This window comes from Eretmochelys imbricata, chromosome 8 (assembly GCF_965152235.1).
Source record: "Eretmochelys imbricata isolate rEreImb1 chromosome 8, rEreImb1.hap1, whole genome shotgun sequence".
Classification (NCBI taxonomy): Eukaryota; Metazoa; Chordata; order Testudines; family Cheloniidae; genus Eretmochelys; species Eretmochelys imbricata.
The window spans coordinates 88,636,818-88,768,713 of record NC_135579.1 but is presented as its reverse complement, the minus strand read 5'-3'; the positions used below and the strand labels follow the sequence as shown (position 1 = coordinate 88,768,713).

Here is a 131,896-nt window from a genome sequence, read left to right as displayed (position 1 = left end):
CTGGAGAGGGCTGATTGGGGAAGCAGCCGCAGCTGGGCCACAACGCAATCAGGCTCCAGCTGGCCGCTGTGAGCCAGAGGCCCAAGGAGTCTCTCTCCAGGCTGGAAGAGAGCAGGGCCTGGCTGACGGGGTACTGAGGGTGGTGCCGCACTGGGGAAGGAGAAGGCTGAGTGGGGGTGCTCCAGGCTGGCAACTCCCCAGGCTGTAGGGCCTGGTCCAAGGGGAAGGCAGCAGGTCCGAACCCCCTTGCCTATGATGAATGGCCTTTATGCTGCAGTCTGCCCCAGGGAGTGGGGGCTTGGTGATGACTGGCTGTAGCCCAGACTGAGGCCAGGTGGGGATAGTGGGTTGGGGGTTCCCCAGGAAGGAGAGACCCAGAAGCAGAGTGTGGGGGTACGGCCAGGGAGCAGAACCCCAGAGAAAGGGGCACTGGGGTCTGTGAGGGACACGGGGACCAGAGCTGGGTGGATCACTGGCCTGCAGAGGGCGCTCCAGGCTGGAAAAGAGCTAATTCCCAATGACCAGCAGGAGGCACCGCAGGGGTGAGTCCGCTCCTTTACAGCATCAGATTCAGTAGATAAGTTGCCATTGGTGGAGAACTCAGATGAAATGCCAATATTTTGTGCTACTAATTTGGACTCATCCCATTGTTCACGTATCTGTTGAATGTCATTGATAAGACTTTCAATGTTATCCCTCTCAACATCAAGCGTAGCATTGCGTGCTTCAATTGCCAGATCAGTTTGGTGGATCATTGTAAGTAGCTTCATCCACAAAGATGACATCAGAATGTACAAATCTGGACATGTGCTTCTGAATAGACTGAAGTTCAGTTTGAGCCTGTGCAGTGAGATTGAGAGATTCATGCTCATTTAAAGCCTCTCACTAAATTCAAATATTGCACAACTGGTTGAACACTGTCAATCCATGCAGACCACCTAGTTTTGGACATCCCATGCAGTGAAACAGGAAGATATTGCTTCCGAATTTCCCACCTTTGTGGACTGCTACTGAAGAGATTGTACATTTGCTGATCGGTTCCAAAGTAAGTAATTGCCTCCTTGCATGATTCAGCACAGTCAACACCTACAAGGTTTAGGGTGTGGTTTCCACAGCTGGAGAAAATGCAGTTTGAATTATGCTCAAGCAGAACTGCTTATACACCTTTGTACTTCCCAGCCATATTAGATCCGTTGTCATAGGCTTGACCAGTGCAGACTTGAAAATCTAACTTAAAACCTTCTAGAATTGCTAGTACTCGAGCAGCAATTTCTTTTCCAGTTTTACTCATGAAATCAAACAAAATAAACCTTTCTTCAATTGAAAATTTTGAGCTGTCTACAATCTTAACATATCAAATAACCATAGTAGTCTTCCTTGTGAGAACAATGATTGAAAAATACTTGGCATTTCGAATCTCATCAAGAATTGTTTATACGAATGACCCACATAGCTCAAACACATTTTGTATGCATGTGGAGAGATAATAGACTTGCATGCGCTTCTGATTCTCTTGCAATTCTTTAACATGCTCTGATAAAATTGGGCCATATTTGCTGAGGAGCTCAACTAAGCCTGGAAAGTTTCCATTTGCACGATCACCAATACGTTGTCTGGAACCAAAGAAAGCCAATCCCTGCTCAGAAAGAAAAAGGATGACATTCAGGATGCGCTCAAGAAGTTTTTTCCAGTTATTATTTTCTGTAGAGAGTTCAGTCAAGAGTAAATTCTCAACTGAACTTTCAGCTGATGCTGCCCTACTGGCTGATTTCCATGCAACATAGCTTTATTTGTGCTACGTTGAACTCATATATGATGGTATTCGGTCTTTCAACTTCCTCCAACCTCTGTTGATACTCCATCCTGATTGATCAGAGAACTGATGCATTTGCAGCACTTTTGTTCAAAATGAAGCAGGGTGCACAGTACAGAGATTGTTTTTACATACTCCAGCATAAGCAGGTCTCACCATCTGGAAGAGTTTTTGTCAGCGGGCAAGTAGGGAAAGCATGATTATCAGCATCTCATGGAATGTTACTTGGAATTTCAAAACAACTAATTTGAAGAAATGATTGCATTTGGGCAGCATTGCTCTGGTCAATAATTCCAGTGTCAGTCATGGTCAAACCTGTAGTACTCATGAATTGCTCTTGCTATGCAAGATCTACATCTTCCGGTTGCTGCTGAGTTTCTTGATCATACACAGGATCTTCTGCTGCATCTGTTACTGTTGGGACATCTCCTTCTTGACTACTGTCCTCATGTTCAGGTATTGGCGTCGAAATATCACCTGTTGTAATTGCGGAGTTTTCATTATCTGTAGCATGGTTTGTTGGGTATTTTCCAGTGGTTTGAGGAATGAAGTTATTGGCTTTGAGCTCTTAGCTGCTGCTTCACTCAGTTGTTTTCGCTGTCTCTTGCTTGCACCACTTTCAAATCTCCTCTTCACAGTGATCTATCTGGTCAATATGTAGCCTATCCACACTTGAAATCTTCTACTGTAAACATGTACATGTAAACATGTAAAAATGCTGAATGGTACACAAATGCTGAAAAGACTTAAAACAAAGGAATACTAATTAAGAACACAAAATGAAACAGTCAGACAGGTTATTATCCTTATCACTGAATCAAAACTCAAGCACGCAAGGTATAATATAACAGGCTGAGCTGAAGACAAAGGGATGACACATATATATAGTAAAAATACGGATACAGACAGAGGGATAATGTCCAAAAATTTCAAACATGTGTCCTCACAAAACTCACTGTACAAATTTTCACCTTGAATCTGGGCCTATAGACTATGAAACCCTATGATGATGACCAAGCTACCAGGCTAGAGCTCGACCAACCAACCAGTCACCTCTTTTAGCTACCATATGAAGATAATAAGGAGGAATTCTCACACATAAATAATTCCTTAGTCAACTAGACGTAAAACTATAAGGCACTAAAATGTAACCATTCTCTACTTTTCAACACGCACTAGATCCAGCACCAGCCACTAGTAGTGGTTTGTTTATATAATCAGCTGATCTGAGAGGACACGTTCATCACGGTCTAATCTTGTGCCATCAGAACCAATTTTTATTAATATTTATGAACATTTTTAACTCTTTAATATGACAAAAATCTATATCAGTTTCCAAAAAAATTACATCTTTTACCAAATCACGTCTCTTATTTGCTTAAATTTGCATCTCTAAGCTGAGAGTGTGTGTCACATTTTGGCCAGACAGGGATGCGCATAAAAACAAGCTGCGAAACTTATCAAACGCCAAAAAATTAACAAGTGCCTAAATCTGAAGCCCCCTTTGAGCTTGAGGCCCAGGCCAAATGGCCCTTCTCTCTCCCTTCCCCCCAACCCCACCCCCACCCCCAATTGGCCCTGGGCACCTCGGGCCACAGCTCCACATTGAACTTTTCTAATAGCCTTTTTGTTTGACTTGTCAAACTCAGCAGACAGCCACCCCCCCACTACCTGGCACCAACTTTTCCTCCTTGACCTCACAGATTACACAGGACACAACAGGCAGCTATAACCACTGGGATATTTTTCTCATGAGAACCAATCCGGAAGTACATTCAACAGTCATTTTGCACCTGCTGAGCATGTAATTGAATCTTTTCTTGGTGCTGTTGAGGTGGCCGATGTACAGCTTCATGTGCCAAGGAAGCAATGGGTCGGTTGGGTCTCCCAGGATCAGTATTGGCATTTCAACATCACTAATGGTAATCAGCCAGTCAGTAAAGAATGTCCCTGGTTACAGCTTTCTGAACAGTCCTGTGTTCTTAAAGGTGCAAAAATCATGTACCTTTCCAGACCAGTGCACACGTGCTCTGCCAAGGCTTACATAACCATAGACCAATAGCCTGGCCTGCTGATGTACTCTGTTGCAAGGCTGGCTGGTGCCAAACTAGGGATGTGCCTCCCATCTGTCACCTCACAGCAGTTTGGGAACCCCATTGTTGCAAATCCATCCACTGTAATGTGCACGTTGCCAAGAGCCCTGGTTCTGCGCAGAAGGACACAATTAATGACCCAGGAAACAGGACAACGGCCCTCACCGTGGATTTTTCAAATCCGGAATGATTTCATACTGACCAATAGCAATCCAGTGTTGCAAGCTTCCAGTGTGTGATCACCACTTGCATCTCAACTGTCAACACAACTATCATTCTGGTGTCCATGCTCTCTCTGGAGGAATGGCCAGTGCACACAGATCCAGGAATATGGCTTTGTGTATCTGAAAATTCTGCAGCTACTGCTAGTCATGATGCAATCCCACCAGTCAGTGCTTGTTTCTCGGCCCAGAAGCAGCGATCCACTGTCTGAAGCTTTTCTGTGAATGACACCAACACCCTTGAATTATTTTTTGCTATGTAGCTCAGAAATCTGTCCTTGAAGAAATCGTCATGTCCCCTGTTATTTTGTTTCTTCCTGCAGCTCTGATAACACTGGAGAATCGTATGTCCTGTATTTGCTGCAGTCATGAGACTAGTACAGAGCTGTGTGGGCTCCATGCTTCTGTCAGAGATGGCTGACACTGAATAATGCCACATGGGTTTGTGGGATATTAAAAAAATGGCATAAAAATTATGGGATATGGATGCTAGTGTGGGTTGGCAAAAGTTGCACGCTGAGAACTTGACCTCTAGCTCCCAGTCACCATTGAGCTACTTGTTTCCTCTCTAATATGCATTGCCCGAATTTCCCAAAAGACAGTGCACAGGACAATGGTGACATGCACAATGAGACATCTCTCCATGCATCTCACTGTGAATTGACACAGGGACACCTGATGAGTACATGCTGTGCTGATGCAAGGACCTAAATATGCACATGCATGAGCAATATACTAACTGTGTCTGCTTTATGCCAACATAATCTGTGACAGCCTACTTTTGTAGTGAAGACATGGCCTGAGTTTAAGTTTTTTCCTCAAGACCCAGATTCTGCTAGCCTCACTTGGGTTGAATAGTACCTTACCCCAGGAGTAGTCAGATTGTCTTCAAATGTGCAATTCATCTTGAGTAATAGTATCAGAATCACTTGGGTTCAGATTCTATGTAAACACAAATTTTGCATGTCTTTTCTGGTACAATTACTGCAGTTGCTCTATAATTTTTACCATAAAGCAATGAAACTAAAAGACGTACTGAGCTGGATTCTTCTCTTGTTTACACCAGTGCAACCTCAGTGGGGTTAATCCCAATTTACCCCAGTGGAAATGAAAACAGAATTAAGCCTAGTGGAGAAATCAGTGGAGTTATAAAGTGAGTGTGATGAGAATCAGGCCCATTGCCTTCAGTGCAAGCTTTACAATTAAGGTCTGAATAAGGGCTGTAGGCTTTGGCTTGCTGCCGTTACACAATCTGGGAGGGGACGGGGGAGATCTTTAGGTTCTCTCAAATTCTAAGATATTTTCAGTTCTGATGATATTTTAGTACCTAGTTTACACTGTATGCAAATACATGCTCAATCCTGCTCCATTTGGAGAGCATGGCAAGACACCCGTTGACTTCAATGGAGCAGACTTGGGTTCTGAGGTACTGCGATTACTTCCATGTGATGCCCAAAAAGACACCAAGAGTCACAGTAGTAGCTTGGCAGGAGCCCAGGGCCCAATCTTATTTGCATATGGACTTTTTTATTTTTATTAAAAATAAATGTTCAGAGCCAAAATCTTTGGTTGTACACCAGTTTTTAGGAGTACATTCATACAATTTGTTGGTTGCCTTAGTTGACTCAAAATAAAATTCTGCAGAAGACCAAGCATTGTCCTCAGCCTGCATAAGAGGGAGAAGGTGGGGTCACCGTAAGATGCATTTGTTCCTGTTGGTTGTATTTTGGGCACGCTTATTTTATTCATAGGAAGTACAAGCCTGTTAGGCATATTCTTCTTACAATGTGACAAAGAAGCTTATACAAGTGTCTCGGACGTGCTTGTATGCCAACATAATCTGGCATATATATAATAATATATTGCTCATGCATGTGCATATTTAGGTCCTTGCATCAGCACAGCATGTACTCATCAGGTGTCCCTGTATCAATTCACAGTGAGATGCATGGAGAGATGTCTCATTGTGCACGTCACCATTGTCCTGTGCACTGTCTTTTGGGAAATTCGGGCAATGCATATTAGAGTGGAAACAAGTAGCTCAATGGATCCTCATAGAGGATACTGTATATACATGACTTAATTGGATACACAAATTGTAGGGCTATCCCTCTCTCGCTGTGTAATGATGAAGCTAATAATAATTATATTAAAAGGAAGTGTTACCTTTGAATGCCTGCTACCAAGCTGAAATGTAAAATATTAAAAGGAAACAAATATTGATTTTGTACGAGTGTACTAATAGTCTTAAAGCTCAGAAATTATAAAATCCATACTAAGCTATCTAGGAACATGGCACTTTAATATTAATTACTACTACTATTTATTTTTTTTATTGTGGTAGCACCTAAGAGCCCCAGTCATGGACAACGAACCCAATTGTGCTAGCACTCTGCAGGCTTTTCTCAAATTGTGCTAGGCTCTGTAAGCTCTTCTCAAATAACGGATGACCGAATGACTGATCTTTCTAATTGCTTGTCCTTGGCTTTTGAGCGGAGATAGTTGTGGACTATTTGTGGCTGCTTCCTAGTAATGTGCAGTGTGCTATTCAGATCCATGAAATCTTTCACCTTTCTACTTAATTTACAGAGTACTCTATTACCAGGTAAGTTTTTTAAGCCGGTAGTTGTGGTGGTATTTTAGAAACTGCAAACTGTCTCCAAGCATCATTGTTTTTCTAGCGTGCAAGTTGGTCTAAAAGTAGTGATCGTTACTTGTGCAGGAAGGAAATTGTAAGAGAGCAGCCACACCACCCAAAATGTGAGATGTGGAAGTTAATAAACCCTTTTCTTGTCCACATCCTGACATTTCAGTTCAAGACACTACTTGAGCAAGAAATGCACAGGAGTCTTCACAACCTGGAAATGTTTCATTGTTCTCTTTGACAAACCAGAAGGGTCTGATCCTGCATTCCTTTTGTCATCCAAATACCTGGGATGAAATCTTGACCCCACTGAAGTCAATGACAAAACTCCCATTGACTTCAGTGGGTTCAGGATTTCCCTCCCAATCATGCAGAACAGGGCCCCTATACTTGAGCCCAGATCATCTTTCCTCATAGTTGAATGAGTGCAACTCAAATATGGTGTTGGTCAAACAGTCCTGCATTTGACTCTAGGAAATTGATCCAACTCCAGGGCTGGAATGGATGGTCTGTGTTTTGACAGGTATATGAAGAAAACAAATATTTCAAATACAACATGTCACAAACATCATTCATTCACATTGCAAATCCCCAGCAACAGGATATCTTAAGCACAATTCCATACAACTTTGTCGTATGTAGAAAGATGGACGGGGTAATATCTTTATTGGAGCAACTTCTATTGGTGAAAGACAAACTTTCCAGCTTACACAGAGTTCTTATTCAAATCTGGGAAATATATTCCATATGCATGTCTTTCCCCTTATCTCTCTGTTTGCCCTTTCTGAGCTCTTTGGCGCAGGGATGGTGCCTTACTTTGATTATGCACAGCACCTAGCCATCTAATCCAGTATGCTAACTGACAGTAACTATACCAGATGCCTCAGGGCAGTAGTGTGGTCTAGGTTAAACATATGTAAACTGAGTTTACCCACTTCTCATTTGGGGAATATGGAGTTTTGGTTATGTTAGCATATCCACTTCCATATCACTACTTCAGACAATTATGGAATATGTGAGAAGTCTCAATGGCCTGATCCAATGTGGAATAACAATCTTATGCTGAAGTTTCTTTTTAACCCCCACAGTTAGTGGATGGCTCATGCCCTGAAGGATGAGAGTTTATATCCCTTCTAAAAATATTTTATGCTATCTAGTGTGACTATGGATGTTCTCATTTCCCATCTATCTGTCTAATCCTTTCGGAATTCTGCTATGCTCTGATATCTTGTGGTAATGGATTCCACGTTACTTATGAATGTGGCAATGTGTTCTACAGATTATTATGAATGGTCTAAAACTATTTCCATATAACAGTTTTAAACTCAATTTCATTGTTTCTTTATTCTTCTTATTGTGAGAAAGGATAAATAGGAAGGCTTGATTCATCTTCTGTATATCATTCATTATTTTACATTCCTCTGTCATGTCCCCTTGCACTAATCTTCTCTCTAAATTAAACCATCTAAATCTTTTCAGCCTTTCCTCATGTGAAAGTCTTTCCATGCCTATTCTTTTCATCCTGTCTCAGTCCTTTAAAGTTCTGCTGGATCTTTTTGTGATGTATGATCCGAATTACATTTCGAATGCGCATTATATTTTAGGTATTAGAGGACCCTGAAAACCAGCTTGGATTCTGAGTTGGAGAAATGTCTAATTCTTTTAAATTATATTTAAGCCATTTGTCTCAAATTTATCTTGCAGCAGGCTGTTCCATGGGTTACTTACAACTTGGATGTTGGAGAATTTCCTTTTATTTTTTCTAAGTGCATTGCCTTTCAGTTTCACCATGTCCTCTACTCATTCTTGTATCATAGTACAGGGCAAAATTAATTGTTTTCTATTCCTTCCATGTATTCATAGGATGTTGCAGGGCTAGATATTGTGTTAGAATGGCAGTAACTATATATACACAGGTGTATTGTTAGAATGAGACCAAATATGCCACCGTGTGTGTTAAGTCTGAGTGTTCCCAATGTGACAGAGCTATTTCCATCAACTTGTGCACACTTTGATTGAACTGAAAACTCATGTAGTTATAATTGAAGTGTCCTGGCAAACCTGATTCCTTACTAAATAGTACAGATAATGACTTCCTTAACAGAAACTACAACAAACCCCAAAGCACAGAAGTTAGTGATTTTGTAGATAATTTTTAAATGATCAAACGGTTTAAATCTTGAATATATTACTCATTTGAGATCCCAGATAAACAACCCAGGGGATTGAAGTTCTAGATTTAGTCAAAAAAACAGGTAAAAAACATGGCCATTGTTATTGTCTAATTCCCCAGCAATGAATCTCAACTCTGACATAGATGAAGTGACCTCTAAGGGCAAGTGGATAGTTCAGTGTCCATGCTCCTCCAGTCTGGACTTCCCTGCTGAGACTCTCATTAAGTCTTCCGATCATTGCCCATTGTGAGGGTGATTTTAATGTATGAACATTTGTTAATGGATGGAGAACATTTGCTAATTTCATGCAGGCCCCCACATTGCTGGTAGTTGAAAGTCATTACAATCTATAACCAACATTTGTTAGAATTCAATCTGTGACTTTACAGGGAAGGGTTCCTTCACCTAAACCCTGCAGTATCATTGCTCTTCAGAAATACTTTTATAGCTATAGAGCCATTTAGTGCATAAAGGAAAAAATGATGACTTAATACACCAAGTGTTAAGGAGCTATATGCCACTACTTGCTCCATAGAATCTGTCTTTGGTTTGCTACTAGTACTTCCTGGATAAATTTACAAACTTGAGGGCTGCTGCTTTTTTTTTTTTTTTTTTCGTTACTTCGGTCTTTCACCACCTTTCCTCCCACCAGTCCAGGGACAGTGGAAAATATGTACTGGCTGCTCTAGAATGCATGACTGAGCTCTGGCACATCAGTAGGATTTAGCTGATCTTGCATCACAGTGCAGAGTTCAAACATAGGTGTAGAAATTAGGGCTGTCAAGCCATTAAAAAAAATTAATCGCACAATTAATCACACGATTAATTGCACTGTTAAACAATAATAGAATACCATTTATTTAAATATATTGATTTCAATTACAACACAGAATACAAAGTATATTGTGCTCACTTTGCAAATATTTGTAATCAAAAATAAATATACTGTAAAAAAGAAATAGTATATTTCAGTTCACCTAATACAAGTACTGTAGTGCAATCTCTTTATCATGAACGTTAATTCTACATTTGTAAGTTCATGTACAAAAAATAACTTATTTTTGAATGCAATGTAAAACTGTAGAGCCTACTAGTCCACTCAATCCTATTTCAGCCAATCGCTCAGACAAACAAGTTTGGTTACAATTTGCAGGAGATAATGCTGCCTGCTTCTTGTTTACAATGTCACCTGAAAGTGAGAACAGGCATTCGCAAGGCACTGGTGTAGCCGCCAGTACAAGATATTTATGTGCCACATGCACTAAAGATTCATATGTCCCTTCATGCTTCAACCACCATTCCAGAGGACATGTGTCCATGCTGATGATGGGTTCTGCTTGATAATGATCCAAAACAGTGTGGACAGACGCATGTTCATTTTCATCATCTGAGTCAGATGCCACCAGCAGAAGGTTCATTTTCTTTTTTGGTGATTTGGGTTTTGTACTTTCCGCCTCTGAGTGTTGCTCTTTAAAGACTTCTGAAAGCATGCTCCACACCTCGTCCCTCTCAGATTTTGGACGGCACTTCAGATTCTTAAACCTTGGGTCGAGTGCTGTAGCTATTTTTAGAAATCTCACATTGGTACCTTCTTTGCATTTTGTCAAATTTGCTGTGAAAGTGTTCTTAAAAAGAACATGTGTTGGATCATCAAATGAGACTGCTGGAACATGAAATATACGACAGAATGTGGGTAAAACAGAACAGAAGACATATAGTTCTCCCCCAAGGAGTTCAGTCACAAATTTAATTAACACACATCGTCAGCATGGAAGCATGTCCTCTGGAATGGTAGCTGAAGCATGAAGGGGTATACGTATGTTTAGTATATCTGGCACAAATACCTTGTAACACCAGCTACAAAAGTGCCAAGCAAACGACTGTTCTCACTTTCAGGTGACACTGTAAATAAGAAGCAGGCAGCAGTCTCTCCTGTAAATGTAAACAAACTTGTTTGTCTTAGCGATTGGCTAAACAAGAAGAAGGACTGAGTGGACTTGTAGGCTCTGAAGTTTTACATTGTTTGTTACATAACTGCATTCAGAAACAAAACAAACAAACAATCTACATTTGTAAGTTACACTTTCAGATAAAGAGATTGCACTACAGTACTTGTATAGGTGAATTGAATACTATTTCTTTTGTTTATCATTTCTACAGTACAAATATTTGTAATAAAAAAATAATATAAAGTGAGCACTGTGCACTTTGTATTTTGTGTTGTAATAGAAATCAATATATTTGAAAATGTAGAAAAACATCCAAAAATATATAATAAATGTCAATTGGTATTCTATTGTTTAACAGTGCAGTTAATCACAATTAATGTTTTTAATGACAGTTTTTTTAGTTAATCGCGTGAGTTAACTGCAATTAATCAACAGCCCTAGTAGAAATGTCTGTGTGTTGCTGCATGCATCCTACCACTGAGCAAAATCTTTACCTGCTATCTCATGACAGCCAGGCATACTCTTTCTGTACATAGTGCAGAGGAACTGGCTGGTGTCAGAATATGGTGTGGGAGAGCTTCTCACGCTGATGTTGCCTTTTATGATGCACAAAAGCTGTGGTCCCACATCCTCTGCTGTAGGAGTCAGTGCAGATGCAAGCGAGGTAACAGGCCCACTCACAATTCATACGTATCACCCTGTGGAGGAACTCCTGAATAACAGGCCTACTGGTGCATGCATATATCATGCCAGTATATGACATTATTAGGACCTTCAATCTACATATAGTATGTCTTAATTTAGCATCATACTCTACACAATAAAGAGCTAAGCTAGTCCCATTATTATTGTTTCTCACAGCTCTAATGCAATCTCAATGGGAGGGACCTATCAGTGGATAAAGAAAGGAAAAATTTAAAAAAATACAAAAAACTGTACAGTAATCCATTAAGAGCCTGGCTTTTGGATTTTACCCACAAGAACAAAAACATTCAAGCTCAAGGCTTTGATATCATCCTTAACTCAGCCCTGTCATACCCTTAGAAGATGGCATATCAGGAATTCTCCTGAGACAAATACAAACTTTAGGCTCAGTGGGATGAGTTATAGATAGAACAGTAATGATTATGGAGTCTGTTATTTTGCTTCAGTTGTTGTGTTGGTCTCTTAAGTGCATTTCAAAATTAAATATTATTCCATTAAACATGCATTGTTATTGCAGAATGATCTACACTTCTGAAGGTCTAACATAGATACTCAGCTATTACAGTGTGGATGCTATGTAGAGGAGGAGGTAAAAGTGTGAACTAGTGTATAGGGCACTAGACCAGTGTCGGGAGATTTAGGTTCTGTTCCCAGATCTGCAACTAACCTGCTGTGTGGCCTTCAGCCAATCACTGTGCCTCAGTTTCACGTCTATAAAATTAGGATAATGATAATTACCTTCCTTTGTAAAACTTTTTAGGCTCTACAGATGACAGGTGCTATGTAGGAACCAAGTAGTGTGTTAAAACACTAAACAGAATAGAATAACTCTTCTAATAATCTGGTAATGCTTAGTTTTACCGTACATCACCATAAAAAGGTGTCTAAATATTCTCTGTGACCAGTGAGTTACAGAATAAAGCTTTTGGCAGGTAAGTATGTTGAAGCGACTACAAATTGGATTAAAAGACTAAACTAAAGTTTTACAGTGTTAAGTAGCGATGCTGAAGCACTAACCCATAGCATTTTTGGCTTTCTGAGTGCAAGGATAAAAGGTTAAAGTTCAGGCAGACACACACAAGCAAAGCAGTAAATAAACTGCAGTTGGTACATCAAAAATCACCCGGACAACAAAGCAACGGAAAACGTCAGATTTCAAGTGGTCACACAAGCAGAGCATGAATGTTTATTAGAATGATATGATTCAGTATGGTCTCTAGTATTTTTTGTTAGCACTATTGAGGATTAAGTACATACATGGCCAGGAGGACTGACTGCAACAGCAGAGAATGAAACTAAATATGTAGTTTCTAGAAGAGGATGTGAGAAGTCATGGCTGTGGTTTTATACATTTACCTGCTTCATTGAATGTTAGCTTTACAACATCACTTGTAATGTCTAGTAAATAAAGGAACAAATATTAGGAGAAAATAACCAAACACTAAACATAAGGGATTAAGAGAATCATAAGAACCATGAACAATTAGCATCATCTATCGTGGGGGGTTTCTGGACTGCTCCCTCCCCAATATAATCTACATACCTAAGAAGTAATAAAGAATCAATCTTACCACAAGGGGTGGGGGTAGGGGCAGGAGATTCAACAACTGTTAGCTATTTAGATTTTAGTAGATTATTGGTACGTCTCACAAAATCATACTCTCAAAGTTAAATCAACTTGGCTTCAGTACTGAGGTGGATGGGAGAGCAGTTGAGGGGAAACTATATTTGATACAGATATATAACTTTTTTTATACTGCTGGATAACTAACTTGCACTGAACAAAATTGTTGAGATAAACAATACACATACGCGCAGAGAGCCAGAGTAGAGTTCATTTGCATGGCATTGTGAAGCAAACCAAGTGAGCAATATAGTAGCCCCAGATCATTCAACTCAGAGTTAAATAGAATGGTTGCAAAGAAGGGAGATGAAGTGAGGAGCTGTAGCTTGAGTCTTGGAAGCTGGTTGTGTGTGTGTGGGAAGCAGTAGGAAGAAAGATTAACCACCTCAAAACTGGCCTACTAAGGGCCTCGACAACTGAATCACCAGCATGGGGCTCTGGAGGACTGTCTCCACGGATACCATGGTTAGTCAGGATGCTAGGGAAAAAAAAGGGGGGGGGGAGTGAAAATAGAAGCATGAGGGCTGGCCGCTGAATGATACTAGCTCATATGGTCAAATGGGGACATGGATGGCTTGAGGATTCAAGATTCTTTGATTTCCACTTCATTTAAGCTGTAACATAAAGAGCCTTTCCAGCTACTCCATGAGGCCTCTGATAACTCTCTACAGCAATATGGAGGGGAGCAATTTATTTGTCTTTATTCTATATTTTCAACATTAAATAAACTTTGTATTATGTAAGCTACTCAGTGTTACTGCTGCAAGCTATTTTAATGATCATCACTCACCTTGTGTTCTTGATCAAAGACATCAACCAACAGTCTTGGCCTTAAGGAGTTATTGGTATTCTGGCTGCCATCTGACCAAAGCATGGGAAAGGCCTACAGAGTAAGAACTGGAGCAGAATTTGGAGGGACAAGAAGAATAACAACACATGGAGGAAAACTGACTGAATTAGTGCATGCAGAGGGTAATGGTAAATGGGAATGCATTGAACTGGGGAATGGGTGTCTATGGGGGTAGCACAGGAATCACTGTTAGTTCATGAGCATGTTAAATAAGGCCAGAGCTATCTGAAAGAGGAAGAGAGCAGTAGCATGTTAGTGAAACTTGCATAGCTTCTAAATTGTAAGGGGTTGCAAACATCAGACAGAACAGAAAAATAAAACAAAAGGGGCAAGAGAAGTTAAAGGTATGGGCAAAGATAGCAAAATGAAAGCTTGGGGGAAAATGGTATGCTGATCTGTTAACTTGCAGAGATTCATTCTATCTGAAGAAAAATAATCTAAACTACATATCCAATGGGAGGGAGAATACTGGAAAGTAGTGATGACAAGAGTATCCTTGGCATAATAGTGAACGTGAGATTAAACATGAATTTGTAATGCAACATGACGGCACTTGGCAATATGGTCAACATATTTTTGGGTTGCTTGAGTGGAGACACTACGTAATTGTGACAAAGTCAGGCTAGAGAGCTGTAAGAGGGTGGTCGACTCAATATACAGAATTGCTTGAAACCTTCACAAAAACATACATGTTCCACAATGAAACACAGTCAGTCCTGTTATACATTTCATAAAATGAACTTCAGGTTCCAACAATCCATGGGAAGATCAAGGTCAGACACTCTACTTTGTTGTCAGCCCAAGTCTATAATTCTACAGGAGCCTTGATCTTTCACTTCCTTACTGTTTTATGTTCCACTTCTCGTTAGATAATAGACTCCTGTATTTTTGACAGGATACTTCTGATCTCTGCTTGGCATTGGAAGACAGGTATATTAACCCTAGAATGATAAAGACGCTTTTCCCTATAAACTGAAAAGGGATTACTTTAGGGATCCCTATGTCCATTTAAAGGCTGCCTGAAACCTTTAAAAACTCCTCCTCCAGTGAGAGAGGGGAGGAGAGACAAGCTGCTGCAGGGCTAGTGGCAGCAGGAAGAAAGGGTGCCCCCCGGGTGGATGGCTGCTCTCCTCTCTACAGAGGAAGCTACATAACAGATTGCCTGTTTAGTTTAGAGGAAGGAGGGGCACCCCCAAGGCCAATAACAAGGCCACCCACCCTCAGAGCGAGGGTAGGGAAAGCTATTCCCGTCTGTTTTGTGTTGAAATTGGTTTATTTTTGTTTTCGTTTGGTGGAGGGGCACTCTTTGGGCTTGCCCTGAGGCCTGCCTAGAAAATATTGGGAAATAAACCCCCAAGTGGGAGAGTAAACACTGTCCAGAATGGAGCTGGTTTACTCCAGGCCCCCACCGCCAGAGGGGGAAGTGCTAACCCTGCGGAGGTGGAGGAAGTGCGTTGCCACAGTAGTGCAATAGTGAAGTCTGTCTCTATATGGTCCAGGGTATGATCACTCCTAGAATAGAACATTCAGTTCTGGTACCTCATTACCAGAACCATATTGACTAACGGGGATATTCAGAGAAGAAAAATGATTGGAAGGAGTGACTTCAAAGAGAAGTATTAATAGCTTAGGTAAGTGATGACAATACGGTAACAGTCTAGAAATATTTGCATGTTTCATGGACGGAGAGGAATTATTTATGGTGATACAAGGAAATATAGCTAGGGACAGTGTGGCAATATTAAACAAAATTAAAAAGAAAATGTAGGTTGACTGAGGTCTTGCAAGCAGAGTGTGGGATTGTTTACAAGGAGTGGAGATGGAAGCGTGGTGACTTGGGACTTTTCTAAATTGGATTGGACAATGTGGTAATACAAAGAACAATGGTTTGCATGGCAGGGGAACAGAGTAGATGATGTATTTGTCTTTTCTCAGATTTATGGGACACATAGCAAGAAATGCTCTTTCTTTCAAGGTTCAATTCTGAAAGGTGCAGAACACGCTGGCCTCAGTCTAGAAAAACATTTAAGAATGTGCTTAATTTTGAACACAAGTAATCACAGATGCTTAAATGATTAGCTGGATTGGGGGCCAGAATACTCATCATATTGCAGGATTGAGCCCTTAACCACATTGAAAAGAGTGACTATTCAAGTTGTTCGCCAGCTTTTAGCTGCCCTGTGAATAGTATCTCCCAGTTCTGCACCAGACTGTTTTAAATTGCTAAATGATGTACTGATCTTCGTAAAACTGGCCTGCATAATCCTTTGTAGAGAAACAAAATGATGCGCAGAGACCGCGGTGATGAACACAGTAGAAATGCTTATAAACAAACAAACAACTATTTACTGATTTAATACACTGTGAAGAGTTTTGCTTTAATCTTTCGTGACTGTCTAGTGCCTCCACTTTTTGACAAGCTCAGTATATTGTCAGTAAAGCATTTGCATATAGGATATAATAAAAATAATTTCAAATATGATAAAGCCTTGAAAAGGGCAATGGGGTTTGTATGGTGACCACCACAATGGGGTCCTAGTCCACAGCACTACCACAATACACAAATAAAAATAAAAGATCTAATTACTTGAGCAAGTGTTATTCTTTTAAAAGGCTTAAAGAGATTGCATCTGAATTTCTAGTTTGACTTTTTGTTTTGTTTCCTTTCTTGTCAGACTCCATAACACTAAGCTGGATTCTGATACCCTCGCTCACTGTGAGGTGCTGTATGGCAATGGCAATGTATAGTAATGTGCTATGCATTCGCTTAAGTGATTATTCTGAGAAGTGAGCGATCTTCTGATTTGGAAGCATTTTGCACCCACTTTCCACTGATACAAAGGACTACACACAGTGCCCTATTGATGAACTGAGCCCCAGCATGAGCAAGGGAGTCAGAATCTAATCCTTTATGAATAATAGGAATCTTTGTTTTACAAATGGTAGAAAGACTATGCTGGAACCAACTGTAATGCAAAGAACTCTGAAAATAAAAGAGAAAAATTAAGCGTTCAGTATACGAACATGTAGAAGTGGGGGGGAAAAATTCACACCTAAACTGAAACTGGGGAAATTTGTGTTTTCATAATGTATGTGGTCCAAAACTGCACCGTTCACACAAGCCAGTGCTGTGAACTGTCAGCAGTTTTTTTTTTTTTTACTAAAACTACTTTGGGTTTTGGTAAATGGAGGTGCTGAGGAAGCTGAAGTTCACAGATTAATCCTTTGGACCCTGCAGACTTTATATGCATCTTTGGGCATTCATTTGGTTGGCCGTCCAGAGAATACCTGTCTTCTGAAATTCAAGCTAGTCAAGGGGATGTCATTATTATCTGTGCCCTCTTGTTGTCAGATCCTGAAAAGAGAAGCAGCAAGGACAAATATACAAATACATTTTTTTAAAAAGCTAAATTTAGGTAGAAATTGACTATATTTTTCCTTAAAGTTTTGTAGTCTGTCCTATCAGATAATACTGAGCATGTGATTACAGAAAATTAACTTTGAAAAGCTCTTTGGAACACGTAGTTTGAAACAAGAGAAACTATAAGGCAAAGGATTTCCAGCACATGGAAAGAAAAAGTCACATGGGATTAAGCACAGAACAAAAACTACTCTCCAAGTTTTCCTATAACAGGAAAATACAATGACAATAGCTTTGTCTTTGTGTCACTGCTCAGAGAAAGGAAAAAATTAGGTGGGAGGGAATGTTTGAGCAAAATCCTTTCAGCAATTCCTTTTCTTTCTCTCCAAATTTCTAGAATGTTACAATAGGCACGCATCCTATACTCTGGTCACCTAGCCCATATTTTAAAAAAATAAAAATAAAAATGCAGAGGACTGCCCCTCCTCAGCCCACCATCTCCTTGAGAGCTATTTTTGTTTGTGTTTTTTTAAACAGAATTTTAAAAGTAATTAACATTTGAAGAGTGGGCATACACAGCAGATTGTGTGTTGGGTTAGACATTGCCCACTTAAACAGCTGTAATGTAGGTCAGGGTCAGCTTGAAGTTGGGGAATACACTGTTTTCAAAAGTTGGTTAAGCAGCAGAAAAGGTTGGACTTTCCCTAATTGTTGTTTCTTAACCTGTCCTTTTCCATCTTGCTGTCAATGCTCCAGCCTCCTTGCTGTCTCCAGAAGCGTTTTGGGATTTTTTGGAATATTTGTGAAGATTAAAAATAGAATGTATCCTTCAAGTGATTTAAGCAACTTCAGCAGATTTCAAGCTTTTAGACTGTAAGCTCTTTAGGGCAGGGACTGTCTGTATTTGTACAGCACCTACCACAAGAGGGTCCCTGTCAGTGGCTGGGGCTCCAAGGCACTACAAATCATATAATCATTACGAGGGGCGTGATCCAACACCCACCTAAGTCAAGAGCAAGTCTCTCATTGGAGCAGAACCTGTAGATTTGATGATGCTACTGCAGAGATTTTAAACAACAACCCACCCCCATCCCCAACCATGGAGGGGACGGAAGGTGTGAGCCAAAGGGCTGGCAGGATACTCCCCAGCCATACAGCTGGCCCTGCATGAGTAGACTGCGAGTAAGGGTGGTATTAATAAATACAAGCACCCAAGGGTGCTGGAACAATTTGTATAGTGTGTGTGTGTGTGTGGAGGGGGGAGGGGTGCTGAGAGCCACTGAACCAAACCCTGAACCATGAATATGAGGCAAATCGCTTCAAACCAGGGGGTGCCGCCGCACCCCTAGTTCCAGCACCTGCACCCCTGAGCTCTGCCCAGTGGCTCCTTTAGTTGACGCGGGGCGGGGGCGGGGGGGCTCATGATGGTACCCAGCGCCTCTCACCAGCTTCCACCGCTCTGAGTATGCTCAACGCTATCCCCGCCCCCGCCAAACCTGGCTCTCTCCCCCGCCTCCCGCCTCCCGCCTCCCGCCCTGCGGCCAGCCCTGCCCGGGGCCGGGGCGCCGGCGCCTACAGGGGCAGAGAGGCGCGGCGGGGGGTTCCGCAGCAGCGAGCTCCCCCGGTGCCCCCGCGGCGCGGTTTGCCCACGACCCGGGCAGGCCGCCGGAGGAGCCCGGCTCACGCGGAGGGCTGAGCCCTGCCCCAGCCCGGCACTTCCCCCAGCGCTCGAGGGCTGCGCGCCCGCGGAGAGCCGCCGCCAGCAGCGCCGCTCGGCCCCGGGGCCAGGCCGCGAGCCGCAAAGGCCGGCGGGGCGGGGCGGGGCGGGGCGGGCGCCGGGGGAGGGCAAGGAGCGCTGTCCTCGCCCGGCTGGTGCTGCGCGGCGCACGCGTGTGCGCGGCTCCGCGGGGCGGCGAAAGCGCAGAGCCCGGCTGGCGCTGCTGGGGGGTGAGTGGCCCCCGGGCTGTGAGGGGAGAGGCGGGGTGGGGGGCAGCGCGGCCCGCCAAGAACGGGGTGGGGGGAGTTTCCAGCCTCTTCCCTGGACAAGGGTCCCCTCCTGGAGGGAGCGGTCCTGTCCCCCTCACCTCAACTCAGCTCACTGCAACCAGGGCACAGGGGGCTCCTTTTGGGGCTTGGGGGTGAGGGGAGCAGCTCAGCGCCGGGCCCCACAGGCTGGGCTTTGAGGGAGTCTCATGCAGGGTCAGACTTTGCCCCCCGCCCTTGCCAAATTCCCTCTGAACAGGAAAGCTGCGCCCCCTGAAGCCCGCTGTGGAGACACGCTGGAAGGGACGTGTCATGGTGGGTCAGTGGTGGAGATGGAGCCGGCCTTTCTTGGGTACCTCAGGAGCTCTTCCCTGGTGACTGGAGCCACATCAGTGAAACCAGGCAAGTCTATTCTGTGATCAGAATAAAAGTTCAGAGAGAGGAGTATCTTGCCCACAAAAGTTAGAGATGGAAAAGGCCCTGCTGGATCAGCATCCTGTTTTCAAGTTAGTTGAGACAAGCTTTTGGGAAGGAGGAAAGACTATCCTGAACGATAAACTGCAGGCCATGCGTTCAAATATATTTATCCCTGAGAAAGTGCTCACAAACGTTTTTGAGACTCTTACTCCAGGCTGAGAATGTCTGATGGCATTACGCCTTTTAGGAGACAATGTTAGGAATATTAATAAGTACTGACACTACGCCCTGGCTAAACGCTATTATTAGCGATTCAATACTTACTTCTGTTATTAAGGCAGGACATCCTGCCTTTTTATGTTACAATTACATTTATTGTTATATCAATGCATATTGGATACTTCCACAATTCAAATATGCATTTTTAAAATACATTTTGCAAGCCATTTATGCATAGGAATGGAAATTAAGATATTTCTATTATCTAATGGGTCCAGTCCAGCTCCCATTGAAGCCAACAGGAGCTGTGCCGTTGATTTCAATAGGAGGATGAAGCCCAAAGTAACCATATTAATGGTTAAATATTTTATACATTTATTATTTGTATTACCATTGCACCTACGAACTGTAGGCACGGACCAAGACCCCAGTGTGCTAGATACTGTACAAAACAGAGAACAAAGAGACCATCCCCACCCTAAAGAGCTTTTGCATAACTATCGCTAAATATAAAAATCCATATTACCATGGAATGGTTTCTTATTATTGGATTCACACTATACCCTGTAATGGGTTCCATTGTCAATAATCCAAATGAAAACTATAAAAATGTAATATTTTGAATAAAAGCCCCACCTTCAAAAAAAAAATTGGAGGGTCCCCCCCCCAAGACCATATGATTGTGTTAAGTAAGTTACAGGTATTTTGTTGGTGGTGTAATGGTGCATAAAAACAGATATTAGATTTATTAGTATAGTATTCATGATCCCTAAATAGTATGTGATCTGTCATACTGCATATGCTGTAATGCATGTAAGGTAATGCACTGTCAGAAATCATGCTATCATTAGAAAGACATCTCAAATGTTCCTATCAATGGCAGTATATCCTGCTTAGAATGAAGTTTCTGCCTGAACTCTGAATTTCTTCGCTCTTGGAATGAGAACCATGAGACTTAAAGGTGAACTGCAAAGCCTTTGTGAAGGATATACTTCACAAACTATTTAAGAAGTAAAAATTAGTAGATCAGTTACTTTAACACAATTGTAATACTTTCATAGACACAGAATTCACAGTCATCAGCACTTCTGCATATCATGTAGACTTCATAGTTGTAAGCATGCATAAGCATGGGGTACCTTTTACTTTTTCTTATAGGTCCGCTACCTCACAAGCTTAAAGAGAACCTCAGTTATCTTTTGTTCAGTCTGTGTACAGGTGGCAAAATTTCCCCTTCCTGATGTAGAATCTTAAAGGTTATTGTTTTTTTAAAAAAGAAAGTTTGAAGTTTACCTCTGATCTCCTTTGATATTTGCTCTTACATTTTATGCTGTATGAATTTTGCGTATGTGACTTGGGCAGTTCATTTTATAGTGGTTTCATTGTCTAGAACTTATGCAATAAGCAACTCTCCAAAGAAGGATATGAATAGATGCGTTGTTGGCATGTTGACTCAGTACTATGGCTATGGTTTTGCTGTCATAAAGCAAGCTGTCTGAAGGATGTTTACAGTTACTGGGCAATTTCAGTTTATTGGAAAACACTCCATTTACTTGAATCACATTAGTGCTCTGATTGCTCATCAGTATGGTAGCTGATGATTTCAGTGACTGCTGTAAGTAAAGTTTGGCAGAGGCTGAGGAATTTTACGTGAGACTTAAGATTTCAGTTTGAAGGACTTATAATTACAGGTTTAAAAAGATAGTCTTTGTAATTTTTGAAAATCTTACATATTTCATAAACCACCACATATCAACTCCCCTCTGTCTTTCATCCTCAGATAACTCTCAAAAAAGGAAATAGTTCACATTTCTTTGCCTAAACCTGCTCTCCTCCCCCCAAAAGCCTGGAAAATAAACTTCATATTAATGTAAAAATAGATTAGCAAAGACTGGATTTTCCAGAACAATGTCTCAGGCTTGTCCCCCAAAATGTCATGAAAAGGGGTCAGGATTTTCAGAGCTTTAACAGCACAAATACTTTAAAGTAAAGAATTAAATCATGAAAATGTTTCAATAGAAGTATTTTCATTACAAAATGTCAAACAATAAGAGTCATAATAGATTCACTCTGCTGCAACATGCCTGATATACCTTCACTCCTCCAATATATAAAGTTCAAACACTTCAACATCATCTATGTTTTAAAGTTGTTTGTTGTGACCAGAACTAGTATAGGTTTGCAGTTGGAGTCAGATATTATTTAGAATAAAATAAATAAATAAATAAATCCTTTGAAAGCTTGAAGCTTAAATCTCTTTTAGTTTTAAAAAGAGTACTTGTGGCACCTTAGAGACTAACCAATTTATTTGAGCATGAGCTTTTGTGAGCTACAGCCTAAGGTGCCACAAGTACTCCTTTTCTTTTTGCAAAGACAGACTAACACGGCTGTTACTCTGAAATCTGTCTTTAAAAAGAGTGTTTGCCTCCACTACATCTGCCTGGGCATTTGTTTATTGTATGGTAGACTTTAACTAACGGTTTAAAAGTCAGCAGTGTTTTTATCGTGAGTGCTGCCTTTCATTTTGTGGAAGTGGATGGATCAAAGAATTGTGGTATTGCCAACTTCCACAATTTTATTACAAGTCTTGCATTGTTTGGTGTTTCTTGTAAAGTTCTAGATCCTTGAATCACATGATTGTGAGAATCTCAGGTTTCATTAAAAAAAATTGTGTATGGCCCTCATGTAGGGTTGCCAACCATCCAGCATTGGCCTGTTATCTCCAGGAATTAAAGATTAATCTTTAATTAAAGATTATGACATGTGATGAAATCTCCAGGAATACATCAACCAAAATTGGCAACCCCAAAGGCTCAAAAGCCAGAAGGCAAATAAGAACCACCCCACTTCTATGTTTAAAAAATTCATGATTGTGTAGGGCCTGATCCATGATTTTCTTGGAGTCAGCAAGACTGATTCCTAGGAGAACATAGAGCCTTTGACGTATAACCTATCTTTTGAATGTGGCAAGGTTGAACTAATTTCCTCATGCTGGAATAACACTTCCCATAGTGGCTTTCTCAGTAGTGAGGCTGGACTATGCCCTAATCCCTGGAGGAGTTTGGAGTTCATTAACCCGGAAGCTTTCACTGCCTCTCCTACCTGTTCTGTGTATAGAAGACAGCATTCTGGTCCTTTCCACAAGCACTCACTCACTTCAGGGCAATATCTTGGGTCAACCAAGAAAAGTCAGAACACAGACTTTGAAGAGTGGCGGCAAACACTGTGCCCTTCCCAGTCTTCCCTCCCGTGGCTTTCTAGCCAGTGGATCATCCAGTTCGCAAAACCACTTACTGTTCTCTTCTCACCATTTGCTTGTCCTGTCCCCTAACTCCTTCTCCCCTGGGCTCCTACAGAGCAAAATTGCAGAGTTTAACTCTGTAGCACACAAGGGTTGCAGAGTGTCCCTACCTGGCAGGACTTCTTCCTTGTAGCTATGCAAGGACTAAAATATGGCGGAACTCCAGGGAGCTGGGGAATGTCACCCTTAAGAAGTTCTGGATGACTAATCCTGCTCAGATATACAAAGAAGTGGAAAAAAGGGGAGGAGAGCAAGATGTGAACAGGGACCCTTACACCTGCTTTGCACAGGGGCTAGTCACAGTCTGCCTTTGTGGTTCCTAACCATAAAACACTACAATGGCTAGCACTTGCAGTGGTGCTAACCTCCACATAGCCTTTTTAGACTGGTGGGCTGATAAAGATGGGCTATTGGGGTGGGGTGGGAAAAGCATATGCTATATCCTTTTAAAGTGCTGTGGAAGGAGGCACACTTCGTCCATATGTTCCCATGGATAGAGTGTCTGCCGGAAGCAGTCAATAAGCTCTCTAGTCAATGCCCCCAGTAAGCCACAATTTATCTGAATGTGAAAGGATTATTTTTGTGTTAAATATTGCAACAAGCATCTTTGGATGCTCTAAGTTGCAGATGTTGTAACAAAAGGAGTATTTTAAAATGTTTTTTATTTTTTAAAACAGGGAAAAGGAATTTATTTCACTTTAGAGAGCAAAATGTTCTCCACATGGCTTGTGCATTTGGCAATTTGGTGTTTGGTACAAGCAGTAACAGGTAAGTGTTTGATTTCTAAACAGAAACTTCGCTTAGAAAATCTTGAACAGTTTAATTTGTTTCTCCTTCAGTCTTTGAGTGCTTTGTTGGAAAATACCTTCCTTATATCTTAGTTCCAGAGGGTCACACTACTGTAACTTCGATGCCTGGCTGGGTTGTTTTCTTGTAAAAAAAATTCATTTTCAGGTAATTGGATAACGCTATTAAGAGTAGTGGATGTGATTCTCTGTTGCCTTCCGCCTTGTCACTTACACCTGGTCATAGAGGATGTATGACACTACTGTTCTGATTTGGCAGCATTTTACACCCACGGTGCACAACTATAAGCAACCCTACAAAGTGCAAGGCATTGGAGGATCAGGCCTGGTGTTTATTGAATGTACTTTTCAGAACCAAATGGTGCACAAGATAAGAACCAATACATGCAACCATTGGCGACTCACTTTCATTTGTTTATACTGCATATAATCAAAGTTTCACTTCTGTTTGATGTGTGAATTCAAGGCTACTACAGGAAATAACTGCTTGTAAATTATTTATTTATTTAAAGATAGAGGTTTGCTGTTGGTTACCTGAGAGGCACATCTTTCATACAATCCATTTCCAAATAGGCCAAGCTGACTACGTTAACAAATAAATAGCAATTCTGCTCCATCATTTTCCACTGCCCATATCAGTTTTTTATAAAATGTTTAGTTTCCTTTTTCTTTTAGATTTGTATTGATCCAAAGGGTAGCCTGAAGGGCCACTGAGCAACATCAAATGTATATGCACATCTGTTTGAATTGGGTGTTACACCTTCCTATCCTTACATCTACACAGGAACTATGAAAAGGAAAATAAGGGATATCTTCCATGGAATTCAGAGGGAAGTTTACCATTCACCTCAATAGGGGCATGATTGCTGCTATTTCACCAATATGCATAGTGTTTTTTGTTAAAAGAGAAGATAAATAAAGTTCAGCTATCAGGTGGCTCCTTGGATTGTACTTTTTTCAGTAAGAAAGTAGGTTGGCTTTCATTCATGATGTCCCTTAAATCAATGAAAATTTAGTGCCATGCACAAATCATAAACTGGATTATGGTGGAGGATTCTCCTTCGCTTTGTAAAATACCCTATACTTAAGGCCCTTCTTTTTCAGTTTATAACTGATTTTTTTCCAAAAATTCTGAAGTTTTAGAAAAGCTATTACTTGGGTTGGTTTGTTTGTTTTGAAAATCAACAACTTTTACACAAATTTTAGACCACTTTACATGAAAATACTGATTATGGTAAAAAAAATCCAATACCTTACATTAGATAGATGTGTAAATTATAAATGTATAAATTAGTCTAAGTATAAATGTGATGCTGTCTGTTAAAATAAAGCAATGTAGTGAAGGATGCACGTGCATACAAATGCATCCCAAGTCCTCAAAAAACAGAATTCCCTGGACCCAGCTCCCCACTGTGGAAAGAGAGACGGCAGCTCAGTAATCTGTTGCTATTTTTCCCCCTGTCCTCCTGTCCCCCAGTATTAACCCTGATATTTATCCAAAAACTGAAGTTAATTTTTTGCACTGATTTTCACCCCTTTTATAAATTTTTGCAATAAATACTGATACATTTCTAGGAAATTTCAAACAAAAGGCTTTGCACACTCTTAAGAAGGGATCATGTGAGTATTTATACTGTTTGTTTTTCCCATTGTATTGTAGAAAATTGCAAAAGAGGAGACATGATTGCTAGCACAGATTCTGTAGTCCTTCCTGGATCAAACATTACCCTCTCATGCCAGCTAAAACAGGGTGAACAATGCAAGGAGCTAATTTTCAATAAGTCTGAAATAGTCCTTGCATATGGAAGACATACATTTAGTTGCAAATGTAAATCGAATGGAAAAATCATCTGTGGAATTGACATCTATGTTGGAAGTAAGGAGAAGCCATTTCCTATTTCTTATTCTAACACTTCTTAGGATATCAGCTGTGATGTACCTCTGAGAAGCACATCAAAGTGGTAGTGGGATAACTACTTTAGTGAGTCCATTGGGTGATGGATAGGTTATTATAGTCAGAGTTAGTTAATTATTTAATCTGGGCCAGATTGTGCCTCGGGGTCCTCCATACACTGATCTCCCCCTATGCATATGTGGGCATTCACCATTGTAGTATAATATGCTTTACTTTGGGAAGGGGTTGGACATATGTATCACCAGCCCACTGTATACACATTGACCCTTCCCCCTTTGTAAAATACTACATGAGGCTTTATTAATGTTTGTGCCTCTCCCACCCTCCTCAGTGGAATGCCCCTTTTAGTGTGATGGGGACAAAAGATTCCAAGGCAGTGGTAGATGGAAAAATCCCCAACAGATTCCTCCATTGGAGGGTGCAGGGTTCCCCAAAATGCAGACATAGGGTCTCGGCATTGATCAATCCAGTGGATCCCCAAGATTTGTGATTCAGGGCACAAACTCCCAGTAGTTCCCTTATGAATCCTATTGTGAATAAGAAACTGTGAAATGGGAATCCCACAGAGTTTCTAGTAGCCTATGGGAGCTAATACTCCTGAAGTGGGTTTGGGTTGCATCTCTTTTGTCTCATGGGGAAAGAAAGCTTTTGAAGAGCAGTTGTCAGTTGCTGTAGGCAGGCTTTTGGGCCCCAATCCTATCCAGGCTGTGCAAATTGAGGCCCCTGCATCTATGTGGAATCCCATTGTCTTCACTGGGGCTCCGCACAGTGGTCAGCCCATGCAAAACAGCTTGTAGAAATCAAGGCTTTAATTTGTTCTTCTAAGTAAGTAAAAAGCCAGTCTCCCATAAAAGAGCTAGGTAAAAAGACAGCCTGAACCCCAAATTCTTTGTTTTTAAAAACAAAGGCAACAAAACAAAACTCAAGACTGTGTCAAAGAGGGTTTCTTATTACCTCTGTTACCAGTGTTTACCTCAAATATTGACAAGAGTGTCTGTTCAGATCCTCCAGACCAGCCAGGAAATGTATCCTGTATTCTGTATGGAAGAGATGGGAACCTTACTTGCACTTGGGATAAAGGAAGACTTACTCACATAGAAACTACCTATGTGGTACAGTAAGTAACTGATGGACAAGGTTCTTTTAAACCTACAGTTGAATAATAGCTTGAAAACTTACTATTTCTGGCAGGCCTATTTCTTTTTATTAAGGCCCCAAAAAAGTCAGTTGTCTTATGTTTAAACCATTTGGGGAGAAGCACAATGGAGACAGTATATGACTCAAGTTCATGAAAGTGAGTCTAGTTGCATAAGGAGCCTATTCAGCTCACATTTTCCCTGCAGATGCAGCACCACATTACCTCAGCACCTTCTGGGCTGGGCAGGTGCAGGGACTATACCCCATTTCTAGACATGCTTCCCCCTTGAAACTGGATGTTTAATACCGGAACTGGTATTAAAACAGCTGCTTAAGCTTGCCCCTTCCTAGGGAATGTTCTCAAACTATCCAGTGTCCTAATATATGTCCAGGGGAGTTTCTTTTCTTGCCAGTTATGGCATGAGCTGAAATTACTTTTACTAAGAGACCTATAGCTTGTATCTCTGCCATGTAACTCTGCTAGGGAAATGGAAAGTGGCCATTGCTCTGAAATATATTCCCCAAACTTGCTGCTCAAACACAGGGACCGGAGGGAACTTTCTTCTCTGATCCTATTGAGGACCCATGACTGACTCCAAGGGAGGGATATAGGTTTCCCTATATCCTGCTGTGGAGACCTAGGGAGCTTGTTCTCAGCCCACACAGGCTACCTTGGTATGTGAAAGGAAGAGAACTAGATCATTTAGGGAGTCAAAATGCACGGGAGGTGGGAAACTCCTTAACAGAAACTCTCCTCCCACCCAAGTGGCTGTACCAAATCTGCCATGGAGTTGGGGTGTATTCGTATCATCCTTTACATCCCAGCGGGACAGGCTCAGCTGCTGCCCAACCAGGCTTTGGACACCAACAAGGCATTTTGTCCTCCTAGAGCACCTATCATGCTGTGCTCTTTGCCATAATAGCAATGGTGCTTGTATAAATAATGGAAACCTGCTTTCAAGTCTCTAATCTGATAAGAGGGTATACAAGTAGATTATAGACTAGGAGGAAAGCGTGTATCTCACTGTTGTAAAGAAATACGAGGTAGGTTGCTATCCCCATCGTTACAAGAGTAACCTATCCTGGATTCCTTCTAAGCTGCAAGAAATGTATAGTTTTTGAAATAATTTTGTTTTAAAAGTACACCATGGGCCCTGTGCTATCATCTTGGTATAATTTTGTTTACTTTAAAACCTTCCATTGCTTTGATGATATTTTAGGCATTTTAGAAGCTACAGATAAATGCTGCGTCATGTACAGACCGTGCCATCTGTTTTCAGGCAGAACTGCCCAGCAATTGAACAGTACAACCCCATATTAATAATATTTTGTTGTTCAAAGAAGAACTTTAGGGCCAGATTCTCAGCTGACATAATCCAGTATGACTCAGTTGAAACTACAATATACATCATCTGAGGATTTGGCCCACAGAGTGTGTGTTGAAGATTTTAATCACAGGTTTATCTTTTGTTCTAGGCTAACAAATGAGACAAAATGCTTAAGTTTTGCAGAAGAAAGTATGAATCCTAAATACGGCTCACTGAATCTGACCAAGTTGAATTTTGAATCCAATTATACAGCTGTGGTTGCTGCCTCAAATAGACTAGGAAATGCTTCTTCCCTACCCTTTACATTTATGTTGATAGACATAGGTAAGTGTTACTTGTCTCTTAAATGAGCAGATCTAGGGAGCTGGTAAGAAGAGGTTGAATATACCAATATATGCCTTAGTGAATCAATTTCAAAAGGTTGCCAAAGGCACCCAGAGCTTTGGATGGGGGCTCTTATTGTAAAGTAACAGCAATCTAAATAAATGAATAAACAAGCAAGCGACCCAGTGTAAATTTACTGGAAATTTATATTCCATCATATCTTACACAACTATTTCTAATCACATTGCATATCTAACTGGCTTTTTTTTTTTGGGTCTTTGCTTTAGTGAAACCTCATTCTCCAACAGATATTTTAGTGAAATTTGACAACGTTTCTGAAACAAATTGCACTGTCTTGTGGCAGGATCAACAACAGACACAAAGCTTTCGACTAAGATATCGATCGGTTAACAGTCACTCCTGGAATATGGTAATAATTCTTTCAAGAAAGAAAAAAAAAAGCTGGTCATTGATGTTTGGTTTTGTTTAATTATTTTTACCAGGTTTTATTTCTTCAAATTTGCATCTCTTCTTGTTGGCACCATATTTAGGATAATGCAATAATCCATATCAGAAATTATTAACTTTAAATTAAACATCCATCATAAACACCATCTTTGGTCTGAAGTTTTCTGCATGTGAGGCCCTAATCCTGCAAGAGCGTATTCATGTACTTAATTTTATGCATATGAATAACCCCAGTGAAGTCAAATATTTATTTGTATCTTTTCAGGATCAGGGCCCTCATGTCTGACATAGCCCTGTGTTCAGACATATATTAAGTAACTTGCTACACCTCAGCAAAAGTCAGAAATTTTTTAATTATGCTTTCAGAGTTACAAGATATAAACTACAACCCTTGTTAAGCTGAAGAAGGGCTTCATCCAACTCCTATTGAAGTCAATAGAAGTTTTTCCTTTTACTTTAACAGGATCCAAGTTGGACCTCAAATAAACATTAGGGTTTTTTAAAAAAGTACAAATCATATAAAGTATTGAGAACAGAATTTGTGAACAATGGAAGAGTTTGTTATCTTCAGGTTATTAACTATAGAATTTTGTAGGAAAACTGTAAGCCAAAATATTCATTACACTTTTCTTTTTGAAAAGGTTATTCAGGGTTGCACTGAATTAGTTTGCCATTGGTTTTAAGCATTGTATTTTATTTTTTTTTTTTGCTACGTGAGGATAGTTGTAACTCCCAAATTCATATTTCAGTAAGTAACCCCAGAACTTGACAGTACTACAGTAATGAGCAGTTTGCTAAAACTAGAAAATTAGTGAGCCATCAGGAGTTACTATGGTGACACACTAGGAGTCACTATGAGTTATGTGCTTTATTTAAGTTAGCTATAAAATGTTAGACAAAATAATACGCCTTGGAGCAGTTCAAGGAAACTTGTCTTCAGGCAAGGAGCTGACACCTAAACTCCCAATCAGACGGAAGAAGGGCTCCCGGAAGCCTGACTGGTGATCATCTCAGACTTTGGGTAACTGGGCTTGGGGTACTCGGAACAGTATATATTAAGACATAATTAAAAAAAAAAGGTAGTTTTAGGTAAAAGCACTCTTGTTTGTACCAATTACTTATCAAACGGAGGAGCTATCCCCATTGATTTATTCCTGACACCACCGAAAAAAGACCATTAAGTTACCACTGCTTTGGGTTCTGAAAACCCTGGGTAAAAGTACAGGCTTCAAGCAGAATAGAAATTATCCATAATTCATAGCATTACTTCATTCAACCTTTATTTCCTCTTAAGTTTTAACATTACATATGCTTTACATTTAATGCAATTAAAGGTTGAAACTTTAAATTCTACAAGATACAATCTACATGATCTGAAGCCACATACAGAGTATGAATTTCAGGTTTGCTGCAAATTTCACCCTAACAGAGGAATATGGAGTGACTGGAGCACATTTCGAATACAGACTCCAGAAGCAGGTAATAAAATATGCAGTTTGCCACATTAATCCATTGTTTAACATGTATTTAGAAATTGTTTGAGAACAGTTTAATATTAACAAATGCAAAGTGTGGGGCAGATTCTATCATCAGTTACGGCCATGTAAATTCAAAAGTAGAGCTAGTCGGAAACTGGAATTCGTGTTCATTGGGAAATTCCAAAATGTCAGAAAAAATAATTCATTTGGAAATGGAACAAAAATTAAATTTCTGAAGTTTCCTGCAAAACAGGAATTCCAAAAACGTTGTTTATTATCAAGATGAAATAAAACTTCAGCTTTTCTTTTTGAAATGTTTCCAAGGCTCTTGAAGCCCAGGAGCCCACAGGCAGGGAGCCCAGGAGCCAGGACTCCTAAGAATGCTGAGGAGCTGAGAACCTGGAAGCCCTGGTTCTGGGGCTGTCTGCCTGACATACTGCCCTGGAGCTGGGGACCCTTGGAGCCCAGACTGCCAATGAGCCACAAGCCTGAGAGCAGAGGTTGCCAAGGAGCTGCACCCCTGAAAGCCAGGACTTTCAAGCTCTCAGCTACCGATCAGCCTACCAGGTGGTCTCCAAGAGGCCAAGAATGGTGGCAGGAAATCCAGGCAGGCTTCCATTAGAAACCTGCCTGGTTTCTGTTGTCAGTTTCAACTAACTTGACATATTTCTGTGGAACATTTTGACTGAACCAAATTGGCATTTTCTGTTGGAAAATTTCTCAATAGCTCTATCCAGAAGTCAATGGAGTCACTTCAGACTTACACTATTGTAACAGAGCATAATCTGGCCATGTGTTCTGACAGTCAAACAAACACACAGTAAAGTATGAGGTGAACAGGAGATGTTGCCACTATTCCATATTGTAGGAATAGGTGACAGTTTCCAGGAACACATAGTAAGACCATAAAGACAATTAGTATTAATCAGTTTGTGCCAGCTTTAATATAAGATGTGTGATGCTCACTATCAGGTCATGTGTTTGCTTGCTTGACTTCAAATTACCCCCTATGAAATTCACATAGTACAGGATTTTCAGTTCTTCTTAAAGAAGAAAACTTCTCAGAAGTTTGTCTCCCAAAGTTGTGTTAATTTGGCACCAACTCCTTTGATCTTACACATACCTTTGATATATTTGTAAGTTACTATAAAACCTACTGGATCTGACTGTGACTCATGCAATTTACCACCATTGACAGCATCAGTTTCTGTATGAAGCATTGACTGATGCAAGAGAGAAGTGTGAACTTTTCTCCCCACTAACAATTTCCTTCTTGTAACCCTTTGTACGCACATTGGGTTGCTATAGTATTTCAGTTAAATGTTAGGATTTCAGTTAGGGCGGGGAGAAGCATTGTGTCTTTTTCCCAGCTAAATGTGAAATAAGAATCTCAAACTAATCAACAAGTATGCTCTAGCCTCATTACAACTGATCTCAATGGGAGTAGTGAATGAGAAGTCATAGGTACAAAATGGCTACATTACTACCTAAAGTAACTAATGTACAGAATTCAAAGCTCTGCTTTTAATATAATAATGCATTTTTTAAAAAGCTACTTATTTTCAGGTCTCTACAGGTCTGGTCCTGCCATGGGACATGTTATATTTAAGCACCATTCTGAAATTTCTGTTCATTCAAGCACCTTGTATAGGATGTATGTGAAAATAGCCTTGAAGGAGGAATATTTGAGTTTGATAAATTCATTTTTGATTCTTTGAAGAAAGAAAAACAACCCCTCTCACTGTGTAATAATGCTTAGAATTGGGAGAACTAAATCCTACTTTTTTCCCTCCTTTAGCTAAGATTAATAAGGTTGTGGGAGATTTACAGGTGATCACGGGCAACAGTTCTTAGCATTGCTTATATTGAGAATTTATCTCCTCCTTGCATGCAGTCCCAATCACATTCCAGTCAGATTTGTCCAAGAGCTCCTTGCTTTTGTTTTAGGGTTATTAGTAACAATTTGTTCTTATTTGAGTTTGGTGTTTTTCTTTAAGCATACATTAGTGAAATCAGTTTTGAAGAACCAATCTGTAGTATCTTTTGTTTTACTAGTTTTCTTCTTATCTTGCTACTTTTCTGATTTTGAACTACCTGAGCACATAGACCAAAAGTTGGTGGACATTCTCCACACTCAATTTTCTTGATTTTTGCTACTGTGGGTTTGTTAAAAACTTTAGCCAAAGCTTATCAGATATCTTATTTCTGCTAAATCTTAAAAGGTCTTTCATGAACATTTTTCTTCTTTGAGCTAACTGCAAGTTTTGACACCACTAATTATTATGAACATTTATTATTTTCAGTAACAGTATATTCCCATTAAGCTTAGAACAAGTGTTCTTTCTGCCAAGAAAGTAAGTCACAAATAGATATAAATTGTACAAGAAAAACCCTACCAGAATGTTATCTATGGAGCTGTTGATCTGTCTTGAGTGGTCACAGAAAAGTTTGCAGATGTTGCGCCAGTAAGAATAAAAAAACCATCCAGTGCTTGAGTGCTGTGGCATAACCACAAGTTTAATTGGTTTAGTGCTGAAACGGTATACTCTCTCCAAGTGTTATGCAACTATTAGCAGCTGATCTTGTTAGCACTTTATTATAGATCAAGTGATGGCAGGATGTAGTCTTAAGAATGTATCTGAGTTTTATGGTTTGGGTGGATGCCCTAGAATCTTGGGTTTTTTGTACTTAATCACACCACTAACATAACCTACCTGTCGTAGTACTTATATTGCCATTCATCTAGAAACATTTCTAAATTGCCTCTCACCCTAGACTCTAAGTACCATACATAGATGAAAAATTCAAAAGGAATTCCAGGCTGCATGGTTTTGTGCAATTTAAAAAACATTTCTGTTTCAGTTTAATTTTGTTTTCCCTCATACCTTTCAACATTTTGCAGATTTGTATCAAAGTGCAGTCATAAACTCTACACATTTTTTCTCCCCCAACCAGTGCCAAGTGGGTTGTTAGATGTCTGGTACATAAGGCAGGATATGGACTCCCAAACACAGAAGATCATGCTCTTTTGGAAGGTAAGATTTTACTAATCTAAGTGAATTTAAAGGCATATAGTTAAGTTTGAAGCAGGGACTGTGTCTTACCATGTGTTTGAAGAGAAAGGTCTCAGAGCAAGGAAAAACACAGCTGCTCTTCCCCTGCTAAGAGCAGAGAGAGAGCGCTACCTCCTTGCCTCTCTTAAGGGAACTGACCAAGAAGGAGAGGAAATCCAGCTACCTGTGAGTTTTCTTCTCCTCTTTGATCAGTTCAGCAAAAGACTCACCAGGCAGGGGAATGTGAAGAGGGAGGAGGAAGAGGAGCCAGTTCCTGGCTGAAGAGTTTTTGGGGTTCCAACATTTCCTGCCAGTGGATGGAGTACGAGTAGCACTACCTGATCAGGGGAGTAAAAGTGTCCCAGCTAGGGTTTCCCACCCCTTTCCTTTAAAAGGAATGCTCTTCATCACTACTTCCCTCTTCCTTCCACAGAGATAGGAGAGACAATACCCATGTTCTCATCCTCCTCCCCAACATTTCAACTCTCATCCCTGCTGTGGGGAGACATACTTTGAAATATCTTTTGTGGTGTTATTTATATCATCTTAGTCTGAGGATCTTCTAAAATGCAGAAAGTTTCATGGGGCATTTCAAAATTTAAGAACATCAGAATGTCCACACTGGGTCAGACCAGTGGTCCATCTAGCCCAGTATGCAGTCTTCTGACAGTGGCCAATGCCAGGTGCTTCAGAGGGAATGAACAGAACAGACAATCATCAAATGTTCCATTCCATCATCCACTCCCAGCTTCTGGCAATCAGAGGCTAGGACACTCAGAGCGTGGGGTTGCAGCCCTGACTGTTAGCCAAGATGGACCTGTCCTCCATGAGTTTATCTAGTTCTTTTTTTAATCCTGTTATAGTTTTGGCCTTCACAACTTACGCTAGCAACAAGTTCCACAGGTTGAGTGTGCGCTGTGTGAAGACATACTTCCTTCTGTTTGTTTTTAACCTGCTGCCTATTAATTTCATTGGGTGACTCCCAGGTCCTTGTGTTATATGAAGTAGTAACACTTCCTTTGTATTTGGTAAGTTATTGACACAGTAGCTGCTACTTCTAGTCACAACAAATATGCTTCTGCTAATTAAAAGCAATATATTCAGGCCTTCTCCAACATGAAGTGCCACCGCTGACCAGCTACTTTCTGATAATGAGTTAAGTTAACCAGTCTCAATAAGCTTTCAAATAATGCTTAGGGTGTTCCTGTACTTCCTTCCTACCTCTATTCCAGAAACTGGAGGAAGTGAAAATTTGTTATTAAAGGACAGTTGTTGATACGAGTGTCATTTTCTAGCAAAGAGGACTATTACTATAAATAGATGTCTGAATCAGAAAAACGTTACCTCACCTTGAAATGGGTATTGGAAGGAACAGTGGCTGAGTTACTTAAAATAGGCAGCTTGAGCTTCTGAAGCAAGATGTGGAAGATGTGAAAAGCACTGAACAAACAGATAGTTTGTCATTCAGATTAGTGACAGACCACAGTAGTGACGATTGGTAGGCACAGCAGCTGTTCTTGAAGTCATTCCGATTTCCTGAGTTTGTTTTCCAATTCTTTATTCTCATAAGGAATACACGCACATCAGACTGTACCCCTTCCTGGAAAGGAGGAAAGATGTGCTGGTATATTTTTTCAGGCAATGACAGCTCTCCCAGCTGCCATCAGAGGAGATGCTGAATTAGGGCCTGATTCAAAGCTTGTATGGAAAGACTACATGGAGGACAGTGGGCTTGAAATCGAGCCTTTAATGGACAAGCGAAAGCCCACACGTAGTATGTTCATATTATAAAAACTTACAACAGGGAGATTGTATATGAGGAGGCACAAGAATCCATTTTCTTTCATTAGGCAGACAGACAGATCTAGGAATTACTATTTCTATTGTTCTAATCAGTGTTTCCAGAACTGTCACAGATCCCAAGATGGTGTTCATTAGTAATTTTCCACAGCAGGGGGAGCACAGGTAGAATATCTTTTTGCAGGTATTACATGAGCAGCGATTTTTCTTCTTTATATTTCTCAGTGACAGGACTTCCACCTCCCTCTCTCCTTGTCCCTGGATAGCAGCATCTAATTAATAGTTTTCTCAAAAAAAAAAAAAAAAAAAAAGAGATCCTTTCAGCACTGAAGTGAAGCTAAGGTAGCAGCTAATGGCACAACTTTGCAATGGGGATTCTCAAAGGAGGAGGAGTTAGGTGACCAATTCCCGGTGAACTGATCTGATTGAATGGGATTTAGGTGCCTAACTACCTTAAACTCCTTTGAAAATACTAGCCATAAGCGTTACTTTAATTATGTGTAGCTACCTGGTAGAAGATGCATTTGAGCAGAAGCAGAAACACAGTGGGTTATTTTAGATGCACACAAAGCTATCTAGCAAATAATTGCATTGTTTTTCTGGGTTTTTGAATGGAGTCAGCTAACATTGCTGATCTCAGGTTTGTTAGCTTACGGACACAGCTCTGGGAAACAAAATGCGTTAGCCTCCATGGAACCACCACCCAGGACATAAGCCATTGTTTTACCACAGGTCCCACAAATACCAGCTTTCCATTCTTCTCCTCTACAGAGAGGGAAAGCTGGATTAAAGTTTTATATATTTGTTTCCCTTAAGGAAAAGTAATTTAACAGAATGATGACCTTTCTGTATAATTTGAAACCAACCTATAAAATCCTGTAGCAGGGATAAGACCTATAGTGGTTTGTACAGCCTTACTGAGTTGCCTAGGATGTTTCCTTAAAGGTATAATTGCACCTCAAATAGTTCATTTAAGAGCTAAAAGTTTTGCAAAGCTGTAGAAATCATAGACAGGTAGAGAGATTGCTCTGTGATTACTATATAATTAAGGTTCTCTGCCATAGAATTAGTATTTATCTTGGCAAAGATTTTAAGGCTAGAAGAAACCATTAGATGATCATTTAGCCTGACCTCCTGTAGAACACAGGCCATAGAACTTCAGCCCACATCTCTTTGCTGTATATTTTGTTGTATAAATTGCAACAGGCTTATGAACAATAATAAAAATGAGGTAACTAGAGAATGTTGTCAGATTGTAATTTGGTATCTAAGCTACAGAGTAGTGTCCCTTTGATCGCTCTAGTGTCTGCATATAAATAAATTAAAAAAAAAAACCCAAGATATGCCTATGCCATCTAAATGGATTCTTTAAAAAACTGAAGATAGCAGGTTCATAACAAAAGTACATAACAAAAGTTGAAGTCCCAGTTTTTGATGCAAAGGCAAAAATATAAAAACAAAAATTGTAAGCCTGATGCTACTTTGGGAGGATTCTGTGTCAGTGTAATTGCAGCACTCTCCATCAGTAGATGGGGCTTTCACCAGCACACTTCCCTTCAACAGTAGGGGTTTTCATAGATATTAAGGTCAGAAGGGACCATTATGATCATCTAGTCTGACCTCCTGCACAATGCAGGCCACAGAATCTCACCCACCTACTCCTGCAATAAACCTCTCACCTATGTCTGAGCTATTGAAGTCCTCAGATCATGATTTAAAGACTTCAAGGAGCAGAGAATCCTCCAGCAAGTGACCCGTGCCCCATGCTACAGAGGAAGGCGAAAAACCTCCAGGGCCTCTTCCAATCTGCCCTGGAGGAAAATTCCTTCCCGACCCCAAATATGGCTATCAGCTGAACCCTGAGCATGTGGGCAAGATTTACCAGCCAGATACCCAGGAAAGAATTCTCTTTAGTAACTTAGATCCCACCTCATCTAACGTCCCATCGGGCCTACTTACCATGAATATTCAAAGATCAATTAATTGCCAAAGTCATATTATCCCATCATACCATCTCCTCCATAAACTTACCAAGTTTAATCTTAAAGCCAGATAGGTCTTTTCCCCCCTGCTTCCCTTGGAAGGCTGTTCCAAAACTTCATTCCTCTGATGGTTAGAAACCTTCGTCTAATTTCAAGTCTAAAACTTCCTGATGACCAGTTTATATCCATTTGTTCTTGTGTCCACATTGGTACCGAACTTAAATAATTCCTCTCCCTCCCCGGTATTTATCCCTCTGATATATTTATAGAGAGCAATCATATCTCCCCTCAACCTTCTTTTGGTTAGGCTAAACAAGCCAAGCTCCTTGAGTCTTTCATAAGACAGGTTTTCCATTCCTTGGATCATCCTAGTAGCCCTTCTCTGTACCTGTTCCAGTTTGAATTCATCCTTCTTAAACGTGGGAGACCAGAACTGCACACAGTATTCCAGGTGTGGTCTCACCAGTTCCTTGTATAACTAAAACCTCCTTATCTCTACTGGAAGTACCTCGCGTAATGCATCCCAAGATCTCATTAGCTTTTTTCACGGCCATATCACATTGGTGGCTCATAGTCATCCTGTGATCAACCAATACTCCGAGGTTCTTCTCCTCCTCTGTTACTTCTAATTGATGCATCCCCAGCTTGTAACTAAAATTCTTGTTATTAATCCCTAAATGCATGACCTTACACTTCTCACTATTAAATTTCATCCTGTTACTATTAGTCCAGTTTACAAGGTCATCCAGGGTTGTTGTATCTCATTCTGTTTGTATCTGCTGGAAGAGTTCATTGCTGTTTTTGATAGAGTGAAAATGGCAGGATCCTCGTAAACTTTCTCCAGTCTTCATAATATCTTTTCTAACATCCAATGCTGATTCTTTAATAGCTGCTGCATTTGTTTCATAATTACAGAATTCTCAGAAACAGAATGTTACTGTGTAGAAGGCTCTGGTAATCTTGAATATGAAAAGCCTTTATGTATATAAAAACAAAAACACCCCAATTATATTCCAAATATTTGATCTGAATTCATATATTTTTCTAGACACGATTCCTCATCAGTTATTACAGCCTCTTCTGCTGGCATGTTTGTTTATGCTAATTTTTTTAGGCATTGTACCTTTTACTGTTGAGTTAATTATTACTATATTGACCTCTATACTGTACTTGCATTATGCACAGGCTATTGTAAAGGCACCAGACGCTCCTGTGAACTGCTAGCCATAGCTTTTGGTAAGATGTGTAGTTCTCAGACAGCTAACAACATCTTTATCCAAGAACAGATGTGAAAACTTTCCAAAGTCTCTTGAAGCACTTCAGTTAACTAATTTCAGTTGAACAGTGCTAGCGCAAGGTGCTCTTAACAGTTTTGACAAATTCCTGTTTTTGAATATTTGTGATCTTGCCAGGAAAATAATGGGGAAAAGTAATACAGTATATTTCTTCGTAGGTTATGAGCAAGTCAGAAGCAAGAGGAAAGATCCTGCATTACATACTGGACTTTCAAGCACTAAACCAGACGAGTCCTAGAACAACAAACGTGACCATTACCACACAAACCCACTACACAAGAGTCCTCCCCAAGGTGGATTATAACATAATGGTCTATGCTCATAATTCAAAAGGAAACTCACCTCCAACATTGATCATTACTGATCTGAGTATTTTAGGTAACACCTTTACTGCTTGAGTTACGAGAAATATTGGCTCTTGCTTTTGAACAGAGCAGAACTCTGCGTTCTGAAGTATTCAGCTTTTGTGCTACAGCAGCCTAAACTAGAAGGTCATTCAAAGCCCTGTTACCTCTTTATACAGTTAAGATTAGTGCTTATGAAGCTTGCTGTCTATGCTATAATTTGTCAGAGCTTGTAATTAATGAGCAATATGATTGGCTCTAAGCACATTGTGTCCACGTATCATGGTTAATATTCAGCAGCTGGACTCAGCTAGCCAGGTTTCATCCTTCTCTGAAGCCTAGGCTGGCACATAGTTGCCTTCTTGTAGCCCAGGAGTAATGCTTATTTTTAAACTATTGATAGGATCCCCTACTGGGCCCTGTCCTAACTTTGCAGTAGGATATTCACAGGGTGCATTACTCCACGTGTTGCTTTTTCTGCTCTGCATTACTGTTTCTAGACACTCTCTCCCCAGCTGAGACAGTACGGCATATCTGCTGAGAATGTGTTGATATAGGCCCTCTTTATTTAGGTTGCCTGAGATGGCTAGAGACAGTTGATACATGGCTGTATTGTGAAAAAAGCAGCTGCGTGGACACACCTCAACCATGTTTGTTGTACCAAGGTCAGATGTGTGGCATGGTCATACTTCAGTGGTAAACAGAAACTTCCTAACCCACCTTTGTCACCAGCTTCCCTCCCACAGCTTTTCCCTGCAGAAGAGAGTAATGTGGCCCTGTGTCTGAAAGCAAAATTTTACTATTATGTGGATCACACATGTTCCAGACTCTTGGTGGAAGCATGGGCATTATTAGAATGGTTGGTAGGTAGAAGCCATGTGAAGACCATGGGGATTAAGGTGTAAAGCTAGCACTGCTCCGGTTGCTGTACCATGATACAAGATAGCAATAAAAACAGCCAAACGAACAAACCCCATTGTTTTAGCAGCTTAGTTGTAATCAGACTAGCACAAAGAGCTTTTCCCTCTGATGAAGGATTCTGTACACCGTGTAGCACTAAGATGAAGAAAGGCAGCAACTGCAGTAGATTGGATATGTGTCCTCTCACAAGTCAAAATACAACAGACCATGAGTAACAGATTCAAATAAGTCATATTGTTTAAGGGAGTGTAACAGGCAACTTGTGTGTTTTTTTCCTCCTTTTTAAGATTTACCTCCTCCACAAAGCATCTCTGTTAAACCAATGGGGAATAACAGCATCTTTGTCAGTTGGGAGCCTCCCGTTGAATCCGCAGCCTTCATCAATGGATATATAGTGGAATGGGCAGAGACACGTAGCCCTGAACCCCATCTGAACTGGATAAAAATTCCAGTATCCAATTTGTCGACAACAATATCAGGTAATTGTACAGTTTAGAAGTGGATTCTCCTTCCAATTAGAAAGCTCTTTGTTAGGAACCATCTGATTCACTGTTAATTTCTACTAGACCAAGATGAACAGTTACAGTATTTAAAGCATTTAAAAAATATTTAGTGGCTGCTATATAATAGTCTAACCTAGCGCAACTAAGATTGTCAGTGACTCCTTGTATGTTTGTAACTGGTAAATGGACTGTTCTGTGTCAGTTCTCTCGCATTCCATAAGTACAGGTTTCAGAGTAACAGCCGTGTTAGTCTGTATTCGCAAAAAGAAAAGGAGTACTTGTGGCACCTTAGAGACTAACCAATTTATTTGAGCATGAGCTTTCGTGAGCTACAGCTCACTTCATCGATGAAGTGAGCTGTAGCTCACGTAAGCTCATGCTCAAATAAATTGGTTAGTCTCTAAGGTGCCACAAGTACTCCTTTTCTTATTCCATAAGTAGTAGTCCTTCCAGATGATTTAAGAACAGTGCTACACAAAGTCTGAACACAAACAGATTAACAAGGCAACTTTATCATTAATCCCACCAGTACCACAGAATCAGTACAAAGTATGCTGAAGGACCATCTAGGCATTAGTACTTTGCTTTTTACAGCTATAAATAGTCTTTCTAATATACTGTATTAGGACTGTACCTTGTTGGCTGGGCCTTTCAGGAGTAAGGACCGTGCTGTCTCTGAAGTAGATCAGAAAACAACAAGCAAGCTCATGCTACTACTATCTTGTACTCTCCAGGAGCAGAGTGAGTTACTAGCAGCATCTCACAACCCCCAGAGACCCTTCTAGTGGGAAGGTGCTCATATTCCATGGTTATGAATGTGGGATAGGAGGCCATCACTGGCACTGCTTCCAATTTGGCTTTGCTACAGCAGCCATCTATCATATATATTAAAGCTGTGAACCGTGTAACAGCTTGTTTCCTCCTCTGCTTTCCCATTACTCAAAAATGGTTGAAGAGATTTTCCTCAGACTTTTGACTTTTCTTCCACTGTGGTGGCCTGTGCTGTACCCACTCCATGGCTATATAAAGGACTTCAGTCTTCAGGACTGTTAGCTTGACATCTTTCACAAACATTAAAGCTACTTACACAAACAGAGAGATGATGCAAAGCTGCCAGAGAGGAGAACATAAAGAGCCTCTTGCTCAGTGTGAAGAATACATGCAATAAAATTGAAGACTAGTCTCCACTTTAGATGGTTAGTTGGGTTAATAATATTTCAATTGACCACATATCCAATCTCTCTCGTTTCAGAGAACATAAAGCATGATGTGTGCTATGACATCAACGTATTTGCACTTTATAGGAACAGAACTGGGCAAGTGGCTTCAGCTAGAGGATACTCGAAACAGGAAGGCAAGCTCTGGCTATTCAGTCTGAGACGTTTTGTTTAAACTAGCCTAAACATTTGTCCTTAAAAGAAAATCTTGTGTTTTGCAGCACCATCAGCTGGCCCCCAGGTTTATACAGCAGTAAAAGGAGATGGTGTTTGGGTTTCATGGGAAGAAATTCCAGGCCACCAGCAAATGGGCTGTATCACTAGCTACAAAATATACTTGCAGAAGAAAAACTCAGAGGAAGGCCCTAAAGTTTATGGTAGGTATCTGGCAAAAAATAAGTAGAACATAAACCCTGTTCTTGTACAGGACATTTGAAAATATGAACCCCATTGTTCTAGGTAAGAGAAAAAACGCATTCAGAAAGATACACGTGGGCCCAAAAGCCACAAGGCTTGGCTCCAGAGCTGAACTTCCCCAGAGTTTGGAGCCAAAGATTCCAGGTTTTGGTTTGGGCCCCTCTCTACTAAAAATATCTGCAGAAGGGACTGGAGAGTCAGTTTTTAAAAAATGTGTCACTTGTACTAGCAAGACGAAAGTAGAATAAACTAATGCAATTTGATATCTGTGCAAACTGCTACTCTTGAATTATCTACTTAAAGTTGTTTAAACAGTAATTGATGTAGTCCTTTTTAGTTATAGATTGGATAAGGTAACAGATTTACCCAGAAATCATGCAGGATATACACATACCAATGAAGTTTTTAAGCAGTACATATACACACACATACACACACACACCACTTTCTTATTGTGCAAATCATCTATTATCCCATGAACACTGTAATTCCTATATCCACCACGCCCTCTCAGAAGAGACAAACCCATATAGATTCCTTTCTCAATTGTATCCAGGCACCGCAACAACAGAGTTCTTAAAACACAAATATGCCTTTCAAAATGTCATCTCATAAACATCTTTTGAGGCAAGGGTGATCTTTCACCACTAACCAGTGACATGCAGAGGATAAAAATATCCAGTCATCAGGCAATATCTAGTAATCATTGTACTGCAATAAGTCTTACTACACCCACAATAGTGTTAAATCTTCTGTATGTTTTCTTGGTTCTCAAGATTAATACAAAAAAACTTACCTTGTTGCAGCCACACATGCCCCTCTGTTCTCCTTACTCCTACTTGCATCACTTCAACTGCAAGGTCCTTTACTGTTTTAGAACACTGTGTCTCTCAAGTATCTTCTCCCCAGTCACACATCTTTGTCTTTACATAGCTTCTTTTCATTATTGATTCTGTTTTCGGCTATAAACCATATATAGACTCACCTTTTACACTGTAACCAAACAAAACAAACCCTGAATCCCACTTTTTTCTCTGCTCTCAAGTTTCTTATTGACAGCACCTGTGGGTAAGATTAGGTCAATTAATCATTGTGGGAAGGCCACAAATCTCAGCCTGTAGTATCTCCATGATGCTGGGGTGGGTCTTCTGCTCATTAAGTATGTATGAAGATGGCCTAGAAGACATGTTTCTTTTGACTTTCTTTAAATGAAATTCAGGTCTTATCTACCCAGGTATTTTGGGTGACCAGAGAACTAGTAAGTTTATGACATCAGAGATACCAAGGAAGCGAAACCTAATTGAGACCTTGATGCTGCTTGTGCATGAGTTTAACTTTATTATTGTGAGTAGTTCCACTGAAATCAATGGGACAGTACATAGTAGTGAAGTTAAGAATGTAAGTGTTTGCAGAATTGGAACCTGAGAGAGGAAGCAGTTTATAGTCACTGCTTAAAACTATGGATTTTTTTCTTTTTTAACAACACCCCTTTTAACTAAAGAATTGGAGAAAACTTCTTGGATAAGGATTTGGCCAGCTGGCTCCTACATTATGGAATGAGAACCCTCCCAGCTCACATTTCTGAGGCAGCCAAGAATTCTGCCAACAGACAGAGAGACGATTTATTGTTTCTAAGAAAGAGAGAGGAAAAAAAAAAAGCAAAAACCACTTCCCACTTAAAAAATAAACAAAAGCAATCCCCCCCCGGCCCCCTTACTCCCAACAGCCTCCTGAGAAAATGCATTCAGGCCCTTTTTTAAAAATATATTAGAAAGAAGCAGACAAAAAAACCCACACACTCTCATTCACCTTTAAAGTAATTTTATAGGAGCCAGTTTAGTTTTTAATTTTGTCCTCTGTGCTTTATCCAGTTGGTTTTCTTCCTTATGTAAATGCAGTTTATTTCTACACAAATAGCTAACACAGAGAAGGACAGCAGTTAGGGCACTAGCTTAGGACTTGAGACATGTAGGCTCAGTTGCCTGCTCTGACAGAATTCCTGTATGACCTTGAGCAAGTCAGTTAGCCTCTCTGTCCCTCAACATCCTGTCAGTTAAAAAAAAAAAAAAAAAAAAAAAAAAGCCAGTATTACTCCCCTCCCTCACCAGGTGTTGAAAGAATAAATACATTAAAAGATTATGAGGTGTTCATGTACTGCTGTAATGGGGCAGTACAAGATCGCTATTGTCTAGAACAGCAGTTTCCAAAACTTGTTCCGTCGCTTGTGCAGGGAAAGCCCCTGGCGGGCCGGGCCGGTTTGTTTACCTGCCGCATCCGCAGGTTCGTCCGATCGCGGCTCCCAGTGGCCACGGTTCGCTGCTCCAGGCCAATGGGAGCTGCTGGAAGTGGCAGCCAGTTCGTCCATCAGCCCGCGCCTCTTCCCGCAGCCCCCATTGGCGTGGAGCAGCGAACCGCGGCCACTAGGAGCCATGATCGGCCGAACCTGAGGATGCGGCAGGTAAACAAACCAGCCCAGCCCACCAGGGGCTTTCCCTGCACAAGCAGCAGAACAAGTTTGAGAACCACTGGGCTAGAAGAAAACATGCCACCGTCTGCACTGATTTACATCCAAGTTCACAGTTTGAGGAATAGTTTTGCTACCACAGGGATTTTGATGAGATTTAATAAAATAATAAAAGCTTAGATATAGAACACTCACTATGGATCTATTCAATGAGCAACTATTAGCTAGCTCCTAATCCTGTGAACAGACCACTTTGTGATCTGGGGGCTTCTGATCCATTTGGAGCTACAGGCAGGGATTTTTTACATTCAGAAAAACTAGTAGTGAATCATCGGTAAGGCTAAGATTTTGTCACAGTATTTTTAGTAAGTGTTGATAGCCGAAAATACTATCAAACTGCAGAAAATACTGCAAGAACTCAACACAAAAAGCAGCAAGTCAGACTGAAAATTAACTGCTCCAAAACTAAATTTATGCAGTCTGATACCTTGCCAAAAACCCAGATAACAAATCAAGGGAGAACAAATAGAAGTTGAGCAATATGTCTATTTGGGCCAAGAAATTAACATGCTCCACAATCAGGAAGGTGAACTCTTGCGAAGAAAGAAAGCAGGCTGGTGCGCATTCCAATTCTATCGAGGATGTTCTCTAAGGAAAAAATCAACAAGGCAACACTCACCAGCCTCTTCAATTCAACAGTACTGCTAGCAAGGTTGTATGGCAGTGAAACATGGACGCTGATGAAGTCAGAGGAGCAGCAACTGTCTGTCACGGAGAGGGCGATGAAGAATTCTGGGAATTTCAGTCCGCGACCGAGTTCCCAAAGAAGTGATCAGACAGCAGAGTGAAGTGCAAGACGTTGTTATTGAGAGCAGGCATAGTAAAACGCAATGGGTCAGGCATATAGTGAGGCTCACTGACAATCGATGGACTGCAGCTGTTGCTGAGTGGTACCCATGGGAACTGAAACGACCACTCGGCTGACCTCCAAAGAGATGGGAAGATTTTATTGTGAAAAGACATGGCCGTACATGGAGAAGGGAGGCCAGGATATGAGAAGAATGGCAGATGTGTTGTGATCGGTGCAAACTATACAAGGGCTGAAGGACCGATTGAGCAAGGTGATTTTTAGTAAAAGTCACAGACAGGTCACAGACAATAAACAAAAATTCATGGAAGCCCACAATCTGTCCCTGACTTTTACTAAAAATACCTAGGAGAGGAGGAGGGACAGAGTGCTGCCAGGACTTGCAACTGCTCTAGCCCCACCACTGTTCCTGCGGCACTGTTCCAGGGGACGGCTGCTCCAGAGGCTATGGGGCTGAGCCCTTGGTCAGTTGGTCCAGTGGCCCTGGGGCTGCCTGCTTGTCAGCTGTTCAGTGGCTTGGGCTGGCCGCCGCTAGTCAGCTGTTCTAGCAGCCCTGGGGCTGACAGCTGCTCCAGTCCTGCCCCCAAAGAAGTCCCGGAAAGTCACAGAATCCATGACCTCCATGGCAGAATCATAGCCTTAATCATTGGGGTAAAAAATGAAAGCACATTTATATAATTTGTAAACCTGCCCCACCGTGTCCTATTACAAATGCTGCATAAGCAGACCCCTGTGACCACATGGAGCTGCACTGACTTGAAGTAGGGCTCCAAATGGGAATTTGAGTCCATCCTTCTTGGAGCTCATTGCAGGAGCAGCCGATAGAAAGTAAAAGTAGCTGCTCAAATATGAACACTACTAATCTATGCTTAGTGTTCCTTTACAATTTAGGAATCACACCAGTTAAAGTAGGGCAGAAAATGGTACTGTTAAATTCTTTATGTACAGGACATGGTTATTTACAAAGTCCTTTAAGCATACTTAGTGCTTATCAAACATAGCAATCATAGTCCCTACCCTGAGCAGCATATGATCTAATTCAGACAAATAGGATAACAAGACAATGGCTCAGATTCAAAAGGGCAAAGGGGACAGAGATCTGGGTTGAAAAAGCTTCATGAAAGAAGCTGCACAGAGATTTAGAGGAGAAAGCAGGGCACTTGGTGAAGGAGGAGCCTGTTCAGAGCACAGGTCATAAAGAAAAATAAAGATGGGTAGCCAAGAGTAGGAGAAAGCAGTGAAGACAAGATTTGGAGAACAAGGAGAGGGAGGGAGCAAGAAGTGAGATGGAGAATTGATGGTTCAGTTCTTTAGAATTAAACAAGAGAAATAAAAACACTGCATTCTTTGTTGATTTCTCTTTTTTTCCCTCTTTTCAGTCATCCATAAAGAAACTTCCAGAAATTCATTTTTAATGAAAAACCTGCAGCATGGTGTGAACTATGTTTTGTGGATGACAGCTTCAACCATGGCTGGAGAAAGCCCTATTGGGAACGAGGAACTGGTTTACCTAGAAAGTAACGAATAGCTTCATCTTAAGATCTTTGTGTGAGGAGCCAGCAGAAAGACACCTTAGCCTATCCCTTGTCCCAGCCCTTTCACACAGATTTGGATTGTACCTACTCCCGTTAATCCTTACAGAGAGTAAATAATCAGATATTTTCAGCTGGTTATAAAATTGTGCATGTGTTTTTTTTCTTCCAATTGCCCACTTTCCCCCAAGACATCTGTAGAGACAAATAGGATATGCAAGTAGTAATTTGAGCCCAGTGGGACTGTTCACATGAGTAAGGCAAGTTTGACCTCACTGAAGGTAATAGGAGTTTTGGCACAGACTTCAATGTAAACAGTCCCATTGGCCTCAAATTACTACTTACATATTTAAGCTAGGGATAAAGTAGGGCCTGATTATGCTCACATTGAAGAGAATGGCAAAATTCCCACTGACTCCAGTAAATAAATAAAATAAAATAGTATTATTTCTGAATTCCTGTAATTCTCAGCTATTTCAGATGTTTCCTATATTCAGAATTTTCTCTCTTTGTGTGTGTATTCCACACAATTATGCCTGTAATGCCAGTTACAAAGTCAGACCCCTTTTTACATTTTTTGACTAGAGCTGGTAGAATCAGACTTTCCAACCCATGGGAAATTCCCATAGTTTGAAATTTGTTTTCATCCCAAATTGGGACAGAAAGTCAAAGAACAAAATTTTACACATATAACAGAAAGTTCAGAAAAATTGTGATTAGTAAATATCAAAAAGTTTCATTTTGGTTTGTCAGCTCTCCTACAATGTACAGTGATTATGTGACTCCCATCATGCACCACAGCAGTTCAGAGGAGAGGCCATGGTGCATCATGGGAGATGTCCAGGTAGGGAGCCTGGCCTGTAGCGAATGGGGGCATGAGGCACCCCAAGTACAGTTCCCATGAGGCACTGTGGCAGCTGAGGCAGACACAGATTCATGTTGGACTGACCTTAAATGAAATATTTTGATTCAGTTCGACAGACTGAAGTATTCAGATTTGAATCGATCTAAACCAAAATATTTCATTTCAGTTTCCCTAACAAAAAAATTAAAAACTTCAGCAAAATCAAAATGTTCCCTCAATGAATTATGATTTTGCAAAAAGTGAATATTCTGTCAGAAAAATTCCTGACCAGCTCTAATTTTGATTTTCACAGATACAGCATAGTATATTTACTGTTTAAAAGCTTTTCTGCCTAGCTTAGCGCTCGCTACCACAGTCCCTCTTACTGACTCTAGGTTTATTTGCTGCATATGTTGATGTTAAGTGCAGTGGCCCAAGACAAAGATTAAAGGGCTGCATATATTAGACAGTCTTGGGTGAAATTGCCAAATGGAGAGCCCCCTGTTACAAAGTACTCTTTTTTCTTAGCATTTCAGCAGTGCCAAATTCCAGTTCTTAAATGTACTCAGTTCTTTTTAGTTTATGAGCAAGAGAGCATACCCCAGGACTATCATAGTTAAACCATCCACACAGTTGAGTTAGCATATTTAAAACCCTGATTGTTGCTGTTTATCAACATGGATTTGCTGGATTTGCAGGTGCTTCTGAATGGATTATTGTTTCGGCTGCTTGCATCTTCTTTGGCATTTCAACCTGCATTTGCTTTGTGCAATCTGTTCAAAAAGCGTAAGTGAATTCTTTTTGATCATATCTGAACTCCAAAAATAAAGTAGAGTTTTCTTTAGAATGTATAATCATGTCTTTTTACAACTTGTTCTAAACGTCTTTGAAATTTTACTTGAAATTTATAAGATGCCAAACAAAATGCATAAATGATATTAAATAAAAACAGAGCACAAAGTTAGGTATTTGTACATGTAAATAGATGCAGGTTCAGAAATGCACCAATTGAGAATGCGCACAGAGCCCCTATATATAATTTTTTTTTTCAAGTTTAACCCTTAGGACCTACTCCTTCTCCCACTGAAATGAATGACAAGACTCCTGTTAACTTCACTGAGAACACAATCCAGCCCTTAGACTGAAAACTCTTAGGAGGAGGAATTTGTCTTCATAAAGCAACACACACCAAGGAAATAAGAGATGTCTAGAGACCAGAACAAAATATAGGTCATAGAACAGAAGAGCTCTCTAATTATCTGAGGTTACAGAACAGTTTTGATGCCACAAGGATTTCCCTATATCAGCTACCTTCCAAATTTAATTCATTTAAAAACTTGAAGGGTCCACTTTTTTTTAAGATATACTTAAATTTAAAAGGCAAAGTAGATTATATACTAGCTTGTTGACTCAATGACCACCACAAAATGCTAACAGCAGAGACAACGAAGTTTGGGAGCTACATCAGAAGAGTCACTATCTGGGCCTCCAGCTTAGCAAATTTCAGTCTATATGGTTAACAAAAATATCCAGCATTACCTTAGTAAGGAGCTATGGAAAACAAGAGCTATGGAAGGGATGTAACTCTCATGCTTCTGAACATAAGACAACTTCTAACTATCAGAGTTAGGATGAAACTTCCTGAAGACAGACCACTCCATTACTGCTTACTGCATGAGTTTCTGTTGAAGCATCTGTTGCTGGCCTCTATCAGATACTAGCTAGACAGACTACTGGTCTGATGTAGTATGGCAATTCCTATACTTCTAAGGGAGCAGCATCACAGAGGTGATACATTACAGGTGGGAGCTACTTGCAGTGTTTTGTCTACTTTGTGGTAAATTATGATGCAGAATCAGTGTCTCAGAAACAGTCCCTTGTCCTCTTGGCCACAGGAGCAAGAGTAGTGTTTGCAGCTGTGAAGAATTAGGATAGGATATGAAAACAGCAGCCCAGAATGTAGAGTTGAACTACAATCCCTAATAGAACTGGCCAGAAATTTAGATTCTAAGCTTTTGGGGGCAGGAACTGACTTTTGGGGCAGGGGGGGTTAGATACCCACACACAAGTGCCTAGCACCGTGGCCCCCAATCCCTGACTGGAGCCTCTAGAAGCTATTGTTACACTGTTAGGTGAAAGTTCAGCCTTGTCAGGTGCTCTGCACAGAGTCACTGGGGCTAAGACAAACATGCTTGAGGACCCTTTTTTACATCCCAGAACTAGGAGCAGGATGGGAAGAGACAGTTTATTGGCTTGTAGGGGTGTACATCATGCAATATTAGTGTACACTTTACATGGTTTAAATTGAAAGTCCATCTAATGGAAAGCCTGGACAGAGATGCATCTTCCATTAGGGTTCAGTGTGGTCATATATGAGTTTAGAAAGTCACTGGCAGTTGGGACAGAGCACAGGTGTAAGAGTGCTCCTGTTTACCTGGACAAGTCAAACAGCTGCATTCCAGACTAGCTTCTTCAAGGTCAACTCAAGGCAGAGGTTTCTGCAATAGTCAAGCTTTGAGGTAAACAGATGTGCGGTCCACATCAGAGAGGAAAAAGTGCATGTCTTGGCCAGTTGAAAACTGAATAAGAGATTTCTTGTCACTGTTGCCATCTGAGGAATCCAGGAGCAGCAATAAATAGCAAGACCCTGAGTTTGCAAACCGTCTGAGTGTAGGTTGGCAGGTGCCCTCAGCTGAGAGAGCAGCCACAGATGTTAACAAAGCGAAGAATTTGAGAACCTACCAGTCAACATCACAACAGTTTTATCCAGATTGATCTTAAAACTAAATTGCTTTAATACAGGTTCCAACAAAGTAAATTGCAAATTACCAAATACTGGCAGGCTGGAATTTCTACTGGTCCAGACTAAAGCAGTCTACACTGAGTAAAATATTGATTATTTGGTATCTCGGCATTGTGTGGTGTCCCAATTTAATACGTCAGATTTAAACATGAGGGTGTATGCAATATAGTTTGAAGCCATTAAATTTGCAGGAATTAGCAATTGTGATTATAATGCCAACATGTTCAATTTGTTTGTAGATTATGCTCACTCCTTTCTGTCCTTGTACCTCAGTGGTACAGAAAAGCCATTCCAGACCCAGCTAACTCTACGTGGGCTAAAAAGTACTCCTCTGTAGAGGTAAGTCACCTTTCCAAATTATTTTTATACTAAGCTTGTCAAGCTCACCTTAAAAATGATTTTGGCCATACATGTCCATAATCTCTTGGTACAAAAAAAGTGTGAATTTATTATCAGTGGGCTGATTGCAGGAAATTACTTTGTGAATCTTATGGCCTGTTAAGATTATCACATATCAGCCTGATACAAGGACAATGCAGAAACTTATTTTTAGGAGTAGCAGTATTAGAAAGGATGTTGTGTGGAAGCTATTTGCATTTTGACAAGGTGGAAGATACTATCTGAATAATTAATATTTTTCCTCACCCATCAGGATAAGCTGAACTTAGATTCCAATCAGTTCCTAAGCTACTTCAGCAGTTTTGAAGAGCCTGAAACTATAGAAGTAGAGGAAGTCTTCATAAAAAGGGAACCAATGGCTTTCAAGGACATACCCAGCTTCAACAACTTTAAAAACAGTGAAGGTCATGATTGGCAAACAATAGAAAACAGGGTCGAGAAACAGGAATCCACTGAAAAGAACTCTGAGTACAAACCTTTGGCCCCCAGCTCACCAGATGATGGAGACAATTATAAGTGTCACCTGCCTTACTTGTACAAAAAGGTAGTACTGGAGGAAACAGAGCAAGTTCAAACGGTTTCTGAGCACCTTACCAATCCACTTACAGACGTGACTGTGAACTATTTGCCTTCAAACATATTGTCTCCCATTATGGACACGAATGAAGAAAGCAATGAATTTGAATGCAAATCCTTCTCCATTTTCCCAGCAACTTCTGTTCTGATGCCAATGTTTTCTTGTGGAGGGAAACTTACTTTGGATGCAGTAAAAATTGACTGCAATTCTTTCACAGACTAAGCAGTCCAGCTTGTATGTCTGTTTTTTGGTATTCTGGCCAGGTTCTGTGCACTTTAGTCAAATACACAAATCACAAAATTGTATTTAGTTAGATAGTACCAACTCATCCACTTCATGAAATTTAAAGGAAAGGTGTAAAATCTAAACATACAAATGGTTCGAGTTGTGTTTTGTGTCTTACTATGTGAGATAGTACATGTTTTACATCTCTTTCTTGTGTGGATCTTATGAGAACCTGCTTTTGAGGTAGGTGACATGTTCATACAGATAAGAAGTTGAGAGTTCTTACAGCAGAGCTTACTTATATATTAACTGCCAAAAGTTCCATTTTAATGTAGAGCAGAGGTTCCCTAACTGGGTGAGGGAGGGAAATGGCACTGAATGTATTCTGGGTGTGTATGAGAAGCTTTAGGGGGGAAAAACCCTTACTGTGCAGATTGTACCCACAGCTATGAATAACTCTTGAGGTTTGAGGGAGACAGGGCATCCATCTTACACCCTAGCAGCTGTTCAATATGCCACTCTTTTGCACTGCTGCTGGCGGTGACACTGCCTTCAGAGCTGAAGGAAGGTGGAAGTCCCTTAAACTTAAATGGCTCTGTTTGAATCAGTGCCTTACTGTTTTTAATATTTAGTGAGAGTTGCGTGGGTTTTTTTTAAATTGGTATATGTGCTAGTTGGGGGGGACTACTACAAACACAAAGCAGAGGGGGGGAGGAGGGGATGCGATCAAATAAATTGAAGAACCACTGATGTGGGGTAAAGGCTGCCCATCCCTGCCTTGTACCTGTGCAGAATATGGCTACACTGAAACCTTTGAAAATGAAGAAATACAGAGGGCAGATCCACACAACCCTCTCTCATCAACTTTAGACAGCCCACCCCGCCCCCATCTTTGAGGTCTCAGATTATTTTTGTGGAGGGAGAACATGATCGAAAGCATCCCTGTATTCACACCCTACGCATTACTGTAATAATCTTTGTACAAATTATGCCTTGTGAGGTATCTTTTGAAAATTAGTAACTTGCTGGTCAAAATATGGTGAAATGTATGTAGCAACATTATATATTATGTAAAGTTATGAATTCCCCCTGTCTGATATTAGCACATGTTCCAAAACCAGCTGGCTCTGCCTAGGCAAAAGTGGTTAAACAAGCCTGTTCTAAGTAAAGAACTGTGAGTTTACCTCAGTTTACATATAAGATGTAAACAGGGCCTTCAAGACAGTAGGGGGAGAAGATGGCAGGAAACAAAACAATTTGGATTTCAGCAAACACAAGTAGGGGAAGACAGCATGGAGCCTCCTTCACCACCAGACTCCATGTCACCTTCTTTGCTGATTGAATTAACTTTACTTTGAAGAGTGACCCTCAGAAGAATCCACTTCAAAGGTTCATCAGACTGTAAAAGAATGGGGCAGAGATGCCCAAGCTATATCTTTCACCTAAGACAACAAAGGCACCAGCAACTTTGGGCCTCTAGGAGAGATCCTAACCAAGGAAAGGGTCAGTCACCCTGGTGCTGGAAGACTGGGAGTGAGAAAGGCCACCTTAAAACAAAGCCTTCAACCAAAATTTGCTAGTTTAAGTTTTAGACACATGGTTTCACTTTTATTTGCTTGTAACAATCTCACTTTATTTCATACTTGAAGTCACTTAAAATCTTTTTTACTAATAAACTTGTTTTATTTTTAATCTAAACCAATCCAGTGCTGTGTGTGAACTGAACTGTTTGGTAACACCAATTAAATTAACAAATGGTAAAATATTGACTCTTTACAGGAGCAATAAACCATAACGTCTGAACTGTCCAGGAGAGGGCTGGACATTGCAGAACACATGTTTTTGCGGAACTCCAGGACTGGGCATGCATTGGGGTCACCCTGCAGGTTGTAACTAAGTCTGGTGGAAGCCAGAGCGTGACTGGAGTGTTGCTGACAGGTTGCTGGGGTCAAAGCTGTTGGACCAGCCACAGCCATGCTCAGATACTCAGGGTGTGACCTCCATGCTGCTAGTGGCCCAGGTTGGGAGTGACAGCAGCAAGGTGTTGTGAGGTAGCCTATAGGAGGTGACACAACCCCTCACTGGCCTGGATTGCACCTGAGTGTGACAGAGGGAGTGTCAGGGGAAGGGGCTCTAGGTTCTGACTCATCTCTGCTCCTGCCGCCCCAGAAGTGTCCCTGGTGGGACAGCTCCTCCCTCACCCTTAGCACGCCTCTTCTCCAAAATTTGCATAAGAGATCATCACCAAAGGGGCTGCTTCTCTGATGGGGCAAAGCCATAAGGAGAGGAGGAGAAACCACCCCCACCAGGGTGATGTTAAATAAATAAATAATTGATTTCTTTTGGGGGGGGACGGACCCCAACCACCTGTTTTTTATTTCAATTGGATTTTTTATTTAAATATTTTAGATTTTTTTTAAATAAAACCCCTGTTTAAAATGAAATCTGAATCCAATACTAATTATGTTAAAGCCTAAATTTATGACAATCTCTTAAAACATTTTAAATAAATATGCTGAATCCATGGTGGAGCCTCTACCTAAAACTTAAAGGCTGTTTTGCTAGATGAAGGATATTTCCCCCCCCCCCCGATTCTAACTTTTGAGGTCAAGTTTTATAAATATGGCACAAATAGGTCCTGTACAGTATTAAGGACTTATCCTGTGGAAGACCCCAGGTGCTGTGCTACTGGCTGCAAGACCCTGGCAAAGTCATCACAGGCATTGGGACTTGGCCTCTGACTCCAGGAGACACCATTATGTATCATCTCATCAGGATCATACAGTGAGCCACTGGGTGGTCTCATACTCCTATTTTATAGCTTCTCTCCCCGAGTGCCGATTGGTTCAGTTCTCCAATTGTGACCCCATCTACCACGGAAACTTACTCTCCAGCCCATGGGGAAACACTGATCTGCTCAGAAACGACCAGCCCTTGCTTCTAGCTGGTTCTGGGCACTTGTCTACTTGCACCTGTACCTTGACAGAGATACAAAGAAATCCATTTCTCAACTGCCCTCTCCATCTCTAAACCCATGGTTCTCTACCTGCGGTCCAATCAGCACACGGCTGCAGCCCATGTGACATCCTCAGGGCCATACAGGGAGTATATATATAGCGTGGATACAGCCCACATGAGAATATACAGAGCTGTATATGCAGCCCACAATGGTAAATAGGTTGAAAACCACTGCTTTAAACAAAATGCTACCATGCAAACAGCATGTGGGTTCATCAGCAGAAGTCCTGGATTGTTAGTTCTTTTGTTTTTTCTGGGGGTATGGGTGGGAGTGGGGCAGGGGAGCTGCATAACAGGGGAGAAGCAGCAAGTATGCAACCAGAAAGGAGCAACATTGGTGTCAAAATCAGACATGGGGAAGAAGAGACAAAAGTCTTGAGAGTGCAGCCTGTAGTGTGAGTTCAACACCTGGGAACTATAGGGGAAAAAACTACCAAGGCTGGCAGGTCATAAAAAAAAAAAAGACCTTATTTGGGAATGTTTTCAAGAAATTCCCGGACCTCTGGGGAAAAAAAAGGAACACATACCACACGTAAACAAACAGATGCAAGACCTGATTGTCCGAATGAAACATGAAAAATGCTCTTCAGAAGTAATGGCTTTGACTATGATTACATGGACATCTCTGAACAATCTGGATCAGCTGGTTAGTAAACTTAATTTTTGCGCTCTTCTTATGGACTGCCTACCATGTTTTACTGCTGAGGATTGGCGTAAATTTGTGTTTTGTGTGGATTACACATTTGAATTTCAAAATATAATTGTCACGTTAGTTTGTTGTGGGAATTACCTTTTTACTGTTACTGGTGGACTTCTGAAATGAATTTTATTGCTCAGTACAAATAAATCTCAAGTGAAGATTTCCTGTTTGAAAGTAAAGTCTTATTAGGTTTTTATGAATTTTAACAAGATTTTTTTTCCCCCCAAAGCATTTTGGTGTGTTGCTAGAGATAAGGGTTTAAATAGATTTTGATAGTCCTTACAATTTATTATTTTCTCTATAAAACTGGGCTTAGAATAAGTTATATCACCTAGACAGTGGTACAGACAGCTGCAGTAGGAGGAATCTTTCATTTACAATCTTTTTTTAAAAAAGCAGCGTACTTAAGTAATAGAGTGAGAATGACCTTTGTTGCCATTGTGTTTCAGAGGGTTATGAATGTCCATCACCTGCAATATCTAACTTCAGAGTCAGCTGCTGTTACTGCCAGCAGTGCTATAAAGTAAACATACAAGACACAGACAGTAAATTACCTCTATTTTATTTATATACACACACACGACTTTCATCATCTAGTAAAGCCATGGATGAGTTCATCATCAGGACCAGCAGGAATGGCTGGGAACCACAGACCTCAGAGCCGTGCAACCCTCAGCTTCCCCCTCTGTGCCCCATCAGGTTTGGGAGTGGGGGCAGGGACAGAAGGGTCTCTGGTAGTTGAGAGGCTGTGAACAACCCAGCTTCTCCTGCCACAGCCAGGAGCTGCACCACTGAGGACTGGGGCAGAGCTGGGCTCCCAGGAGCACTACAGCCCTAGCGCTGCCCATCGCACTGTTTGGAGGCCAGAGCTGACAGCAATGCAGGTCCCACCTTAACTCAGCTGCAGACAGGGCCGGGTAGGGAGTTGTACTCCTCAGAGCTCCTCATTTTGAAAAATGAGGCTGTTTAAGCTCTCAGTGCCGGAGCCCTTGAACTGCATTTACCATTCGAGTACAGGCAGAATAGTCATGTGCAAAGGGGAGGATGTGAACTCACAGTACATGGGTGTTGCTCTGGTTCCTCTGATGGCAGGAGCCTGCTAACAGTCTGAATCCCTGTCCTGCTGCACATGCATAAAATGACTTCACATCAACTTGGCTGGTGCCACCTGCAGATCCAACTTTCACCCTGCATAACTTTTTAACTATTGCTTCGCCAAAGGGGCAGAGGAATGCTTGACATGAGCTGAGTCCAGGCTGAGTGTGTGAATCAGAATCACCATTTTGAGCCCCAATAGGAGCAAAAAAACCCACTGTAAAACTGAGGTCACATGGTCTTTATATTTTTAAGGACACTAGAGCGCCACGCTCAAACTCCAGCCTTAGACCACACCCAGAGCCTTGCTGAAGCACAGTTCACTGCAAGGCACCGGAAATATGCACAATTTTAGAGCACTTCACTGATTTTTTCTTTTGCCCTGGTTAAGCAGTACACTAGTCTCAACTTTACGTATCGTGTAGCCATTGCCCACTGTATTACAGAGGTGTACCTGGGTAACTGGAGAAAGGGCTTCCTACTACATTTTTGCAGCAGGTTATATGAATCACTAAGCAAAAGTGATCTTGCTTTTTTGGGTGAACCAATGGCGGTTAGGAGGAATAGTTTCCAGGAATGAACAAACAGGCAACAAGAATATGCCAACAGCAAAATCTTTGACTGTTTATTAAAATACTCTAGATACAGATTTTAAAATATTTTCTATACATTCTGTGATTTTATTCACTTAAAATCTTGGAAATCTGAAAACGAAGTTGCTTTGTTCACATAATCTTCTTTTCCATTGGATACTGACTTGTTAGCTGCCGTATGACTGATCACACGTTCTGGGCTACAGCCACCGATTGTGTTTTTAATATGAGGTTTTTTAAAAGGTAGACATTTCAAACAGATCTGAAGTAGTTCAGATTTTTGACTTACCTTTAATGTGTTCCTTTGACCTTCTTTACTCACAATTTATAACAGCAGTTCCCCTTTCAAGGCAGGTAAAGCAAGTGCTTCAACAAATGGATTAAGATTTTAGCTTGTTGCATTGCAACTATTTCAATACTATCCCAAACTGCTATTGTTGAAATGCTATTTTCTAATTTCCTGATGAAACAATCCTCAGTGAATCTGCAGAGATCTATACTCCCAAAGCAATAATACAAAAGGAGAATTTCCCATACTCCCCCCTCTCCCCCACGTAGTAGAAACGCACCATTATTGCAAAAGACTGCTGCATTTGAAGCATAGCTTTTTCCACTGAGACCAACATAGCATCCATACTCAGAAGTGAAGGACCTAAACTCAAGTAACTCTTGCAGGTCAGGGAGGAAGCCCTTTATTTGTCTGCACAGTTCCAAAAGACTTTTTATTCCAACTGTTGCCTCTTTATCAACATAGAAACTTACCATTGTGGAACCTAGCACATCTGTCCTCAACATCAAAAGATGTGTCATGACATTCCTGTGGATTTTGCATGAAATACAATCACACATTTCCCTATAGTCATTGCACTTGGTCTGTAGTCAAGCATCAAAACAATCAAAGATAATTAGCAACAACAAAATACTATCTTATGATCTTATACATCACTCTAATAGTTTGATATTGCTTGTACATAGGGATTCATTTTATTAAATTAGAGGCTGTGCGTGTGAAATAACTTACATATTGAAAAATAGCTTATTTAGCTTTTTTTTTTTTTAGTTGGAAAGAAGAGATGTGAAGGTTCTCAGGTGGAGTGCCCTTCCGGTTGCTGTACAGATTAGCAGCAGAATGAGGCTCCAATGCCCGCAAGATTTCTTTTAAAGCAAATTTTAGTCTTAGAATTAAAATAGCCAAATTATGATCACCTTTGAAATGGTTCCTGCAGGGTTTCAAATACATTTTGCTTTTAACAAGCCCTTCCGAAAAATTGTCATCTTGTTCCTCTTTATTCCTGGGCTGAGAAGACGACTCAGTTAAGAGCCTTACATCAAATTCCTTCTCTGTCATACGATTAGACATGTGCATGTGTTACCTTCATACAACCAATCATGGCATCTTAACGAACAAGAATATAACTTAGGCTTATGAAAATAGGTTACATACAAATAAAGTAAATCTAGCCAGTTGTCATCGATATACTTCTACAGTCTTGAAGAAAGTTTATTTCCATCATATTTATTAGTCTTTTTTTTAAACACCTACTTTTAAATTTGGGTAGCAAAACTGATACATTAAAAAAGTGCTTTGGTATAAATCAACAAGTAAGCCTGAGGGAGGACTAAAACTGACAAATGTACATGAACTGCTATAGTACATCTTGTTCCAGATGAATGCCATAATAACAACAGAAGCTGCAACATTCGGCCTAAGGTCTGTACTCTAACTAAAGTAGAGGTGTCTGCACAAAGGAGTTGCCCCAATTTAACTAAATCAGTAATTTCCTTGTGTAGACAAGGCTTAATGTGACCAACCCGACTACCTCAATAATTGCTCCTCCTTGGCCTTCTGGTTAACATCAGGCATAGTGTCTGTTTAATGTTTTATCCTATCTATAACCTACCTTTGCAGTGGGTGGCCTGAAAGATTTCAACTGATGCTTTCCATCTCTAAATTGTATAGTAGTCTGATCGCAAGTAACCAATGGCTTCTCAAACATTACTATTTCAGTGCTACACATTTCTGCTAGTCTGCAATAGGTCACTGAACTTCAAAATTAGAATTGGTAATTTATTCTTCCCCCACCGTTGAAAGGTCCTTTATAGGTAGAAAAGATTACAATCACTTTTAAAGACATTTGAGCTAAGGTTTTAATATCTGATCAATGAATGACAGCTGAATCCAATATATCACAAAGCTTGTCTAGCAGCTCTAAAGTCTATTTTTGAACATCTGCCAATTGCCACTGAGACAAAAATAAGTAACCTTGTCCTCATGGTCTCTCTTCTACACCTAATTCGGGCTTGAACTAACGTTCGGGAGATCTGGAGTCTGCTGGCCTTTAAGAGGTAGGATTATATGTAATTTGGAGAGGCAATTTTTCAGAGCTGGAAGGAAATCTGGGAACAGGAAAATGGATTACACAAAATTAGAAGCTCCAGAAACTTTTCAGCAAAATAACTGTACCACAAAAAGGCACACTGGAATAGCGTGAAGTTCTATAAAGGAACCTCATTTTATATCTTACTTAGCAGATAATGGCCATCAGCAGAGAGTTCAAAGCCACTCAAATCATACAAGGGTTAAAAGTCTTTTCTATGCATATTTTAGGCTGCTCTGCAATGAAGAATGGGGACAGAGCAGTTTTAAAGAACTCTTCCAGTCCGCTTTTTAATTTGGAAATTAGTGATGTGCTTTATTGCTGGGGAAATCTTCACAAAGCTTTGTAATGGCTCCCTTGCCACCGCTCCAATACAAAAAAAGACCATGCTCATTTGCAATCACAAGCCTTAGCAGAGGAACTACACAACTTGACATTCATTGTGTCAAGGGCTTCACAGAGTTTCAATCTGCTATGACTGGAACTTAATATAAAGCCCAGTACCAGCGTTAGGAGACAAGTTCAATCCCCAACTCGCTGTGCCACCCCGGCCAAGTCCCTTAGCCTGTTTCTGCATGGTAAAATTGGAATATTTCTACTCTTCACAGCTGTTGTAAAGGCTATTTATTAGTACTGTAAAGTGTATTGTGCTCCCTTGACAACAGATGCTACTTATGCTTATTGTCAAAACACTTCACACTGTAATTGTCATCAAGCATGTTGTAGAAATTATCCACTATAGACTAAGGAAAGGCAGAAAGCAAGCTTCCCTCCCATGCCAATGTATGTGCATAATTACTACTACCCACCACTTGTGTTTGGGGTATATACTCCCACTGACATGCAAGGTATTTATGCCCCGAACCCATTAGCCCTGATCAGAATATTCCCACAGATATCAGTGGGAGGAACCTGGATCTCCCCCTCCCCGAAACCATTTGATCCTGGGAGTCAGGATGAACAAGTGTTTTAAGATCACTAGGATCACTTTCAATATTCATTTTATTGTTGCAGTTAGGATGGCCAAACCATAGCTAAGGATGGAGACAGTCATAGCAATTGAAAACGAATGCAGCAATAAATTGGTCGTTTCATTCCCAAAAAATTTGCTTGCTAAGTGGTTTCACAAAAATTTGCAATGAGAGAATATCACCATCACGTTTGTGCTGCTACTGACAAAGCATATTTTCTCTCGAGTACAACAAAGGTATTTGAACTCTAGAACATATTTGTATTATCACCTAGGAAACCAGGTCATGGACCAGAAGCCCATTGTAATATACAAACAGAACAAAAAGATGGTGACTTGTAGTGATATTAGAAGGGGCTTGAAGGGGAAATTTTTTTATAAAAAACCCCCAAACCTGCATGTTTATTTTATACTATCACCAGCAATGGACAATTCAGTCTCTTTTCACCTTAACAGTCTTAAATATCTATGGTTAGAAAGTTAATCTTCTATGTAGCAATGCAAGTCTCAATGCTACCATTTTGCTGAAGGAACAGGATTGCTCATTGCCATTTTATCTTGTGATTCCAGTATTTCATTTTGGATTTAATCAGACTTTAAAAACTGAGCAACTGTTGCCTTGTGATCACAGAGAGAACAGTGAAGTCTTCATTTTTGTTCCGTGTTCTGTATAAAAAGTGAATTACAACAGACAATGTGAACTCTCTGAAGTGCACATCTTAAAGGTTGCTTAATATACTGATGACATGTTAATTAACTCAACTGCAATATCCTGTGACCAATCCCATGTCACTTGTATACTCTCCCCACCATTAAACACTGGGAAAATTCAGTGTTTATGTAAGTAAGAGTGCTAACATTGGCAAGAGTAAAGCCACCCACGCTCGGCACTATTAAGCAGCATGGTGGCCTTGTCTAAGACTAAACATTTGAAATAAGTTTGGCCGTTACAGAATTTGGTGCATAGACAAATTTTCTCAGACACAGAAGTGGTTTTATGTCATTACATCCAATAAAGAATGGCCTTATTTTAAACTGTTCACACACGTGTAACAGGTATACTGTATGTCCAGCACTGTTTTGCCACAGAGCTGAAAAAAATGAAAAACGTTTCGTATTTGTAGTCACTGCTAAATTCATTTTAAAAAGACAAGTATATATGAGGCTACATAGCATATTAAAATGGTTTCTTTTCAGCTCAAAAAGCACAGCAGCCAGCAAACAATACTTTGATCTTTGAATAGAAGTGGTCATATAATGACCTAGCTGCCTGAAACCCTGGTAGACTATAACCCTCAAATTTGATGCCAGAATTCTACTTGGGTCCCTAAAATGCATGTCAGAGATGCTGAACACCGCAGTTTCCACTGAATTTCCACCCAGCAGTGGGAATGTTGATAGAGAGCGCTGACTTCTCATGTGTAAGTGCGAGGCTACAACTAGTCAAAGTGGAACTGCCGCTTTTTTGGGTCCTTAGTAGTGCAGGTGTGTGGTATCCTGCAAGCCTCTTCTGACTGCTACTGCATCTTACCCTGGACGAGCTCTAACAGTCCCAGGACTCTGAGCAGACGGCCGGTTATCAGAGCAGTGCGCACTACAACTACTTCACTAGTGACAAGAACAGAAATGACTGCTCTTTTACTCTTATTCTATGTAAAACTGAAAGCTTGCTGAAGGCAAAATGAAAATAGCTTTATGTCAGGACAAAGATTTGTTCTGAAGGAAGAGCAATCTTTACAATGGAAGTGAAAATTCACCTGTGAACAAAGTACACTTAAATCATCACGCCACATGGCTTCAAGCAGCCTTGCAGACAGCCAATACTACATTTGAAGTTTGTCCTAGCTTTATACAGGAACAAAGAGACACTTTTTCTCCCTAAGGAAATACTACCAGCTTTTTACCCTATCTGCTTCATTTTCAGGTCCCAGAGGTTTATTGCTCTGCAGCAACACACAGCCTGGAGTACATGCAAAGGTCTTCAGTCCTGTGTGTCCAATGGTTTATCATTAGACTTAACAGTCAGACAATACACCATATTTGGCTATGACATCCAAGATCTCACCCTTTTCAAGAGCCACATATTTCATCCGTTAATAACTTTGGTAGAAGATTCTGGTAGGGCATGTCAAAGAAAAATTAGTACCTCAGGGTAAGTACCTTATGGCATCTTCCCACAACCAAATTAGATGCCTGTATTATAAATCATTTGAGAATGGGAGTCTAAAAACAGCTATTTTATTTGACAAACATTCTCCTAGCACTCAACCACTTAGGCTTTACATACTGCTGCACATCACTTCAAGTACAGCTAGCTGATTCTAGAAGTTCAGCATCAATAACTGTAATTAAGCAGTTAATATATTCTTTGCTATTATAGAATTTAAGATCTATGAAGTCTGTTGACCCAGTAGTCAGTTTCAATGTGAAACTTGCTTAAAAGCCTCATTTCAAGCTTGAAAGATTGATTGGCATCAATCATAAAATCCATTCAGACCCAGAGATAAAAGTACTTAAACTCCATAGTCTGTATAAATGCTCGTGAGAATAAAACATTTCTTTCCCCAACTTTTCTTTATTTCACTACCAAGAATGTTACTTTTCTGTTTTTATTGCAAAGCCAACACAGCTGCCTGGGTGTATGGATCAGTGAACCAGGATCATAAGAGATCAGCAGGAATCTGTGCATCCATTAGTGCTGTTGTAGAGCATTATGCAGACTTGGATTGTGTGTTAATCACATCACACAAAAGTGGTAGCTTTTAACTTTACAACTAGCAATTTTTCAAGTGTAAATAAATGCAGGCGTGGGAGGGATACTGACGCTATCCCTATAATCAATCATAAAATAGGTTAGAAAACGCTTGGAAGTGTCAGTCCTAGGCAGATGTACTGCATTTATTAAGGGACATGGGTATACAAATCAATGTCACTGGGCAAAAGGTATTGGGTCAAATGACAGTAAATCTTTTCTCTTTGAATAACAGGTGCAAACACCATATCCACAAAAAAGGCTTTTTATCCTTGTTTAATTTTCCTTCAAATAGTTTATGCCCTTTTCCGTGAGGCCAACACTTGTATTTATCTATCAATCTTAATATTTTCTACCAGGATCAATGGTATTCAGGTTATAAGATGAACTTTCATGCTCAAGCCTTTGAATTAGTACAATCATAAGCCAATTTGTACTGTGATTCTGTCCATTTCCCTCCACAAACATTGAGTGAACTTTTCTGTTCTGACCCAGCTTTTTTAAATATGAACAAGCTCTAGTCACAGCATGGCAGCATGATGAGCAAGCAAGAGGACAAGACAAGTTACTGAAGAGAAGCTCATCAATAGCAAATATTGGAACTACTCAATGGAGGGAGACATTTACCCAAAGTCCACTGCTGGCAATGGATATGCCAAGGCACTACCTCCGTAAGATTTAGAACACTTGGGACAAACTAGAAGAGATGCCTGAACCTAAATGGATTCTTATATCTGTTTTCAGGACATTTTTAAAAAGAGCATGAAAATAAACCTTTACGTCAGTTAACACCCACTAATATTAGAGAGAGATAACGTCACAGTTTTAGTTCTTGACATAAATGGACTAAAAGAGGCAAATTTACATCTATCAGAAGAACAGCAGATGGACCAACTTTATGTACAAGCTGTCTTTAAAAGGTGTATTATATCTGACATGTTATTCAAGGTATTGCTCTATACTCTGATATGCAAAGAGGCAGACAACTTCTGTGACAAAGTCATGGTAGCAAGGCTCAAAATGCTCGACTGGCACAGGAGTAGTCTGGATAAAGAGTTAAGATTTGTGGTAGAGAGCGCAAATATATAGTTTGGGTGGAAGGGGTTCTTTTACAGCAAAAGCTTTCCAATTAAGGTGATTCTGGAAATCAAGCTATTTGCAGAGTTGTATTATCAGTTGTATTCCTAATTGACAGATGCCATTACAACCTTCAACACATTCCATGGTGTGGAATGTGCAATTGCAAAGGGAGCAAAAGTAATTAATGAAGGTTTACTTCTTGGTGCCAGGAACTGGAATACACCAATGCTAAGCACCTGTGTAAAACGTGTTTAGTGTCAGAAGATCTGACCCAGGAACAAAAAATGTTACCATCCACTGTTTGGAAAAATTTACTCCATCACACAGCCTTCTATTTTAAACTGATAAGTGAGTGCACTACAAGAGTCTAATCCAATGGTATTAACATTTGTTTAAATCAGCACAAATGTGTATTGGGGTTTTTTGGGTAGAAAATAGTTTAGATAAAGCAAGCCAGCTAAACAGCAAAAGTTTCATATCCAAAGGCTTCCAATACTTTTTGCCTGTCCTATACAGCTTTTAAAAAAATAGGGCATTACCATTTGTTTTCTATCTACCTGGTTAAGAAACTACAAATATTTTATAAACTGCTCTAAGAATAAAACATTAAATAAAATGAGCAACCTGTTTCTAGTCTCCTAACAAATGCTGCAGACAAAAGAAAAAACCTAAGAAATCTTTTTTTTTTTATTAGTCATTCTCTCAAGTCCTTTCATATTTGGAAAGTGGTAATGTTCCTGTTCACAGGGATTAAATTAACCTAGAAGGAATTTCTACAAGGCGTAGCGGGTCTTCTTACAATCACCCTCTGAAAAACATTTATTTGTCAGCGAGTAATCAGAGACCAAAGGGTGAAGAAATGGAACAAAAATTCAGAACAAAATTTAGAGCAAAAAGGTAAGGTTTTTTTGGTTTGTATCCCATGTAGACCACAGATGTCTCCTTTTGAAGGGATTTGTTCTCAGACTTAAATGAGTCAAATATTCTCCTCCCAGACCTAGGTGGTGTCGTTTTCCTCTTCAGAATAAGAACTGCAGCTAATGGAACAGTGCGTAAATACGTCAGATAGTGATGTATTTATATAAACAGACTGCACTGCCAAAATTCCATATTCCAAATGGAATTTAAATAGACTGTATTAGAAATAGACGATGCTCTCTTTCTCACCTCCCAGTCCTGTAGAACAGAAAGAATTACCCCAGTCTAGAGGATACTTTCTCAAAGAATAATATTCAGTAGGATAAACAACTTTTATCAATAAAGTATCTAGTTCTGTTGAAAGGAATAAAGGAAAAAAGGAAAAAAGGGAGAGTGAAGGGTGTAATATAATTTTAAAATACTTTTTAGACCAATCATCTGCACATCACTGCTGGATCGATATGCAGGTATTTGACTATAAACCAATGTGCTTTGACTATTTTTCAAGTATTTGATATCAACTTTGTATAAAGATTCTGCAAACACAACGAACTACCAAAGATAGATGAAAAATGACTGTTTTTCCAAGTCTGAAATTAAGTATTAAAAACTAAATTAAACTATTCCAGAATAGTATTCCACATGGTACTAACAATTTGCCAAATTAAATTCTACATATCCCAACTGACCATGGGTTGATAAAAATCTGCTACGTAGGTACTAAAGGAAACAGAAATAATGTGCAATATTTAAAAAACAGTTTGTAGTTTGGGGAAAACGTCTAAAATCCCGAATTAAAAAACACAAATGAAGTGAAAGCTTTAACTGGTACACACTGTTCACACCTATATTTCAAGTTTGGAAACGCATATTTTCAAGCAGCAATACAAAAAAGTATCCATGAAGAATGCATAATCTCTGAAAAAATTATGAAAACATCCCTGCTACCATTACATTTCTAAATACAAAACTGACTACCATATTGTTGCTTCTGTGTAGCGAGAGAAGTTCATTTTCAAAACAGATAAAATTCAGTCTTTAGGTGTGAATGGTATGAATGACAGTCTCATTTTTTAAATTTCTTAGTTGTTTAGGATCCTTAAGCATGCAAGCCTCGTAGAGGAGGGCCCAGCGAGGGGGTAAAGTTGGCTTATGGACATCCAGTTTAGGACAGAGCTGGGAAAGCCTCTGGGTCATCTACATCAGGAGCAGAAGCGCTTGACTGAAAGAAAAACATATTATAGAAATTAACTGGAGAACCACAAAGTTTTTCATCTTTACACTTTTCATCTTTTTTAATGATACACTTGTGTCTAGCAAGCTGGAAGCTTAAAATTAAGAAAATTAAGAAAAGTGGCTGAAAACCCATTGTTTGGCATTTTAAAGTAGTATATAAAACAGTCAAAATAAAATTACTGAAATTTCCTATGATTTTTTCCCACAGTAAATCACACTGAGACTTAGGCTAAGTATTGTCAGATCTCTCACACTAACATTTTACTGCTGCTACTCCTCTATTCAGTTACCCATTCTGGGCATCTATTAACCATATTCACGCCTCATTATTAGCATGACCAGACAGCAAGTGTGAAAAAACAGGACAAAGGGTGCGGGGTAACAGGAGCCTATATAAGGAAAAAGCCCCAAATATCGGGACTGTCCCTATAAAATCGGGACATCTGGTCAACCTACTCACTATAGTTATAGAACATCTCTCTCATAGTGCCATGTGTTTTTCAAAAGGTATAAAACAACTATCTCTGTGTGTGAAGTACCTTACAGATGGCTGATCCCATTCTATTAGAAGTACAACCTTAGACACGAACAAAGTAACAACCTGTGATGTGGCTATATATTGACACAAATTCTAAGTCTTGTCATGGCATGAAGGGATGGGTCACAACTGTTTTGTTGACTGTATAGTTTTTATTCATAGATAAAAATATAAATTTTTTTTACTTTAAAATATGTAACTATTCATGCCAATACAGAGATATACAATAGAACTGGAGAAAAATAGGTTTCTTGGGAATTCACAGATTTTTAAGGAAGATTAGTTTTTCAGGAACAGAATTCTGTTAAATGCGAATCTGAGTTCAAGTGGAAACCTGTGCTAACATATACTAGAGTTGAAATACACCAAGCAACAACTGGAAATCTAAAGCTGAACTTTTAATAATAAAAAAAAATGGTCCCTTAAGCACATCTTCAACCATCTTTTATGAAGAAGGTTGCTAGGCTGAACCTGAATAAGGATGTAATGACTAAATTAGGAATTAAGAGGCTTCTAACCCCTTGATATTGTAGAGGATGGAAAGGGTGGGGGAGGTGGGGAGAAGAGAAAGGGGCATACTCATTCACGAGGAGCAAAGAGGTTTAGTTATAGCACTACAGTATAGGTTACCATTTATTTATTATTACGCAACCCAAAAATCCAAACTGCAATTGCAAGCAAGAAGGAATTTCAAACAAACAGAGGGGACAGAAATGCCAAAAAGCAAATATAAGACTGGGGCAAGAAAGTAGTCCCCTATTCCATACACACATATACATTGCTGGACATCAGTAGGGCAAGGATCTGCTATGACAGGTCGCTAGCCCTCCCCTTTTTCCATTCCATCAAAACTAAAAGATAAGCCATAAAAGCCAATCCACGCAGAAACCAATTATCTCCACAATAGGTTAGCCTAATTAAAAGATAAAATGAACAAAACACTATCATTGTAAATCACCAACCTGATTGGGTGTGTGGATCACATCAAACTCCTTCACCAACTGGAAGGAAACACACAAAGTCAACACAAAATAGCTGCAAGACCCGAAAGCCTTTAAGAATACCATCACAAAAACAGTCAAAGAAACTAGATGTCATACTGGAGTACCAAGTTAGAACAAGAAATACCTGGATTTTGGGCATGCTTCTAAGGAAAGAAAACCCAATTCAACTGCATTTGTAGAACCATTTCCCAACTACTAACTCTAAACATCCAAGATCAGTTAATGCAGAAGAGAAAAGAAAACCACATTTCTGTGAGTGGTGCAAGTGAGCAAGGTATTTTGAATAAGGCGTGACTACAAGCAGGCCTACCATTTGAAAAACTGCACCAGGGCTGCAACTAAATAAATTTAAAGGTGAAAACCTCCAGCACAGATGCACTTAAACTGGTTAAATGACCAACTAAACTTGCTCGTACTGTACCTATAGTAGGGATGATTTGCTTTAGGGTTACACTGTTCTTCCAGTGCAGACAAGCCCTAGGTGCTTTTGCTTTCTAGTGAGAGAATTATTGCAGAAACCAGGAAAACAGAAACTACTAAAACAGTAATGACAGAAGTCTAACAAGGACAAGAAAAGGTAGAGGAAACTAAGAAGTATTTTAGGTGAAAACATGAAGACCCAATTTCTACAGTCTGATAACTTTACATACATTTCTAGAGGAAAATTTACATCTTCTGGAACATGTCTGAGTCAATGGAGAAAATGCAACCATAAACGGAGTTGTGTGTCAGGGATAATATAGACAATTAGAGATGACAAAGCATTCCTAGGCACTGTGTAACCTGTGATGAAACCTGAAAGAATCCCTGTAGAGAGAGACTAAAATTTTAGAGTCAATTTTGCCAATAATGAAAACATTACCAAGTTGCATCCTTAAGTTCTAGTAGAAAGCTAGTTTACCCGAAACTTAAAGGGATAAACTGCACAATTAGCGTGTAAGTACCATAGAAGTGTTAATTATATGTTTCCTAGCTGTGACAGGCTCTCTCTCCACTCCAGCAGGAGGAAAAAGGATGGACTACTAAAACAATGATCTCTATAAAAAGAATACACATAAATCACGGATTCCAAGGCCAGAATGGACCACTGTGATCATCTAGTCTGGCCTCCCGTACAACACGGGCCACAGAACTTCCCAAAAATAATTCCTAGAAAATATCTTTTAGAAAAACATCCAATCTTGATTTAAAAATTGTCAGTGATGGAAAACCACCACACCCCTTGGTAAACTGTTACAGTTGTTAACTACTCTCATGGTAAAAATAATGGCTTCTCTAAAAATGGCAAAGATTTCTGGAAAAGCTTTATTTATTTATTAACCCAAATTGCCGGAAAAGAGACTGTTAAAAAGAAAATAATTTGTGGATCTAAGCACAGATTACTTACTTTGTCAGTTCTGCTTCCACGCCCGGGCCTTCCACCACGTCCCCGGCCACCTCTACCACCTCTGCCACCACGTCCGGGGCGACCAAGGTCTCCAAAATTGATCTCCAGCTGGGACGTAATATCATTTGCTGGTTTACGGAAGTGATGATCCATTACAGAGTCTTCAGCATGAGCCTAAAATTAAAACGAGAGCATCCACCACCACTTAACTTTTTTTGTCCAATTTAAAGCCCTAATCTTACAATCACCTATCTATAAGCTTAGCTTTAAGCAAGTAGTACAAAAGTATGCTAGGTTCAGAGTCTAAGGATCAAGAAACCAGCAGGTTCTTCTCCTTGTGAGAAATATATCAACTTTGTTTGAATAATACAGGAACTCCACTAACATACTAGCTAGCATACAGCAAAGGAAACATTTACCAAAAGAACTTTAAACACACTGGGCTATTCCTAGATCTTTCTTGTATTCCATTAAAGGAACAAGAGCTGATTTAGCTTTCTGAAAACAGAACTGAAAGAATTTACTTAACATCCGTATCTTTCTCACTAAAAACAATAAAAAGTCCTCTTCCAGGACTCCTGCTAGTTCTATATTTCAATTGTTATTCATTCAGCGTCAATAACCTTTGCATATTTAACATGATTGCTTTTTAACTTTCTCCATTTGTATATCCCGCTGTACTATCTAAAGCCAAGAAAAAAGTTTTATAGTACTTCATTCACCATACAATCCATCTGCCACAATGACCAATGGATGAGATGTATGCACAATATACTGCAACCATGATGGCAGCTAATATACCATGCTTAAATAAAGAACAAATTGGTATCATGAGCTATAGTGAAAATTACACAAGAGCCCCAACCTTGTGCCATATTAGCGTATACTTAAAAAAAAAAAAAAGTCTTCTGGAGCTAGTTGATCCCTCAGGTATTCACCATTTATTGTGCCGAGAAATCCTAAATTCCAGTACCAAAATATATATTGGCAAGTCAGTAAGGTTGGGGGTGTTATTAACAAACACATACATAATACAATTAATCATTAAAAAAAACCGGAAAAAAAACGAACAGTGAGAAGTCAAGAAAACTGTATCAACATTAAAAAGCCATTTACACGCATCTTTTTTGAGCTGGCTTCCTGAAATGTGCTTACTGTAACTGAAAACTTAATGGCCCACCAGAAGAATGAGTTTTAATAAAACAAACAGCTTACTCAAAAACAGATTTTATCAGAATAAAGAGCCATAAACAGCAATTGTCAGTTAGCAATACTTAACATTAAATAATTTAATTTAATTTCAAAGAGAACATAATCTCCCCTTTTTCGCTGACAAAATAAATATTTGTCAACTTCAGTGCAACAATCATTTTCTACTATGCTTTTTTTGGGTGGGATTCAACTATTGCAATAAATACACATTATGGCTTGAACAACCACAGGCTGCATAACACATCAAAAAGTGAATCTATTTTAGTAAACTGTGGTAGCACATAAAAGCCCCACTGAGGATCAAGGAGGCCTCATTGTGCTAGGCTCTATACAAACATATCTGAAGATACTGTCCCTGCTCAAAAGAACTTACAATCTAATTTAAGACAAACTAACAAAAGAGTAAAAAAACAGGAGAGGGATGAGGGTAATAGTAATAAGAACATATGATTACACAGGCTTGTATATGCATGGCTTGATGTTTCCACCTCATTATGAAAGCTATTCTAAGTATGAAAAAAACATCAGCAATTCTCTCTGGCACTCTCTCGCCATTATCAGCTGATGGTTTCCTGTAGGCATCACGGCAGAAGTGGGTCCTGAGGTGGGTTGTGAAAAAGAACTTTATGGGCTGTCTCAGAGAAGTGGCTTCTGTGTATAAGGTATTGGATGAAAAAAGTAAGAGGAACTTATGAAAGAAGCAGACAAGTAGACACTTAGGAAGCAAACATGCTAGTTATGAAACGGTCATACATGATACACAGCAAGGCACCGGGCATGGACAGAAGAGTTGTATACCATATATTTATATACTCTACTGTTATTAATTTCCTTACATATAAATGTTTTCATCTAATGATTAGCTGATTAGTGATATTTATGTTTTGATGTGACCTCCTTAATTACAGATATAAAGGATCAGGTACCTCATTTGACTCCAGCGGACTCCCCGGCATTTCTGTCATCCCCTTTGTCTGATGCAAGTTGTGTGTCCACACCCAAGATATAAAAACGAAAGGAAGAAATGAGACTCCATTACATACAGAAATACCAGGCACTAAGGTTAAGTGAAACCACTGAATACATACGTCACTCAGTATATGAAACAACAAAAGGCTACACAAGTACCCACAAAGAAGACTGATGGAGTGACTTATCTTGATTCAACAGCGATCAAATTTAAAATACCACAACTGCAAACCCTGTGAGGAAACCAAGATGCAAATTCACATCTCAGGTTCTCAGCCACCACAGTGAGTGGTACAGTATAAGAACCTAGGTTGGTAGATTAAAGTATTGTTCATCCGGTAAAAGAATATCTACACACAGTTTGGATTTGTGTGTCACTGTTCCAACTGTAAGGCCAATATAAGCCTTCAATGTAAGAAATCTTGTGTTTTTCCACAAAGGGTCATAAAAAAAAACAAAGAAAAAGTTTTCAAAGACAACTTACTATTTTCTAAATTTTCAAAGATATCAGGTATTTTCCAACAAACAATTTAAAGCTTTTTCAGGTACCTCCCATCACACTACATCTCTCACTATGAAAATTAGGAGAGGCAAGAAAGCTTGGAAGCATAGCAAACATGTCTGATATAGACTGATTTTCCAGCAAGCAAGTCTTTCACCGGTAAAACTATTTACACCTGAAACTTTAAATGCTTTTCACAATGCCATTTACATTTTGATTTTTCAGGTACGTCAACAGAATTTGTGTATTTGACTCAGTAAAGCAAATTTGAAGGGAAACATCTGAGACTTGTTTTATGTCACACAATGCAATTTAATGTGTATGTGCAAAGGGTTTTATTGGATTTGGATCAAGATTCCCAAAATTCAACAGATCTCATCTTAAATCTAACAATGAGAAACACTTTTGAGTGAATTTTACTAGACATCCACTGGTTTTTTTTACTGTTTCATGGAAAATGTGAAAAGGATAAAACAGCTAGATAAATACTTGGCTGTAACTCCTTGAAATAGCAAAAAAGAAAATTGAGGTTGATATGGGGGACAATTCTTTCACAACTTTAAGGCAGATGGTGAACACTGGACACTTTAGTCCTCCATCCTTAAAAAGGCTCGGGGTGGCACTTGCCCACCAATTACCTCAAAATGTAGCTGAAGGGTTGAAAACTGATCCATCACCAAGCCCATTCAATCCCTGATTACTCTGTTAAGACTATCAATTGAGACACATTGTGATCATCTGTATTGTCCACAACAGTCCAGAAGGACCTGGACTGAAACCTCAAACCTATATACAAGTCAAACCACTGTTGCATGGTAAGTTTTGATTGCTATCGACCAGAGCAAGGTTTGCTCAAGTGGCCTATATGTGAACTATTCCATATCACGTCATCAGTTTTCATGGTTGATCAGGTGGTATGAGAGAAGGAAGAATGGAAATGTACTCCTCAATCTGTTGGTAGAGAGCTCATGCAACTGCTATTCTGGACTTTTGTGTTATCAAAAGCTCCCCTTCTATATTTTGCTAATAAAAATTTATCTCCCTTCTTTGACTCAATGACAGATCAATATGGGTGGGGAGAGATGTTTGTTGGGCTGAAATACTGAGAGTCTTTATAAACATTTTTAAATATTGAAAACTGCAACTCCAGAAAACAAAATAGTTACTAATTAAGATAAAAGATATAGTACGTAGGTACCTTTGCATGTGCTGCTAAGATGACTACAGTATTGCTGCAGTATTTTACCCTTATTTTATTTTTTAGAGGAGACAATAAAATTCAAGTCTCCCTGGCCAGACACCAAACCAATCTGGTTTAGAGAAAAAGATTCCAGCCTGTCTGCATGACTTCAAGAGCTGCTAAACTTCCAAAACCATATTAGATTGCCTTAACGCACAAACATATAAGTAAATAAAAATCAATCTATCACTGGAAAATTCTCTCTCTCTCTCTCTCTCTGCCACTAGCTCTAAAGGGATTAGATGATATATATGCCTTGGAAGTCAGCTTTTCTTAGTATAATCTCAGGTCATTCACAACTTAGCCTTTCTAGCAAGGCTGGGTCTTATTACAGAAACAAATTAACCCAGGAAATTATTTTTTGTGTTACTGTAGCATCTAGGAGCCCTACTGATGGATCAGAACCCCACTGTGCTGGGCAGTGTATAAACACAGAATAAAAAGATAGTCACTGCCCCCCAGCTTACAACTTATTTTCCCCATAAAATATGGACTCCCAATGATGTCATTGTAAAAGGCTTTTCAAAAAAGAGTGAATTCGTTTATTTCTATAGTGCGAGGTAAAATTTAAACTAAATTATAAAAACCTATATTTTCTACTGATGCCAAACACATTCAAGTGTTTTTATTGACAAATTTTAAATATTCTTTAGTTTAACTAAAACGGAAAGTATTGAGTGTATAACAGCGCACAGATCTAAGCACTTATATAGCCACAATCACAGTATTATCCAAGTACTGCCTAGTCTCAGAATGTACTCTTCAACAAGAGGCTAATATTAGTACCCTCATTTTATAGACAACGAACTGGGGCTAGAGTGCTCATCTATCCACACATGTAGTTTAAATTCTATGAAAAATAAACTGGGTATGTATACTTAACAAGAGTGACAGATGTAAAAAGTTGAGAGCATCAATTTATTCAATTAGAAAAACTAAGGAGAGTAATGACAATATACTGGCTTAGTGGAGTCAGTGCAAACTACGGAACAAAGTCTAGATCCTTGGCTTGTCACAGACCAGGTCATTCATCCTTTTTTGAAGCTAATATTTAAAACAAAGACCAACTAAAAAAAACCCTTAACAGCTGTTTTCAAAGCTGTTTTAAACCACTGGCTAGGCTGCATTAGAAAACGATGCAGTTTGAATTTGCTTCCTCTCCTGAAACTTAAAGGAATTTGCATCTGTGACTCTTCTAAAATCGGTGTGCGAGGTCCAATAATCCGTTAGATATTGTGGGAATTGGATACTGCGATTCTTCACAACACAGGACTTCCCTGCTTCTGATTCATAAACATTACAGAAAAATAGCAAGTACTCCGTGGTTTCTTGAATTTAATATTCTTTACAGGCACTCCAGGTAGTCATGCAGTTATACTGCAAAACATCAAGATACCAACATTATGAAATTAGATGTTCTATTAGATTTTAAGATGTTTCAGACAGGGCCCATATCTTCAGACACGTTTGTACAGAACCTACTACAATGAGCTCATATCCTGACTGAGACCTTTGGGCATGATAGTAACAATAAAAAATTACTGAATGTATTATTTGATACTTGATCAAATGCCTTTCAAAGTTTAAGATATAATTTGTTTAAATGCACTTACATGTTGATAAGGTAAGGTTTTATTTTAAATGCTCAAAAAGAGCTTCCTTATGAACCTATCAAAACTGCATTACCTCTCCAGAGTTTAACACATTACTTTTATGGATAAAAATATAATACCCACTAAGCTAAAAAGAGACAGCCCAGTAGCGGAAACTGACTGCACTAAACATTGTTTTATTTATGCTGCTTAAAAATTTTAGTAGCAAAGCACCCTACTCCTGCTTTTAAACAGCAGTTTTATTGCCATAATCTTCACATGTCAAGAAGTAAAATCTGCAAGTCAAACAGTAAATACATTTTAACAGCATGAGATCTAGGTACTTTGGAATACCATTAAGTTTTACTTTACCTCCTCGCTCTTTGACTTATGGAGAACAAATCCTTTTTTCCATTGCCCATCAGCACCCTCGTTTGGTTTACGGATGTTGAATTCAACTTTTGCACGATCCTTATTCTGAATAGCTTTCCATTCATCCAGGGTCATTTCTTTTGGGCCTTCTTCCTTAACCTCTTCCACCTCATTCTCTCTGAATGAAATTCATTTTTATTATGATTACTTAATTTCTATTCATTAATATTTTAAATAACTATGCATAGCAAATCCAAAAACAGTGCATCAGTGTCAGAATACATGGGAATTCATTAGGTCAAAGATTTAGTAGTAATTATTAGGATACAGAGTAAAAATCTTCAGAACTCTGCCCTACAGAAAGGGTGTATTGCTTTTCAAAAGTAAGATAGGATGTCCACCGCAACCAACCAATAAACACTCAGCAACAGCAGAGCAAGGTGCCTCTGAACAACAAAACGGGAGTATAGCACAGTAAACAGTTTCAAGTTAGTGGTGGCCCAAGGTATCCCTATACGCATTAACGTTATTTTTCACTGCAAATGAGATTTTTATCTTTTGCCATGGAATCAGTTTTTCAGATGTCCTATGGTAGCTGATGAAAATAAGACTGGTAATCAAATTAAGTGAGGGACACTGTCACATGCTGTTCTCAGTCTTAGCAATTTTTCAAATACGTATTTTAATAATTTTGTTTCTTCATTCAATTTCCCATCTTAAAATGTGCAAAATGGTTTACACCTCCACCAGCTGATCACAGTTATAGTTTCACCTGGCTTGAAACAGTAATTGTAAACAACTTAAGATCTGATTCCTAAGTTTTGCAGTTTCACTAAGTGTCTCTGATCCGAACCAAAAAAACTATTTTGTAACTTAAATACATACTCGATCACTGTGTTCAGTAACAGATTGTGCTCTAGTTACCCATATTGAGAACACTAAAACTCTGTACCTATTTCACCTAGTATGTTTATATAGGGCAAATGATACCGCTTACATTCAGTATTTACATTTCATTGGACTGTTTGGGAGAATGGTATACACAGGCATATGTAAGATACTATAAAAGCATCAACTAAATGAGAAAGTTTCTTGTTATTTAGTAACCTTAATTTTTGGTGTGATAATGGAAAGGTTTTTTTTTTATGTTAAACAAAGACTCAGACTTAATTACTCAGCTGAAATGGTTCAGCTGTTTCAAAGAACAGGGTTATGGAAAAATATGTTTGGACATGTTAAAAAAAATTGTTTTCAGCTACTCTGCTGAGAAGCTCTACTATTCCATGCTTTGGAGGAAGGATCTGAAATTTGGCGAGGAGGATCACCCAGGTTTCAGGAATGTGCCTTTTGCCATCTCTGTGAAAATTTGCACAGATGTACAAAGATAAGCCTCCAAAAATATCTCAGTTTGCACATGTTCAGCAGAGGCTTGTTACAGTTTGGCAGCTAAATTCTCCAAACACTCTGTATGCACTCAGCATGCTCCATTTCCTCAGCACAGCACAGCTCCTGAGATCAGACTGCATGCGCTATCCCTAGGGGCACTGGATCCAAAAACAGGAATGCCTGTCTTGCACCCTCAATACTACCCGCTCCTGGTGCCCATGGAGCATGGATGGAAAATGAAGAAGCTCAAATGCAGAAGAGGATGATAAGGGAAGTGATGCTAGGCAGATAGGAAAAAAGCATGGGGAAGACGACTAGAAGCAACAAGGAGTAGCGGTGGAGGGGACAGGAGCAGAAGTGGCAGGGATCAAGAGCAAAAGGGTCTGTAACCACTAAAGCACATTCTCTTAGGACATGCTTACATCAACTTAACTATGTAAAACGTACACACTACAGTGTTCCTCCTGCCACAGTAACTTGCCTGCTACAACAACCTAGTAAATCCACCTCAACAAGAGGCATACAGCTTAGGTTGATGTAGTTTGGGTGACACAGCATCTGTATACTGTCTGCCACACGGAGTGGGGAGCGGAGAGCCCCGGTAGTACCCGACCTCCAACTGGGAGCTCCCTGGGGAGTTGAGAACCTGGGTAGCAGCCAAGCTTCCGGCTTGACCGAGGTGCCAAGCTGAGAGCCCGGGCTCTCAGCCCCCCACACCGCCCCCTTCAGTCAGTGCAAGCCCTCCTAGTGAGGAGACACAGCACCCACAGAAGGACAGCAGTGTGGACATGAAAAACCGCAGTAATTACTGCGGTGCTGTAAGTCGACCTAACATAGGTTGACTTAACTTTGTAGTGTAGATGTGCCTTTAGAGAACCTAGAATTGATTTCATGATTCTTGAGTGAACTTTCTGTTACTGTCTAGCAAACAGCTGTGAAACCCACTAGCAAAGTGTCTCCCCATATCCTTCTAATGGCAGGTACACACAGATACACAACCTTCTTCTGTTACCACAGTTACTCTATTAGCTCAAGCAGTAGAGGACTACTGTGAATTTAAAGATCCCAACCTGCTGATGACCCATGGGCAGGGTTGTCAATATAGTTCCACGTGATTTTTTAACTTCAAGTTTTAAGCTTTAAAAAAAAATAAAAATAAAAAACCTTCGGAAACTGCATCCAGAAATCATGTTAAAAGAACATTAACATTGCTAAGTCAAGCACTCAAAAGTTAGGAAATTCCAAAATTAAGTTTGCTTGTACAGCATTAGCCCCTCTGGTACATATGCATTATGATCTTGTCTTTAATTACATGATCACATATTATTTTCCCCCATATGACCCAGCCTCATTCAACACAAGATGGACAGCACTCACTAACAGGGAAGCTATTCAATATTTCTTTTTATCTTCATCCAAACCCGTGCTGAAAACAGTATCATTAATTTCTTCTGGACCCTTTCTATAGCGCTTATGAATCATTTTACCTTCATGTTTGTAAAGCAGTATATTGTCATAACACGCGTGTGAAGCGAAGTAGCATTATATCCACTGAGACAGAGATTAAAGCCAAAACTGTCAGAAATGTAAACTAATTTCGAGCACCAAATTTTAATTATTTATTTTAATGTACACTGGACCCTCGCTAGAACTCGGGGTTCGGGATCCGTGCATGGTACTGCGTTACAGCGGAGGCCGCGTTACCATGGATCCCAATTTAAATATTTAAATTTGGGATACAGAGCCGCAACCGCGCTATACGCGAATCCGCGCTCTAGCGATGCACGCTCTAGCGAGGGTCTGCTGTAGTACCTCATTTACATTTAGGGCCTGTTTTTTCATATTACTTAGCTTTTTATAGCACTTTTACATTCAAACGAGAGGCCCCATTTACAACAGTTACAGTTCTGAGTGCTCCCAACCGCTGCAACTCAGACCCTGGATGTCTCACAGGGTAACCAGAAAATGAGAAACCTAGAACTACCTATGAAAATTTTTGTTTACATGACTTTCCCAGAATCCTATAACTCCTCTCTGGCAGAGGCAGGGATAGAATCCATCTTTCAAGGGTGGCTTTCAACTATATTAACCACATTCTTTCTCTACCTGCAATTCCATGCCTCATTCACTGTACATCTTCCAACTTCCACTACAAACGAGGTAGGGGGTCCTTACAGACAACTACAAAACCCTGATTCACCCCCAGGACACAGTCTGTCCTGTGCATGAAGCAAGGGTCATGTGCTCTTATAGTTAAGGACTGTTTCACAATGCATACACAGAAGAGCGTCAAATTAAGGTTCCACAGGCACCCTTAATTCTGGCATTTTCTAATTTTGAGTACTTGATTTTGCAACCTTAATGTTCTTTTAGTGTAGGTTTTTTGGATGGAATACATGCTGCCATTGAATCAGACAGCTTTATGCCTCGTAAATCAAATACACATCCAGGAGATTTATCTCTTTCTCCAGCACTGGAAAATTCTCTATCTATACAAAAAGCTACAGTAAGTCACCGCATTGGCCCTTTCTAACAAATACCAGTAGGTCATGATGTGCCTAAAGAAGGACTTTATAAGTTATTAGCGCTCAAGCCAGGATTTTCTCAATTCAAGTATATTCCTCTCCTGTTAGTTCATGCTACACTGAAGTCATCAGTTGTGGCAATCAATTCCTTAATATCATACGGCCATAGTGGCTTCAGTATGAGATCAATCAGGAGAAAACTGAATTCAAAAGTCTTTACTTACAATGAAAGAAATAATAAAAAAAAAATTAGTGGCAAAGTAGTTTGGATTTGTTTAGTTTTCCCTCCCTCATCTCCGTTTCCAACAAGAAGTTTACTAAATACCTCATTATAAAATTTTAAAAACCTCAGAGAGCTTTCTGTTAATCTATAAACCTGTCTCACTAACAAGGGGTAAATAATTTTAATTTGATCGTTTAAAGAACATTTTTAAGGAAAAAAACATTGAAATGTCTGATCATGCTTCCAGAGTGTTGAGTAAACATTTAAAATAAATCTAACGTAAATAAACGAGTTCAGTGTAAACTCCAAGATATATAAATAGATCTGTACAAACAGAAGCCCCATTTACATGAGAACACAACATCAGTACCCACTTATCCACATCATTTTCATCCAGACATCTCTTATGCTCCCACTCAAGCCTGTTTGACCAACCACCTCTTATCTTCTTTGCATAATTTCCAGTTTCCATGCTACTTTCTATGCTGTCTCAAGTGGTGGGGGCAGATTCCCAATGGATAATTTCCCTTCCAATCTGGTCCATGAAGCTTATGTAGACTAACACATCCACAGTTAACTTTACTGACCAGTGCCCCGTGTCCGAGTTACCTTCTACCTATTTGTCCCTATTTGGCTAAGGATGTCCCTTCTGTTGGCATTCTACATATTTTACTAACGGAAAGTATCCTACATGCTATTTAAACAGATTACAAATTGCTATTCCAATTTACGGTGAAATTCTATGTAAACCACCCCATGGTTCAATATAAACACATCCTAATTCAATAAGAACACTAATAAACTTACGTACTGCTCTTTGAAGATGTACAGCAGTGTGTGAGCTTGCAAACTTTCTTTCTTATTTTCTATCCCACCCATCTTTTACCTAAACTTGACCAAAATAAAATGACTAGACTTCTTTCTCCTACTTTAGCATTCTATACTCCAGATCTGCTTCAAAGGTACCTAAGCTACTCCATGCTACAGGGGAAACCTGATTTTCATTAAATGCAGCCTACCTGAGATTCACACTAGTATGCTACTCAGATGCATGCTGGAATAGGATATTACTCCAATAACTTCCAGGAGAAGCAAAAATTGTTTGATCAACTATTAAACATATTTAATATTAGTAACATTAGTCTGTTTTGGTTTGAAACACTTGATTTTTAACACAAGCTTTAATAATGACAAAACTGTAAGCTTCTAACATGTCCAGCAAAACATGCTTAACATTACGGCTACAGAAATTAGTGGTTTTAATTTAACAATTGTTTTCCTATAAAGTATATACTGAATGCACTTCTGAGAGGCTAATGCAAGACTTCCATGTGATTCACACTGTAAAAATGATTTTCAACATGAACCAAACTGTCTAAACAGCTGTAACAAGTAGTAATGGACTCCGTTCCAAAACTTCAATTGTGTCAATGTAATTATTTTAAATAAATAATCTGATCAGTAATATGTTTATCATACTACTGCTCTCAAAGCTGATTTAAAAAACAAAAAAAAAACCCTTGTTCTTACTAGTTGGGCATTTTGGGTGATGTCAGGAGCTACATTTGGGTAAAAAACAAAACGTTAACATTTAAGCATGTAGTTTCATTCATTCATCCACCCAACTTCACATCAAGTGTTTCAGAGATAATCTGTTTTAAAGAACATTTTTATATTAAGAACTGATTTATCATTTTGGGTAGTGGGAATCTAGTGCATCATATACTCAATTCTGCTGCACTGTGGAAAATGTGGTTATCTGTAAACCCTCCCTGTTGAGTGGATCCCTACTCTAACCTTGAGTAAGTCTCCCTTCCGCAGCAGATTTTTGTGTTACTGTTTGTTGTTTTAGGGGCCAAATCTCAAACACCAGCGTACAGCAAGTGGTTAGACTGAGCCAGAAATCCCTGAAAATGCATCATACACACTTGCCTCAGGCTCTGGAGGACCAACCAAGATGTTCCACATCCTGAGCGCTTCCCCACCAACCCTAGTGCACGGGAAATCTGCTGGTGGATCCACTGACCCCACTTCTGCTCACCTACATACTAGAAGGTGGGGATCTTCACCACTACAGAGATGCATGGGACATGGGGCAAACTGCACTTCTGCTGTACCAGAGTCTTCCACAGCCTTGGAGGGGCAAAAACTGGCCTTTAATATTCAATCTAGGAATGGACAAGGACAAGGAATGGATCATGGGGGACAAGGAATGATGAGAACCTGTTCTGTTCATTCCCTCTGGGGCACCTGACACTGACCACTATCGGAAGACAGGATACTGGGCTAGATGGACCTTTGGTCTGACGATTCTCATGTTCTTATCTAATTTCCCCTCACTAAATAATAACTTTGCCCTCCTCTTTATGACTATCCACAAAGTCATTAATGAGAAAACTGACTGGTACTACGTCCCTTATTAGAATTTTCTTAGACAAATGTATACTCTGAGATGCCCTCTAATCCAGTTGTCATTTTCTTATGACATTGTCACATGAAACCGTATCATATGCCATACTAAAATTGACAAACTACATTTCATTCATCTGCTACATTTATCATCTTATCAAAGTTTCACATTACGTTTTCATGAACCCCATGTCCCACTACTGATTATCTTGTTTCCTATAGCCACTTGCTTTTATTAAACCAATCCAACAGCTGTTAAAATCATTGATTTCCAATTCTCTGGTTCCCTCTTTCTTGGAGGGTCAAGTTAAATTAAATTAAAAGTAGTAAAATTAATCTGCAAACCATACAAACACACAACAACAGAACTGGGGAGACATGCAATATTTTCCTCAAAAGTTTGGCCATCATCAATACAACTACTTTGGAAACCCAGAAGTAAAAACGTGCTGCCTACCAACTATCTCCTCCTGCATAGTTACTCTGCTCAGATGTGGCTGGGTAACTTTCAAGTTTTTCTGTTTTGATTTGAAGATCTTATTTTGGAAGCATATTAAAACTATCATTTAACTGATTACTAGCAAAATAAATCTAAAGGCAGCCTAGCAGTTGATGAACCAACAACATGTAACCATCTAGAAATAAAGGTAGTTTAGAACATGCCTCTCTTCTCCCCAGTCTTTCAACAGTACTGTGACCATTTACATATCTGGGGAAGAAATACCAGTGGTCCCACAGGTAACAGCTCATGCTAATGGCACCATGGCCAAAGAACCCAAGAAACTAAAGCGTAAAATACACCTCTACCCCGATATAACGGTCCTCGGGAACAAAAAAATCTTACCGTCTTATAGGTGAAACTGCGTTATATTGGGGTAGGGAGAGGAACCGCTCCCTGCCCCAGCTCGCCTCCGCCTCCTCCCCTGAGTGCGCTGCCGCCGCTCCGCTTCTCCCCCCTCCTTCCCAGGCTTGCCGTGCCAAACAGTTGATTCGCAGCAAGCTGGGGGGAGGGAGAGGAGAAGAAGTGGAGTGGCGGTGGCGCACTCAGGTGAGGAGCGGAGGTGAGCTGGTGCGGGCGGGCCACAGCAAGTAAGGGGGGGTGGGCGCAGAGGAACCGCTTGCGGTAACACGAATTCGGATATGCCGCGGTAAAGCAGCCCCGCTCCCCGAAGCACTGCTTTACCGCATTATGTCCAAATTTGCGTTGTATCGGACTGCATTATATCGGGGTAGAGGTGTAGTTCAAAAATGGTACGTGAAGCAATTGGAGAAAGTTGTAAAAAGAAGAGTACTCACTTATTCTCAGAATCAGCAGGTGGATGTTCCTCTCCTTCTGGTGTTTCCTCGGTCACGTTTGACTGATCCAAATCACTGCAATTAAGAGATTTTTCTCCAGACCAGTACCTAACTGTTTAAAACTACTAAGATGTTACTGAATCTCTAACTCAGATTCACTTAATTGTCATGAGTAAGGCTACATTTTAGTCACGGGTATTTTTAGTAAGTCATGGAGAGGTCACGGGCAATAAACAAAAATTCATGGTCTGTGACTTGTCCATGACTTTTACTATATACCCCTCAGTAAAACTTGGGGGGTGGGGGCGGGTGCAACTCAGGATGACAGCCCTGGGGGCACCGCGGGTCATGGCCTGGGTGCTCGGGGGGGGGTGCTGATTCCCCCCTATCCTGCTTCTGGGAAGCAGGGACCCCAGCTCTTAGCTCCACCTGCTGCCTCCACTCCGCCCTAAGCCCCGATTCTGCAGCTCCCATTGGCTGGGAGCCGTGGCCAGTGACTGCAGGAGCTGAGCGAAGGGAGTTGCTGTCGCCCCCCCGGGAAGCGCCGCCCCCGCCCCCCCCGGATAAGCACTACCCCCCATCCCAATCCCCAGCCCTGAGACCCCACACACCCCCAAACTCCTGCTGCTGGGGAACGGGGGGCCCGAGACTGCCCCAGCAGCAGCTGGCCCACCTGGCCCAGAGGTTGCCCGCACTGCTCAGGCAGGCCCCCGGGCCAGGCAGGCCAGCCACTGCAGAAGTCACAAGAGAGGTCACGGAATCTGTGTGAAACAGAGCCTTAGTCATGAAGTTGAACTTTTCTCACTATTTCATGAAAAACGTGAGTCTCTTTATAGATTTAAGAAGGCCATTTGCTGCAATTTTCTGGGCAGTTTTCCCCAAGATTTGTATTGCTCTTAGTATCAATCCCCAATACTTCAAGTGTCCTGCCTCCTCCTCAAACGTAAAACTGACCCAGGCATTAAATTGAGGACTAGAAAGACAATGAAGCCCTTGAGAAAGTGTAGTTGTAAAATGATGCAAAGTGACAATCACAGTTTTTCAAAACGTGCAACAGAAAAACATCAGTTTAAACTTAGAGTCAAAGTCCAAGTAACCTCATATGTTACCAGCAAGCTATTAGGTAACTTTTTGCTTGGCAAGTGTTAATAAGGTTTCAAAACTGAGTTTAAGAAAACAAACTAATGCTGTTTCCACTAACACTGGAGACTTAAGAAGTCCCACAAAAAACTACAAATTCCAGAGAGGCAAATACATTTTTTATATTTTATAAACAGTGGAAACAGGGGGACCTGTTTAAACTTTTCTAATTTTAAAAATTTCAAGAAATTACAAATTACTAACGTTAGCTCATCTTTGACGGTTCCCCAGTTGTGTGATCCACTGCCACCACGTTTATCCTCATGCTTTAGGCCACTGAAATGGGAATGTGAGAGAGAACTAACAAAACTGAGTTAACATAATAGTGTCTGGATACAGAAATTCAAAGGCAATTAAGAATTGTATTCTATTAAAGGCTAGTGAAAAACACAATAGGAAGAGTTTAAATTTAAGACTTACGATCTATCACTTCCACTATGTCTGTCAAATTCACGCTTGCCACGGGAGTCAAAGCCATCTCCTCTGCCCATTCCACGTCCACGACCACCACGTCCACCTCTTCCGCCTGGACCACCACGACCACGTATAAGTCGGTCAATAATGGGTCTATCACAGAACAGAGGCCATTAAATAGTACATTTCCAAAATGTAAAGCACAGCTCACAGAGCCTTTCAATATATTTGTTTTTAAACTCTATGCTGTATATTGTTCGTCAAATATAAACATCCATTTAGGAATACTACCATCTAATTACTATCTGAAAAAAATAGCACTTTAAATGCTGCCTGAGTTCTAAAATCTTGAAACAATGCTTTAAAAAGTCAACTGCTTACCTTATTTCATCTAGTAATCAGCCATATTATTGCAAGTAATACAACAAATATCACAAGCACTACATTTTCTCTTTAATAATGGTCTTTCTCCCCTTAGCTTATTTCTTTATATTTTCATTGTGGCACAATGGCTTAAAAATTATAATACCTAGTAGTGCTGTATTTAAAACTCACAATTCTGGAATTCACATAACTTAGGCTTTGTCTACACACAAATTGCATTGGTCTAACTAAAATCAGTTTGAAAACCTCTAATTAAACTGACAGAATCCCCCGAATGGACATACTTATACCGGCTTAAAACTTGATCTATAAGTTTAGCTTTTGACTATAAACTGAATGACATAAGCTAAACTGATTTAGACCTGTAACAGCGTCCGGACAGAGTTCTGCACAAGTTCAAAAAAAACCACATCTTTAGTTAAATCAGTTCAACTATCTGTTTACGCTAAACGTTGGGTCCACAATAATTTGGGTCAAGTATATAAACAAAGTCATGCAATAATGATAAAGATAGTTATTCTACTTTACATGATTACACATTTTTTCTGATGAAGTTAACAAAATTAAGATACCAATGTTCTAATCCAATCAACTCAAAGATTTTATTAATTTTGTATACCAGTAGATGGAAATAAGAGTACTGACCCAAATCACCACAAAGATTGTTTGCAAGATGAAAAAGTCTTACTTCTCCACAGAAAATTCCCCTCCTTCACCCTTCTCTTCAGCAGGTTTATCAAATCGGCGTTCACGAGGCGGTCGTCTCTCTTGTCTCCTCTCAATAGGCTTGCCTTCACCCTGAGGCTGCTGCTGATCAGGCCGTCTGCCAATTCGTCTTATACCTAAAATAGTAGACAATCTGCATCAGCAAATTATTGAGCAACCAAGAAATTGTGACTCTACCAGCACAAAAGCAAAACACAATACAGAATTGACATTTAGGTTTTACTTCCAATCTCCTGATGGCCAGGGGTTTGGGAGGATTTCCTTTTACAAGTAATGTTTTGTCCTTTTACTACCACGATGTAGCAGCTTGTTTTTTTTTTTTTTAAAAAAAAAAAAAAAAAAAAAAAAAAGGGGGAACAATTGGTTCCTGGCAAGTAGGGGCAAAGGGGGGCAGCAGTGTACAGCAGACCCACCAGTCCCAGACTGCACGCCCAGGGGATCTAGTCACATGGAGTGTTGGGGTTCTTAGGGATTGGCTTGTTTTGAAATGGGATTAGCTTGATTTTTGGCTTATTGTGAAAGTCAGGGTGCTTATTCACCACGTGAAAGTTGGCAACTGTGCTTCAGATGTGTCACTGCTTTGGTGCACATTAGAGAAAGTAAGTTAGCATCTGCATCAGATGCACTGGAGCTCTGCTCTGAGATGTGGATGAATTAAAGTGCTTTTACATCACATTTCTGCTGCATCCTCACTCATCCTAGGAACTGGTAAAGTGGCTGGTGATTGCCAGGGCCCCATGTGCTCTAACCAAGCATCCTCCTACCCCAGATATTATTGTTTGTTATTTGTATTACTGTGGTGCCTAGGAGCCCTAGTCATAGAGACCCCACTGTGATATGCACCGGATAAACTTTTCCCTCTGCCCACCAAATGGTGTAGAACCAGCTATTCTGGCTCTGTGACAGCGAAAGATTCACCCAAACCTTTATAAGCTTTAGGAACACTTTGTGCCACCAGCTGTAAGTTTATTTTCTTCCTGCAGGAGCTCACTTTCCCCACTCCCATTTGCAGGTCACTTTTAAAGGGCCATTACCAGTTTTTCACTGTGGGATGTCTGGAGAACTCAAATAGACAATGGTATGGTACTGTTCTTTTAGAAAAAGTTAGCTTACTGCTCTTTAGAATGAAAACAGTCAGGTCACCAGAACAAATTTGTTTTAAGCTTGTTTTCCACTCTGCCATTATCTTCCATAACAAACCATTCCAAAGCAACAGAAACACCCTGATTTCTAGGATTCTCTCCTAAACACATTCTAGGTAGAGAATTTTAGATATTTCATTTCCCTGTTTTATGCTACTAAGGTTATTTTCATGAAAAAGGGACATATGTTTATTTGTATTAATATTCTCATGCTGTTCGCTCCTCATGTGGAAAGAAGTTGATATCTTCAAAATTAGATTATGTCAAAAAGACCATTATTACTTCATAAGTTATGATCAGAAGGGACAAAAGAACTCAAGGAAGAAGCGACCCTGTTTTTACGAAAATTTCTTTTGTATTGTATTGCAAAGTTCAGAATGCTAAAAATATACAAAAGCTGTTTTTTAAAAAAAAAACACATTTTCATGAGATATCAGCTGCTTTAACATAAAATCAAAACAAGCAGGAAAACAATGTATATCAGCATTAGAAAAAAGCAACAAAACCACAGAAACTGTAATTTTTAAACTTTTTTTTAAAACCACAATTCAGCTATGAAAACAGCCATATTCCCCATTAACCTACTATACTGTTTTATGAATAAGAGCCTACGAGAGTCAAGCCATGTTGTCTTTGATCCCAACATTCAAAACTGCCAAATTTCAATCTCTATAAGCCAGCTGAACAAACGTCTGCAGAACAAGCAATGCCATATTTGGGTGGAGATATAAGAACTAGCACATTTGTAATGATATCCAAGCCAAACACACACAAATGAACAATAACTTCCTTACCCTACAAACATGTTTTCAAGACCCAAAACTCTTGATAAATAATCCTTTTCCATATGAAAAGATAGACGTTAAACTCACAGAGATTTACTCTAATAAAATTCTTTGGAGGAAAAGAAGTATTAGCTCAATTTTACAGATGCACAGGTGAAGGGAAGAGAAATTAAGTAACTAGCTTCAGGCCGTACAGGACATATGTTGCAGAACCTGGAATTTAATTAAGATCTCAAAAGTACAAGTTCAGTGCTTTCACCACAAAAATTCTTATTTCTAGCAGCCTTTTTTATGAGTTCCTGAAGGTGCAGTTCATCAGTTCTTATATTTGGAGACTAATATATTGGGGATGCAGTTTAGACAATGCCATCACTATTCATGACTGGCGCTTGTATTTACACATGTACCAATATACAAATTTACTTGGAATATAAAATTAAGCATGTCATTAAAAGTGAAATAAAACAATTGTGTTCTATAGAAAATCAGGCACGCTTACAAACTTATGAGTGAATTTTCCCTTAATACAATATGCCAAGTTTAAAACTCCCTCTACCTTTATTATTCCAGTGAATGGATTTGCCCTTGTGTAATAGATTTCTATTATAAATCCCCGAAATACTGAGTTATTTCTTTCCATATAGATACTGTTCACTTTTGAGACAATTTTTAGAACTTGTAGATACCCATGTTGGTCAGGAAGAAACAGAAGTAAGTCAGGCCCTTATAATATGATAGTTGTCTTAAGGGTCAAAATCTTTCTGTTCTGTAGCTTTACTCAGGAATATTACCCACATTTAAAAATCTATTTCATGAGGGAAGACAGAGCAAGTTTATGATACCTGGTCTTTCAAAAAAGCTACCAGGTTAGTAAATGTCAACTGGTATTTTCTGAACCTGTTATTCCAGAGCTCAGAAAAAAAATCCAACTACCAGACTTTGATGTGCAAGATGTCCATAGGCACAGTAATGTAAAACACACATTTTTGATTTTTATTTCCTATTTGTCCTTCACAAAAAATGCTTTACTTAGTATTTCCTTGGTTAAAGTGACATATTTTGTTAAAGATAATTTCGCTCTTACCAAAGTTCAAAAAAAAGCACCCAGAGACAATACTGCAATGTATTTTTTCTTTAAAAGAAATGCAATGTGTTAATCTTTAGTACTGTAATTATTTCTACTCTTCTGGGGAGTAAGATTTTTAAGAGCTCCTTTAGTATTGGTTAAGTAATAATTATCTTATTAGTTTGCCAAATAGTTCTTTATCCAAATATTACCAAGCACTTTCAATGCATTCAAAAATTATATGATGAGCATTACAAATTTAGGCCACAATCTTTCAATCATGCATGTGCTGAAGTTTATGTAGATAAAAAGCCCTCTACCACTGTCCTGCTAGGGGACCCTTGACAAGTATCCTCCCTCCCTATGCCTCAGTTTTGACATCTGTAAAACAGGGAAAATGATACTGATTTCCTCCCTAAAGTGCTTTGAGATCTAGTGTGCCACATTATCTGCCAATGAACTATACACATGCTTAAAATTAAGTATAATTTTTGCAGGATCAACCCATAAAAAAGTAAATCAAAGACATTAATTTTAATGTCATTATGTTTTCATATTCCTTCACTTGATCATAAGAGAAATTAAACTTTGTTACAGTCCATAAAAATGTTTACCATACATTTATATAAGAGTGCAACTTCAGTAATAATGCATGTGAAAGAATGTACTTTTATTACTAATCTCAATCCAAATTATCCTTAGTGAACCAACAGTATTTCAGAATGAAACTATTAAATGGGACATGTCCTTAGAGATGCACTTTAAGCTTAACAGTCGATTATTAATCGGTCTCTAATTCATATTCCCAAATATGTTTCCTTACTCATGCCTCTCTTGCCAGATGGGTGAGTACCCCACTTCAACAATGAAAATTTTATCATAACTGGGTCCAAACATACAAAAATAAAGACATCAGATGCACCACAAATTAAACGGCTCCATTTTGAGCTTCCCAGGCGGTGGAAGGCGGCGGCAGATAGCTTCGGCTACTGCGTTAAGGAAAAGGGATCGACAACACACTGAAAACGCACATGGCTCAGGTATAATCAGCACAGCTGCACTAACACGAACATGCGGCTACCGTGCTTTAAAAAGTGATGCAACTCCCTTTGGAAAAACAGTTTTTCGTCCTCACACGCGGGCTGCCATCCCACCCAGACTCTTATCGTCAGCAGGGTCATCCAGCCTCCACAAGTCTGTCGGTGCAATGCTCCGGGGCCACAAGTACTGGGTAACATACAAGCACCAGCAGACCTTACTGAATCCTCTTTCCTAACCCTGCATAGTTGGGTCACCCCGAGCTTCCTCCACCCATCCCCGGCCACTAACCTTGTTAAAACCCCTTCCTTCCGCCCACCCCGTCGCCCCCACTTGGATGCAGCCCCTTCTTTCCCAACAAACATGTGCGACAGGCCTCGCTTCCCCCCACGTGGGTAGAGAAGCAGCGGCCCCGGCCTACGACTACTCCACCCCGCCACCCCAAGGAGCAGGTGGTGTCTCTGAGGGGATCTAGCAGGAGCTGGCCCACCTGGGGCTCTCACGAAGTTCAGCCTGCGCTGCCAGGCCGCGTGTGGAGGGGACGGGCTGTCACCCAGGGGCGGCAGCTCTCCCTCACCAGGCCAGGAGGGGGATGCGCCGCTTCTCTGCAGACCCAAGGGGGCTTAAAGAGTCTGAACCCTGCTCGGCCGTGGAGCCTCCCTCCCCAAGGGAAACCGGCGGGGGCTTGAGCCCGGACCCTCCAGGGCCCCACACCAGGGCAGGGAGCGCGAGCGCATGTCTGGCGTCTCAAACTCCCGCCGCCCTGGCGTACTGTGCGCGGGCCGCATGGGCCGCCTCCCCGCCCGTCGTCCCCGCTCACCTTCCTTCCTCAGCGGCGCGGCGGGCTGCCCGCTGCCCTCCTCCCTGCGGTCGCCGGCGCCCCCGGGCGCGGCAGCGAAGGGGGGCAGCGGGTTCTTGCGCTCTTTCTGGGACTCCCTGCGCAGCTGCTTGGCCGCGCTGCTGCTGCCGCCGCCGCCGCCTCCCCCAGCCTGGCCCGAGCCCCCGCTGCCGACCCCGCCAGAGGAGTTGGCCTGGGCCGCCTGCCCGCTGCGGGCCCCGCCGCCGCCGCCCCCTTGGCTCCCGCCGCCGCCGCCGCTCTCCTTCCTCCGGCTCTCGGCCGCCCGCAGCACCTCGAAGGGGTCCGACTCGTCGTCAAAGAGCTGGTCGAAGCGGTTGGTGACGACGCAGCCGAACCCTTCTTGCAGGTGTCCGGGCATGATGGGCCCCTCTCGGCGGGATCCTCCTCCGATGCTGCCCAGGCCCCAGCCCCCTGCTCGCGATACCCCACAAGATGGCCGGCCCCAAAGAGACCCGCTTCTCTTCCGGCGCCAGGAACAGCCGGGGTTTGCCGCGCGCGGAGCATCGCGGGAGCTGGAGGCGTCCTACCGCGACGGGATCCCGCGCGGGCGGTGGGGCGGGACTACAGTTCCCAGGATGCAGCGCAGGACCCGCGCGGTGCGGGGGGGGCGTGAAGAAGCGTGCGCCGTGACGGGGGGGGCGAACGCGCGTTGGTGTGGGGCGAAAGGAGACCAACGCGGAGCTGGACCGGGGGCCGGGCCGGACACCTGTCTCGCGCAGGCCCAGCTGCAATGGCTCCCCACGTGGGCCGGGCCTCCCCTTCCCTCAGTGCCTCGCACGGCGCTTGTGCTGGCGGGGCAGCAAGTTGCTGCTGCGAGGGGAACAAGGCCCCGCACAAGCCCAGCCTCCCTGGTGCTGCTGCAGCCAGCGCCGTTGTTCATGGCTGGCTCCCCATCACTTTTAAAAGGGTGTTCACAGTCTGTGCAGGAAATGACCAGGGAGCACCCCCCCCCCCTTCCCACTGTCTTACCATAAATAGTGAGTGAACACGGGTGTATTTCATCACGCGGATCTTGGTTGCAGCTAACTCATGTCCACACTGGAGCCAAACGTCTCCTAGCCCCTGTTGTGTTTGAACACAGATGGGTCCTGCTACAGGGATACCTACAGCTTTTTTTTTTTTTTTTTTTTAAAAAAAGGCAAAAGTGATGTTTGTTTTCTATTGTTACAAGGTTACTATGAGTGAGTGAAGGGGGGGAAATGTACAGTGTTTTACTCTTTTCAGAGTAGCAGCCGTGCTAGTCTGTATTGGCAAAAAGAAAAGGAGTACTTGTGGCACCTTAGAGACTAGCAAATTTATTTGCGCATAAGCTTTCGTGAGCCACAGCTTACTCTGTGCACATGAGAGCACCTTGGGGCCAGTTTCACAGTGCATTTGTTTCTCCCTCACACTTTGCGAAAGACACTTTTTAAAACAGGAAAATCTGATTGTAAACCCATACAAGTTAAGGGGCAACTCAAAATTTGGCCATGGTAAAATCATGCTTTTAGAACTGGTAGAAGAAGTTTTTTTTTATAGGTTTGTTTTAGTGCGAGTATAAACAATTACTTTAAAACAAAACTTTGGCTGTAGTATTACTTCACCCACCTTGTCTCTCTATTTGTAAACCTGACATGTAATAGTTTACAATAGTAGAAACAAATTGGCTATGAACCAAAGTGAAACTATGCTGTTCAGACTTTTCTACTCTCAAGCCTGACAAGACTTTTAACTGTTTTTTTTTTAAAATTGACCATTTTTAAGTCTCTATTTTACTTTTTTACCATATTTTTGCTTTTTTTTTTTAACTTGTCAGCCATCTCAGCATGGACAATAAAAGTCAATTTTAATATTTTTAGGTGTTAATAACTAAGGCTCCACTCCTACAATGAACTCTGCACCTGTACAGTCCCCTACTGAAACTCTCTGCAAACAGAGGTTTGCTCATATGGCTCTCTCTAAGCCTGAAATGGGCTCCACAGCAGATATATATGTAACACATCCATTAACAATATGATCTGAGCTATGTCATTAACTATACCCACCATACTGCTGGTGTGATGGCAGCCATCTTCACCAACCTGAAGATTGAACCAGGGGATTTCCAGAGCTGAAAGCAGGAGTCTTGGCAACTTGAACTAGGTGCTGTAGATCAGGGCTGTAACTTATTAACACCTTCTGTTACCCTCTGTGTGCCTGTGTACCTCATAACACACACTGACCAGTGGGTTACATTAGCAATAATCAGAAATGTATCAAAATTAACTGTTGAAATGGAAAAACTTCATGAATACAGGAATTACCTTAAAGAGATACTGTCAAGGTTGGTAAATCTACAATTAAACCTAATTTTTAAACATTTTTGCAAGTTACACCACATTTTAATGAATAAAAGCACTCATGCCTGAAAGCTGTTGAGTATCTTAAATACTTTAAAACAAACAAAAAATGATTTAGTATTAACATGGCTCAATAATCACAGGTGCTACAGTAATATAAATATCAAGCAATCAGCAAAATCCAAATAGGTGTCGCACCTCGCAACTCCTCATATCTGAATGTGATATTTTAAAAAAATATCCATGTCAGCTACCTGCCCAAAACACCTCATCACAAGCCTAGTACATACCCACAAATAAGGAGTCAATAGAGAAACACTGCTTTTCAGGATTCCCCTGTGGGTGTGGAACCACTTATGAAATATTCCTTCAGGTATCCTTCCGAGGACATTTAATCCTACTTTTAAAATGAGACAGAAGCCATTTCAGGGATGACTGAATTCATATTTCATTATTTCAGGGATGACTCAATTTGGCCACTGTATATTTACAATTTTCAGGTACTTTTATATAATTATCTGTGTACAAAAACTTTTAAGAGTATGTTGATAACCCAGAGTGAAGGCAAGAATCACAGAGCTGTGACTGACTTATATGTTCAGATAATTTTACATGGTATTTTAAAATCTAAAATATAGGTATCAATCCATCCATGAAATCTGAGATCACTTCATTTACTTTTATTTTTACTGCCCTATTGACCAGTGGGAAACATTGTTTAGATTCCCCCACTTCTCATTTTAATATTGAAAGTACTGTACTCAGTAATTGGTATTTTGTTGCAATTAAAGCTCCTAGCACAAACCTTTTGAAACATAGAGCCCTTTCTGGCTCCGTGCAATGTGACAAAATGTCGCTGTTGCTCCCATATCCTCTACTGTTGTATTATTTCTGAGTTCAGATGCATCTAATAACCAGTTTCAGGACTTTCACATGTTAAGGAGGAAGAAACAAGGTTAGTGTGCTATGCACTGAATGGCAGAAAGATGTCAGTTACTGTTATCTACTATTTGATTTGGAGATTAAGAGGATTCTTACATGATGATGATGATTGATGATGATGATGAAGAACTGTTAAATCAGTCCTAGGAGTAATGCAGATAAGGCGTGAAGATCACCTACATGTTAAATCCTGGGTGAACATTTGAAACCTCACCCTCTCTATCCCCCACATAATTAGAGGATAAACATGTTCCAGCAAAGTCACTAAAGAATTGTGTACCCAGGATGTGCAAGATGCATTAACATTGGTATTGCCAGACTGGATCAGATCCAAAGTCCATCTAGTCCACTATCCTGTCTCTGACAGCAGCCAGTACCAGATGCTTTAGAGGAAAGTGTAAGAGCCTTGCAGTAGGCAGATGTGGGATAATCTGCCCCTAACACAGGTCTCATTCTGGTCTCCAATAGAGACTGGTTTAAACCCTGAAGCATGAGTTTAATATCCCTTCCAATTCTTTCATAGTGATATGGCTATTAAAAATACCCAGAGTTACAATAAATAATGTCCAATCTCTTTTTGAATCTGGTTAAATTGGTGGTTTCAGTGACTTCCTAAAGCAGTAAGTTTCAAACTTAAACCACACCTGTGAAAAAAAGTCCTTTTATTAGTTTTTAATTTACCACCTTTTCATATAATTAAATGTCCCTCTACTCTTGTATTATGAGCCAGGGAGAATACTTTAGTGCTTGAGATGTGCAATCCTAGTCCTTCAGAGAATCAGAAATTTGAGAAGAGAACAGTGCTCCACCTAGTCCATCATATTTCACAGCTATTACACATCTCTAGGTCACCAAGTCAAATCCAGCTTTGATTTAATGATCAACATTAGTTATCACCTGCTTGGGTCCTCTATAAAATGTTTGGGTGATCTCATCCTAGGTACTGGTGGATGAATATTCACATCGTCAGACAAAAGCACCCATTACCCGATTTACAAACTTGGCAGAAGTTCCTAGGATTAATAGACATAGGGGCTGAATTACTTGGAGTGCCTAAAGGGTCTGATTTTGGCCCCTGCACATACATTTTTAATGTCCCTCTTTTGGGACCAGACCACATTGCCACAGAAAGATCTACTTTTCTATGCCACTCCCACCCATTCAGGCACCCTTTAGCTGAGTTGTTCTGGGCTCTCCACACACACCAGGAGGAGTCCCACAGCTGAGCCAAACCAGTGAGAGGCTGTATGTGCTGATGCTGGAGCAACTCAGCTAAGGGGCATCTGAATAGGGGGGCCATGGCCCCATCACTTACAGAAGTGGGAGTGCATTTTTTCCTGCCTTATGGGCAAGCAATGGGGGAAGTGGGCAAAGAGGAGCAAGTGGGGGGTGGGACATGGTTCTAATACTGATGGCCCCCCCATTTCTAGGGACCCCCGAAGGCTGCAAGAGCAGCAGCTTCGGATAAAAACACAGATACAGTATCACCAGTATAGTCACAATGGAAAGTGAAACTTAAGATTCTGAACTCCCCCTTCCCTTGCTCCCTTTAAAGTTTTAACCAAGACATGCTTATTGACACATCTGCGTCAGAGTGCTCGTGTATGGTACCACTCACAGTATCAGCCATGGTGAGTATGGCCCACCAGGGGTGAGGGAAAAGAGGAGAGAATTGCTTGGTTACTTGAAACTAAAAGTATAGGACAATGGCACTGAACACTGGCACCATTTTCCACAGGTAGTGGTGATTTTAGTTAATATCTCACTCCTGAGGGTAACTAGGGCACAGAGAGCACAGCTTCTGCGGGCTTCTTGGAGCTGCTTGGGCCCGTATGCTGCTAGCCTGCTGCGTGCTGCAATGGTGCCTGCTGAAGTGATTGCTGTGTGGGGAAGCATGCTACCGCAGAGAAAGAAATAAGACTGCCAACCCTAGAAACAGTGGGGAGAGGACTGCAGAGTACCGCCACATAAATTTCATTGAGATCTCTCAGGAGGATTCAAGGAACACCCCTGTGTATATAAACAAACAAACTGCTCTGCATGACCCATCTTGCCCAACTCTACAGGGGAATGAAAAGGAGATAACTCTTCCTCTCTTTGTTGTATTGCAACCTGTTCTAGTATGAGAAAGTTAATGAATTCTGTTAAGTTGGGGGCACCATCAGTATGTCATTGCAATGGGAAATACAATTACACTTACCTGAGCTTCCTTCCCCTACATTGGGCTAACCCATGCCTGGCTGCTTGGATTGATTGGACTGTGGGAGAGTCTCAAACAGGTTCTGGCTAATAGCATAACTTGATCCCTTGGTTGTATGTCCCACATCTTCCTCCTCCATCTCCTCACGGTTCATGCCAGGGGGCTGTGGTATTCATTCTGGTCTGCAGGGTGGAAGTGGGGTCTCTGCCAAACATGGCATGCAGCCTTTTGTAAAAGCTTCAGGTCTGTGGCTCGGCACTGGATCGACTGCAGTGTTGGCCTCCCTGGCCTTCTGATATGCCTGACGCAGTTCCTTCAATTCACACGTCACTGCTGCTGGTCCTTGTCATAGCCCTTCTGCATCCCCCATGCAATCTGCTGGTAGATGTTCACATTTCTATGGCTGGACTATAGCTGTGCTTGGACAGCCTCTTCTGCCCACAGGCAGCAGAGATCCAATATCTCGTCTATTCTAAGCCAGAGTGTGTCGCCGGCAGGGTCAGCTCCTCACAACAACAGAGAGCTGCAAGGTGTGCTCACCACGCTGGACAATCAGGAAAAGACAAAAATTCAATGGGCTTTAAAAGGGGGCGGGGGGGGAGGAGGCGGCTTCTGGTGTCTGTGACTCCTGAGCAGTGGAGTTCACAATTGTGACTAGAGTGGTCAGTGTTGGGCATTCTGGGACAGCTGCTAGAGGACTGACATAAGTACTGCAGAGTCTACACTCATGCTGTGTTGACCTCAATACGCTGACCATGGCTCACCGCTGCTCAGGAAGGTGGTTTTACTGCCTCACTGTAATGGGGCACTTACATGGTGGGACAGATGGATGGTGGGTATAATAAGCCGGGGAGGTTCTGCCTCCCTTGGCGTGGCTGCCAGACTCCCGGTTGCAGAGTTTGGAGGTGGTTTGTTTTATTATGCCCCATGCAGGTTCTGGGGCAGCTGAGGAGGCATATATATGCATATATGCCTCCTCAGCTGCCCCAGAACCTGCATGGGGCATATCAAAAGTGTCTTCTAACAGATGGCTTCAGACAGCCCGGAGGGGAGGGCAGTGCCTCGGGGCTGCAGCCAGCCCAGGGCTTCTGCAGCCAAGGGTGGGGTGGCATGCTCCAGGCTGCGGCTGGCCTGTGGCTCCTGTAGCCCAGGGAGGGGGTTGTGCTCTGGGTGGAGGGGGCTAGTGGCTCCAGCCGCAGGGAGTTTGGGGGCTTCAGCCATGGGGAGGGCACAGGCAGAAAGGGCGGAGCCAAGGGCTAGCCTCTCCAAAGGGGGGTTCTACCCGCCACCCATGGTGGGACACAAATTTAAGCATAGACACATGCACAACTAGATCAACACCAAGTCATCTTATGTTGACCTAACTTTGCAGTGGAGACCAGGCCTTCATATCTCCACACATTCAAGATCCTTAAAGAGTAACCTGTCCTTCCCCGCTTTCATCTAGATTTCTATTAACATCTTGAATAAGCCTGTATTAAACTAAATCACTAATGAAGTCTGAAACAAAAGGTAACATGCCAAAGAGTTCTCAAAATATAGGTAATATCAAAACAAATGTTTCAATTAATCTCCTCATAAGTGACACAGAAACCTACTCACAAAGGATGCTACAATCTGTTTTCTCTGTTCCCATTCCAGCAATATCTCCTTGTTAATGAGTCAAGGTCCCAGTAAAGTGGGACTATAAACCCAAGTGTTTCTAAAATCAACATCTCCGAAATTGTTTTGGAAATGCTTATTTCTTCACTTGGAGCAAACTAAATGATTCCATCACAATTAGCAATGTGCAAATAAATAAATTACTTAATAAGTAATCTCACAACATTCCCTAGTTCATAAGGTGAACAAAAGTAAACAACTAATGTTTTAGCCACCTAGAGAGCCATAAAACTCTAAGAACAAATCATATTATGACTTTTTGGTTAAGGCTTAAAGCAGGGGTCAGCAACCTTCGGCATGCAGCCCATCAGGGTAATCTGCGGGCGGGCTGCAAGACATTTTGTTTACATTGGCCACGTGCCAAAGGTTGCCGACCCCTGGTTTAAAGTGATCAAACAAAGATTTTTCTAATAAAGTAAGTTTTTGTATCACTGAATAAGTTCATATATATATATATATATATATATATATAAATAGAAAGGTGGGTGAGATAATATCTTTAAGGGGACCAACTTCTGTTGGTGAGAGAGATGAGCTTTCACAGAGAAACTCATTTCTCCTTACCAACAGCTTCTCTGTGAAAGCTTGCAGTCGTGCTGGAACAATTTTTATAGTAGGGGGGTGCTGAAAGCCATTGAACAAAACTGTAAACCCTGTACATGATGGAAACTACTTCAAGCCAGAGGATGTGGGTCTCATCCCTAGTTCCAGCACCCCTGAAAGCTCATCTCTCTCATCAACAGAAGTCGGTCCAATAAAAGATATTACCTCACCAACCTTGTCTCTCTAATATCCTGGGATGAACACAGCTACAACACTACCACAAACATATATATGAAAATATCTTTTTACTAACAAAAAGATGATTTTGGTATATAGAACTGTAGTATATGCTCACATATTAATAAATCTAGAAACATGGTATAAAAAGGTTAAGTGGAGCAACTGTTAAATTACACTAGAAGCCATTATTAGTAAGAAGGAGCACTCTTGTTGTTTTGCTAGTGTTTTGAAGTATCAGGGGTAATGCTTAAAACCAGCTAATCTAGTCTAACCATTTGGAGTTAAGATACTGATTTTATAATGAACCTGGAAGTTGTAAATTAGAATCAAATGGGGGGTAATTTCTTCCCACATTTAGAAGTAGGCTGGAATAACTTTAATTTGAGGAAAATTTTAAGAGTAAGAAGAATACAACTTCTGGAAGATAATTACCTAGTTACAATATGAGAAAGCTTTATTCTGTTGTTAAATGGTGGTTCAAGAACTAGAAACAAAATGTGATACAAAAGACACTTTGAAGAATTCTGTTACTGTATATTTTAATTAACTATGCTAAAGAAGACATTAAGGATTCCAAGGAAAGGCTGGAAGCCCTAGGAAAGGAACTTTGTGTGAGGCTTGAATGCCGTCTATTGGATGGGCAGGAAACTTGCCATGACACTTTGACCTATCCAGTTAATCAACGACCACCTCCCCAAAAGAAAACGGGCCAATGGAAAATTGCCAAATATGTGCTTTTTGGGGTAGACCAAGCTCCCCAGTGCAACCAAAGGAGAGATTTATACATAGAAAGGATTGTCAAGCTCAAATCTTTGTCCAGCAAAGCCTACCTTCAGCAGATCAATGAGCTGGTCCATTCCACGTAATAAAAGTGTTTGTTTAACTCAGAGAGTTTTTTTTTAAAAAACTAAGAGTCCTTCACTAAGAACAAATCTTAGATCCTGGAAAACATCCAGAATCACAATTATTAGCATCTTGGGGAAAGAGATTTCCCTGAAGACAGAATCCTAAGTCCCACCACGAAAAAGAAGACTGCACACCAAACAACAGAAGGAAGAGTGAGAAATTCCACCTGCTTAAATGTGCAGAAAGATTTAGGAAATCAATGCTTATTGCTAAAATTCCATGGGTTATTTCTGGCTTCAAAGGAAGTCAGAATTTAGCCTTGAAGAGCATAATTATTGTTTTCCTAGAACACTGAACCCATTAGATTTCAGCCCTATTCCATAAAACAAGACTCTTAGGCTGGTAAAAAATCCTCTTCATTGGAAAATACCAAAGTCATAAATGTATCAGTTTCCACAGATACTATAAGATAACCTGATTCCAAATAAGCCAAAGAATAGAATTACAGTAGACATGAAATGTAAAATGAAACAGAACCTTAAAGTAGCTTAAAATTGGGGAAATTCTCCTACAAACATAACTGGACTAAGTTATAGGATTTAAATCAAACACCGTTGTACTTAAAACTGATTTGGTGCCAATGCTGTCACCTGTAACTGCGAGAGTTATTGTTCACACCTGGTGTTTAGTGCTGAGCTCACTTCACCTGGCTTACAAAATTATCTGGCTTACTACTTGAGAGCTAACCTTAAAATCTTTGGTTTGATAAGTACATAACATGTACAGTTAAGAGAGTTATCATATTTTTGTAGAAATTCATTGTCTAATGGTTAATTTTGCTTTGCTGCCTTGCATGTGTGAGTGAAAGTTACCTGAGATACAAGTTAGTTGAGGTACTATCTTTTACTGGAACAACTTATGTTGGTTAGAGAGACATGTTTTTGAGCTTACACAGAGCTCTGCTTCAGGTCTTGGAAATGTTAAGTGTCATAACTAAATACAAGGTGTAACAGATCATTTAGCATAAGTAGTTAGTATACTAGTAACCATATTACAACAAGGGACCATTGAAGGTGAAGTGGCCCAGTCATGGGGGAGAGAAGAGGAAAGGGGAAAAAAAAATCTGGGAGTAGGGAGGTAAGTGGCTATAGATTGTTACAATAAGCTGTAAATCAAGTGTCTCTATTCAGCCTATGATTTTTAGTATCTAGCAAATCCAACTTAAAGAAGGATTTCTGGACAAATCACCATGAAACCAGTGATATGCCTGAAATAGATCAATGAGATTTCATCCTCTGGACAGACAACCTAAATTGCCTCATAAATTTCCACCAAAACTTCAACCACCACCAGTGAAGTCCCTTTAGAACACTCCCACACTAGAATCAACTTCCTGGACACCACAATCAGCTTCAACAATAGAATCCTACAGACAGCAATATACAAGAAACCTACATATCACCACACCTACCTTCACAGGTCCTGTATCCACACCAAACACACTAAGAAATCTCTTAGCTACAGCCAGGTACTCAGATATCACAGAATATGCTCTGAAGAGAAAGTCCAGGATATATACCTTAACACACTTAAAACTGCCTTCACCAAACAAGGATATCCCACCAGATAAGTAGATTGTATTGTGAAATGCGCCACCCAAATACCCTGAGAAAACCTGCTACAATACTGAAATAAAACCCCCTCTGACCACACACTTCCAGTTGTCATGTATCTCTCCACACTGAAACTCATACTGAGTATCATCAAACAATTACAGCCCATACTTGATGGGGACCACATCCTGAAATAAATCTTTCCTGAGCCCCCACTTCTGGCCATCAAACAGCCTCCAAGCTCACCATCAGAAGCAAGCTCCCCAAACATACCAACTCAAAGCAGCAACAGACCCTGCCACAACAACTGATGCAAAACCTGTAGACATATCTGCACAGCTACAATGATCAACACTGCCCACAACACATCTTTCAAGATCCATGCCTATCATAGGGTACCTCATCCAATGCACTAAATGCCCCAACAACAACTATGTAGGTGAAATCAGGCAATAACTATGCTCTCAAATGAACTCACACAGAAAAATGATAGAAGACAAAAACACCGTATCACCTGTGAGTGAATATTTTGCACAGAACGATCACTCTGTATCTGACCTATCAGTCCTTATCCTTAAAGGAACCTGTATAACATCTTCAAAAGACAAGCAGCTTAAATTCATAATTTGCTAGATATTAAAAATTATGGACTGAATAGAGACACTGAATTTATGGCTTATTACAACAATCTATATAACCTTTCCTCCATTTCTTCCCTATAACTGTTAACTACTTATGCTAAACAGTCTGTTCCACCTTGTATTTAGCTGTGACACTCTGCGTATATTTCTCCGGACCTAAAAAGAGTTCTGTGTAAGCTCAAAGTTTCTCTCTCTCAGCAACAGAAGTCGGTCCAATAAAAGATATTACCTCACCCACCTCTCTCTCTCTCTCTAAAATCCTGAGACCAACATGGCTACAATAACACAAGTTACTTGTCGGTGAGAGAAGCAGTGAGAGAACAGTGTGTGTTTTTAACTAACAAGTTATCTAATGTATTTTTATACCTTACATTCCACACTAGCCTTTTTCCAGTCTTGATGAGGCAACCTAACTAGTGACTATCTTAACTTTGTCTATTTTAAATACCAAAAGCAGGGTACTTTATAATATTTAAATACAGAAAAGTATTGCAGTGTTTAAACAAGTGCATAGTATTACCTTTAATAATTTCTTCTGCCAATTAACTCAGACTCCAGGATCTCCCTTCAATACTCTCTACGAACACTCCCTCAACCTGTTTAATTAACTTTAATTTTAATACCTTGCTTAATCAAACTGCTTTCTAAACATTTACAGTTGTAAATTGACTATTGACTCCACTATCTCAGAGCTCATCTGATCTGCTCTGGGCTGTTGTATCTATGGGCATGTCTACACATACAGCACTGCAGTGACGCAGCTGAATTGATGCAGCACGACTGGTGAAGACGCTCTAGGCCAATGAGAAAGAGCTCTCCCTATCTGGCATAACAAAACTAGCTTCTGCCGCTTGTAGAGGTATATCTGCGCTGTCCACACCAGCGCTGATGTCAGTGTAACTTATGTCACTCAGAAGGCAGGGTGCTTTATTCACACCCCAAGTGACTTAAGTTCTGCCGACATCAGCTGTAGTGTAGACATAGCCGATCTCTCATTGGGCGATTCTGGTACTTCAGCTTTGTATGCATCATTGTAACATTTCCAGCTAGGTACATGTTTCTAAACACAGCTTAATTTTGAGCTGTAATGGTCATATGACTGTGAACTTGCTTTAAGAATTATGGTTAACCTCAGGGTATGTCTACACATAAACCGTTACAGCGACACAGCTGCAGCACGTCAGTGAAGACACTACCTACACCAATGGGACAAGTTCTCCTGTCAGCACAGGTACTCCACCCCCGCCAAGAGGATTTTTCACACCCTTATGCGACGTAGTTATACACCAACTTAAATTCCTAGTGTAGACCAGGCCTCAGACTACTATTTTCTTAAGACAGAAGTAATAGAAGTAGTAATGGTTTTACTAGCTTTTGTTTAAGTTAACACTACTTTCAATTAAATTGTCCTATTCAATCTAGTTTCATCCTAATTCATTCATTAGTTTAAGAGTTTTGCTGTAAAGTTGAATTATAATTTCTGTAATCTAGTTATTTCATTAAAGGAATAGTATATAACAAAGTATTAAGCTTAGTTGTTAGATGATGTTAATAATGTTTGCTGCTAGTTTGTTTATTGTAATTAAGACTATCTGTTGATGCTGTTAGTATCCTAAGTGAATACCACTGTGGTTGATGCTATAGGTTTTGAATTTTATACTCAGTTGTATACTACTAATCCATTCAATACAGTTAGCCAATTTTGTGTTATTGTACTTTATATTTTACAATTGTGTTGTTTTAAATATTGCTTGTTACTTATTGCTAATCACTTGTTTTATTTACCTTTTTATCTGGTGTATCACATTTGCCTAATCATTGTTGATTTAATTGTTTGGGGTTTTTTATCATTTTGATTTAAATAAACATTTCTTTATTTCAAAGTCAAGTTCAATTGTTTATTTTGGGGCATCCCTTAGTGTAGAGGAGAAAGAATCCTTGGTGAAATTTATGTGGCTGCTCCTTGAATGCAATCTCAATAACAATCATCAATAATTCCATCTTTTGAGTTGGTTTTCCTGAACTAGTCATAGGAGAATCAACGAATAATGTAATCTAGTTAATTGTTTTCTCCTTATTAATTTTGATAATTGTTTTATTTTGGTCATTTTACTTTGAAAATTACTTGGCATCCAACCCCTTTCTACCACCATACTCAATTATATAAATGACACCTCTGTCAGGAGAGAGACGCGTTGGTGGTAAATCTTGCTTTATTGCTGCCCGGGTCGCACTTTTTGTGGATTACAGAATACCTTACGCTCTAGCACTATCAATGTGGCATTTTTCATTAGCATTAAAATTCACATTTAAAAGAAAATACTAGCTGATCTTTATGACCTAAGTGTTGCTTTTTCAAGTGTTTTGCCACTAAAGGCATCTTCAATGTATCCTACTCAAAGAAACCAGATCAGAGAGTCATTGTTACAGTAATCAATAAAACGTGTTGATTGTTTTAAAGAGAGACAGTCTTACAAGTGAGTAACAGCCACAATGAAAATGCTCCCAATGTATTAGTAAGTAAATGAATTTTAAGATTATTTGTTTTATCTAATCAGGAAATAATCAATTAGAATGAAGCAGCATCAAGTGAAGAGTCTGAAACAAGAACAATTAGTATTGCAAATATGTGCAACAACTCAGGGTATATCTACACTACGGAATAAGGTCGAATTTATAGAAGTCGGTTTTTTAGAAATCGGTTTTATATATTCGAGTTGTGTGTGTCCCCACAGAAAATGCTCTAAGTGCATTAAGTGCATTAACTCGGCGGAGTGCTTCCACAGTACCGAGGCTAGAGTCGACTTCCAGAGCGTTGCACTGTGGATAGCTATCCCACAGTTCCCGCAGTCTCCGCTGCCCATTGGAATTCTGGGTTGAGATCCCAATGCCTGATGGGGCTAAAACATTGTCGTGGGTGGTTCTGGGTACATATCGTCAGGCCCCCCTTCTCTCCCTCCCTCCGTGAAAGCAAGGGCAGACAATCGTTTCACGCCTTTTTTCCTGAGTTACCTGTGCAGATGCCATACCATGGCAAGCATGGAGCCCGCTCAGGTAACCGTCACCGTATGTCTCCTGGTTGCTGGCAGACGCGGTATGGCATTGCTACACAGTAGCAGCAACCCATTGCCTTCTGGCAGCAGACGGTGCAATACGACTGGTAGCCGTCCTCGTCATGTCCGAGGTGCTCCTGGCCACGTCGGCTGGGAGCGCCTGGGCAGACATGGGTGCAGGGACTAAATTTGGAGTGACTTGACCAGGTCATTCTCTTTAGTCCTGCAGTCAGTCCTATTGAACCGTCTTATGGTGAGCAGGCAGGCGATACAGATTGCTAGCAGTCGTACTGTACCATCTTCTGCCGGGCAGGCAAGAGATGAGGATGGCTAACAGTCGTATTGTACCATCTTCTGCCGGGCAGGCAAGAGATGTGGATGGCATGCAGTCCTTCTGCACTGTCTGCTGCTAGCCAAAGATGTAAAAGATAGATGGAGTGGATCAAAACAAGAAATAGACCAGATTTGTTTTATACTCATTTGCCTCCTCCCCCGTCTAGGGGACTCATTCCTCTAGGTCACACTGCAGTCACTCACAGAGAAGGTGCAGCGAGGTAAATCTAGCCATGTATCAATCAGAGGCCAGGCTAACCTCCTTGTTCCAATAAGAACAATAACTTAGGTGCACCATTTCTTATTGGAACCCTCCGTGAAGTCCTGCCTGAAATACTCCTTGATGTAAAGCCACCCCCTTTGTTGATTTTAGCTCCCTGAAGCCAACCCTGTAAGCCGTGTCGTCAGTCGCCCCTCCCTCCGTCAGAGCAACGGCAGACAATCGTTCCGCGCCTTTTTTCTGTGCGGACGCCATACCAAGGCAAGCATGGAGGCCGCTCAGCTCACTTTGGCAATTAGGAGCACATTAAACACCACACGCATTATCCAGCGGTATATGCAGCACCAGAACCTGGCAGAGCGATACTGGGCGAGGAGGCGATGTCAGCGCGGTCATGTGAGTGATCAGGCCATGGACACAGATTTTTCTCAAAGCATGGGCCCTGCCAATGCATGCATCATGGTGCTAATGGGGCAGGTTCATGTGGTGGAATGCCGATTCTGTGCTCGGGAAACAAGCACAGACTGGTGGGACCACGTAGTGTTGCAGGTCTGGGACGATTCCCAGTGGCTGCGAAACTTTCGCATGCGTAAGGGCACTTTCATGGAACTTTGTGACTTGCTTTCCCCTGCCCTGAGGCACATGAATACCAAGATGAGAGCAGCCCTCACAGTTGAGAAGCGAGTGGCGATAGCCCTGTGGAAGCTTGCAATGCCAGACAGCTACTGGTCAGTTGGGAATCAATTTGGAGTGGGCAAATCTACTGTTGGGGCTGCTGTGATGCAAGTAGCCCACGCAATCAAAGATCTGCTGATATCAAGGGTAGTGACCCTGGGAAATGGGCAGGTCATAGTGGATGGCTTTGCTGCAATGGGATTCCCTAACTGTGGTGGGGCCATAGACGAAACCCATATCCCTATCTTGGCACCGGAGCACCAAGCCGCCGAGTACATAAACCGCAAGGGGTACTTTTCACTAGTGCTGCCAGCTCTGGTGGATCACAAGGGACGTTTCACCAACATCAACGTGGGATGGCTGGGAAAGGTACATGACGCTCGCATCTTCAGGAACTCTGGTCTGTTCCAAAAGCTGCAGGAAGGGACTTTATTCCCAGACCAGAAAATAACCGTTGGGGATGTTGAAATGCCTATATGTATCCTTGGGGACCCAGCCTACCCCTTAATGCCATGGCTCATGAAGCTGTACGCAGGCAGCCTGGACAGTAGTCAGGAGTTGTTCAACTACAGGCTGAGCAAGTGCAGAATGGCGGTAGAATGTGCATTTGGACGTTTAAAGGCGCGCTGGCGCAGTTTACTGACTCGCTTAGACCTCAGCGAAACCAATATTCCCACTGTTATTACTGCTTCCTGTGTGCTCCACAATATCTGTGAGAGTAAGGGGGAGACGTTTATGGCGGGGTGGGAGGTTGAGGCAAATCGCCTGGCTGCTGGTTACACGCAGCCAGACACCAGGGCGGTTAGAAGAGCACAGGAGGGCGTGGTACGCATCAGAGAAGCTTTGAAAATCAGTTTCATGACTGGCCAGGCTACGGTGTGAAAGTTCTGTTTGTTTCTCCTTGATGAAACCCCCCGCCCCTTGGTTCACTCTACTTCCCTGTAAGCTAACCACCCTCCCCTCCTCCCTTCGATCACCGCTTGCAGAGGCAATAAAGTCATTGTTGCTTCACATTCATGCATTCTTTATTCATTCATCACGCCAATAGGGGGATGACTACCAAGGTAGCCCAGGAGGGGTGGTGGAGGAGGGAAGGAAAATGCCACACAGCACTTTAAAAGTTTATAACTTTAAAATTTATTGAATGGCAGCCTTCTTTTTTTTGGGCAATCCTCTGTGGCGGAGTGGCCGGTTGGCCAGTGGCCCCCCCACCGCATTCTTGGGCGTCTGGGTGAGGAGGCTATGGAACTTGGGGAGGAGGGTGGTTGGTTACACAGGGGCTGTAGTGGCAGTCTGTGCTCCAGCTGCCTTTGCTGCAGCTCAACCATACACTGGAGCATACTGGTTTGGTCCTCCAGCAGCCTCAGCATTGAATCCTGCCTCCTCTCATCACGCTGCCGCCACATTTGAGCTTCAGCCCTCTCTTCAGCCCGCCACTTACTCTCTTCAGCCCACCACCTCTCCTCCCGGTCATTTTGTGCTTTCCTGCACTCTGACATTATTTGCCTCCACACATTCGTCTGTGCTCTGTCAGTGTGGGAGGACAGCATGAGCTCGGAGAACATTTCATCGCGAGTGCATTTTTTTTTCTTTCTAAGCTTCACTAGCCTCTGGGAAGGAGAAGATCCTGTGATCATTGAAACACATGCAGCTGGTGGAGGAAAAAAAAGGGACAGCGGTATTTAAAAAGACACATTTTATAAAACAGTGGCTACACTCTTTCAGGGTAAACCTTGCTGTTAACATTACATACATAGCACATGTGCTTTCGTTACAAGGTCGCATTTTGCCTCCCCCCACCACGTGGCTACCCCCTCAACCCTCCCCCCTCCCTGTGGCTAACAGGGGGGACCATTTCTGTTCAGCCACAGGCAAACAGCTCAGCAGGAATGGGCTCCTCTGAGTGTCCCCTGAAGAAAAGCACCCTATTTCAACCAGGTGACCATGAATGATATCTCTCTCTCCTGAGGATAACACAGAGAGATAAAGAAGGGATGTTGTTTGAACGCCAGCAAACATACACTGCAATGCTTTGTTGTACAATGATTCCCGAATACGTGTTACTGGCCTGGAGTGGTAAAGTGTCCTACCATGAAGGACGCAATAAGGCTGCCCTCCCCAGAAACCTTTTGCAAAGGCTTTGGGAGTACATCCAGGAGAGCCGCGAATGCCAGGGCAAAGTAATCCTTTCACATGCTTGCTTTTAAACCATGTATAGTATTTTAAAAGGTACACTCACCGGAGGTCCCTTCTCCGCCTGCTGGGTCCAGGAGGCAGCCTTGGGTGGGTTCGGGGGGTACTGGCTCCAGGTCCAGGGTGAGAAACAGTTCCTGGCTGTCGGGAAAACCGGTTTCTCTGCTTGCTTGCTGTGAGCTATCTACAACCTCATCATCAATCATCATCATCATCATCTTCTTCATCCCCAAAACCTGCTTCCATATTGCCTCCATCTCCATTGAAGGAGTCAAACAACACGGCTGGGGTAGTGGTGGCTGAACCCCCTAAAATGGCATGCAGGTCATCACAGAAGCGGCATGTTTGGGGCTCTGACCTGGAGCGGCCGTTCGCCTCTCTGGTTTTCTGGTAGGCTTGCCTCAGCTCCTTCAGTTTCACGCGGCACTGCTTTGGGTCCCTGTTATGGCCTCTGTCCTTCATGCCCTGGGAGATTTTGACAAAGGTTTTGGCATTTCGAAAACTGGAACGGAGTTCTTATAGCACGGATTCCTCTCCCCATACAGCGATCAGATCCCATACCTCCTGTTCGGTCCATGCTGGAGCACTTTTGCGATTCTGGGACTCCATCATGGTCACCTCTGCTGATGAGCTCTGCATGGTCACCTGCAGCTTGCCACGCTGGCCAAACAGGAAATGAGATTCAAAAGTTTGCGGTTCTTTTCCTGTCTACCTGGCCAGTGCATCTGAGTTGAGAGTGCTGTCCAGAGCGGTCACAATGAAGCACTCTGGGATAGCTCCCGAAGGCCAATACCGTCGAATTGTGTCCACAGTACCCCAAATTCGCGCCGGCAAGGCCGATTTAAGCGCTAATCCACTTGTCAGGGGTGGAGTAAGGAAATTGATTTTAAGAGCCCTTTAAGTCGAAATAAAGGGCTTCATCGTGTGGACAGGTGCAGGTTTACATCGATTTAATGCTGCTAAATTTGACCTAAAGTCCTAGTGTAGACCAGGGCTCAATGAAAGTATGGGCTATAGTATTTTTACAGATCAGAATGTTTTTCATAGGTCCACACTTAATATATACATACCCTTCTAACTATAATTACCTTAGGCTATGCATTATTCTATGCCTTTCAAATCAGTCGCAAAGCTTTTGTTACAATAGATTTTAAAACCCATCAAGTGACAATTTAATATTAACATCTTTTTTCTTGTCTACTCAAGAAAGTTGCATCAGTTTAAAGTAGTTGCCTTAGAAACTGATTTCATTAAATCAGTTTAAGAGTGTCTACATTAAATTGGTGCAACACCATGTGTAATCAGGTTTTTTTTTTAAAAAAGTCAATTTTTGCATTAAGACAACGCTGAAATCGTTGTATTTTCACCATAGCAGGCCAAGTTTCATTGCATTAGCTGAACAATCTTTCCTACAACAGGTTTCAGAGTAGCAGCCGTGTTAGTCTGTATCCGCAAAAAGCAAAGGAGGACTTGTGGCACCTTAGAGTCTAACAAATTTATTTGAGCATGAGCTTTCATGAACTACAGCTCGTCAAATAAATTTGTTAGTCTGTAAGGTGCCACATGTCCTCCTTTTCTTTTTCCTACAATGGGGGCTCTCAGGAGTCCCTTATTAAAATGCTGCTACCAAATTGAAGGGAAGTTTGGGGTGATTGTCCTTTGTAAGGAAGCTCACCCCATTCTCAGGATACTGCTAACTCATTGTTACCACAAAGATATCCCTAGTACTCAAAAAAATATTTTGCTGTTGGAATGGATCAGATTTCACCAAATAGCAGGTAAATAAAAAAAATAAAGGGAAAACACCCCTGGATAAGCATTCAGCCCGTCCCATCCTCCCTTCAAATTACACAAGTTGAACGCTCTGCTAAAACGTCAATACACAACATATTTTTCCAGGAACAAAGTATAAACATTTCCCACATGAGATACTTAATGTACTTGTTTGCTGAGTGGTATTGATAGTTTTTTATTGGTTTGTTATGATAAGGCATATGTTTATAGGAAGAGATTCCACAGTCAAGTACCCATAGTACATGGGGTTTGTTATACGCCCAGGGGAAGTTTGTGGGCACTCCTTGTTAAAATATTCATAGCACATAGGTATAAAATCCTGTTGCTTTGGTTTGCAAGAGTTGTCTGATTCTTTTCAACCTCATTTTGCTTAAGCTCCACACTAAGGTTTCCTTCAATCAACGAACAAGTTAAAAAGATAAACTCCTAGGGTGAACAAAGCAAATTAACAAAAAGAAAAGGAGTACTTGTGGCACCTTAGAGACTAACCAATTTATTTGAGCATAAGCTTTCGTGAGCTACAGCTCACTTCATCGGATGGATGCATCTGATGAAGCTCACAAAAAGCTTATGCTCAAATAAATTGGTTAGTCTCTAAGGTGCCACAAGTACTCCTTTTCTTTTTGCGAATACAGACTAACACGGCTGTTACTCTGAAACAAAGCAAATTAACATGTTTTAACCAACGAGTTCAAACTGCACCTTCTCCTAGTGTAAATATGGCCTAAATCTGTTTTGAGGCACACATTTGGTTAAATCCAAGCGGTGTGTGTAGCAAAGGTCTTAGACTAGACTTGTTATATTAGAACATCAGTTTAAAAGTAACCCAGAGGTTACCATTTTTATGTGATCACTGATTAATAAATTGTTATTCTGTTGTATAAAAGCAACAGAATATTATGGAGATACATGATGAATTATTTAACTTTTCACTGGACTACGTACCTACTTTAGTTGCACACCAGCAAGTCTAGGTACTTGGTTTTGACACTAAGCATGTATTCCATTCAGCCATGTAAGTCAAACACCAATATTTAAATCAAATTCTACAGAAGACCAAAAATATTAATTCATAAATTGCAGAATTCAATTTTCAGGCATCTGCAATTTTCTACTACTGCTGGCCATAAAAACAATATCCATTTCTAACATTCTGAAATACTGTAGTGTGTTTAGAGCCTACATACAATTTTTATATCTGCTATGAAAGCATAGGAAGAAACCTTGACTCATGTATAGAATGGACAGACATCTTACCTTTCAATGATGGAACAGAACAACTTTGGTAAAATGAAAGGGTTAATTGGCTTTAAGTTAAACTTGAAACCCAACTCACCAAGTTACATGTTTAACCTGATAAACTTCTGCCTACTTTTAGACCATGTCAAATACAGTGTAATAGAAATCAGGACTAGACTATCCCTCCCCCCTTCCAATTCAGTATTGTAATTTACTGTTGTAGAACATCTCTCTGGAGCAAAGTACAGCTGGAAGGTCCTCAAAAGTCTTCATCCTTACCCCGTCCATTTCTTGCTGCCCTCTGTGCTGAGCCAGAATACAGACAGGTTAAAGAGCTTTGGCTGTTTGCCAAGCAGACAGTCCATTGGAAAAACAGGCAGAAGACAAGGTTATGTTTGGAAGAGCCATCATAAAAGTTTCAGAGTAACAGCCGTGCTAGTCTGTATTCGCAAAAAGAAAAGGAGTACTTGTGGCACCTTAGAGACTAACCAATTTATTTGAGCATGAGCTTTCGTGAGCTACAGCTCACTTCATCGGATGCATACCGTGGCGGTATGCATCCGATGAAGTGAGCTGTAGCTCACGAAAGCTCATGCTCAAATAAATTGGTTAGTCTCTAAGGTGCCACAAGTACTCCTTTTCTTTTATCATAAAAGTTGACAGTCTCTTAATGGAAGCGAGGGGGAATATTCAACCAAAAGTCATCAACTAGCAGAATACACTTGTACATGGGCCGGTGGCAAACCATTCAATAAAGGTAACATTTTAACGTATTTGATTTGGACGGAAACATAGCACAGCAGATTTCAGTCAGGTAAGCCAAAGAAGTTGATTTTTTCTACAAAATGTTGTTGTAAATGATTGAGTGGAAGGTCCCTACAGCCAGCTGTTTCTGGCTCCCAGCCTTGTGCTCAGTCCCCAAGGCTGCACTGCCTTTTCATCTCAGGGACAGCAGAGTTTTTTAAATTGAACTAACACTGATTGCCAATTAACCTGAATTAGCAAACATGTTTGTACATGAGATTCATTTTCAACCAAGGTTACTCTGGTAGGGCTTAAGGGCCAAATGAGCATGGGGCCCATTGCGCTAGGCACTTTACAGACTTGTGTTTCCTGGAAAGAACAGTCTGTGGAGTGTCCAGATGAGCATGCACACATGTGTTAGCCAACCCGAGTTAAACTCTATTGAAACAAACCCAGATACTTTTTACGCTAAGTAAAAACAGAATTCATGCTACAGCCAGGAAAGAGAGACACAAGTGATGGGGTTTTAGGCTTCTTTACTTTCTAACTGCCAGACACATGGCAAAATAAGCAGCTAGGTCAGGGAAATCGCACTGATTTTCTACTGGAAACATGTTGTTTTCATGCACATTCCATGATATAGAATTGTGGTCAATCCTAAAAGTCTGATCTGTGACTAGTCCTTGCTTGAGAGTTCAACAGCATTTGGCAAGCATTTTTAACCTAGCACTTTTGCTTGTAATCAAGTCTGTGTATTGTATTAATACCTGCAAAGCACTGAACTGCCACACATTGCCCTCAGGCTAGTCACATTATTAGTATTGTGTACTGATAAGAACCTTATGAATTATTAGACAACAAATGAAAAATAATTTGAGTTGAAAATTCTTAAATACTGAATAGATTAATGCAGCTTTGGGCTTTGTATAGGACAGGTTCATTAGATCAGTTACCATTTAACATTGCATCAAAACCAACAGGTTCACTATCCACAGAAACCTATCACTGGTGCTATTTATAGCTGTAACATGCAACAATGTTACTTGGCTGCAACTGACCTATAGATAACCTATCAAAGGAACTACTGCTGTACTCCTTACCAAAAGAGGAGCTGAGAGCTTTATGACATGCTACACTGTTGTCAAGCTTGGCTAACAGCTGTTGACTGGCAGCTTACTAAGCACTGTTAAGTGGGTAATAAGAAATGCAACAAGTTTAAGTAGGAGAAAGAGCACCTGTCTGGAGTCTGGCTCCATTAACAGTATTTCTGAGGTTTCCACATCAAGCTGAAGGTTTCTAAATCTTGTAGATAGTTGTCAGATGTATGTTTTTCAGAATGTTTCACTGTCAAAGTGAGCAGTATTGTGAAGATAAAAGCAATTTTAAGAGCTTTCTTTTGGGACAGATCTTTTCCCACTCTTTGTGGAATATTGAGAGTTTTTGGATAAAAAATACATGTCTGCATAAGAACAAGGAGAAACCTGATCATATGTACCAAATCTCAATAAATATTCAATATACTACTTTATGGTATTAACAATTAACTAATTGACTGAATGGATTTTGTTTAATTTAGCTCAATTTGTCATTCTGGTGAGCGTTTTCAGAGGACTTGGAATTTGCTTCATGAAACCACCAAGCATTCAAAACCTGCTGTTCTACAACCGTAGCCTCTATGCAGCTTTAATGAAGACCATGACAGAGTAAAATGTAATACTGTGACCTATTCCTTGCACCTTATTCTTTCTGAATACAGAACACCAATTAGCTTTCAATGCGGGTCGATTCTGAAATCAGACAATTATTGCAAGAAGAACAACAACAGACATTACATTCAAAATTATGGATGTTGAAGTTTACATAAATACCACATGCATAAGAAGGGCCAAAGAGATGCTTAATGTTGGTTTTGTTCTCGACTACTAGATATTGCGCAGGTGACGAATTAAATGGGTTCTAAGAAACCAAGGAAACTTGGTGTTGATTTGTCTGCTTGCTTTTTTCCAGTGTGTAATACGGAGTTTGTGGCACACGACAGGAAGAGTGTGAATGCTAGTTAGATCTATACAGCACTTACACCTATCATAGAGGCAGGCATAGCACAGGCAGGAGTCACACAAATTTCCCCACTCAGCTTTGCTATCACAGCTATCCTGCAGTAACTTGTCCATTTCAGCATAGCACTAGACTTTTCCCAAGCAGAGAAAATGGTGATTTTCTTATGGCAAGGGTTAAATATTTGAATTACTACAATATATCTGCATTAAGCATTCACATCATTATAAAATAATGAAGGCAGACTTAGCTGTAGGGCTTTCAGCATTAGGACACATTTCAGTTTTGTTGTGCATGTTAATTTCAAAGCAGCAATACACATTTGATTGGAAATTAAGACTAATTTATTCCTTTCTAGCCTTTCTTTCTCTTGACTTCTCAGTAATCTGCAAATCAAACTTTCAACTCCTTTCATAGAGAGGAAAACGAAATGATTGATACAGGTGACAGATACTCAATATGTAAAAGCACACATTGTATTTTAAAAATTGAGCTCAACACATAAAAACCCTTTTATAATCACTTTTGTTTGACTCCTCTAAATCTCATTCTTTCATGGGGCGCTCTGTACAAGCTTCCTAAAGGCAAGCTAGCATCCCACTGAGGATTTTTAAAGGGGCTCATAGCCCCAAAGCAGGAAATTCAAACGAAAATCATTCCAAATGAATTTTTATTTACTCTCACTAGCACTCCAGTTTGCTTGTGTTCAGAAGCTGACTATAGGAGAGGTGAAGAAAAATATTTCCCCTCCCAAGAAAGGTCTTTAAGGCCCAGACTGAAGTCCAGGTCTGGGCAGAGAGGTGTGACTACTCACAATCATGTGTGTTTTGGAGCCTACTTAACATCACTCAATCCAATATACCGTCATCCTTCATTCATAAGAAGATTAATTAATTAAAGATAAATTTTACAACCACATACACATATGCTTAATTTTATGTGAATAAATTATTTCAGTGGGGTTCTGCACAGGTGCTTGTGTGGAACAACATGCTGGAGCAGAGCCAGGGATGGCAGCACACCAAGCACACAGTTAGACATACTAAAATAACAGATTTAATACTCATTTATTGATGGCTTTATAAAATGCGCCTATCCAAAACTCTGGGTGTGCCTCCAAAGATTAACAATGTACAACATGAACAAATTTCAACTAAAACTTTCATCCTGTAATATACGAACAGTAGCGGTAGTTCTAATGATATAATCCTTAGTGTTAGAAAGAATTTATGGGACTACATGACCCAGATTCCTCAACAGGAGCTGGGTTTGTCTGTGTTTGGAGAGTGAAAAATAAAACAAGATGAGTTGTTAGCAGAGGGTCTCAAAGTCTGGTCTTCCCCACAAGCACCTTTTACTCCCCTCCATCCACCCCAAAAACAAACAAAAGCGGAAGCCTGAGTAAACAGAGGAGTCTTACCCTATGTCAACAAATTTAGGCTCTGATCAACCTGAAGAGAGAGTGGATTCCAGAACTAAGGGCCCAAAGTGTTATTTAACTGTAAAGGCCACCAGCAAGAGCCATAGACCTGAACTCTGGAGATGGCACTTGACAGAGCAGTCTCTCTCAGAGCCAGGTCTCATACCAGAGGGCTTACCATCCTATGTTGCATCTGGAAGGGACTAAGAAGCCAGTACAGCTGGCTGGTATAATATGTTTCCTGCAGTCAGTCAGTGCTGCCAAGCCAACCAGAGACTGGTGCTGGAACATTTGTAGTAGTGGGAGTGCTGACAGCCAGCCCCCTTACCCCTCCCCCCGCCGCAACCCTGAGCTGGAGGTGGGGAGCAGGGCTGCGTCTCTTGGGGGAGAGGAACCTGGACAGGAGTAAGAGGGCTGAGGCTGTGGCCACAGCTGGGAGCGGGCCTGGGGCCAGGAGTGGAGCGGGACCCCATGTGCAGGGCCAGGAGCAGAGCCTCATCCATGGGGCCAGACGCGGGGCCCCGGGAGCAGATTCATGGCTTAGGGCAGGTCTATGCTAAAAACACTGCACTGGTGCAGCTGCACTGATGCAGCGGTGCTGCATGGCACTTAAATGAAGACACTCCTATGCTGATGGGAGAGTGTCTCCTGTCGGCAAAGGTGAGCCACCTCCCCAAGAGGCAGTAGCCTTCCCACCGACACAGCACTGTCTACATGGGAGGTAAGTTTGGTATAACTGTGTTGCTCAGGGGGGTGGATTTTTCACCCCTGTGCAATGTAGTTATACTGGTATAGGTCTGTATGGTACCTGACCATCTTAAACCGAGCAGGAACAGACCTTACATCCGGGATGGGCAACTGGCAGCACAGTGCTCCATCTAGCCCACCAGATCATTTTATTTGGCCTGCCATAGCCCAGCTTCAGACAGGCATCAGGACTAGGAAGGGGGCAGGGCAGGGCATTGCAGGGGGACAAGAGGGGGGAGGGCTGTCTGCACACAGATGCACCCATCACATGACGCTGTGGTGAAAGCCAACAGGCTAGAGAGTGTAGAGCCCAGCCCAGCAGCTGCTGCTGTGGGGTTGGGAAAGGCGGCCCTTGAGCTCCAACAACCCACCCCCTCCCAGGGGCAGGACCCAAACCCCTCCTCTCCCAGTCACAGTCCCCAGGTCTGGACCTGACATGCACCACACCCTATGTCAAACCCCTTGGCCTGCCAAAGGGTTTTAAGTTGCCCTCTACTATCTTAAATTTGCCCATCCATGCCTTAAATGGTGATTCCCTGTAGCTCAGTGCTGACAGCTTACTATTGCACTTTTCCTGCCTACATTCCTCCCTCTTTTAAAAAACTGTGAAAGAGTTAACTTTGTTTTAGATAAAAGCCACTGGTGACACTTCCTGTGACAGTGAACACTGCAGCTGCCACTACAAGTCCCAACCTCAATCCATGCAACTGCTCAGTCTTCAGATTTGTACCAATGGTTCAGATGTGTCAAATAGTACACAACTATGAATCTCAGCATGGTGAAGTCTTCCAACTATAAGGGAATAAAAAAACCCAACCCCTCAATTGTTATTTTCCTTGTAAAAATAACTAGGCCTGGGCCCAAATCAAAACCTCTCCCTCTTCACACACTGAGCACTGGGTTTGTTAAAAATCCTTGCCCAGCTCTACATTTTGCAAGTGTATCTTTACAACGGGCTGATCCAGACCTCCACAGTCAAACACATGTAAACTTCCTGTGCAAAAATCAATTTGTGGCTTAAACCCATCTCAGAAAATAACCCTTTAAAATACTGGATCTTACACTGCTATTACTTCTAGAGTTCAAAGCTCTTTTTTGTAGTATTTTTCCTACACAGGAAGGTTGCTTCATAGTACTCTCTTATTCAAGTAAGAGACATGTAGAAATTTGTTTTCCCTTCTTCTGCTGTACTCAGTAGCAATGCCAAGCCCGTCTCTGCAGGGAAAACCAGCCCTTCCTGTTTGTACACACAGAGCAAACTTTGAGAGTTTGATGTTTCAGGGTGTGGAAGAAGGTTGAGAGAAAGCAGAGTGAGACCTCAAGGAAAGCTGCTGAGCATGCTGCTTTGTTAAACTCCAAGAAGATAAATTAAGAGGGAAAGAGCAGGCAGTGCAGGTTGAGGGGTTGGCAAGAATTCTTTGGCTCGGCATTTTTCATGAGACATTGAGCAACTGGCTGTGGAATTGATGGTTTTATTAAAACCCCTGGACATATTTGTGTCAGTCACTGGCCTTCATGGCTTCCCCTGTTCCCAGTTTCTTCTAAGTGCAGTTCTTAAACACACTCGGGTAGCCACTGCTTCTTATGGGCAGTAAGAGTAACAGAAAATACTTAAAATATCTGAGATTCACATCATTTGTATTCTTTGGCATAGGTGTTTATACGCAATCCACACACTTTGGCCAGCTCCACCTGTTTCAGCTCCTCCCATTCGCTCCCCTACTTACCCATGCTCAGTTCAGTGCAGGTGTCAAGGTTTTTTCAGTTTGCTGAGTACGGTGCACGTTTCTCCACCCTATAGCAGGAGTGCTGAGGCAAGCGCTTTCTCGGCCCAGAGCCCTGCATAGTTAGCCACGTTTCCTTTCTTCTTTGTGTACACCTCATGGTGGCTTTGGCATCACTTTCTAAGTGTCCCCCATGTACTAAGGCTGAGTTAATCTGTTGTATCTCCTTCTTAAGGAAAATACTGTGCATTTATCAGAGATGGGAGAATGCCTACAGTGCAGAATTCACTCACTGGAGGTAGTGCTTGGGATGTGATGGGACTGGATGGCTCAGGGGAGTGGCAATGGATACACAGCTCTTCTTTTCTAATTCAACAGCCCAAATCTACCCCAAGACCACAAATTACCACCAACTGGTAGCTGTTTAATGAGTTAGCGATCTCAGTCCAGTTCCTAATGGACAGACACTTCCAGGAACAAAAGCACCATCACAATTTGTACCCTTGGTGGCAGCCTCAGCAGAGAGGTCAAGAACTGAGCACGCATGGAGACTCCCCTCTCACTCCCAGAGTGGTTCTCTCCAGAACTGCATCAAGGCACATTGTCATGACAGCATAGGGAAGCTTGCACTGCAGCAGCTGGTACCGCCCCTGTCACAGGTACCACGTTCAAATCAGATGTCCAAAGTCACAATAATTTTAAAAACCATCTTTTGGGCTGCATGCACTGATCTCCTGTGAAGCATGGGTTACAGAAACACAGCTTCATATAAAACAGGGTCTGGATCCACATCCTAAATGTGGATGGCTTTATCTGTGGTTGGACACAGATTGACCTTGTGATTTGCCTCCTCCTCCATGTGGCTGAGCGCTGAGATGCCCCTTCAGTGGCATATTTTCGTTTCAAATTAAAACACTTAGATCAACACATCATCCTATCATGGAGAAAACAAAGATGTAGCTAAAGGAGGTCCCACTCCAGACCAGGCTTGGGGCCCATAGGTAGGGCAGCACGGGAGAAGCTTGCACTGCATTTACCAGGGCTCTATCTGTTGTGTAGCTAAATAAAAGACCTCATTTTCCAGGCAAACCAGCACCTTTCATAAACCAATTCATTCCCACCCCATCCCCCATGTAACAAGAATAGATGCTGTATATGGGACTTGGGTTATTAGATTTTACATTTTGGGGTTTGATGATGCAAAATTACACTCAAGAGACCCAGCAGAAAGCGCTAGAGGGATGATCACTTTACAGGGCCATCTACTGACCTAGAAGCAGTAGCTAGCATTAAGTGAGCTCCCACTGGACTTCATGCAACCTCATAAAGCATGAGAGGTTACATCCCATAAGAAGTTGGGGAAGGGGTTGAAAACATGGACACTGTGAAAGTGCAGGCTCAAATTACACACTAGGCAGCTCAGTGAGGAGCAAGGTTATGTCCCAGAATTCACCACCCAAGTCAGTCAGGTTGCCAGCTTTTCATGGAGAGAGGGGGCTTGTGTCATAGGGCATGGGGTAAGAACAAGCAGTTATAAAATGTTCGGGAGCACACGTCCTCAATTTTCAGCCCCCACCTCCCAACGGCTGTGGTGCTGCTCTGTCACTCTGCACAGACACACCCCGCTCTTTGAAGCCTGCTCCACGACTTTATCTCGTGCTTCCAGAGGCTTTTCTAACCAATACGCCAAGTGCCAACATGCAGGAGGAGGCTAGCACAAGCCAGCAGAGTGACCTGGGGAAATCAGAGAAGTGGGAGCTGCAGGCAACAAGGTCCTAATCAATGTCAAAGTTCCACACCCAGGGTGTAAGGGGAGAGAAGCATAACCAAGAAGCAGCCACACCTAGTGCATTAAAGCACTTTCATTTTTTCATCTTGGGTCTTTCACTCTGTCCTAATTAGGTGAGGGCCCAGCAAGCTTTGGCTTTTTCCAAAGTTCAGGAGTGTCTGGATGCAGGGTTTTAGCAGAGGCCTCTCTACTCTTCATTATTCTTCTGGTCAACCACACACACCACACTTGGAACCAGAAGTACGCAATCAAGCAGCAGCAAAAAGACAAAAAAATAAAGGCAAATCCACCCCTAACCAGGAGAGCTATGATGGCAAAACTTAAGTGCTGATCAGGCCTAAAGCCAGTTGTTAGTAGACATCATTATTGCCGCTCTTGTATCACTTTCAGTAGTTTATTATAAAGTCCTAATCCAAAACCTAGAGAACTTTGCCACTGAAACCTATCGCTACATACAGCTTTGTTATGTGCACAGGTGAAGAATTTTCTGGTTTTCCGAAGCCTCTCCCGAGAAGGTATCTAAGTACCGTAGTACATGTTCTGAAACATACCTACAGTAGCACCTCTGCTGAGTTACATAGTTCTCACAGCAGGATGTCACTCTTTTTGCGAAGGAGTTATTGGTTGCTACTAAAGGAATTATTGAGAAATAGATGGTTAGATGATTTAGTGAAAAACAGATTGAAGACAGGATTAGAATTGGGGAATCAGAAAGTGTGCTGAGGACATCACAGCTGGGACGTGGGCAGTCTGACTAAGTGGTCAGAACAGGAGTCAGACTGGGTCTAATACCAGGAGGTCAGAGTCCGAGACAGGCCAGAGGGCAAACCGAGATCAGGAGGCAGGCAGGGTCAGGTTACAAGGCAACCAGCAGTAGGAGCAAGTTTCTTGGGCGAAGCAATCCAACACAGGCAAAACCCAGTTACACAGACAACTCCTGGTCCTGTGCTGGGTTTATATAGAAGCTGTGAACCAATCAGGACACCCAGCATTCTGCCAATCGGATTCCAGAATGGGGTCCTCTGTCAGAGTTCAGCTTCTAATCTGCCACCCTTTAACAGGTCACTGGATAGCTGGTTGGAGCCTGCTAGGGCTGAAGAACTCTGTAGACCAGGGTTCAAGGCCCATGGTCTCTGCCATCAGAACAGCTAGAGCTCTAAGAAGAAGCTAGTTAAGGCCTGGTCTATACTGCAAAGTTAGATTGATGTAAGTTGCCTTGCATTAACCTATTTGTACATGTGTTTTGTCTCAGACCAACGTCAGTGCTCTGTTACAATGATTCAGGAAAAATCACTTCCCTGAATGTGGTAGAGGCCTACTGAGGCTGGTACAGTACAAGTGTAGATGCTGCATGACCCGTGTTGACAGTCCTCCAGCAGCTGTCCCACAATGCCTCACTCCCTACGACAACGACTGCTCTGGTCACAATTATAAACTTACAAATTACAAGGCACAGGTCACAGAGACTGGAAGCCACTCTCCACTCCCTTTCAAATCTCCCATGTGTTTTTGAAATTCCTTTTCCTGATTGTCCACCTTGGTGAGCAAACCTCGGAGCTCACCCTTGTTGGGTGTGCTGGTTCCATGCACAGAGACAAGCAGTGCACACATTCCTGCCTAGAGTAGACAGGAAGAATTGGAGCTCCTGGGCCTGGGGAGAGAGAAGAGGCTGTGTAAGCACAGCGACAGACCAGCCACAGAAATGTGGACATCTACGAGCAGATTGCCCAGGAGGTCAAGGCACGGGGGTACAACAGGGTGCAGCAGCAGGGCCACATGAAAGTGAAAGAATCGCATAGGGCTGACCACTGTCTAATCACACAAACCCAAACACCCTTGCCCCGCCCCTCCCTTCCCCTGAGGCCCCCCCTGCTGATTCCACCTCCCTCCCTCCTCACTCGGTCTCCCCCGCCCTCAATCACTTTCACCAGGCTGGGGAAGGGGCTTGGGGTGCAGGATTTGGGCTGGGGCTGAGGGTTCAGCGTGGGGGAGGGGGCTGTGGGCTGAGCCCGGGGCAGGGGGTTGGGGGGCAGAAGGGGGTGCGGGGTGCAAGCTCTTGGAGGGAGTTTGGTTGCTGGAGGGTCTCAGGGCTCGGGCAGGGGATTGTGGTGCAGGAGGGGGTTCAGAGTGCAGGCTCTGGGAGAGAGTTTGGGTGCAGGGTGCAGGCTCAGGGCTGGGGCAGGTTTTGGGGTGTGGAAGGGAGTGAGGGGTGCAGGCTCTGGCTGGGCGGCACTTACCTCAGGCGGCTCCCAGTTGGTGGTGCAGCAGGGCTAAGGAAGGCTCCCTGCCTGCCCTGGCCCCACTCCACTCCCGGAAGTGGTCAGCATGTCCCTGAAGCCTCTGGGGGGCGGAAAAAAGCAGGGGGCTCTGGGCACTGCCCCTGCCTGCAGGCATTGCCCCCGCAGTTCCCAGCCAATAGGAGCTGCGGAGTTGGCACTCAGGGCAGGGGCAGTATGCAGAGACCCCTTGCTCCCCCACCTCCAAGGGCTGCAGGGATGTACTGACCACTTCCGGCAGCGGCACAGAGCCAGAGAAGGCAGGGAGACTGCCTTAGCCACACTCTGCCGCTGGACTTTCAGTGGCCTAAAATCTCCCAGTTTGGTTTCAGTAGCCTCTGGAAGATAGAGCCCGATTCTGGGAGACTCCCGGCAAAACCGGGAGGGTTGGCAACCCTAGAACTGTGGCAGGCATACCACAAGGCCAGGGAGTGCAACAATAGATCTGGTGCTATGCTGCAAACCTGCTGCTTTTACAGTGACCCACATGCCATACCTGGTGGAGACCCCGCCAGCACCCACAGAGCACTGTGGATACCTTAGAGGAGCCCGAGACAGAGATGCCTGCCATGAACAGTGAGGAGGAAGAGAAGGTGGGGAGACTTGGTGGAGGACTCCAGCCATGGCGCAAGCAACCACCTGATTGAGATTTTACCACAGTCTAGCCAGGCCTGCCAAGTGATGAGCCCAATGAAGGGGAAGTGCGTGTATACATTTCTCCTTACAATATTGACATTTAACTGGTGCCTGGCCCAGCCCAAAGCTAACAATTAATTGTTTGACTCATTCAAGAAGAAGCAGACTTGGTATCTGTTTTTCATTCCTCTGTTGGATTAAGCGGACGGGGGCGCCATGTAAAGCACTTTTTTACGTACAGAGGGGTGTCCCTTTTATTCTCTAGGGAGATCTTCCTCTGCAAGCCTCTGCCAAAGGTTTCTATGGTTGGCTGCCTTATTTCTTCCTCCAGAGTAAGACACTTTCCCATGCCACTCTGTGATGAGTTCAACTGGCACCACTGCAGGAAACAGGCTAGTGGTGGTGGCCTTGGGGCTCCAGAAGCAGCTGTGTTCTCTATGCCTTTGTGACACTCAGGAGTGAGATAGGCTAAAATCACCACCACCTGTGGAAATAGTGCCAATATTCAATGCCATTGCCCTTCATTTGTACTCTTAGAATAAGGACTGAAATTTTATAGAGTCACACAACAGAAAATTCCACCCCCACCCCCTCTTGTCGCTGGTGGGCTATACTCACCATGGCTGAGACAGAAGAGCGATACTGTGCCAAGGCGCTCCAAAACTGAGGTATCAATAAGCATTTCTTATTAAAAGTGTGGGAATAAGGGAAGGGAGTTTTGAAACTTACATTTCCATTTCTCTGGTGACTAAATCCAATGATACATCTGTCTGTTTTTACCAGCAGCTTCTGACCCTGTGGAGGAGGAGATGGAAAAGGACGAGGGAGGACATGTTCAGCAATATCCTGCAAGCCAGTGCTGCATTGGACCGTGAACAAAGGCTTGGAGGGCCAGTATGTCCAACAGCATGAAGACAGACAAGTGACAGGAAAAAGGCCCAGGAGTCCCCACAGGACAAGGAATGAGATATGCACTAGAACATAATGGGTCTTCTCAGGCAGCAAACCAAAAGGCTGCAGACGCTAGTTGACCTACAGGTTCAAAAATTCTGAACTCCACTCCTCAGAAAACTCCATGGCCACTACTCCCTACACCCCCACCCTCCAATATACCACAACGCCTAGCGTAACACAAGCAGCCAAGAATGCATGTACCAAGCAATATACAAACCAGCAACTATACACCAATGTAGCTTGATAGCCCAAAGTTTGTAGTGTAGACGTGGCCTGAGACAGAGGTATTGCTAATGGAAGTTTGAAGGGAAGCTGTAAACAAGCGTGTAGGAATGGAGCAGTGGATGGAGTGCTCTTTTCTAGTGATCTCATTGGAAGGGAACGATCAATGGTAGAAAATGGGGAGTTTGATCAGAAAAAGCATGTGAAAAGGGAAAGACAGAAACGGGACAATATCTAAGGTGGATACTGAACTACAAATGGTAACAATTGGAGTGAAAAATGTTAAATTTAAATTATTCCAGCAAAGTATGCCTGACAGCAAAGATGGCCCCTGGGACATGTCCTGTATGGCAGTTACAGGTCCTCTTCTTGCTGTCATTGGCCAGAGGAACCCAGCAGAACTTTTGCAGTTCTGCAGGTGAACTCATGTGACCTGACCTTCCACACATGGCATGGTCGGTCAGTCCCCTCCAAGGGAATGTCTACAGTGGGAGTTTTTACCTCAAGTTAATCGATTGTCAACAAAAGCAAGTTAGTTAATTTGTAAAGGCTACTGTGGACACTCCCCAAATTTTTGCTCCAGGCTACAAGTGTTTGTGCTTTACCATAGAGATCAGAGGCAAAAAAAAAAAAAAAAAATCTGTAGTGAAGACAAACCCCAGTTGACTGCCTGTGCTGGTGTACATCTATCTAAAACGTAGGTCACACACACAAGGGGTGTGAAAAATTCACACCTGTACCGGAGAAGTAATTAAGCCAATGTAAGAAGCCCCACTATAGATACCACTAGGTCAACCGAAGAATTCTTCTATCAACCTGGCTACCAAATCTTGAGGGGGTGGCTTTACTACAGCAATGGAAAAACCCTTCCGTTACCATAACAAGTGTCTACACTACAGCAGTCTGGCTGCAGCACTGCACCTGTGTTGGTGGTAGAGGAGACAGAGCCTAACATATTTATTAACTGCTAATTGGCTCTCACCCTTCCCAACCAATTTATTCAGAGCTTAATTGATTCTCCACCTGCCTAATTGTTCTGTTTCCTGACTTAATTGATTAGCAGTTGTTTATTATTTAATCATCTGGCCTAACTGAGCTGCTCCTTACTGGCTGATTGCCTGATTTACAGCCCATTGATTCCTTCCCCAAATAGTCATTGACCATTTCTTTTACATTTTGGCCTTCCACTTCTCCTTCTCACCCCTTCGCTACTCTCCCACCGAGTCCATCTCCCCCTCCCTGTTACCTCTCCCCCTCTACTGGTCCCACTAGCTCAACCTTGTCTGCTCTCGCCTCTTCTTGGCGCAGAAACCCACATCCCACCTGCTCACCTTCCCTCCTCTCCCCATCCAACCGTCCTATGGTGCCATTGGATCCAAATTTGGCCTACCTTTCATCCCCTATCTCCTGCCCCTTCTCACTCCCCCCATCCCATCCTCTTCTCTTCCCTCCAGCAGCACCCTGGGAATGCCCAACCTGCCTCAGAAATTATCCCAGCCGTTCACCTGCTGTCATCTCTCACTCCCTCATCTCCCCACACACACTAAAACCTGGATCCACCTCAGCGGGCACTCTCACAGCAACTTCTCCTCCTCTCACGCTCCTTACCCCAAATTATGAAAGGGAAGGGGTGGGGATGCTGGGCTTCTCCTCTGCTGCCATTTACAGCTCCTCCCTCTTTCCCCTCTCATGCATTCTCCCCCTTTGAACAGCACTGACTCTCCTGTCTCCCTTCCTTTTGCTGGCATCTGCCTTGGGTCAAAATTGGGGGTGGGGGGGAGGGAAGAAAGATTCCTCCCAGCTTTGGTCACAAAAAAAGCTCTGCCGATTCAGCCCCAAAATTAGATGGCACTGACAGTAAATTGTTTTAATATAATCATGTGGGCTCTGCTGGCATCCTCAGATGGCTCCCCCCTTGTTGGGACTCAGGTGCCCTGTTTGGCTCAATTTCCCCTCACTGGGACATGGAGACACCCTTGGGCTTTGCTGGGCTCCTTCGAATTGGCTCCTTCAGAACTGGGAAAAATAAGTGGTAGAACTTTGCCTGGTGCCATCTACACTGGTACCACCGAAACCAGGTGTCAGGCTCAGTAGATTGTGCCTCGTATGAGCCTCCCTCTCCTCTTCTACGTGAGGTAAACGGAGACTCTGTAGCATGAGATGGGAGCTTGGTGGAAGTGCGTGTATGGCGTCTATACCCACTTACAATCTTCCCATTCACATTCCTCTCTGACGTCAGCACCTGGCTCTCGCTATTCCTTTCTTCAGGCTGCTACCTTGTGGCTTAAACACTGATGCTCCAAGTGACCTCTGAACCTCCTCACCTTCACCTCTTCATTTGACCTTGATGGAGCTCTACCAAGAGGTAATTTAAAAAGAAAATTATTTGGATTAATGGATTGTAACAGGCTTGGATGTTTGAGGTGAAAATGGCCTCTTTGTTTAGGGTGACAAAGAGAACACCAGTCAGACTCTGCACAGACAAGCTGATGGATAGAGTGATTTCTGTAATACAGCTGCAGACATCTCACGGCTCTGTAGCTTTAAGGGGGTCAGGTAATGCCTGGATAAAAGGCAGCATTTCCTGCAGGTTATTTTCAGTTCGGTGCTCGCTGCCAGCTGGGAAAAACCCCAAGGAGGGACAAGCAGACTCCTGTAGGGTTTCTGAAAGGCTCGTGGTGCGTATGACACACAGGGTAAATTTATTGCAGTCTCCCTGGAGCACTGTAGTCAGCTGAGATTCTTGTTTGCTTTGATATATTTGATTAGAACAAACCTTGTGTGTGTTGCTAATAGGCCAAAAATAAATAAATAAACCCACTTGAAGGGAACAGTTATGTTAGCCAAATAAAATCTGCTTGTTTGTCTCAAGAGCTGCAGCTTCCAGTCCATTACTTGTAGGCCCATGTACACGAATCCTCTATGGCTCTAAGTGTGTGGCACTCTTCCTGAGTGTACACTAACCACAAATGGCCAGCGCCTTCTCCCCAGTGCATAGCCCAGGTCAACACAGGGCACAGAGAAAGTCCACAGGGATCAGAGGTGACAGACACTTCTTCACACCCTCCTGCTGCTCAGCTGTTCCTTAGGGCTGTAGCTTCTGCAATGTGTCCCCAGCCCCACCCTCACCCTGTGGGAGATTTGGCTGGTGGACCTACATAGTCGTGGGCCATGAATCGCTCCAATAAAAATGCCCTGCAGGATAGGTCACAGGGAGCCTCCAGAGAGCACAGCTCCACAGCACAAGGGCAGCAGCGCAGACCCCCTCCATGGCCTCCCAGCATCCGGCCTCCTGGTGGGTTCAGGACCTTCTGCAGCCCCAGAGCGGGAGCAGGATTTGCTCCAGAGCAAATAGGAAAGAGACAGCACAATAACACTGTGTAGAACAAGTTCTTTCTGAAACCCAGAAAGGTCCAATTACATCTGAAGTTATTGTGATTTGCATGTAAGTAGGTTGAACCATATCAAAATGCTATCACGTTATTATGATAAAAAGATAACTGGAATGATTTATCTAACAAAAGTCAGATCAAGAGACAAATTAATGCCTTTGGGATGGATTAAACAAACAGTTATTGTTACATGGAGTCTTTATTCACGTGAGGAGTTCCACTAAAGTCCTATTCCCTGCTCACGTGGCTTTTTCTTTGGTTGAGGACTGCTGAAATCAAGCATTCTTTTCTCAGATTTCCTTCTGCCCCAGAGTTTTTCTTCTCTCTTGCCTTTCTCCTGGCCCTCTTAGTAAGGTCAGAAGCACCATTAATATTCTGAATCAGTCACTGCATTAATATAATAGTTACATGGCAAGTACTAGAGTCACTTTTGGGCAAGTGGGGGACTTTTGTATGTCTGTGGGGACCACACTCACATGGATTAAATAAGTTTTAGGGGTCAGACAAATGACATTCAAGTTCACCCAATTATTTGCCCAGTTACTAGGTAGAGTAAAGCTAGTTGGAAATTTACTGATGAAACAAAGTTTCCTCTGAGAATGCCAATTAGTTGAATCCCAAAAGTTGCATGAAAGCAAATCCAGTTTTACACACTTCTGTTGAATGACAGGAACCCTGCCTGCCAGGTAGGTTTCCATCAGAAACCTGCCTGGTTCCTTGCCAACTCATCTGGCAGGTTTCTAGGGACCCCAGAGTTCCAGGGTCCATGGCTCTGGGGCAGCTCATGGATGAGGAGCCAGGAGTCCGACAAATCCAGCTCTAGTGAGGGCTCTCAAAATCAAGATTGAATCAGACTGAAGCCAACATTTTTGAAAATTTCTCACAAACCAGAAATCTACCCTCCCCGCCCATCCACAATTCTGAAATATCAAAATTTCTTGGAACTGAAAATCCTAAGTTTTGGTATTGTTACCAAAACAGAGTGGCTCCAGAAGAGTAATTAGTTAAGTTATAGGGCCCAGAGCATTTCCTCCTGCAGAAATACCTGGGGAAGAATGCTTGGAGCTGCAAAACTCCACAAAAGGTTTTTTGGCAGAGATTCCTTTATGTGAGATGGGGATACCTCTAGAATCACCAACATAAGCAAAGATTTCATGAAAGGGCCCTAATGTTATTCTGAAGGATATCAGTTCCTCAGAGCAGGGGTTGGGGTACTGGTGTTTGAAGCATATCACTGCATAAGGACTAAAACAGGCGCAATTCACATATACGGCAGACTTCTAAATATTGACTACTTACTACAAAGCACTTTTGTTCATTTTGCAAATCAATGCAATGCAATGTTGAACAAATAGGTAAAAGAGAAACCAAGAACTAGAAAGAAGAATAAATTTACAAAGCATTCAATATAGTTTAGGAAAAAGATGTAGAAAAAGACATTTCCAGTGTGCATTACAAAATAATCTGGGTGAAGGATGCACAGAAGTATCAGAAAGATGCTGTTGATTCTAATACATTATTAAGTGCTCTGAAGGTATTACCTTCTACTTCAGCAAGATGTCATGCTACAGCAATTAGGCGGATTCATGCTGGCAGGTCACTCATCGATTAGTGCTTAATTCCCTGAAGGTGAGGAGGACCAAGACTATAAACAAGGTTCAAAAAAGACTTAGATAAGTTCATGGAGGATAGGTCCATCAATGGCTATTAGCTGGGATGGGCAGGGATGGTGTCCCTAGCCTGTCTTTGCCAGAAGCTGGGAATGGGCGACGGGGATGGATCACTTGATGATTACGTGTTCTGTTCATTCCCTCTGGGGCATCTGGCATTGGCCACTGTCAGAAGACAGAATACTGGGCTAAATGGACATTTGGTCTGACCCAGTATGGCTGTTCTTATGTTTCACACAAAAAGTTCTGACATTTTGGAGCTGCTTGCTGAAAGGAGGTCTCTTTTAATCGGTGTATAAATTCCACACATCTCTGTGGTGTACATGCTGGGTCTGAAATGCAAAAAATATTAGCCATTTTACAATGTGAGTAAGGAAATATAGTACTGGAAAACCAGGACTTATTTGAACATATCAAAGGGAGATTGTGTAATTGCATCTGCTGGACCTATACAATTATTCATTAAAGATTATTACTATGAGGATAATTAAAGTAATTCTTCCCTGATGCAGGTGGATGGAATAGATGACCCTCTAGGGGTCTCCCTTCAATCTAACTGATTCTTCAAAGTCCACAGCTAACAAACAAAATATAATGATGTGGGACAATGGATGACTTAGGGGACTGAATTTGGGAAGCAAAGCATTTTGCTTTATGTGGGTTGTTCATTCACTGTTATGTAGATCAGATTTAAGGGATTACATTGATGAATAATATTTAGGATAAAAATGAGCACAGGATGGAAGAATTACTACAGTAACTTTCAGTATCTAATAAACTAATATTAAAAAAACATGCATTATATAAAGCACCTTTTGTCTCAAAAAATCCCAGCGCTCTTTACAAACATACATATAGGAGTCATTTCACACACACACACACACACACACACACACACACAGACAGATGAAGCCACTTCCTGGATGGAACACAGTTGACATTTAGCAATATACAGCAATGCTGTACCACAGTCTGGAAGTGTAGAATACAATTTCCAGTTGAAACTGCAGGGAAATTTAAAGAGGGAGAAATTAATTACCCAGCTGGGAGTTTGGCCAGAACTTCTGGAGTACTTCTCTCTCAAAAATCTCACCTTGCAGTATTCATAATGCCCACGGTGGTCAATATTTTATTTTCTAAAGTCTCATCTCAAAAGGGGCACTTCTAACAGCAGAGTGCTCACAACACCATCATGGGGCATTAGTTCAGCACTGAAGAATGGCACTTAAATCATCAGCAATGTAATGATTTACCACAAATGTGCCATAATCTCAAAACTAAAAACAAACAAAACAAAGCCAACTTCGGATTTTCTAAGTATTTTTCTGATCAATGAGCAGCTTGTAAAGATATTGGCCAACATTGTCAAAGGAGGCAATGACTTTGGGTTCCCAGCTTCAGCCACTCAGAACCTGCTTTTCGGAGATGCCTAGCACCAACAATTCCACCTGAAGCCAATGGAACACAGAGGTGCTAAGCACCTGTGAAAAAATCAAGCACAAGATGGTTCAGGATGGAGTATCCCATACATTCAGTCATGATGGGTTCTTCAGTTCACTGTATGGTAGGAGTCAGAACTTTTTGATTGGCTGGACTGACTCTCCAGAGGACTTCTCCCCCTGAAGAGTCCCTCCAGAACATCATTTCCAAAGAAGGTAACTGTTGCATCTGAATAAAACAATCTTTCAAAACACATTCACAATAGCAGATAAATCTGCCCAACAATAAATAGCACCATCCAACCTGGCAAAGATAAACTGGGATAATCCTGACTCAATGTAAAGACCATGTTTTTCCCTAAAACAAGAAAAATAGGACAGCACTATTGAAAGTTTACCTCCTCATAGAAGAGGATGAAGTGCATGGGGTGGATGAATTTATGGATCCAACCCCCTGCTCAGAACAAAAATTTCCTAGGGAGACCAATTCTTATTCTCATTGCTGAGGATTGGTCCATAAATTCCGTTGAGAGGGGATTTTTTTGTAGTAGATCCTTCATTATCAATTGTTAGATGTGCTAAAAGTGAATAGTAGATCTGGTGTGGATCATAGTGTTGGTGGAGGGGCCAAAATATCTCCACAAGGTCTGAAAACCAGGGATCTCTGGGCCAGCACAGTGAAATCGGAATAACGGTCACCTGTTGTCTGACTATTTGTTGGATGATGTGTGTTATCAAGGAAAAAGGAGGGAATGCATATAGCAGAGTCCTTGGCCACACTTGGTAGAAGGTATCAGTTCCCCAAGCCCCACGATCTCTCCTCCTGGCATAGAAGTTTTTTGCCTTGGCATTGGAGCTGGATGCAAAGAGATCCCACACTGGTTTCCCAAAGATCTGGGCTATGGGGTCAAAATCCCTCTGGTGGAGACACCACAGCCCTTGGACCATTCTTCTGCGGCTGAACCAATCCACTGTGGCATTCAGTTTCCCTTTGGACTGACAGAATGTTTCTCTCAGTCCACTTGTGACATTCCTCTCTGGTGTTATCTGAACCGCTGATCTGCTAGGTCACTCCAATCCTTGACTCTGCTGTGCCAGCCTTACCCTGCTCTTTTCACGCACAGCCTCTGGCATGTAAGCTGCGTCTTGGGTTGTGCAACTGAATGACACTAGCCAATATCTGCAGTCCCAGACAACCCTAGGAACCTCCGTCTTGCAGTGCCCAGTTATGTCCGCTGGACGCTGCCAGCTTATATGAGTTTGTCAATTTAACAAAGAAATTGATGTGTACCAGGCTTGCTATCGCAAGGGGA

At 41.5% G+C, this 131,896-nt stretch overlaps 2 protein-coding genes across 4 annotated transcripts; one reads left to right on the top strand and one right to left on the bottom strand.

Annotated features, from left to right (window-relative positions):
* The first annotated feature begins 24,989 nt into the window (after positions 1-24,989).
* On the top strand, positions 24,990-52,616 carry IL12RB2 (interleukin 12 receptor subunit beta 2). The gene is made up of 15 exons (XM_077824546.1): positions 24,990-25,128; positions 25,821-26,036; positions 27,078-27,192; positions 28,689-28,864; positions 29,152-29,294; positions 30,667-30,811; positions 33,766-33,845; positions 39,099-39,318; positions 40,493-40,684; positions 41,961-42,062; positions 42,147-42,302; positions 47,054-47,191; positions 48,749-48,836; positions 51,093-51,192; positions 51,506-52,616. Exons 2-15 carry the CDS (start codon positions 25,841-25,843, stop codon positions 52,049-52,051), a joined length of 2,397 nt encoding a protein of 798 aa, XP_077680672.1. The 5' UTR covers positions 24,990-25,128; positions 25,821-25,840; the 3' UTR covers positions 52,052-52,616.
* An 11,063-nt stretch (positions 52,617-63,679) lies between these two features.
* On the bottom strand, positions 63,680-91,469 carry SERBP1 (SERPINE1 mRNA binding protein 1). 3 transcript variants are annotated; one of them, XM_077823885.1, is made up of 10 exons: positions 90,965-91,468; positions 86,076-86,229; positions 85,010-85,156; positions 84,794-84,889; positions 83,450-83,524; positions 75,611-75,788; positions 71,862-71,909; positions 69,724-69,897; positions 68,295-68,333; positions 63,680-66,780 (listed from the first exon to the last, which is right to left on the bottom strand). In XM_077823885.1, the coding sequence occupies exons 1-10, from the start codon at positions 91,359-91,361 to the stop codon at positions 66,724-66,726; spliced, it is 1,365 nt and encodes a 454-aa protein (XP_077680011.1). In that variant the 5' UTR covers positions 91,362-91,468; the 3' UTR covers positions 63,680-66,723. The 3 variants fall into 3 exon arrangements, with proteins under 3 accessions (XP_077680011.1, XP_077680012.1, XP_077680013.1); XM_077823886.1 differs by having other exon boundaries at positions 84,794-84,865; XM_077823887.1 differs by lacking the exon at positions 84,794-84,889 and having other exon boundaries at positions 90,965-91,469.
* Between the last annotated feature and the right edge of the window lie 40,427 nt (positions 91,470-131,896).

Excerpts from the sequence above, each read along its gene's own strand:
- IL12RB2 (XM_077824546.1), top strand. The coding sequence starts at position 25,841 with ATGATTGCTAGCACAGATTCTGTAGTCCTTCCTGGATCAAACATTACC. Across the intron at positions 27,193-28,688 it reads GAAACTACCTATGTGGTACA|GCTAACAAATGAGACAAAAT; the intron begins GTAAGTAACTGA and ends CTTTTGTTCTAG. Across the intron at positions 42,303-47,053 it reads GGAAGGCCCTAAAGTTTATG|TCATCCATAAAGAAACTTCC; the intron begins GTAGGTATCTGG and ends CCCTCTTTTCAG.
- SERBP1 (XM_077823885.1), bottom strand. The coding sequence starts at position 91,361 with ATGCCCGGACACCTGCAAGAAGGGTTCGGCTGCGTCGTCACCAACCGC. Across the intron at positions 85,157-86,075 it reads GGGGAATTTTCTGTGGAGAA|ACCCATTATTGACCGACTTA; the intron begins GTAAGACTTTTT and ends GTTCTGTGATAG. Across the intron at positions 83,525-84,793 it reads ACCGTCAAAGATGAGCTAAC|TGATTTGGATCAGTCAAACG; the intron begins GTTAGTAATTTG and ends TCTTAATTGCAG.